The sequence below is a fragment of the Homo sapiens genome, chromosome 2 (genome assembly GCF_000001405.40).
Source record: "Homo sapiens chromosome 2, GRCh38.p14 Primary Assembly".
Classification (NCBI taxonomy): domain Eukaryota; kingdom Metazoa; phylum Chordata; class Mammalia; order Primates; family Hominidae; genus Homo; species Homo sapiens.
In genome coordinates, this window is record NC_000002.12 from 223,006,159 (window position 1) to 223,150,337 (window position 144,179).

Sequence of the window (144,179 nt, forward strand, 5' to 3'; positions counted from 1 at the left end):
TGTTTTTGAGATTCATCTACTTTGTTCCTTTTTATTGCTGAGTAGTACTCCATCTTTAAGCTCCTTACAGACAAGGCCTGCCTAATTTTGTGTCCACCACTGTACTTGGAACCAGGATGATATTAAATATATTTATCAACAGAGATGACATGGGCACACATCAGAACAGATATTGGCCTGGGTGCTGCAGCAGGATCTTGTGCCAGAAATTAACCTTTAGTCATTGGATTATGAGGAGATGAGGGACCTGAGGGAGGGGTCATAGGAACAGAGATGGCCAGGGCTATTGAGGGTGGTGATGGGATGCTTGGAGGCTTGGGGCAGTGACTACCAACCAGCATGAGAACTTTCACTATTTTAACAGTTGTTGGTACAGTCGTGCTAGTGTATGCTGCTGAATATCAGCTCTGCTTAGCAAAGTATGTCTGTATTTACACAAAAAAGACATTCAATATATGTTTTTATTGAATGGGTGAATAACTACAGATTAAATGTAAATTGAGGATACCTGCTTGATATCATTTAAAATTAGAATTGATCTGCCTTGCAAGTATTTCTGAGTACTTTGTCTTTATCAGTAGTTGCATGATATAGGTTGTTAAATCAATTTCAGAGCCTTTAGCTAGGTAGTAGCATTTGGTTCAAAGTTGACACCTACTCATGGGATCAAAGACTGACGAGTGACCAATAAATGCTGCAAAGTTTTAATTGAGTTCCCAAATATGAGAATCTTATGCCTGGGAAATCATAGAGAAAAGAATCAGGACATTCAGAAGAAGAATGGGTACCTAGGAGAGTACTTGGCACATAGTGAAGGCTTGAAACTATTAGTTGAACAAATGATGATGTGACTGACTACTTGTGTTGTATGCATTCTGAAGAGAAAGAGGTCAGTAGGACTTGGAGTATCCAGAGGACCCTTCTTGGAGAAAGTGGGTTGAAGGTAGGGACATAAGAATGGATGGGCTTTAGATCAGAGGATCAGAGAGCAAGAAGAGTGGATGGCATGAACAAAGGAAGGGCATGAGGCCTGCAGAGGATGCCTGATTCTTTTGCCTGCCCAGCACCCTTCTGCCTCCTTTTGGTGGACTCATATACACTTTACTACTTTCAGGCTTGGTGGGACTCTCAATCAAGGAATCCTGTCTTATCTGGAAAAGAAGTGGATGGGTGATTCCAGCTACACTGGTAAGAAGCTCCATCCCTAACATGTGGATCTCACATGGAGTTATCCAGAGGATTATGGTCAAACCAATGAATCCTGATGGCTATGCCCTGAATTGACAGTCCTTTGGTTCCTGCCACCTGGATCTCCAGAGCTGATTTCTGGGTTTTCTGAGTTTTGACCTCTCTGCTTTTCCTTCATTTCTGTGAGTTATAACCTTTCAATATTTTTTATTTTCTCTTTTTTTCACGTAATATAGCCAGAGTCCATTTCTGCTGCTTGCAATAAACAAACTCCAACTGATTTAGGCAGTTTCCAGCTTCCCAGCCCCTACCAGCTTTTCAGGATGTGCTGACTGGTCACTAGCTGATACAGAATACTTTTGAATGTGTACTTTAGAGAACAGAATTCCCTGCTCTTTCCTTACGAGCAGAACATGTTGTCTTACTACTTGAGTCATAGCCTGAGATGTCTGGAAACTGAATGTTTCTCTTTATGACTCAGTTTCACCTTTTGCTAGGCATAACTCCCCAAAAGGTTGTACTTTGAAGGCTTCCATGAAGATTGAAAGATAATACTGTAGACTCTTAACAACAAAGACACAATCATATTTTTTTAATGTGAATATTCTTAATTTTATAGCTGTGGCCAGTGGCTGTCTTGTGATTTTCATCTGGTTTCATCTACGTGTTTCTGTCCCAACCCAACAAAAGTAAATATTTTCCTTTCTTTCTCAAGCCCCCTTTATTGGGTGAAACTATTATTGGGGTGTTGCTCTCCATTCTTCTTTTTTTATCCTCTGCTAACTTTTCCACTAGCTTCATCTCTTGCTTCTTACTCGAAACACTTCAAAGTTTTCTTCTGATGAGTGCTAATTGGACTATACTCCTCATTTTTTCTCATGCATCCTGGGGAGAGTAACATTTTTCTCCCCAAGGGAAAATGAAAACACGACAGAAGACTGAAGTAGCTATTATGTAAACAAGAGAGGAATCACAGAACAGACTTCAGTGGCCTTTGTGCAAAAGGAAAGCGGAAGGGAGATGAGCAATTCAAGTCCAGGGCCTGGCCACGTGGACTACCCTTTTTCAAGGATAGCACGGCATGAGAAAAAAGGAGGGCCTGTCTCAGAGGAAGTGCATGTGGGATGGCTGTGCATGTCCTTGTTGTTACAGTCTTCAGGAGACTCGAGGATGAATGAGAAAAGCCCTAAAGAATCTGTACCTAAGAATTTGTGTAAATTCAAGAGAATTTACACAAATTGAAATGAAATTTATTTTTTGAAATAAATAAATGGGATTCTCAACAATTTTATTATGGTTCATTGGTTGATAATAAGCACATTTAGCAGGTAGAATATAAGCATTTGCTTGGGGAAGGGAAACCTGCCCTTCTGACTTCAGTGTAAACACCATATTCGTTAGCGCCTTGACAAGTATCTGCCATGTCCTTCACTCTTGTTTCCTCTCCTTGTAATTGATCTAATTCAAGCTCTCGTCATTTCCTGGCACAGTTTTCTAGTGGTCTCCTTTTTCCTTTTCCCTGTTTCCTCATCCCTCCAGCCTCTTCTCTCTTCTTCCAGAATAAGCAAGACCTGATCATGTCAATCCCCTGAGTAAAAACCTTTGATGATGCCCCTTTGTCCACAGGACCTAGTCAGACTCTTTACTGTGACAATCAAGACTCCTCCATGTGGGTCCACATGCCTCTCCGACCCCATTTCTTGTTACTTGCCTCCCTTCTTCCTGCACACCAGTCTATGTGCTGTTCTGCAAACATGCCAAACACTGTAAGGCCTCTGTGACTTTGCTCATCTGTTTTTCATTGTGGTCTCATCAAATTTTCTCCAGAGAAGTCTCTAAATGACAGACATTCAATGGGATTCTTCTCTACCCAGAAGAATCATGTCTTCCTCTGTGCATAACTAGCTTTCTGTTCATACTAGGCAAATGGCACATATACTATATCAGTGTAGTCCAGTAGACATATAACATGAACTGCAATATTTAAAATTTTTTGGTAGCCACATTAAAAAGAAAAAAGAAACATGTGAAGTCAATTTTAAGAATGTACTCAGCACAATGTATAGAACACATCATTTCAATGTTTGTATTAGTCAGGGTTCGCCAGAGAAAGAGGACCAAGGGTGTGTCCATGTGTGTGTATAATATAGTTTTATTTATTGTAAGGGATTGGCTCACATGATTGTGCATATTAAGTCCCAAGAGATGCAGGGTAAATTGACTTAGGACAGCCAATGGTGTAGTTCCAGTCTGAATACTGGCAGGGTCGAGACTCAAGAATAGCTAATGTTTCAGTTCTAGTCTAAAGGCAGGAAAAAGCTCATGTTCCAGTTCAAAGGCTGCTGTAGACTGAATGGTTGTGTCCCTACCAAAATTTGTAATGTTGAAATCCTTACTGCCAATGTGATGGTATTAAGAGGTAGGGTCTTTGGTAGGTAATTAGTGCCCTTAGAAAAGAGATGCTGGAGAGCTCTCTAGCCCCTTCCACTATGTTAGGGCACAGCAAGAAGACAGTAATCCATGAACCAGGAATCAGGTCCTCACCAGAAACCAAATCTGCCAGTCTGTCCAAATCTGTCCAAATCTTGGACTTGTCAGTCTCCAGAACCTTGAGAATTAAATTTCTGTTGTTTATAAGCTATCCAGTTCATGACATTCTGCAGCAGCTCAAATGGACTAAGACAAAGGCCATCAGGCAGGAAGAATTCTCTCTTACTTGGTGGAGGGTCAGCCTTTTTGTTCCATTCGGGCCTTCAACTGATTGGATGAGGCCCACTCCCATTATGAAGGACAAGCTGCTATCCTCAGTCTACCCCTTAAATGTTAATCTCACCTGACATTCTCACAGAAACACCAAGAATAATGTTTGACCAAATGTCTAGTTACCACATGGCCCAGTCAGTTGACATGTAAATTTAACCATCACAAACATGTAGTTAATGTAAAACTTATTAATGAGATATATTATGTTCTTTTTTGAATGAATTCTTTGAAATCTGGTGTGTGTTACATACAGCACATCTCAGTTCACTCTGGCTACGTTGAAAGTGCTCAGTAGTAACGTATGGCTAGTGGTTACTATTACATATTGGGCAAATAGCACTATATATAAGTCACTGTATACTGTCTCTCCTGTTCAGCTGTGAATTTCTTGAGAGATATCCCTTATTCATCTTTTGATGTCTGATATATAGTCCCATGTGGGGAATATAGCGGCTCAGTAAATGTGTGCTGAGTGGAAGAATTATTTCTAAAAGTCTTGGAAATCTATGAGTGTTGGGCCTACAAATGAACCATTATATTTCCTTTTTTGTCAAATTCCCTTGGTGATCTCAGGGAAGGCTATAAAATGATGTTCAACAATTCCCTTAAATCAGTTGCCAAATGGTCAATGGGGTGGTGCCTAATAGAAATGGCCTGAAAGGAAGACTAGTTGCACTGTTCAAATTCCATTAGGCTGTCGTAAAATTACTATAATTGTTTGAATACATTATGACTACTATGATTGGATTGTAATTGCATATCTTTTGGGTATTTTTGGTCATGACTTGGACCAGATGAATCAACCATGCGTATGTGATCTAAGCTATTATGGAAGGCTTTCCTAAATGTGTTCAGGAAAAGTGGAAGTGGGAGGGAAAAAGCGATTGGTTAAATTCAATTATATTTGATTGTTGTCTTTGAATTTGTAACCCGTATTGCATAATAGGTATACAAAATGATCCTGTGGTACAGGGTCATGAGGGAATCCAGTCTCTAAGAGCCATGGAAGCACACTATTGGTAAAAAGCTTGTTCTTTAATCTTTCACTGATACAACCTTCAATACCACATGGACAACATCTATGGGGAAACTTGGGATTTGGGGATGAAATCACAGAATACAAAGTACTGTAACATACATCTAATGTACTGTAAATATTGTCTCTTCTTGTCAATATAAAGTCCTTGAAAATCATTTAATGAGTCAAAATACAAATAATTATTACATTTAAAAGAATTATCCCAAACACATGGTTTTGAATACCTTAACCAAAAGAAAGTCCCTAGTTTTTATCCCCTAGAAGATGATATTAAGATGAGATTCTAGTCATGTCTGTTGCCATATTTAGCTTTCCAGGTCATTTTGCCTTTCCAGTATTTACACATGGTTTAATCTATCATTCCCATCCATTCATGGAAAAATATGTGTCAAACCATTACCATAATCACTTGCAGTATGATTTATATTGGCCATGGAAACTATTTTACCTGTTATTTTGCAACATGGAGATAGGATCATAACTAATTTCTCTCATGCTGTAGTAAAAGGAAAATCATTTAAAAAGAGGCAACAACACTAAGACTTGAGCCCTCTTCTTGCCTCTGTCTGTGGAAGAAACTCCTGGTTGCTGAGAGCAGGAACAGATGGGGCCTTGTTGGAAAATGCCTAGCAATGTGGAGCATTATTGCCTCAGTTTGTGCAAAAATAGAATTACCTTGGTATTTCTCAAAAGGCTCAGCACAGCCAACTCTTGTGTGCTGAAGAGGGGAAGAGACAATCAGGAAATAATGTCAATTTCCAGCCCATTTAAAATCTAACCATTAAAGTCATAATGTATTTGACATTTTAAATATTCAAAGTTAGGCCAGATGTGGTGTCTCACACCTGTAATCCCAGTGCTTTGGGAGGCCAAGGTGGGAGCCTCACTTGAGGTCAGGAGTTCAAGACCGGCCTGGACAACAAAGCAAGACCCCATCTCTACAAAAAAATAAAAAAAATTATCTGGGCATGGTGGTACACATCTGTATTCCCAGTTACTCAGGAGGCTAAGGCAAAAGGATCCCTTGAGCCCGGGAGTTTGAGGCTACAGTGTGCTATGATCACACTATTGCACTCCATCCTGGGTGACAGAGCAACACTCTTTCTTTAAAAAACAAGATATAACACATGTTCAAAGTTTAATCAAATATGTTTTAGACGTTTTCCCCCTGGACTTAGACATTGATAATATGAGTGAAATTTTAGCCTTGTTCAAAGATTAATCAAATTCTAAAGTTGATGGAGTATGAAGTGCTCTAAGGAACCATCCCACCTGCTCCTCTTGCTAAGAAGGATCTCGTGGTTTGTTGGAGAAATGCTTCATGTCCCACAGCATTTGCCTGCTTTGTTTTTGGCCTTCTCCTGGACATCTCGTCCTTGTGGACTGAGTGGTGGTGGAGGGCAGGGCTCTGGTGTCAGATGGTGAGTATGTCAGATGGTGCCTAACTGGGAGGCACTCCTCAGTAGGGGCAGACTGACACCTCACACGGCCGGGTACCCCTCTGAGACGAAACTTCCAGAGGAATGATCAGGCAGCAACATTTGTTGTTCAGCAATATTCGCTTTTCTGCAGACTCTGCTGCTGATACCCAGGCAAACAGGGTCTGGAGTGGACCTCCAGCAAATTCCAACAGACCTGCAGCTGAGGGTCCTGACTGTTAGAAGGAAAATAACAAACAGAAAGGACATCCACACAAAAACCCCATCTGTACGTCACCATCACCAAAGACCAAAGGCAGATAAACCACAAAGATGGGGAAAAAACAGAGCAGAAAAGCTGAAGATTCTAAAAATCAGAGCTCCTCTCCCACTCGAAAGGAACACAGCTCCTCACCAGCAATGGAACAAAGCTGGACGGAGAATGACTTTGACGAGTTAAGAGAAGAAGGTTTCAGATGATCAAACTTCTCCGAGCTAAAGGAGGAAGTTCGAACCCATTGCAAAGAAGCTAAAAGCCTTGAAAAAAGATTGGACGAATGGCTAATTAGAATAACCAGTGTAGAGAAGTCCTTAAATGACCTGATGGAGCCGAAAACCATGGCACAAGAACTACATGATGCATGCACAAGCTTCAGAGCTGATTCGATCAACTGGAAGAAAGGGTATCAGTGATTGAAGATCAAATGAATGAAATGAAGCCAGAAGAGAAGTTTAGAGAAAAAAGAGTAAAAAGAAATGAACAAACCCTCCAAGAAATATGGGACTATGTGAAAAGACCAAATCTATGTCTGATTGGTGTACCTGAAAGTGACCGGGAGAATGGAACTAAGTCGGAAAACACTCTGCAGGATATTATCCAGGAGAACTTCCCCAATCTAGCAAGGCAGGCCAACATTCAAATTCAGGAAATACAGAGAACACCGCAAAGGTACTCCTTGAGAAGAGCAACTCCAAGACACATAATTGTCAGATTCACCAAAGTCGAAATGAAGGAAAAAATGTTAAGGGCAGCCAGAGAGAAAGGTCGGGTTACCCACAAAGGGAAGCCCATCAGACTAACAGCAGATCTCTTGGCAGAAAGTCTACAAGCCAGAAGAGAGTGGGGGCCCATATTCAACATTCTTAAAGAAAAGAATTTTCAACCTAGAATTTCATATCCAGCCAAACTACACTTCATAAGTGAAGGAAAAATAAAATCCTTTACAGACAAGCAAATGCTGAGAGATTTTGTCACCACCAGGCCTGCCCTAAAAGAGCTCCTGAAGGAAGCACTAAACTTGGAAAGGAACAACCAGTACCAGCCACTGCAAAAACATGCCAAACTGTAAAGACCATCAAGGCTAAGAAGAAACGGCATCAACTAACGAGCAAAATAACCAGCTAACATCATAATGACAGGACAAAATTCACACATAACAATATTAACCTTAAATGTAAATGGGCTAAATGCTCCAATTAAAAGACACAGACTGGCAAATTGGATAAAAAGTCAAGACCCATCAGTGTGCTGTATTCAGGAGAACCATCTCATGTGCAGAGACACACATAGGCTCAAAATAAAGGGATGGAGGAAGATCTACCAAGCAAATGGAAAACAAAAAAAGGCAGGGGTTGCAATCCTAGTCTCTGATAAAACAGACTTTCAACCAACAAAGATCAAAAGAGACAAAGAAGGCCAATACATAATGGTAAAGGGATCAGTTCAACAAGAAGAGCTAACTATCCTAAATATATATGTACCCAATACAGGAGCACCCAGATTCATAAAGCAAGTCCTTAGAGACCTACAAAGAAGCTTAGACTCCCATACAATAATAATGGGAGACTTTAATACCCCACTGTCAACATTAGACAGATCAATGAGACAGAAAGTTAACAAGGATATCCAGGAATTGAACTCAGCTCTGCACCAAGCAGACCTAATAGACATCTACAGAACTCTCCACCCCAAATCAACAGAATATACATTCTTCTCAGCACCACATCGCACTTATTCCAAAATTAACCACATAGTTGGAAGTAAAGCACTCCTCAGCAAATGTAAAAGAAAAGAAATTATAACAAACTATCTCTCAGACCACAGTGCAATCAAACTAGAACTCAGGATTAAGAAACTCACTCAAAACTGCTCAACTATATGGAAACTGAACAACCTGCTCCTGAATGACTACTGGGTACATAACGAAATGAAGGCAGAAATAAAGATGTTCTTTGAAACCAATGAGAACAAAGACACAACATACCAGAATCTCTGGGACACATTTAAAGCAGTGTGTAGAGGGAAATTTATAGCACTAAATGCCCACAAGAGAAAGCAGGAAAGATCTAAAATTGACACCCTAACGTCACAATTAAAAGAACTAGAGAAGCAAGAGCAAACACATTCAAAAGCTAACAGAAGGCAAGAAATAACTAAGATCAGAGCAGAACTGAAGGAGATAGAGACACAAAAAACCCTTCAAAAAAATCAATGAATCCAGGAGATAGCTTTTTGAAAAGATCAACAAAATTGATAGACCACTAGCAAGACTAATAAAGAAAAAAAGAGAGAAGAATCAAATAGAAGCAATAAAAAATGATAAAGGGGATATTGCCACTGATCCCACAGAAATACAAACTACCATCAGAGAATATTATAAACACTTCTACACAAATAAACTAGAAAATCTAGAAGAAATGGATAAATTCCTGGACATATACATCACCCCAAGACTAAACCAGGAAGAAGTTGAATCTCTGAATAGACCAATAACAGGCTCTGAAATTGAGGGAATAATTAATAGTTTACCAACCAAAAAAAGTCCAGGACCAGACGGATTCATAGCCGAATTCTAGCAGAGGTACAAGGAGGAGCTGGTACTATTCTGTCTGAAACTATTCCAATCAATAGAAAAAGAGGGAATCCTCCCTAACTCATTTTATGAGGCCAGCATCATCCTGATTCCAAAGCCTGGCAGAGACACAACAAAAAAAGAGAATTTTAGACGAATATCCCTGATGAACATTGATGCAAAAATCCTCAATAAAATACTGGCAAACCAAATCCAGCAGCACATCAAAAAGCTTATCCACCATGATCAAGTGGGCTTCATCCCTAGGATGCAAGGCTGGTTCAACATACGCAAATCAATAAACGTAATCCAGCATGTAAACAGAACCAAAGACAAAAACCACATGATTATCTCAATAGATGCAGAAAAGGCCTTTGACAAATTTCAACAGCCCTTCATGCTAAAAACTCTCAATAAATTAGGTATTGATGGGACGTATCTCAAAATAATAAAAGCTATCTATGACAAACCCACAGCCAATATCATACTGAATGGGCAAAAACTGGAAGCATTCCCTTTGAAAACTGGCACAAGAAAGGGATGCCCTCTCTCACCACTCCTATTCAACATACTGTTGGAAGTTCTGGCCAGGGCAATCAGGCAGGAGAAGGAAATAAAGGGTATTCAATTAGGAAAAGAGGAAGTCAAATTGTCCCTGTTTGCAGATGACATGATTGTATATCTAGAAAACCCCATTGTCTCAGCCCAAAATCTCCTTAAGCTGATAAGCAACTGCAGCAAAGTCTCAGGATACAAAATTAATATGCAAAAATCACAAGCATTCTTATACATCAATGACAGACAGAGAGCCAAATCATGAGTGAACTCCCATTCACAATTGCTTCAAAGAGAATAAAATACCTAAGAATTCAACTTACAAGGGATGTGAAGGACCTCTTCAAGGAGAACTACAAACCACTGCTCAACGAAATAAAAGAGGACAGAAACAAATGGAAGAACATTCCATGCTCATGGATAGGAAGAATCAATATCTTGAAAATGGCCATACTGCCCAAGGTAATTTATAGATTCAATGCCATCCCCATCAAGCTACCAATGACTTTCTTCACAGAATTGGAAAAAACTACTTTAAAGTTCATATGGAATGAAAAAAGAGCCCACATTGCCAAGTCAATCCTAAGCCAAAAGAACAAAGCTGGAGGCATCACGCTACCTGACTTCAAACTATACTACAAGGCTACAGTAACCAAAACAGCATGGTAGTGGTACCAAAACAGAGATATAGACCAATGGAACAGAACAGAGCCCTCAGAAATAATACCACACATCTACAACTATCTGATCTTTGACAAACCTGAGAAAAACAAGCCATGGGGAAAGGATTCCCTATTTAATAAATGGTGCTGGGAAAACTGGCTAGCCATATGTAGAAAGCTGAAACTGGATCCCTTCCTTACACCTTATACAAAAATCAATTCAAGATGGATTAAAGACTTAAATTTTAGACATAAAACCATAAAAACCCTAGAAGAACACCTAGGCAATACCATTCAGGATATAGGCATGGGCAAGGACTTCATGTCTAAAACACCAAAAGCAATGGCAACAAAAGCTAAAATTGACCAATGGGATCTAATTAAACTAAAGAGCTTCTGCACAGCAAAAGAAACTACTATCAGAGTGAACAGGCAATGTACAGAATGGGAAAAAATTTTTGCAATCTACTCATCTGACAAAGGGCTAACATCCAGAATCTACAAAGAACCCGAAAAAATTTACAAGAAAAAAACAACCCCATCAAAAAGTGGGCGAAGGATATGAAGAGACACTTCTCAAAAGAAGACATTTATGCAGCCAACAGATACATGAAAAAATGCTCATCATCACTGGCCATCAGAGAAGTGCAAATCAAAACCACAATGAGATACCATCTCACACCTGTTAGAATGGCGATCATTAAAAAGTCAGGAAACAATGGGTGCTGCAGAGGATGTGGAGAAATAGGAACACTTTTACACTGTCAGTGGGACTCTAAACTAGTTCAACCATTGTGGAAGACAGTGTGGTGATTCCTCAAGGATCTAGAACTAGAAATACCATGTGACCCAGACATCCCATTACTGGGTATATACCCAGAGGATTATAAATCATGCTACTATAAAGACACATGTACATGTATGTTTATTGTGGCACTATTCACAATAGCAAAGACTTGGAACCAACCCAAATGTCCATCAATGATAGATTGGATTAAGAAAATGTGGCATATGTACGCCATGGAATACTATGCAGCCATAAGAAAGGATGAGTTCATGTCCTTTGTAGGGACATGGATGAAGCTGGAAACCATCATTCTCAGCAAACTATCTCAAGGACAGAAAACCAAACACCGCATGTTCTCACTCATAGGTGGGAATTGAACAATGAGAACACTTGGACACAGGAAGGGGAACACCACACACTGGGGCCTGTTGTGGGGTGGGGGGAAGGGAGAGAGATAGCATTAGGAGATATACCTAATGTAAATGACAAGTTAATGGGTGCAGCACACCAACATGGCACATGTATACATATGTAACAAACCTGCACAGTGTGCACATGTACCCTAGAACTTAAATTATAATAATAAAAAAAATTACTTGTAAAAAGAAAAGAAATCCCTCTAATATCTAAACAGTGGTTTTAAAACATGTTGTTAAGAAATTGATGTCTGGGTTCCACTTTGAGAAATTCTACTTTAGTTGGGGCATGACTTGGGCATCAGGATGTGTAAGAGTTCCTCAGGTGACTGATGCATAGGCTGGGTTGAAAACCGCTCTGGTGAGTTGAAAACACGACTGCAAATTATTTGATACTTCTTCCATCAAAAGGTGGATCTAATTCCCCTTGAATTAGGATATTAAGTTTGGCTTAATGACTCCTTTCTAATCAATAGAATGCAGTTGAATTGTCCCTTTGAGACTTTCAAGGCTGGATTGTAAAAGGCAGGCAATAGAGCATTCACTCTTCCTGTCTTGCTTTGTGTTTCTGTATCTCTGACTCTTTCCCCATGCCTTTGAAGCTCTGAGCAACCACATAAGAACAACCTATGCAAAAGCCGCCATGTGAAGGGATTGCATAGAGAGACAGCCTAGAGGTAGAGAGAGATGTCCAAAGACTGCCAGGTATTCCACCCACCAATGTTTCATTCTTCCCAGGCACCAGAGGTGTGAATGGACAAAGCTGCAAGATAATCTCTGAACTGCAACTATAGAAAGACCCCAAATGAGAGCTGCCTAGTGGAGCCCAGTCAACTCTGCAAGCATGAGGGAGAATATGTGATAGTTATTGTAGTAAGCCACTGCCAGGGGAGATTTAGCAATAGAAAACTCAAGCCCTGTTGTAAAGTAAGACACGTTGATATTTGCAAAGCCATTTATTTGATGAAATTAAAGAGTTGCTCTGTACCTTCACCCTCTTCTCTGGAGCCCATTAGAATGGGAGTCATCCTCTCTTCATTCTGGCAGGACACATGAATTCGCTGGACTCTTGTCTTCCTTTGAATCTCTTCATCAGGCCTCACTTATTTCTAACCTGCTAATGGGAGAAGAGGCAATTGTCAGTCCAGTAGAGAAAAGCTCTGTGTTAGTCCATTTTCATGCTGCTATGAAGAAATACTCGAGTTTGAGTAATTTATAAAGAAAAACAGGTTTAATGGACTCACAGTTCCACATGGTTGGGGAGGCCTCACAATCATGGCAGAAGGTGAAGGAGGAGCAAAGGCACATCTTACATGGCAGCAGGCAAGACAGTGTGTTTGGGGAACTGCCCTTTATAAAACCATCAAATCTTGTGAGACTTACTCACTATCATGAGAACAGTACGGGAAAACCCACCCCCCTGATTCAATTACTTCCCACTGGGTCCCTCCCATGACATGTGGGGATTATGGGAGGTACACTTCAAGATGAGATTGGTTGGGGACACAGCCAAACCATATCACTGACCAAACCTAAGGTAATGGACAGCACTGTAAGAGTACATTGATTAAAAAGACACAGAGGTAGAGAAACTTGTAATTGTTTTGCCTCCTGATTCATTCATATCTTACACTCTGTGCTTCCAAAAGTTCCTTTATGATCTTTCCCTTTTCCCACAGATTTCTGGCACATCTGAATGAGTTCCCGTTAGTCCAAGTGTAAGCAGATAAGGACTGGGATTTTATTTCCTCCAGTGATCTCACTGCAAGCTGCTCAGCTTTGACACAGCAAAGGGTAACAGACAGGCTATCTCTCTCCAGTAAAGCCAGAGTGACAGGGAAGTGCAGTCCTGGTTCACAAGGTGGCCCTGAGAGCTCTGCCTGAGTCCTGTGAGAAGAAGCTGGGCAATGTTGCAAATGTCACAGAAGCTTTGTGTAGCTTTCTCTTGAAGGGCCAACGTAGAAGACAGAACGCACAAATAATGAAACAGTGGATGAATCTTGTCTTTTTTGAGACCACTTTCCTGTGCCAACTTCCATTTATTTCCTTTCCAAATGGTGGCCCTGTGCAATGATCTGTTCCTCACCAAGAGTGTGGTTCAAACCAAGGTGAGATTAGGTGGTCATGGAAATTTGGGAGTTGTGGTCTTCTAAAAAAATTGATCAATCCTTCTGATAAAATCTTTGGGAGTCTAGGATTTAGATATCCTTACACTGTTCCTGGTGTGTTTGGGGAGGGCCTAACACTAAGCTGACTAGTGTTCTCCCCCGAAGCACGTCTTCTGAGGAACCTATCTATAGAAAAGAACCTGGGTTATTCAGTCTATGAGACTGCTGGTACCCATCTTCTGAGGAGGCGTTTTTAGAGGGTAGTGGAGACAGGGGGCACTATTTGCAAGGAACTGAAATGGTTTTCTCCAGGCTGAGGGTGAAGCAGGATATCTGGAGAATAAAAACTATGCATAGGTGAAGGAAAGTAATGCTGCATGAATTTTGCAAGCTGCAGAGAGGTAGGAATATTTTCATGGGGCTTTCCAAAAGGAAAGGAACAGGGCCGCCGATAACCTTTGGTTGAGACTCTCAGTTACTGAAGTCTCTCAGCTTAGACAGCAGATGTGGCTGCGATCAGTGGCCTCATCTTGAGAGTAGAAAGTAGAAAGAGTAGAAAGTTCTACTCATCTTGAGAGTAGAAAGAGACATGACCAAGTCAGATGGTGGAAGCACTGGGTACAAAGAGAGCAAGCAGGCCCTGGGATGACTGCATGTGGTGAATTAGAGCACTTACCCCAGGAGCCGAGAGGGAGAACTGGGTGTTGAATTTCCTGCTAATGTGTATATGTGCCAGCTAGGCTATAATTTGTTCTTTTTTGGGGGGACAGTGTCTTACTCTGTCACCCAGACTAAAGTGCAGTGGCACAAAGATGGCTCACTGCAGCCTCAATCTCTTGGGCTCAAGCGATCCTCCCATTTCAGCCTCCCGAGTAGCTAGGACTACAGGCACAAACCATCACGCTTGGCTAATTTTTTTAAAACTTTTTGTAGAGATGGGGCCTTGATATTTTCCCAGGCTGATCTCAAACTCCTGGGCTCAAGCTGTCCTCCCACCTCAGCCTCCTAAAGTGCTGGGATTACAGGCACGAGCCACCTCACCCTGCCTAGGCATCCCCCACAGAGAATCAGGCCACTAATATTAATGTCTTTAGGTTTGAATACATGTACGAATTGATTTTGAATTAATTTTTTCACTTACGTCTCATAACAATTTATTGATGTTGGTGGAGAAGGTATTATGTGTGTGTTGTTCCCATTTTACTGATCAGAAAACTAGTCAAGGTCACCCAGGGAGAAAGCAGTTGTCTACCAGTAATAGTGGCTGACACTTACTGAGCCCTTTCCATGTGGCAAGCACAGCAGCAAGCATCTTAATTATATATTAATTCATGTAACCCTCCCTATACTGCTACTGGCATTATTATTTCCCTTGTTTTACAGAGGAGGAAATGTCAGCAGCATGAGGCAAGTGACACACTGGACGGTCCCATTTGAAGCCCTCGTACATGAAATAAGAGGACTCTGTTCTGAGGAGCGGACTCTGCTCATTGCCTTTGAAAATCCTGCATTCACAGCTGTTATTTACATTTAAATGTGGCCTCTGTGTGATGTCAGGGACACGGTGCCCTAGGCTACTGAGGGGAAATTAGGGTGACCTGGTGACAATTTACAGCAGATTGCACCATTTCTCATACACTTTATAACAAGAGTTTGAATGAGGAAGGAATGCATCAGGCTAAAAGCCTGGGAATCATTCCTCCAGTTTCCAGTTTTCATGACATGCTATGTGAAGAGCCTGGTAATTTCACAGGAGAGGATCCTGATTCCATTTAGTCCCAATCCCTTTTGCCAGACAGAACATGCTGGAAACAGCGTGACAAAGAAGGTTATAATACACATTTTCAGAGTTTCTAGACTGAACAGTGGGAGCTTCAGGAGGTGGTCCCTGGGATAAAATGAGTTATGGAGAGAGGGGACATTTGTTCTGGGGTTCAATCCACTGACCTGCTGGGATATCCGTGTGGGATAGGCTTCAAACAAAGTCTCTGAGTCAAAACACCAGGGTTCATGACAGCAAGTTAATTAACCTCTCATCATGCCAGCATCAGTTTTGTAATCAGCAAACTAGGGATAATAATATCATCTATAGAATTTAGGGAGGATTAAATGAGTTAATGCTTGCAAAGCCCGAATGCCTGGCACGTGGAACATGACTTTATGGTACTCATCTATATTAGGGTTTCCCAACTCAGCATCATTGACACCTGGGCCTGGATAATTCCCTGTTGTGGGAGCCATCCTGTGCATTGCAGGATGTCAGGCAGCATCCTTAGGCGCCACTGATTAATCCCTACCTCCCGGGTGTGACAACCAAACATGTCTCCAGGCCGGGCATGGTGGCTCACACCTTGTCACCTCATCCCTTTGGGAGGCTGAGGTGGGCAGATCACCTGAGGTCAGGAGTTCAAGACCAGCCTGGCTAACATGATGAAACCTTGTCTCTACTAAAAATACACAAATTAGCCAGGCGAGGTGGCAGGCACCTGTAATCCCAGCTGCTTGGGAGGCTGAGGCAGGAGAATCACTTGAACCCAGGAGGCAGAGGTTGCAGTGAGCTGAGATGGCTCCACTGCACTCCAGCCTGGGTGACAAGAGTGAAACTCTGTCTCAACAAACAAACAAACAAACAAACAAAAATATATCTCCAGACATGGCCAAATGTCCCATTTGGGCAAGGTTGCTCCTGACTGAGAATCACAGATTTATATAAAATTATATAAATGTATATGTAAAATTATATAAAGGCATTATAAAATTATATACATGTATATAATTTATAGTTACATAAATTGTATAAATGTGTTAGGGCTGCCATAATAGTTTCACAGACTAGGTGCCTTAAACAACAGAATGTATTTTCTCACAGTTTTGAAGGCTAGAGTTTGAGCTTAAGGTGTTGACAGGATTGGTTCCTTCTGAGGCTGAGGGAGACTCTCATGCCTCTCCCTGGCTTCTGGTGGTTTGCTGGCAATCCTTGGTGAATTCTTGGCTTGTAGATGCAGCATCCCGTCTTTGCCTTCAAGTTCATGGCATTTTTCTATGTGTGTATCTCTGTGTCCAGATTTCCCCTTTTTATAAGGATCCATCATATTGGATCGGGGCACATCTTAATTAACTCATCTTAACTAATGGCATCTGCAAGGACCCTAATTCCAAATCAGGCCACATCTTGAGGTATTGGGGTCAGGACTTCAGCATGCAAATTTTAGAGTGACACAATTCAACTCGTAGCATGAATACATTTATATAAATGTGGGGACTACAAACTCACATGCCCACAGCAGCAGGTAATATAGTAACAAGACGTGATAAATTACAGCAGGTAGATAATATAAAAACAATACCTGATCTGGGAGAAGGCTGGGTTGGCCTGGAAGCTTGGGCCTAGGCAATTGCTGTCAGGAGGAATTGTAGCTTCATTGACGGCAGACCTGATCTTTCAAGAGAACCCTCCTAATCCAGGCTTTCAGGGGAAACTTCTCAAATTAAAAATGCCAAAGAACTCAACCATTTTTAACTCAAGTTAATTTAAAAACAGTTCAAAGACCCCTCCCACCCCAACCTACACATCTACAAGTAGTATCTGGCCTGTGGACAGCCAGCATGAAAGCATAAGAATCATTAAATTAATGAAGAACAGAGTTCAGGAACATATTAATTTTTACCACTGAGGAAGAATGGGGATTAGTTAAATCCCCAAGCTTTGAGTGACCATGTAATGTAGTGTTCAAGGTGGAACATTACTGATAATGAAAGGAAATGCTATGAATAATTACATGTAGACTAGACTCATACCATGCAACTGGGATATATAATCATGCTATCTACATTGCATCTTAATAGAGATAAACTTATTTCAACCTGGATGATCTCAGTGGTTGAGGAGGGGCAATGGGGTGGTATGGAGGGGCCTCAAGGGCTGTGGGGCAGCCACTCCATACCACCACGCTCTACCAATTACTCTCTAGTAAATGGGGTACCAACTACTCTCTAGTAAATGCAGTATCACTGTGTTGCCCAGGCTGGTCTTGAACTCCTGGTCTCAAGTGATCTACCCACCTCGGCCTCCCAAAGAGCTGGGATTACATGTGTTAGCTACTACACCTGGCCTTGTTCCTTTCAAGTAGGGCCTCTTCACTGGTGTTGGTCCCAAAGTCAAGTCTTTGTTGATACTGGCCTCATTGCCCTTTTCTACTCCTCTGCAGACCACATCTCACTGATCACAGGAGTCCTTCCCTAACCTATAGCATCTTTGGATAATTATCTATCTTGCCTGTGGCACTGATGATCAATCTCAACACTTTCAACAGGGACCCCTGCACCACCTTCCATCTTACATTCTGTCTTGAGTGTGGTTCCTTTTTCTCTAGCTGAGCTGTAACCACTCCGATAACTCCTTCATGGATGATAGTAATAAAACTAGCAATTTACACTTCTCTAGCACTTTACTATTTACAGGCATACTTTACTGTTTAAAAAACATTAGGAGTCAGAAGAAAGAAGACGGTAAAATGGACGGTAGAGAAGAGATTTCATTTTGTCATTCCAGCCTCAAGGGAGATGAAGCCAAGGCAGGGCCATTAGAAGCTTGGAGCTGTCCCCTGGACTTCTGGAAGGAAGCTGACATGTGATTGATAGGGGAGGCAGGTCAGTGTGCTATGAAGGGATTTGCTTTGCTATAGTAGGGAGTTCTCCCAGAAGCCAGAACCAACTGACCCAGTGCATCTGGAAAGGAGCCAGAGAACCCCTTGGCAGGCATGGGAGCTTCTTTCTCTGGTTCAGGATTTTACCAGAAGTTTGTCTACCACCTCTCCCTGAACATCACAGCTATGCATGCGAGACATGGAGAGGTTAAGCGGTTTGGTCCAACATTCCACACTTTGAAGGTGGAAGAGCTGGGTTTTGAACACATCTTCTTGCCATTAATGGCTATGTACTTTCCACTATGCCAGTGGCATATGTAGAAGATAGTTGGTTAAGGATGGTTGGTTAAAATGCAGATTCATGCTCAATCCAGGAATCCACATTTTTACTAAATACCCCTAGTAATTCCAAAATAGGTGGTCCATGTGTCACACTCACATTGAGAAGCCCCTTTCTAGTCCAAGCTGCCTCTCAGACATGGCTGTTTACAGCTCTAAAGTACTCATCAGTTTATAAAGTGCCAGGACAAATACATTCTCATTTGGAAAATGAGTTGTTTTACAAATGCCTCAGAAAGTAGATGATCTTTGGGAGCCTTCCCATCTCCAAGAACCGATGCATCTTTGCTCACAGGACTAGCGTGAGAACTTGGGTCGATGGTGGAACATGCAGACCCTGCTCTCTGTTACCTCGTTTGGCAGGCTTCCACTCCAAGGACGTGCTGGTCATCCTTTCATGAGATTTCTGTACATCAGGGTTCTGCATGTTTACAGCAGAAGCAGCTGTATATTTGACCTCAGAACCAGAAGATAAGTGTCAATGGAAATGCTCCCAATACAGGCAGGAAACTCACAGGCCCAGAGATTATGTGAACACATCTAGAGAAGTAGCCTGTTGTCTTTCAAGTAGCGAATTGGGAGTCTGGAGACTTGGTTTCTATTCTGGCCCAGTCACTAGCTTGCTAAGTGAATATGAGCACGTCACTGTGCTCATATGTTTCTGGGCAACATAAAGCAAGAAGACTGAACTAGATTGGTGGTTTTCATAATATGGTCTTTGGAGCCCAAGGGTTTGGAAGAGGAGCCCTAGGGGACACCAAAGAGAAAGGGGTCAGTGGGTATAGGGACTTTGGAACCTCCAACCCTGTTTTATTAAATAATTACAGCAACTCAGAATTTACTTACTGTGTTTATTTGGCTTCTGTGTGAGTTATCTTTAATAATATGGGCTCCAGGCCGGGCGTGGTGGCTCATGTCTGTAATCTCAGCACTTTGGGAGGCCAAGGTGGGTGGATCACGAGGTCAGGAAATGGAGACCATCCTGGCTAACATGGTGAAACCCCGTCTCTACTAAAAAATACAAAAAATTAGCCGGGTGTGGTGGCAGGCGCCTGTAGTCCCAGCTACTTCGGAGGCTGAGGCAAGAGAATGGCGTGAACCCAGGAGGCAGAGCTTGCAGTGAGCCGAGATTGCACCATTGCACTCCAGCCTGGGCACAGAATGAGACTCCACCTAAATAAATAAATAAATAATAATAATATGAGCTCCAGTGCTAAAAAGTCGTTAGAAAGATCATCCAACTAGATAATCTTTAAATACTCTCTCCCTTAACAGTCCCTGTGATTGATCTTTGCAGTTCCATTTCAGCATTACCAGACTTAAAATTAAAAACAATTTTTTTTGTTAGATCTGTGATATATTTCATGTCCTTGCTTCAAGGAAAGCTGAGTCTTCAAGTCACTGAAGTTAGTGTCTCTGGAACCCCAAACTTTGAGTGACTCCCCTGAATTCAGATGCAAATCAGCACATCAGAAACATTTAATTCATTGACCCTACTTCCATGCAACTAAGAACCCCAAGTTCAGGTGAGCAGGAGGGGGTTGAATAGTAAATATTGGACCTAGTTAAGGCCAATATGTAATTTAAATAAACACAGCTGAGCAAACAGAAGACTTAAGCAAAGGCTGGATTTACGTAGCCATTTCCTTAGTGTGTTATGTGCCAAATGAATTCAATGGCTTTTTGACGTTTTTCCTTCTGATCTTAATTGCAACCTGTTTGACTGAGTTGATGAAACTGATTGAAAAGTCAAGACATTAAAAAAACTGGAAAACCTTTTTTGTTAAGAGCATGTTTAGCTACATGTTTCGTAATTTAGTGGGGGCAAAACAGGGCTTAAAGAACTTCTTGAAATTTAAAACAGAATTATTTGTGTGTCTTAATATTTTCTACATTCTTTATTGCACTTAAGAAATGGTAGAAAGCATTTTTGGGACCGTTACATTCATGCAATCTGGATGCTATGTCCTGGGTGACTCAGCAAAATCTTCCAAAGTAGCTATTGGGGGTTTTCCTGGGGCTGGTCTGAGATGGAGCGTTGCTATTTCTTAGGTGAGGGTGCTGATGTTATAGCTTGAGATTCTCTAGCAGTTTACACTTCTCTAGCACTTCACTATTTGCAGGCATACCTCACTAGTTTTTTTTTTTTTTTTTTTCTTTTGAGACAGGGTCTCACTCTGTCGCCCAGGCTGGAGTGCAGTGGCGCAATCTCGGCTCACTGCAACCTTCGCTTCCTGGGTTCAAGCAATTCTCCTGCCTCAACCTCCCTAGTAGCTGAGACTACAGGTGCCCACCACCGCGCCCAGCTAATTTTTATATTTTTAGTAGAGACAGGGTTTCACCACGTTGGCCAGTTTGGTCTCGAACTCCTGACCTCAAGTGATCTGCCCACCTTGGCCTCAGAAAGTGCTAGGATTACAGGCATGAGCCACCATGCCTGGCCACCTTACTGTTTAAAAAACACTAGGAGTGAGAAGAAAGAAGGGGATAAAATGGATGGTAGAGAAGAGATGTCATTTTGTCAGTCCAGCCTCAAAGGAGATGAAGCCAAAGCAAGGCCATTAGAAGCTTGGAGCTGTCCCCTGGACTTCTGGGAGTAAGCTGACATGTGATTGATAGGGGAGGCAGGTAGGTCAGTGTGGTATGAAGGGATTTGCTTTGCTACAGCAGGGAGTTCTCCCAGAAGCCAGAACCAACTGACTCAGTGCATCTGGAAAGGAGCCAGAGAACTCCTTGGCAGGCATAGGAGCTTCTTTCTCTGGTTCAGGATTTTACCAGAAGTTTGCCCACCACCACTCCCTGAACATCACAGCCATGCATGGGAGATACGGAGAGGTTAAGCGGTTTTGTCCAACATTCCACACTTTGTAGATGGAAGAGCTGGGTTTTGAACACATCTTCTTGCCATTAATGACTATGCATTTTCCACTATGCCAGTGACATATGTAGAGATTCTCAAGCTATAGCATCAGCACCCTCACCTAAGAAATAGGTCTCATCACTTAATTAACACACAGAGCATGCAGACAGGGTCTCCATGTAATTTATGGCTTGGGATACATTTTTATGTTTTGAGGTGCTTTTCATTTGATGCATGCATTAGTAATAATGCAAGCTTCTATAACAGCTGAACTCCCAAACCTCAGTGGTGATACAGTAGAAGCTGTTGCTCACTCATATTGAGTCCAAAGTAGGTTTAGGCCTTTTGCCTTCCATGCAGTGATTCAGGGACCCAGCCTTCTTCCACCTTGTAGACAAGGCACACTGGCTTCTTACCTGTTTTAGCCCAGATGTGACATTCATCACTTTTGCTCATGTTCCATTGATGAAAACTAGTCACATGACCTTACCAGTAGAAAAGAGATAGAATACAGTCCTGGCCTGGCAGCCATTTTTCAACAAAAACTCTGTATAATAGAAAGGAAAGCACAAGTCTTTGATGGGCAATTAGTTACCTTTGCCACAACTAACAACAATATACTTTTGGTTGTTAGATAATCATTAACTAAGCATGCAATTTTGGCTGCTTCAGTCCCAGAGTTTGATGGCATTGTCAACGTTAATCAAAGCAACTCATGAGAAATGCTTAAGAAAGTGACACATTTTCAGGCTTGGAGAAATGTTCATTCATCTAACTTGGTATTATTTAGGGCAAAACCTTGTCTTTATGAGCACTGTACTAGCAAAGGGTAGCTTCCTTCATGCAGGTCTAAGAGAATTATTTCCTTTCTTTGTGTCTCAGCTTTCTTTTCTGCAAAATGAAATTGTTGGAGTAGATAGTCTCTAATACCTATGTTCTAGCAATATGCATTTCATTTCTCATGTTATTGAAATCACTGAAACAAACATATCTGTCTTTGGTGTGATTAAAGGTTGTTCTTCAGGAAAGGCATACACAAACGTGTTCTAAAAACTAGCCAGAGGAAATGGGGAGCTAAATGTTTCCTTTTCTCAATGGGTCTTGGCCATCTTTCCACTTATTTAAATGTAAAACATGTATTATTTAACCACAACTTCAATGCTAGGAGCAAACACATAAAAGCAGATGGTTAAACAGCATGTATTTTGGAGTTTTAATCCCAAACCACCTATACATGCAATTTTCAAATAAGAATAAGCCTATGTTTCAACAAATGTGAACTTTAAGAGTTATTATTTGAACTTTAGTCTTAGATCAAATTTTCACATAATAAATTTTGTGTCCAACTACTTCATGCCATTGTTGGTTTTTGAAAAAGACAAAGAGTTGCAAAGTGGTGAGGTTTCCCACTGAATCACTGCCCATAATAGGACTCGATCTTGAACCTTTGGGGCAATGCAGTCAATCACTCATTCTGCCACTGAGAAGGTGGCTTTTCCTCAAAAAAGTCCCCCCAGTTTGCTCCATCACTGTTCACAGGGCTTTGGGTTGGTAAATGCAGGGAGGCGTTAATGTTTTAGTGCAGAAGCACCACTGATGCAAGTTAAAACAGGAAAAAGACTTGTAATGCACAACTGCTGACAAATACATTACTCTCTGGAGTTGCTATGTGGGAAGAGGCTTTGTCTCTTCCATGGGACAGATCCCTCACTCAGCTGCAGGCAGAAGGCAGAATGACAGTGGATGCTTCCTGGGGGACAGTTTTCGTGTCTGCTCAACAAACAGCTTCTTTTGTCCACATTATTTATTTTTATTTACTTATTCTTTTTCTTCTATAGCTCCTTTGTCCCTCGGATTCCTAAAGGAAGAATTTTAACCTTTAAATGCTCTCTAGCTCCTTTATGTCAAGCAGCATCAGGGTGCAAGAAATTAGCATAGTGCTAGAGTCAAAGTCACCTGGGCTTCATTTTGGGGTCTGCCACCTGACAGCTTTGTGATCTTAGGCTGTGTCTCAGTTATCCCATTTCTAAGGTGGGTCATTGTAAAGTTTGAATAAGATAGTTCATGCAAAACACTTGGCACATAATAATGACTTCACCCATCTGTAATAGGTCATTCTTGCATTGCTATAAAGAAATACCTGGGACTGGGTAATTTATAAAGAAAAGAGGTTTACTTGGCTCATGGTTCTGCAAGCTGTACAAGCATGGTGCCAGCATCTGTTTGGTTTCTGGGGAGGCTTCAGGGAGCTTTTATTCATGGCAGAAAATGAAGCAGGAGCAGGCACGTCATACAGAGAAAGCAGGAGGTAGGGGGAGGTGCCACACATTTACACAATCAATACTCAAGAGAATTCACTCCCTATCAAGAGGATTGTGCCAAGACATGAGGAATCTACCCCCACAATCCAATCACCTCCCATTAGGCCTACCTCCAACATTGGGAATTACATTTCAACATAGGATTTGGAGGCGACATATATCTAAACTATATCACTATCCATCCATCCATCCATTCATCCATCCATCCACCCATCCACCCATCCACCCATCCATACAACTTATCTACCTATTTATCCTGTCTTCTCTCTCTATATATTTGTAAAACGTGTATTGGTTAAAATGTGTATAGGTTAATAGGTAGAAAGAGAGAGGAGAGATGGAGAGGGCTGAAAATGGTAGTGGGAGAGGTGCTTCAGTTCTTTTGGGGTAACTTCCACTTAGACATTTGGTGATGAAATATTTCAGACATACAAAAAAGTGAATCTTCATACATATTTAAATGAATCTGTGAAGTAACCACCAGCTTGATTAGATGATTGCTGCTCCTCTGCAAGATTATATACTTTTATGTCTGTATCCACCAACAACTGGCAATATAAACTTTATTTTATCATTACCTTTTTGGAGGCAGAGTCTCACTCTCACCCAGGCTGGAGTTCAGTGGCTCCATCCCAGCTCACTGCAACCTCCGCCTCCTGGGTTCAAGTGATTCTCCTGCCTCAGCCTCCTGAGTAGCTGGGATTACAGGTGCATGCTACCATGCCTGGCTAATTTTTAGTATTCTTAGTAGAGATGGGGTCTCACCATGTTGCCCAGCCTGGCCTTGAACTCCTGAGCTCAGGCAATCGACCCACCTAGGCCTCCCAAAGTGTTGGGATTGCAGGTGTGAGCCACCATGCCTGGCCTGACAATATAAACTTTAGGTAAATGATAAAATACCATATACCTTTTTCTGCTATTTACTTTCAGTGTCTAATATTATATTTTGAGATGTCTGTGTTGACATAGTATGTCTAGTGTAACCACCTTAACTTCTGTGTAATATTCCATGTTTTCTTTCTTTTTTCTTTTTCCTTGGGGCGTTTCTTTCTTCAACCTTCCTGCCTCGTGCCCTGCTTTACTTGTTCTCCTATCAGATTTCCCTCCCCACATCCCTCCCAATAAGAAGGTGCATCAGTGAAAGAGGACAAGAAAAGCCACCCCTTGGTTTATGGTTGACCCATGAGAGTGAGCTGTGTTCTGCTTACTATGATGGAGACACAGCGTTTTTGGTGTGACTTAAAAATCACATCACCCACATGTCAGGCATAAAAACATTTTACTAAATAACAGATGTCCCTGCTCCTGGATTAGGGGTCTGGAATGTGTGTTCTGCATATTTTATGGCAGGAAAAGGCCCTGTTTAAGGCGCCTTTCCAGAATTCCCCTCTATGCTAGAACAAACCATTATCAACATTATCAGGGTACTTTTGTTCTCCTGTCTGCCTCTCTCCTCTTTAAGGAAATGATGTAGATAAAAGTCCCTCACCTGTCCTGTCCTTTACCCTCTTTGAAAAATATTACATTTGATACATATTAAAATATATAATGTATGTATATGTATGTTACAAATCAAAATAGCATAATTGACATTCATGAAGCCATCTGTTCACCTGAGAACTAGAACATCCCAACCCCAGGGCTTCACTGTTTGACTTCCTGGAGGTGAAGACATCATTTAAGGCATTTCTTGGCTCTAGTTTTGTGCATCTGTTCTGTGGTGGAAGGTGCGATGTATCAGGGAGCAGGTGAAGGATGAGCCATTCTGTTTTTGCCTGACATATAGCTGCAGGAGGCTAGGTGTGAGCCTGGTTAGTGACACTGGAAATTTAGATCTGTGAAGATACCTGTAGGTAACTGCTTAATTCATTTCCTCTCTTTGGGCCTCCGTTTTCTTACCTGTACATGGAAAGGGCTAGATTAAATAATCTCTGAGTTTGCTTTTGTCTGTTGAGTAAAACATGCTTCTTTATGTTGCATCTCTGTATCTTCATTGTAAGCACCACTAAGGTAGCACCAGTCTGTGGAAAATGACACTCAACTGCATCATCTGACTGCTCTGTCCAGTTACAGAATGTCCTTCCTTGGGTGCTGATACGGTTTGGCTCTGTGTCGCCACTCAAATCTCGAATTGTAGTTAACATCATTTCCACATGTCGTAGGAGGGACCCTGTGAGAAGTAATTGCATCATGAGGGTGGGTCTTTCGCGTGCTGTTCTCATGATAGTGAATAAATCTCATGAGATCTGATGGTTTTATAAAGGGGAGTTTCCCTGCACATGCTCTCTCTCTTGCCTGCTGCCATGTAGGATGTGACTTTGCTTCTCCTTTGCCTTCCACCATGATTATGAGGCCTCCCCAGTCATATGGAGCTGTGAGTCAATTAAAGCTCTTTCCTTTATGAATTACCCAGTCTCAGGTATGTCTTTATTGGCAGCGTAAGAACAGACTAATACAGGTTCCATTCACAGGGGTGAAAGAATTCCACTGCTTTCCCTGAGTATTCCAGGGGTTTGTATCTTTCTTCCCTGAAAGTGACTCATGGGATCAGGGAGCTGAATCCTATCCAAACCTCAAACCAATCCTAGTCATTTGTTGTCTTTGAACTCAGTTTTTCCTTTTTTTTTTTTTTAAATTTCCTTTTCCCTAGTGTCTAGTTACTGAGTCAAGATAATGGTCTCTTTTAGGGTATGAATATTTTTAAGAAGAGGAAAAAAGTGATTTGGAGGTGGGTGAAGCAGAGGATGGATCCTCACTTCAACTATTTGTGGGCTGATCAGGTTGAGGACAAAGGAAAATATTCTAAGATAGCCACATAGGGGAGAGCAATGACTCATCAAAAGAGGTTCCAGGGATGCAGCTTTGGCTGATACAATAACTTTCTTACAATTCTAGCCATCTTGTGAGGAAGCTCTTTGTCCAAGAAGGCGTTTGAATGTTGAGTAATTGATTAGATCAATAAATATATAGTTTAAATATAATCAGGCCCTGGCTAGGTTCCATGAGGGAGGCAAACATGAATAAGACATTGTCCCCACAGAGAGGGGCTTATAACCTGATAGACACATACCATATTCTACTTTTCAAAATAATTATATGCTCATCTTCAGAGCCAAAAATCAACCACTGGCAAAGCACTTCAAAGAGCAGAGGAGGACGACAGGCCAAGGAAAGAGGAGCCATGATTGTGAGGGGTGACACAAGGTCCTCCTGGCCCTTGAATTAGGTCTTGCAGGTAGAAAAAAGGTGGAGGTGTGGCAGGGGCTGGGGGCAGAGACAGTGTTCCTGGGTGAACAGTTTGGGGACCAGGAAAATTGCAGCTCAGAGGAACATCATCATTTAAGAGCTTTCTGGGCCATGTGGGGTGAGTTACCACAGCATGCTGCTGGGCCCTTGTACCCAAGGAAACACACCACTGGGATATCTCAGCATCCTTCCAGCTTCTCTGTTCAATCAGGCTGTGAACCTCAGTGTTTCCTTTGACATTCTTCCTTTCTTTTTCTGCTACTTTCAGGGTGCCCCAGTGCGGCCTCAAGGTGAGTTCATGGACATTTTCTTTGAACCCTAAGCCAAACCACCCAGCTCCAGGATACACTGAGGAATGGGGTAGTTTGTAGAGTCATCTGGAGAACACATTCTTTTTTGAAAAATATAATTTCAACTTTTACTTTGGATTCAGAAGGTACATGTGTAGGTTTGTTACCTGAGTATATTGCATGATGCTGAGGTTTGGAATACAAATGATCCTGTCACCCAGGTAGAGAGCGTAGTACCCAATAGTTTGTTTTAAACCCTTGCCTCCCTCCCTCTCTCTTCTTGTAGTCCCCAGTGTCTTTCATTGCCATCTTTACGTTCACTAGGACTCAGTGTTTAGCTCCCACTTATAAGTGAGAATATGTGGCATTTGATTTTCTGTTCCTGCATTAATTCACTTAGGAAAACGGCCTCCAGTTGTAACCATGTTGCTGCAAAGGACATGATTTTATTCTTTTTTGTGTCTACATAGTATTTAATGGTGTAGATGTGCCACATTTTCTTTATCCAATCCACCATCGATAGGCATCTGGGTTGACTCCATGTCTTTGCCATTGTGAACAGTGCTGCGATGAACATATGAGTGCATGTGTGTTCTTGGTAGAATGATTTATTTTCCTTTGGATATATATCCAGTAATGGTATTGCTGGGTTGAATGGTAGTTCTAAGTTCTTTGAGAAATCACCAAACTGCTTTCTGCAGTGGCTGAACTATTTTACATTCCTACCAGCTGTGCATAAGTGTTTCCTTTTCTCCATAGCCATGTCTGCATCTGTTGTTTTTTGACTTTTTAATGCTAGCCATTCTGACTGGTGTGAGATGGTATCTCATTATGGTTTTGGTTTGCATTTTTCTGATGATTAGTGATGTTGAGCAGTTTTTCATGTTTGTTGACTGCATATATTCTTTTGAGAAGTACCTGTTATATCTTTTGCCCACTTTTTAATGTTTGTCTTTTTTCTTTGCTTGTTGAATTGTTTGTTCCTTACAGATTCTGGATATTAGACCTTTGTCAGATGCATAGTTTGTGAATATTTTCTCATATTCTGTGGTTGTCTGTTTACTCTGTTGATAGTTTCTTTTGGTATGCAGAAGCTCTTTAGTTTAGTTAGGTCCCACTTGTCAATTTTTGTTTTTGCTGCAATTGCATTTGAGGACTTAGTCATAAATTCTTTCCCAAGGCTAATGTCCAGAATGGTGTTTCCTAGATTTTCTTCTAGGACCCTTACAGTTTGTGGTTTTACATATAAGTTTTTAATCTAATTTGAGTTAATTTTTGTATAGAGTGAAAGGCAGGGGTCCAGTTTCATTCTTCTACATATAGCTAGCAAGCTATCCCAGCACAGTTTGTTGAATAGAAGGTCCTTTCCATATTGCTCATTTTTGTCAACTTTATCAAAGATCAGATGGCTGTAGGTGTGTGGCCTTATTTCTGGGTTCTCAATTCTGTTCCATTGGTCTATGTGTCTGTGAACAAGTTCTTGAGGTGCAAGTGGCAATTACCCTTCCCACTAGATGATCTGTGAGGTGCCAGCAAGTCTGGAAGCATAGGCTGAGCCATGGTCCACTTCAAGCAAAGGGCAGCCTGCCCCTGAGCCATGATGGTGGTGCCCTCCAGCAACTTGAGTTGGCACTCACATTGCATGCCACTCTTCCCTGCTTGTCACAGAAGGCTTTTTCTCTACCCAGAAACTTTTCTGAGACTTTGGCAATGGTCCCAGTGTGGGACAGGAGACCTGGAACCCAGGCATCCAGACCCTAGTTCCCTAGGGCACCCTCCTGAGTTTACCTTTTCTCCCTAAGCCGGAACACTGCAGGATGCATTAGTGCTCTCATCTTTGGAGATGGCTACTTTCCATGCCCTAGAGAGGACGCTGTCATACTACACACACAGACACTTAAGGGGGCAGAGTGGAGTGGGTGGCGGTTAGGAAGTGACCCTTAGTGCCCTAAAGATGATTTCAGAGAAAGAGAGAAAGAAAGAGCAGTCTGATCTGTCTGTGGATTCCCACAGCATTATTAGCCCCCATCTCCTCCTCTCTGTTCCCACTGATTCCACTCCAGTTTTCTTCCCAGGAGCAGAGCATTAGCCTTCTAGCCTTTTCTCTCTTCCATTCCTTGCTGGTCTGGGCCACACTTCCCTAAGACTGAATATCAGCAATATCCCTGGCTTTGTCAGCTCCAGAATGACCCCTGGCTATTCCCAAGAGTTTTCCTACCTGTCCATGGCCCAAGGGCATTTTGACCAAAATGAATGAGGAGCTCGGAATGTTGGAGTGTGGTGACCCCACCAATCTTGCCTCTGTTGGGAAGGGTGTCTGGCCTCCACCACCAACGTGACTCTGGGGTAGAAACCACCCTCCAGCTTCTCCTCCAAATATTGTCCCATTAGTTGACCTAGGTCTCACATGTGAACATGGGGTGCTCTGTTTCCAAGTTCTGCAGAGTATCCCCTTGCCCACATTTGTATTGTGTCCACATTATTTGGTCCAGGATAAAGGCCTTACATGCTGTGGGTCGCACTCTCCTAGTACTCACTGACATGTACCTAGCTCATCTCTGAACATACCCTGTATCCTCTTCTTCCCTGAGGCTGTTCCAGCCTCCTGGATTGCACACGTATCACCTCCCCACATGCTCATTTCAACTCCTAGCAATACCTAGCACCGTATCAGTCAGTGCTGTCTGATCCATCTAGGCTGAAGGACTGTTTCCTTCAGAACCTCCTGGACTTGTGGTTTCTACCTCATTGATGGTCCTTGGAGTTAATGGCCCTCTACTGGCTTGAGCCCTTTTCTCATTTCCATACTTGGTTTTTACATTCTTGAGGCTGGAGACTGCTTCTTATCTTTGGACTCCCTTCTATCAATGAAGAATCCTTTTAGGGGTGCAGTGTCCTTTGCCCAGAGAGAATGTTCAATATTTGTTTGTTAAATGGAACTGTGTAGGGCAAAGGGAGGGAGGGGCAGAGGTTGGGAGTTGCCTGCAAGGGTTTTGCACTCCCTGCTGGGGCTCTTCATTGAGGCAAGGCAAGTTTGGAGTGGTGGGCCATGTCACTTGGATGCCCCAGACTCTAGAAAGCAGGCAACATAAATACGAATTACAAGTATAATATAAATTGGAACTGATGAGGGAGTCTTTTTCCTCCCAGGGGAAAGTGAGGTGAAAATCAATACGGAGAAAAACATATTTTCCCCTCACTGATTGGTACTCTTTGGAGCCCTTTCTTCATTTGCACTTTTCCCTTTATTGGCTCTCCCTAGGATTTCCTTTGTACCATATGCACATATTGTAGCCACCCAGTGGGTTCACCTTGCCCACTGCCTAAACAGAGCCAATTTATCAAGACAGGGGAATTGCAATGAAGAAAGAGTAATTCATGCAGAGTTGGCTGTGCGGGAGACCAGAGTTTTATTATTACTCAAATCAGTCTTCCTGATTATTCAGGGATTAGGGTTTTTAAAGATAATTTGGAGGGTAGGGGCTTGGGAAGTGGGGAGTGCTGATTGGTCAGCTTGGAGATGGAATCACAGGGGGTCGAAGTGAGTTTTTCTTGCTGCCTTCTGTTCCTGGGTGGGATGGCAGAACTGGTTGAGCCAGATTTCAGGTCTGGGTGGTGTCAGCTGATCCATCCAGTGCAGGGTCTGCACAATATCCCAAGCACTGATCTTAGGTTTTACAATAGTGATGTAGAATCCCTAGGAGCAATCTGGGGAGGTTCAGACTCTTGAGACCAGAGACTGCCCAACCCCTAAACTGTAATTTCTAATCTTGTAGCTAATTTGTTAGTCCTGCAAAGGCAGACTGGTCCCCAGGAAGAAGGGGATCTTTTAAGAATAAGGCTGTTATCAGTTTTGTTTCAGAGCAAAATCACGAACTGAATTCCTTCCCAAAGTTAGTTTGGCCTATGCCCAGGAATGAACAGGACAGCCTAAAGGTTAGAAGCAAGATGGAGTCAGTTAGGTCTGATTTCTTTCACTGTCATAATTTCCTCAATTATAGTTTTGCAAAGGTTGTTTCAACACAGCCTTTTGCTCTTCCTTCTCTGCTGAGTATAGAGAAAAAAGGGAGGTGTGATGGGAGTCTCTGGCTCTTGGAATCACAATTTGTTATTTTTGCGTTTAGGCCCTGACTTCCTTTATGGCTGGCCAGTGGCATATGTGGGCATAAACTTGGAGTCACCTTGCATCTTGCTTTATAGCAGCACAGTCAGGACTTCCAGCTATGTGATCCCTGGCAAGTTTCTTAGCCTCTTTCTGCCCCCCTTTATTGTTTTGTCAAATGGCTAGGATAATAACCCCTCCCCCAGCCATGTTTACGGAAATGAAATGATAACAATAATAGCAGCAGTAATCAGAATTTATTGAGTAGTTACTATAAGCCAGGCCTTGTACTACGGTTTTACATGTATTAAGTATTTTAATCCTCGTGGCAATCTTACGCAGTATATATAGGAGTATTACCATCTCTACTTCATAGAGAAGGAGACTGGGGCACAGAGATGATGAGAAACTTGATTATGGTGACACAGCCAGTAACCGGTAGAACTAGGATTTGAACCCAGGCAGTCTAGCTGCCAGAGTTCAAGCTCTGACCACCATGCAATGGTCTATAGCAAATGCCAGGTGGAAATGATGTCAAAGAACATGGCAGAGCAAGGACTTCTGAAAATTATCTCCTTCATAAAAGCAACAAGAAAACAGACATAAAATATCAGAACCAACAATTTTTGGAACTTTAAATTAAAGGTTTGTAGAAACTTGGGGGTGTTTATTTTTAAAAAAAGGCTAAATCTCAGAACAATAAGCTTTATGGTGTTTTACGCTGCTCTGTTCCCATCTCTGCCTCCAGCTCTGCAGTAGCTTTGAAAATTCACAGCCTGAACCTAAATGCAACTTGCTCATGAAGTCCTTGCTAATCCATCCCCTGGACATGCAGTTCTTTAGAGGGTGGCTTATGACCTGACTTTAATATTTATTTTAATTTCCTTTGTATTACAGCTAGCCAATTATTTAGCTATATCCTCATCTCAGTTGAAGGACTTTGAGGCTAGGGACTATTTCTTATTCTTCCTTCATAGTATATACCAAAGTGCTTTGTATCTAGAAAATGCTCAATAAATATCTTTTCATCAATTAAAAAAAAGAAAATTCACAGCCTGAAAATGAGATTACACTGAAATCTAGCAGTCTGGCAGCCACCCGTGGGAGAGGAGAGTGGGCCTGGAATTCCTTCAAAGCCTCATTCCCACAGAATTGTCACTATTTTACCTTTATGGTAGTTTCCTGGAGGATGCTGCTTACAAGGCTGTCTTTGTTTGCTTGACTTGAGCTTGTCCAGTGAGAAAAGCATTTTACCCAGGGACCCCTGTTGAAAACAATTAGGGGTAATTGATAAACTCTGTGAGGCAATGGATAGCTGCTGGGACAAACAATAAACTTACAAGGAAAACAAAAACCAAAGCTTAAAAAAGAATAAAACTGAGGAATGAGATGTTCACTGGGACTTTGAAGAGCTTTGACATATTCCAGGGAATCCAGAAAGGCACACACATTTAGAAAGGTGTGTGCATACTCAGGAAAGACCTCAATAGGACCTATTCTCTCACCCCTGGCTGACCTTAAGGCTCTGTGCAAGGGGGAAGTGAAGGCTAACATAGAGTTGTAAACTAGCTATCGGAGTGTTGAAAGTATGGCTGAATAAAAAATGATGAGTTCATGTCCTTTGTAGGGACATGGATGAAATTGGAAACCATCATTCTCAGTAAACTATCGCAAGAACAAAAAACCAAACACCGCATATTCTCACTCATAGGTGGGAATTGAACAATGAGATCACATGGACACAGGAAGGGGAATATCACACTCTGGGGACTGTGGTGGGGTCGGGGGAGGGGGGAGGGATAGCATTGGGAGATATACCTAATGCTAGATGACACGTTAGTGGGTGCAGCGCACCAGCATGGCACATGTATACATATGTAACTAACCTGCACAATGTGCACATGTACCCTAAAACTTAGAGTATAATAAAAAAAAATAAAAATAAAAAATAAAAAAAAAAAAAAAAAGAAAGTATGGCTGAACATGTAAATTGAGCTCCATGGTAAAGACTAGGAGATTTATTGGTTCCAGAAGTTTAAGAGAAATAAATTTCTGTCTAGTCATCATCTGGTCGTTAAACTGAGTAGAGACTTCAGTGGCCACACATGAGAAAGAATGTAGACAATACAGAATTAGTTCAGAAAAGTAATTAAACAAATAAACAACATTTAGCAAGAAAAGGAAAGAAAATCATCTAGATTGAAAAGTAAAAGTAAAACTGTTTCTACTAGATCTTATATAGATGACATGATCTTATATAGAGGGCATGATCTTATATAGAGAAAAATTTAAAGAATCCACTAAAATATTATTAACACTAATAAACAAGTTCAACATGGTTGCAGGATATAAGAATAATGTACAAAATCAATTGTATTTCCATATACTAGCAATGAACAATCTGGAAGTAAAATTAAGAAAGCAATTGCATTTATCATAGCATCAAAAAAATTAAAATGCTTAGGGATTGTGAAAGGAAAATAAAAAGTTGGGACCCCAATTCACTATGCCAAAAGAAAAAAAATTAAGCTGAAATCTGAGTCATGCAAGAAGCTGCCTTTCCTTTTGTTCCTAAGCAGATAGCTGCAGATAAAAGTTAAATATCTCCACAGGTAGCAACGCTATGTTCACCTTATCATGAGTGCAAGACAAATACATAATTGACTATTCTCCTACCTGCTCCTTGTCTCTTGCAACATGTGGTTTCAGTAATATGACCGTACTCTCCTTCTTTCATCTTTAGCCTGCTTTTCCCCTCTAAATATTGAAGCCCTAAAAATAATTTTTAAAGAACGACACAGACCTGTCTCCCAGGCATGTGTACGTTACCTTGGCAAAATAAACCTCTAAATTGATTGAGATCTGTCTCAGATACTTTTTGGTTTACAGGATGTATTTACCAAATGAGGTACAAGGCTTGTACACTAAAAACTACAAAAATGCTCCTGAAAGAAACTAAGGAAGATAAGGCAAATGCAAAGTCATTCTGTGTTCATGGATTGGGAGACTCGATATTGTTAAGATGGCAACACTCCTAGATTTGATCTACAGACTCAATGCAATTGGTATCAAACTTCCAACTGCCCTTTTTAAAAAAATAGCCAAGACAATCTTGAAAAGGAGAAATAAAGTTGGATGACTTATGCTTTCTGATTTCAAAGCTTAGTGCAAGGTGCAGTATTCAAAACAGTGTGGTACTGAAATAAGGCTAGACATATAGATCAATGGAATAGAATTGAGAGTCCAGAAATAAACCCATATATCTATGGTCAATTGATTTTCCACAAGAATACCAAGGCCATTCAATAGGGAAAGAATAATCTTTTCAACAAATGGTGTGGGGACAATTGGATACCCACATGTAGAAAATAAATTTGGACCTCTACCTCACATCACACATGAAACTTTAGCTCAAAATGGATCAAGAAACTAAATGGAAGAGCTACAACTTTAGAAGGAAACATAGGTATAAATTATGGGCAACAATTTCTTAGTTATGACACCAAAAGCACAGCAACAAAAGAAAAAAGAGATAAACTGGCCTTCATCAAAATTAGAAACTTTTATGCATCAAAGGACACTATCAAGAACATGAAAAGACAACTCAGAACGGGAAAAAATGTTGCCAATCATCCAGAATGATTTAGTATCCAGCATATATAGAGAATTTAGTATCCAGAATAAATAGGGAATTCTTATAACACAACAATAAAATGACAAACAAACCAACTGAAAAATAGGCAAAGGACTTGAATAGATGTTTCTTCAAAGAAGAAATACAAATGGCCAGAGATAAGAGCAAAGGTATAGAGTATGCACAGTTTCAAATGAGCCCCAGAGTTTTTTTTTTTTCTTATTTAAAAATCCTCAGAAGTTCCTTTCCCAGGAGACTTGCATGAAGGGGCCAGGATTTCTGTGGGTTGGGCCTGTGTTATGAGTCATGCAGTCAGAGCAGGCTGAACATGACGGCTCTCACGCCACGGTGATCCAGTGCTGGGAGGAGGTGGCAGTCCTGGGTCTCACTGCCAGGGGCTTGGTGTGTGATTTGTTGTAGACAAATATTTGGTCCTTTTCAAAGAGGAGCCCAGTATCATTCAGCCAAGAAGCTAGGATCTGACAAAGCCCCAACATCAGCCTCTGCTGTGCAATGCTAATTTTTATTTTATTTGACTTATTTTCTTTCTTTCTCCCTTCCTTCCTTCCTTCCTTCCTTCCTTCCTTCCTTCTTCCCTCCCTCCCTCCCTCCCGTCTGTCTTTCTTTTTCTTTCTTTCTTTGTTTTTCTCTTTCTTTCTTTCTTTCTTTTTCTTTCTTTCCTTCCTTCCTTCCTTCCTCCCTCCCTCCCTCCCTCCCTCCCTCTCTCTCTCTCTTTCTTTCTTTCTTTCTTTCTTTCTTTCTTTCTTTCTTTCTTTCTTTCTTTCTTTCTTTCTTTCTTCCTCTCTCTCTTTCTTTCTTTCTTTTCTTCTTTCTTTCTTCTTTTTCTTTCTCTCTCTCTGTCTCTCTCTCTCTTTCTCTCTTCCTGTCTTCCTTTCTTCCTTATGGAGTCTCTCTGTCACCCAGGCTGGAGTGCAGTGATGTGATCTCTGCTAATTGCAACTTCCACCTCCCAGATCCAAGTGATTCTCCTGCCTCAGCCACCCTAGTAGCTGGGATTACAGGCACACACCACTGCACCCAGCTAAGTTTTGTATTTTTAGTAGCGAGAGGGTTTTGCCATGTTGGCCAAGCTGGTCTCGAATGCCTGGCCTCAAGTAATCCACCCCACTCAGCCTCCCAAAGTGCTGGGATTACAGGTGGGAGCCACCACACCTGGCTTGACATACTTTCTTTGCAATCATCTTTTTGTTGTTTTGATCCTTTAGCTTTATAAAATATCTATTGGTTTAGGTTGCAGGACAGGTGTGTTTATTTGAATAAATGAATCAACAAATGAATAAATAAACCAGTATAGGCCAAATGAATATGTCATTAATTAGGTTAAACATGGCAGAGCATGAGGTCAGTACCCTGATGGGTTTGGCTGAAATTCTTTGAAATATTAATCTGAGACACATAGGTATGAGTCTACCTGACTAATGACCAATGATCAGCTTACCATGTGGCTTCCTCACTCCACAGGAACCCCCCAGGCAGAAGCAGGGACCATTCACTTCTCCTTATGCTCACTACTCAGCATGAATCAGCATTTCTGACATTAGTATTTCTGTGCAAGTCTCAATTATTTATTGAGCACAGAAGGAACACTTGCTTTCTCAGCATAGCCTTGGGTATCAGCCTCAGCCTCCCTGTGTCCAGGCCTCCTTTGTTTCTCGTTCACTGTGGGCAGCTGTGTGCCACTTTTCACAATTGCCTCCCTGGTATGTGAAGAACCAGCTTTGATTTATTCATTCAGTACCTGTCAGGCAAATTTTGCCTGCATGCTGTTGATAGAGTGAGCTTTCTTGATGAGTTGCCCATTCTTTTTGCCTAGCTAGGATGATCCTGAGAACTCTAGTTGTGGCAAAATAGAGATTCCTCATAGTCTTGGGCTACACTGTGCTATAGACCTCAGCTCTGTCTCTAGAGGGAGACCAAATGGAGAAACACGATGGGAAATTGCTGCAACAGGAAGCCAGTCACTAGAGAAAAGGAGACCCCCACTTCCTGCCCCACTTCCTGCCATCCATAATTTAGTCTGTATTTGTGCAAGGGCAACTCAAGCTATGAAATGCTCTTGAAATCCCTAAGTCCTTCTTTAGAACCAACTGCCTTTGGAAAGTGCAGAAGTCAGAGCTAAGTGGACATTCCTTTTGATTGGGTCCTGCCTTATCATCTGGTACTTAAAAGGTTTTGGAAGACCTTTTCAAGGCTTCGAAACACTGTTTTTAAATAAGAGTGTCGGTTCTGCCCTCCTGAGCTGGAACCCCTGAAGCACTTCCTCAACATCTTCTTTCTGTCCTGACCTCTCGATTAGTTGGGGCCAGAGGAAGTGGCTAGCAGCTGAGCATCGTGCATCTAGAAATGGAGTATGTGTCTGGCATGATTTCAACAGGAGGTGGGACGGTCTATTCCAGTTTTGCTTCGTCCTGCTGTGTGACCAGGACAAGATGGACAAGTTACTTTTCTGGCCTCATTCTCCACACTCACAAAATTCTGTTCATAATCACCCACATTGGGCTTTTGTGAAATTAAAAGTTAAATTAAAAAGTCTATAATGAATGTTTAGCACATTCTCTCTGTTATTCAGTCAACGGATCTTTTTTGGAAGGTCTGCTATAGGCCAAGTACCATTCCAGTTGCTGGGAATAAAATAGCAAATAGTCACTTTTGGTCCTAAACCTAAATTTAAGCTAGATCATCCCTCTTTAAGGCGGGGACTTATCTTCTGCCTCCTTGGTCTCCTGTCCTCCTGAATATTGTGTTTTTGCATTTTTTAAACATTGTTTAATACTGGTGAAAACTGAACACTGGCTGTGTGCTTGGCACAGTTCCAAGCTTTTACATACGCATTTGTTACAATAAACAAGCAGGGCTTATAGGGTGTCATCCTAAAGCCACCTTATCTCTGAGTCCCAGTACTTCCTCAGACTCATTCTCTAGGGCCAGCTAGTCCCCTGCCCTGTGATGAAAATCTGGGGCAGACTCACAACTTTTCTAGTTACTCTTAAGTAAGAAACCCCCCCTGGTTTCTCTAGTCTCCCTGAATAGTCTCAGTACAGTAATTTGTATGTCCAGGCCTATGGGAGGGTCGTAACTTCTCAAGTTTATTTAGAGTGAAGCCTGCTTCTCTTCTTTCTCCCACTGCTTGGGCCTTGGGTAGGCTGGAAGTCATTGGTGGGCAGGGCCATGACTTCCCACCCCGCTCCTGGCTGCCTTGGGCAGGAACCAACCAACATGTAGCCCAGGTCTGTGTCTCCCTCCTGCATTCCTGCATCGCCTGCCACTGGCCTATAGGAAACACTCTCCTGTCTTTTCCTTTAAAAGCCCTGGGAACGGCTGGGCGCAGTGGCTCACGCGTGTAATCCCAGCACTTTGGGAGGCCAAGGCGGGCAGGAGTTCGAGACCAGCCTGACCAACATGGTGAAACTCCGTCTCTACTAAAAATACAAAAATTAGCCGGGTGTGGTGGCAGGTGCCTGTAATCCCAGTCACTCTGAAGGCTGAGGCAGGAGAATCGCTTGAACCCAGGAGGTGGAGGTTGCAGTGAGCCGAGATTGTGCCATTGCACTCCAGCCTGGACAACGAGAGCAAAACTCCATCTCAAAAAAAACAAAAAACAAAAAACAAAAAACACCCACCCTCCCTACCCCGCCCCAAAGGAAAAAAAAATCCTGGGAGCATGGGCATTCCTAACTCAGCAAGCTCTCCCCAGAGTTCTGGCCAGACATGGTTTCTTGCCCTTCAAATTTTTCTAGGTGTGGTTCTGATCCCAGTCCTCTGTGTCCAGCAGGTTACAGGCCACAGAGACCACTGAGACTCTCAAGTGATCTCTGTGAAGCACCCCCTCACTTCCCTTAACTTGAGAAGAAAGCAGCCCATTCCCCACATCTTCCCCAGGAAGGGGAAGAGAAAACATCAATGACTCTTTCTTAAAAATCCTCTACTTTTAATTTTTAAAAAACACTCTTCATGTGGGAAAGGGGCTCAAACCTTTTGTATTTTTGTCTTGGCGCTCAGTCTAAACAGAAGGTGCAATAGTGGATAATTCTATTTCTTCCTCACAACAACCTTATGAGATAGATACTCTTATGCCTCTTTAAGAGAGGCACAGAGAGGTTAAGAAATGTGCCCATGGTCACACAGCTAGTAGGAAGAACCAAGACAGGCCTAGGCAGCCTGACCACAGAGCCTGTGCCCTTAAACTATATGCTGTACCATCATCTGATCTGAGTTCCTGACACTTGGATTTGCCATCTGCGTACTTTTAAGCCCATCTTTTAAAACTACACTCACTGACATGTTGATTTGTCTTATTGCTTCTGGGAGTTCTGTGTCACCTTGTCAAAGTTTCAGGAATTACTCTAAGCACACCACTGATAGCTCTTGAGAAATGTGGTTGAGATACATTCAAGAGCTTTAGTTTAATTGTCTGGAACTCTTTTTTTTTATTTTTTATTTTTTATTTTTTTTTGAGACCGAATCTCACTCTGTGGCCCAGGCTGGAGTGCAGTGGTGCGATCTCCGCTCACTGCAAGCTCCGCCTCCCAGGTTCACGCCATTCTCCTGCCTCAGCCTCCCGAGTAGCTGGGACTACAGGCACCTGCCACTACACCTGGCTAATTTTTTTGCATTTTTTAAGTAGAGACGGGGTTTCACCGTATTAGTCGGGATGGTCTCGATCTCCTGACCTCGTGATCCGCCCACCTCGGACTCCCAAAGTGCTGGGATTATAGGCGTGGGCCACCGCGCCTGGCCTGTCTGGAACTCTTGATAAGAATCTTGGAAGCAAAGTCTGTGTTCCCACGGTTATTCACAAACACACTCATTAAGTCAGTCAACTCCTCACTCTGGTTTCCTTGGTGCTAACTGTGCACAGGCATGTATGCTCTTAGTTTGTTCTTTGCATGTGCTCAGCGATCATGCATTCAGTCAGTCCTGAATGATCACACACTCGCCCCAGGCCTTGGGGTTGTCTCCCCAGTTGGTACTTGAGCTCTTCAAAGCAGGAATCTATCTTTTACTTCCTTGGTCTCCTGTCCTCATGCTCCCAGGTGGCACATTTCTGGCCCATGCTGGCCTCTCCTGCTGCATCTTCTACCAGGTTCCTTTTTGTTCCTTGACAGAGTCCCCATAGACTTTTTAGTTCCTCATTCTTGCCATCTCTCTTCCCTCCCCACTTTCTTCCTCCGAAGGATCTTTCCACAGATTACCGTTGGCCAGAATTCTCTTACCTTCTCACTTCATCTGGGCTAATTCCTGCTCAATCTTCAGATCCCAACTCAAGGATCACTTCCTCTAGGGGGTCCTCCCTGATTTCTCTAAGGAATTCAATCCCCTTAATATTAACTTTCCTAGCATCCTTTCTCTTTTGCAATATTTGTCATTCTTGCAACTTTAAACACACAATTTTGGGATTCTTGTCTGCCTCCCTCACCAATGGTAAGGTCTATAGAGGCAGAGGCAATGTTTTTCTTCTCTCTTTTTTTTCTTTCCCTTCTCTTTTTTCAGCTCTGGGTTCCAATGCCAGCTCTGCCATGTACTAGCTGTGTGATCTGGGGCAGGCTGCTCCAGCATTCTCTGCTTCAGTTTCCTTATTGTATAATGGGGATAATAACAGAGCCTATCTCAAGGGCTTTTTATGAGAATTAAATAAGATAAACTTTGCAAAGTACTTACAGCAATTCCTGAGGCACTTTTAGGTACTATGCAAGTATTTGTTAAATAAATATCAGGTTAAAAATGCTTGAATAATACATAACAAAGGTGAATTAATACCAACTTCACTGTTAATTTTAGGAGTTCTGGTTCTTCCCTCTTAACCCCCTTTGGGTGATATCTAAGCAGGACCTGCTGATAGCCACATCCTCCACAGCATAGCTGGTGTTACAGGGAGGGCCTGGGGACCTTACTAAGGACCTGTCAGATATCCAGCCCTGTTTTATTTCTAGTGATAGGAATGCTAAAAAGTATGTGTCCAGGGAGGGTGACTCAGGGCATTAGAAGGGATGATCCACTGCTCGAGTTCCCAGACAGAACTTTTCAGACAGAATTTCTGGGAAAAGCAAAACCAGTGGTGGGCACTGAGGATTTCATTTTGCAATATTCTGCCAGACCCAAAGCCTGGTCTGCTCAGGAGGGGGACAGCCCAGTGGATTATGGGAGATTTCTCAGGATCCTGAGACAATTAATGATGCTACTTTTGACATGCCTGAGGGTGGCTAAAACTGAAACACAGAGCAATTATGCAACCCAGCCAGTCACGTAGCATCAGCAAGGCTGAGCTGGGTCAGATTTCTGGACTCCAGACTTACGTTTAATCCGATGAGATTCACAGCCATGCTGTTATCCCAGCATAGACTTTGTTTAGTCACAGAAGCTGTTAACATAATTTCAGAGATGTGTGGCCAGGGACTCCTGGGTCATCTGGTAAAAATGACGTTACCAGGAAATGAAAGTACTCAAAGCTCTAGAGAAAGTGTGTGTCAGGATCAAATAGGAAAAAACAAACAAACAAACAAACAAAAAAACCCACATTAAAACAAGAAGACCAGAACAGGCTTATGTTAGTCTGTTCTCACATCGCTAATAAAGACATACCTGAGACTGGGTAATTCATAAAGGAAAGAGGTTTCACTGACTCACAGTTCTGTATTGCTGGGAAGGCCTCAGGAAACTTACAGTCATGGCGGAAGGCAAAGGAGAAGCAGGTACCTTCTTTACAGGGTGGCAGGATGGAGTGCGTGCAAGCAAAGGAAATGCCAGACGCTTATAAAACCATCAGGTCTCGTGAGACTCAGTCACTATCATGAGAGCAGCATGGGGGAAACAGCCCCCATGATTCAATTACCTCCACCTGGTCCCACCTTTGACACGTGAGGATTACAATTCGAGGTGAGATTTGGGTGGGGACACAGAGCCAAACCATATCAGGCTGTATATGTAGGCAGAGAAACTACTGTACTATGGACAACATAGGTATACGGTAAGAGTATTACTGCTTCACTGATAACTTCTAGAACATGCTGAGGTTGGTGCAGCCTCCAGTACTTAAAATAATATGAATTCAGAAAAAGACAACTTGTAGTTCCACGTGTGTATTTATGTGTGAGTATCTAGTTATGTCAGAATTCACATTTTTTTTAAAAAAAAAGTTTTATGAAGACTCAAAAGAAGTTGGAAAAATGTCCATCTTTCACTTCCTACTCTTTCTCAGTTTCTTTTTGTTTTCCATTCAGTGAGACAAAAGGTAGTGGAAAAAGAATGGGTTTTGGAGTTGCATAGATCTGGGGTCAAGTACTGACTGTACTGCTAGTGATTTGACCTGGAGCAACTTTGCCTCTTTGACTCTTTGACTTTCAGTTTCCTTATCTATGAAATGGTTGTAATAATACCTGACCTCACAGGACTTATGTGTACTTGGTATATGATAGACACTAAGCTAGATTTGAACTGCAGTGTATCTTAGACTCATTTAAAATACAAGTTTAAAATGGATTTATCAAAACAGAATAATATCGATGCAAAGATAGACAGATAGATCAAAGGAACAGAATGAAGAGTTAAGAAATAGACCTGCTTATATAAGGTTAATTGATTTTCAACAAAGTTTCCAAGATAATTTTAAATAGGAAAAGGAGTCTTTTCAACAAATGATGCTGGAGCAATTGGACATCCATAAGCAAAACAAAAACAAACAACCCCTCCCCAAAATCCTTGACCTATATCTTACATTTTAGACTAAAATTAACTTGAAATGTATCATAGACCTAAATGTAAGGCTGAAACCATAAAACTTCTAGAAGCAAAACAGGAGAAAATCCTCATGACTGGGTTAAGCAAATATTTCTTTGATAGGATTCAAACAGCACAACCAAAAACATTTAAAATAAATTGGACTTCATCAGAATTAGATATGTTTGCTCCTGAAAAGACACTGTTCAGGAAATGGAAATGCTAGCCGAAATTGATTTATTTCTTTAACATTGCTGTCTCCTAAAACTGAGGCCCGGGGTAGATATAATTAATAATTCTTGTGCAGTCCCATCCTCTCCCGACAGAGTGCACTTTCTAGATGTACCCTCTCTCCCTCATTCTTTATGCCATTATTCAGTGCCATCATTCTCGCAATCCCTGTCATGAGTGAGGGCTGGGAAGAAGATTGAGCTATGCATTTTGAAGTTGGAATTCCCTTCTCTTAAATTCCATTCCTGGGAGTGACAGACAGGGGAAGGAGCAGTGATAAAAAGTCTGGAGTTAAAAGTCTGGAGATGGGCACACACATGACAGGAGGCAACCTGAAGCCCTTGGGAGCAACAGCGTACTCCTAACAATGACAACTAAACACAGGCACTGAGCATGTGCATTTGGCCAGACATGGTGCTTTCTTTGCATCATTTCATTGAACTATTTTATTCTGTTCTGTTCTATTCTATTCTATTCTATTCTATTCTATTCTATTTATTTAGAGATCTCGCTCTGTCACCCAGGCTGGAGTGTAGTGGCATGTTCAGACCTCATTGCAGCCTTGAACTCCTGGTCTCGAGTGATCCTCCCACCCCAGCCTCCCAAGTAGCTGGGACTACAGGCACTCGCCACCAGGCCTAGTTAATTTTTGTATTTTTTTGTAGAGATGGGGTCTCACTGTGTTGCCCACGCTGGTCTCAAACACCTGGGTTCAAGTGATTCATCCACCTCAGCCTCTTCAAGCATTGGGATTACTGAACTAAGACACTGCAGTTGGCCTCGTTTAACTCTAGTAGAAATATCCATGCAGGAAGTATGTGGGAATCGGGGCAGCAGGGACTCCAAGCAGGCACCCCAGAATTTCTTCTGGGCTGTTCCTTCCCTGACTCCTGCAATTAGTCCTGCTTTTCCTTTGGCTCTGACTTGCTTCGTCCTTTGGAATTCATTCTCGATGTTTCCCCACACTCATCTCTTTTCTTGGTTGTATTCCCTTGGGACTGTTGGCTCAGGTTTGGGGATTTATTATGTTTAAAACTTCAGCCTCTGTTTGGCTTCCTGGCACCAGGCTTTGTACTTCCTGCTCCTTGAATCTGGTAACTCCTATCCCCACCTCCTTTCTGCCTACTCAAAGCTTCCAGTCTTTGGTGTTGGACAATCCCTGGATGATGACCAATCTCGTATGTCCTAAGGTATACAATAAAAAATACCAGGGTCAACAATCAACAGGCATCTCTTTCTTGGGCCCATCTTGTTCTAGTGTCCCAGACATTCCAGTGTAGGCTTAGATATAGATGGAAGTGTTCTAGTGTTTATGATGGACACCTGTTGAAAAGACCAAGTCTACCATGGCTGAGGTAGCTATGGAGGGTTTTACGTATTAACACAATGGTGAGGGTATCTTTACTGGTGTGAGCACAGTTCCACTGTATGGATGATCGTGATGCTGGAGTGGTCGATGGTTGGTACCTCCAGTGCCAGCTGGGGATTTATGGATGAACACAGGTGAGTAGTCAAGTGGGAAAAATGGCAGCATTCAGTTCATCTTCCTATTCTTCCTCCAGGTGTCTTCTTAGAATCAGGATCAGGTGCAAACCCAGGGGGGTTCCTGTAGCAGCAGTGAAAATTCCAGTGCCTAAGCTATATATGTTCAAGCAGGTCAGGTGGATGTCGCATGCGTCAGTTTGACTACAGCAGAACCATGAGAGATGTTTCCTTTAGAGTTGGCCCACAAGACAGTCTGGCTGCAATCCACAGGCCACAGACAACTGGAGGGAGTGGATCTCTCCCAGTTTCCTTCCACTTAGCATGAAAGCCTCAGAATAAGCAGCCCAGGGAGCAGAGAGACTGACATTAAAGCCTGCAATTCCTCTTCCAATTTTGATCACAGCAGCCATTTAAACACAGGGTCTACCGAGGTTTAAAAAACTTGAACTGTGCTTAGTTGCACTCTGAAATAGTCCTGCTCCTCCCCTGACCTACGAGAGACAGCAAAGAGACGTGTCAATAGCCTCCGCATGAGGCTTCAGAGGAGCAGCTGTGTATGGCAGGACGGAACAAAACCTGCCCATAGTATCTTTTACGACAACATGTTTCCACTTAATGCAGACCACTGAAAAGAATGTGGGAGCTTTTAAAAAAAAATTATTATAAACATAGGTTTGTGACCTTGATGTGGAAGGCAGCTAGAATCTCTGCTTTTAGAGGGCTAAGCAACACCAGGCAGCCTTCAATCTTAGAAGGGTTAAGCTGAAAGGGTCTCAAAAGGTCACGTGGTTTATATAATCCTACCTGCAGAAGACCCCCCCCCCCGCCAGGCACAACGATTTTACAGACGAGGAATGTGAGGTGCGGAGAGGTTAAGGAAGGATTTATCTTATTTGCATAAGGAGTGGAAGAACTGAAACCGAAGCCCCAGTTCCTTGACTGTAAATCCCGCACTTGCTTCCAACTGTCTTTCATCCAGATTATGGGATTCAGCTGCCTCTGAAAACCTGTAGCCCAATAATGGTTATTCCCCAGGAGCCGCGCGAAGCATGAGCTAATTTTCAGTGAGCGCGGACTTTGGGGTAACGGTTCCAGCACAGCACATCCCTTTCTCCTCTTTTCACTCATCGTCACCGCTACCTGAAAACCCTGGCCGGGTGCTGGGGCTTGAGGAGCAGTTCCCACTTCCCAGTCTTTTTCACTTTTCACAGCTGCAAAGTTCAGGGAGTTGAACTGCAGTGCTTTCAGTTCACTGCTCACTCTGCCACGATCAATCTCTGTTGTAAATTTTCCTCCCAGAGCACGTGACGATGCACTTCTTGACTATATATCCCAACTGCAGCAGCGGAGTTGTCAGAGCGCAGAGCCGGACAGAGCAGAAGAACCCTCTTGGACTGGACGATTTGGGAATTCAAAACTTGGGACAAACTGTCAGCCTTGGTAAGTCAGCAAGGCTACACTTTGCTTTCAGAAACATTTGAAAGAGGGACATTTTTGCCAATTAATAGATGAATTTTTTTCCTTTATTTTCTTCCTGCTTTTCTTTGTTCTAAGGAAACATTGTTTTGAATTTAAAATAGTTTGGTTTTGGAAACACAATGTAAACTTTGTTTCTGCTCAGTTAAAATACGTTTCCCAGTTTTAAAGATACTATTTACTGTATGCTCCTGTCTTACATTGATTTTTTTTTTAATCAAAGTAATACTGCTCACTACAAACAGGACAAATGTGTACACTAAAAAAAAAAAAAAAAGTCCTTCTTACTTTTCCCAGTGAACCTTCCCGGGCTTCTCTCCCGTGCACTCCAAGCCCTCATAGCTCACTCTTGTCAGCTGTTTGGCGAACCCTCTTATGCTATTTCTTTCATGCACTTTTAAGCTTTTTTGGTATTGCAGTTCCACAAACCTCGTGCTCCCCCACCTCCCTGTGCCCAGGACCTGGGGGAGAGTTCTAACCTGCGGCTTTTTCCCCAGCCCCTGCTGTGGAGGCAGCCTCAATGCTGAAAATGGAGCCTCTGAACAGCACGCACCCCGGCACCGCCGCCTCCAGCAGCCCCCTGGAGTCCCGTGCGGCCGGCGGCGGCAGCGGCAATGGCAACGAGTACTTCTACATTCTGGTTGTCATGTCCTTCTACGGCATTTTCTTGATCGGAATCATGCTGGGCTACATGAAATCCAAGAGGCGGGAGAAGAAGTCCAGCCTCCTGCTGCTGTACAAAGACGAGGAGCGGCTCTGGGGGGAGGCCATGAAGCCGCTGCCTGTGGTGTCGGGCCTGAGGTCGGTGCAGGTGCCCCTGATGCTGAACATGCTGCAGGAGAGCGTGGCGCCCGCGCTGTCCTGCACCCTCTGTTCCATGGAAGGGGACAGCGTGAGCTCCGAGTCCTCCTCCCCGGACGTGCACCTCACCATTCAGGAGGAGGGGGCAGACGATGAGCTGGAGGAGACCTCGGAGACGCCCCTCAACGAGAGCAGCGAAGGGTCCTCGGAGAACATCCATCAGAATTCCTAGCACCCCCGGGACCCCTGCCGGTGGCTCCATCAGCCAGCAACCTTAGAGAGAGGAAAGACAGTTTTCAAGTGTCTGGTTTCACTTTCACAGTGCGGCTGCCACTTTGAAGAGACCCTTGGTAAACCCCTGATTCGGGGTGGGGTGGGGGACTAGGCTCAGCCGGAACCAGCACCTCCAAGGAGTCCGGGAGGTGCCTGTGGTTTGCACCCACCACTGAAAAAGCCGCGGAGATGCGCAGCGCGTACACTGACTTTGGGGCCTGGGTGTTGGGGTTCTGATCAGAATTTGGCGGGATGATATGTTTGCCATTTTCTCACTGGATGCCCTGGGTAGCTCCTGCAGGGTCTGCCTGTTCCCAGGGCTGCCGAATGCTTAGGACACGCTGAGAGACTAGTTGTGATTTGCTATTTTGCCTAGAGCTTTGTCCTTCTAGATCTGATTGGCTGTAAGTATCTCTACTGTGTACCTGTGGCATTCCTTCACAGTGGGTTACAAGCTTCTTTTGGATTAGAGGGGGATTTTTGATGGGAGAAAGCTGGAGATCTGAACCCAGCCCATTTGCACACTATAAGAAAAAAAAGTAACTTTTAAACCTGTTAACATTGGCCGGGGTTATAAGAGATGATCTTCTATTTTGACCTTTTGTCTAACTTATGACCTTGAACTCTGACCTGTGACCATGCAGCATCACATGATGGCATGACGTTCTTTGGATCAGAAGAGCTTCCCCAGAATCTAACCTGCACTCCCGATGGTGGTTCAGGAGACTCTTCCTGATCTTTCTAGAAGGGGTAAAGTGGGGTTGAACAAGGCCAAGCCGTTAGCTCTGCTGCTGCTCAGTTTCCCAGCCTAGTTTTCTGAGCTGGGAGAGGACATAATGTGGTATTTCGTCACGTAGCTGAGACCTAGAAGGGCATACTCAGGCGGAGATTGCACAAAGCTGGGCTCCAAGTTCTGTGCTTCCTGATCCCGAGCCCTGACACTCATTTGCTGTGTGGTCCCGGGCATGTCATCAAGAAGCTCGCTGTCTGCATGAGGCTCCCGACGATCTCCATCCCCAGGGGGTTGGGAGGATGTCTTTAGATTTTAGGACTCTGTGATAAATATTCCACAGCCTGGTGTGAGGAAGCTTGGACCAAATGCTTCCCCTTTGGCCGGTTAGTCTGAACAAGGATCTGCTGATTTAAAGGAGCAGTTGGAGATTCAGAACACATATAACTGGGGAATTCAGGGCAAGCTACCAACCCAGCCCTGCTGTAGTTTTCCCAGGACTGAAGGAAAGAGGCAGACACCACATTCTCCTCTGCAAAGTTCTCTGGAGAATGTGTGATGTTAACACTCCCAGCTAAGGGAAAGCAAAGTCTAAAGGAAAACACACAGGAATGCTTCCAATGTCTCCAAGTATTCCTGTGGTCAACAGTTTCGCAGATCCGTTAGGCCCTTAAAGACAAGGAGGAAGTAAAAGGTCAAATTTAAATCTATTTAAAAAAACTTTTAAAAAAATTATTTATTTATTATTATTTTTTATTTTTAAGACAGAATCTCGCTCTGTTGCCCAGGCTGGAGTGCAGTGGTGCAATCTTGGCTCACTGCAACCTCCACCTCCTGGGTTTCAGCGATTCTCCTGCCTCAGCCTCCTGAGTAGCTGGGATTACAGGCGCCTGCCACCACGCCCAGCTAATTTTTTGATTTTTAGTAGAGATGGGGTTTCGCCATTTTGGCCAGGCTGGTCTCAAACTCCTGGCCTTAAATGATCCTCCCACCTCGGCCTCCCAAAGTGCTGGGATTACAGGCATGAGCCACTGCACCCGGCCACTTTTTTTTTTTTTAAAGAAAAATGCTCTGCATGGATTGGAGACACAGCAATAACTACTGTTGCCATGGAAGGGTTAACAGTGTAGGAGCTGGTTTATCAGTCCGCTTTGACATACAGCTAAAGGAAATTTATGTTTGGGGGAAAAAGGCCCTCTGTTCACTTTAAAATTCAGTGTGGACTTATGCCAAAGGGGGCTGTTTAAGTTGAAAGAAGCCAAGTTAAGTTTGGCCTCTTGCCTGGAATCACTTGAATTCTGAAATTTCACTGCGACGGACATGTGCCTTGTCACATTTTCCATTGCTTAATCCTGAAGTTTGGTGCAAGTCTCTCTGCACCTATTAAAAAGTGATGTATATACTTCCTTCTTATTCTGTTGAGTTGTATAGAATTGTCTTTTGTATTTAACACTTTGTAATTTTCACAATATTTTTTAATTTAAATAAATAAACACATTTTTTCCCTCCTGGGAAGTCATGAATTCTTTGTTTGATTTTTCAATATAATTGTTAGTTTCGAAGACATCACAGATACGTTTCCCAAGACATCTCTGGATTTTGCTCCTCTCCCAAGTCAGTATCTCCTGAGGGCGTATCTTATTTCTGTCTGAACCATGGGGTGAATGAGGCTTGGCTTTTCATCCTTTGAAATGCTTTGTAATGAATGGAAAACAAGCTGCAGATGGTCTTACATGGACTTCTCTGTTTAAATATGGCAGCCCTGGAGTCTTTGGACTTTGAACATGCAGTGACAGGTCAACTGCTGCTAAGATGTTGCTCCAAGCTTGGTTGCAAGAAAACGTTTGACCTGTATGTTGGCTTGGCAAATATTATCCACACATGTGGCCCAGCAGCACCTGCTAATGGGCAAAGAGCTGCTGTATGAACAGCAACACAAACTTACCAACACAGTGAAGCACGACGTGTGGGGCTGGGGTTGACTCTCCTCCCTCTCCTGGTCTCCTTCAGACTGGGACTGATTCCAGCCCCTCCCACTTGGTCTGTCTGTATCTCTTGCCCACAGGCTGAGGCCGTGGCCAGCCTGCGGCAGCCTCTTCTTCATAATTTTATTTGCATGACCTGTTTTTGAATCAAGCAAATGGTAGGAAGCATCCTTACTTTTATGTTTCTCTGTTTCCTGTGAGATTGGCTTTTCTGTTTCAAGTAAGTGTTTCCCTTCAGTTCACTAGTAACTGTCTACCTAAAAAATTTACCTGGCAACAGTACAGTGGAGCCTGGATCCTTCCCAAACAATATCGAGGGCCCTGATCCATCAGTTGGTACTTTGATGATGTAAGATGAGAAGATTGCTGTAAAAGGCAAGAGAGCCTTTCCATTTGTCCCAGTTTAATGTCGTTCTTCGTAAGGAAATGGTTAAGAATTTTTCTATTTTTTTAAGCCATGGGTGGAAGGAGAGGGAATTCTAAACTCTAATTGTCCTAAAAATATGCAGAGTACACTTTGTCGTTTTAATGGGATATTTGTTTTCTTTAAAAAAAAAAAAGAATTTCTAAGCAGAACCTAAGGCCCAAGGGGTTTAGTCTGTGTGGATTTACTCATGCATGTGAAAAACTGAGAGGATAATTTGGCCCTGTGCACCTAAGATATTAAAAACATATTTTGAAAGCACTTAAATGTTAGGGATGAGGTAAATGGATCATCCTGCCTGCTCCACACTGTTCTAATTACACCTTTGTACGTCAGAGTCAGGCAGGGATGTTACACAGTAGAAGATTTCTTTCACTGGTAGAATCATGGGATCAAATCTACTGGGAAAGGCTGAAGTCAGGCCAAGGAATGAATGCTCTTGGCTCATGATTCTGGTTGGAAAGTGGACCCCCTGGTGCCTTTCAGAGCTGCAACTGGAGGGTTTCATGGTCAGACATGCACTTCTAGGATTCAGCTAAACGAGGGTAATTTATCATCCTGTAAAATGCTGCTCTGACCGTAGACATTGTGGAACAAACAGAACATTGAGCTTAAAATGTAACTTAAACTCCAGCTTCAGGCAGAGCATACTTTTGCCTCATGCCCTTTCCTTAAAGTCTGTGTACTGTGCTGAAGAAAATCACAGGACATATCATCGGTCATGGGACTAGAGGCAGAGTCTAGCGCTGGAGGGAGACCTGTCAGCCAGTTGGTCAGGATGGTGGCTCAGGCTACGCCTGAAACGCGGGGAGGTAGGGTGTAAATAGTGGCCAGTGGAGCCTCAGCCTTGTTATGTCTGGCTTTCTAGCCTAACTCTGCTACCATGTTGCTTGTAGCTCTGGGGAAGCTACCTAACCTTTCTGAGCTCTCTCTTTCAACAAGAAGACAGCATGCTGGCTTTTCTCTTTGGGGAGTTGTTCAAAGAACGGTGGAACGCCCTGAGAAATACTCAAAGAAAAGCAGATTCAGGCTTCTACTTTAAAAATGTGTCCTGGGCATGCATCTGCAAATAAAGTCACAAAACATCCTCTTCTATGGACGCTTTCCTCAGGAGACTGCTGTGTGCTCAGAAAAAGTGCACGCTTTGCCAAAGGAGAAGGGTCACAAGAGGGAAAAACCACTGTTAAATTCAGCCTTCCCCCATTTCTGAAATGTTTCCTCCCACACAGGAAGGAACAGTTTGGGATGTGTGCTGTTACCATGGAGATAACCAGCTAAGGTCACTTGATGGAAGGAGTCTGTGGCCCACTAGCATGGATCATTAGGGCCAATCTCGGGAGCTAAGGTTTTGTCCTTGGCTCAGAAAATGAGCTTTGAGCCCATGGCAGCCTCTATTCACAGGTATGGGAGGGGGTGCAGGGACAACACCGTTCTCCTTTTGTCTTGCACAAGCCTGTCCTCTCTTCGTACATCCCCCTTGCATCCTTTGCAATCCCTTCCTTGCACTTGCCCTGTCACATTCGACGTAGGGCTAAGCTCTTGTTCTGCTGTTCCTATGAATTTATTTTCCTGCCTTGAATTCTCTTGCTAAGAAACATGATTGAAAAATCCTTCACATCAATAACTGTACCTCTTTCCTGTCTTTAATAGTTTTCCTTTGCTTGTCCTCTCTTTATCTAGCCTCCCTCCCTTTCTTCCTCTCTCTCATCCTTCCATTACCCAAAAGGAACAAAAAGACTAGTAGCCACAGTGCATGATACTTATTCAGCAATTTTTACAAGCCACACACCTTTGCAACCCTGCATTTTGAGCTTTTCCTCTGTTCTAGGCACTTCTCTAGGTGCTAGGAAAAAATGTAACACCTCTCTGGGGATGTTATATTTTTCCCAGCTCTTTATGGAGTAGCATTTTACATATATATATATAAAATGTATATATATAGGTGTACTGGCATATATATATATACACATATATATGTATATATGTGTATATATGTATATGTATGTATATGTATATATGTATATATATGTGTATATATGTATATATGTGTATATATGTATATGTATATATGTATATATGTGTGTATATATATATGTATGTGTGTGTATATATATATATTTTTCTCCATGACAGACACTTTCCCTTTGATTACCTCATTTAGTCTTTCCAAGGAAACTGTGAGATAGGTCTATAATACTTTTAATCCAGGTAAGAAAGTTGAGGCTCCTTTAGGACTTGAGGGGAAGATGGGAGGAGGGCGAGGGATAAAAGACTACAAATAAGGTGCAGTGTCTACTGTTCAGGTGATGGGTGCACCAAAATCTCACAAATCACCACTAAAGAACTTACTCATGTAACCAAACACCACCTGTTCCCCAATAACCTATGGAAAAAATAAGAAAATAATAAATAATAAAATAAAATAAAATAAAATAGTAATAAAAAAAGAAAATTGAGGCTCAAGGAAGTAAATTGCTGGCCAATGAAATAAAAGATCAGGATTCAAATGCAGGTCTTCTGAGATAAAATCTGGTATTCTTTTAATCACTAGGAAGCTGACAGCACGAGACACAGAATATAGTCCCATCTCAGACTTTAGGGAGCTCTGTGACATTGCATATGTTGCTCAACCTTTCTGAGTACATTTCCTCAAATGGAGGTAGTAATATCTTCTCTACTGTCTTCAAAACATTGTCAGAACTGCTTATAAAGCAGCTGGAAAAATTATAAGGGTCTGTGTTTGATAGAGGCTGTGTCTAGACATTACCAGTATTCACCAATATTCAGTTCTCTTCCTCTTCTGAGAACATGAAAGGTTCCACTTCTCAACCCCTCTCCCACTCCTCCTCTCCTATCAGCAGGGGCTAGGCAGGGCCATGTGATTCATTCTCTGTAAACAGACTACAAGTGATATATGTCACCTCTGAGCTGAGTCAGTGAAAAGTCCACATAGGATTCCCGAGTCACTCACTTCACCTGCATGTCACCAAAAAGAACATATGTTCCAGAAGATATAGGTAATGGGTGGAGCCTGTGTCAGCCTGGAATGGTGAGTTACTACATGAAAAGCAATGGCTCTGGATGGGTGCCCAAATCTGCAGCTGGCTTTGCATGAAACAATAATAAATCTAGGTTACAGTGAAAGATGGAAAAGTTGGTTTTTTTGTTACTTCACCATAATCTCACCCACCAGATTGATACAGGATATGACCGCATTTAAGAGATGCTAAATGTTGGAAGACACCTTCTGGATCATCTAAGCTGACCTCTCCATTTAGTGACAGGGAAATTAAAACTCATGGCAGTTAAGTGATTTGTTCAAAGTCATAGAGGGAGGCCAGGCGTGATGGCTTACTCCTGTAATCCCAGCACTTTGGGAGGCCAAGGTGGGTGGATCACCTGAGGTCAGAAGTTCGAGACCAGCCTGGCCAATGTGGTGAAACCCCGTCTCTACTAAAACTACAAAAATTAGCCAAGCGTGGTGGTGGGCGCCTGTAATACCAGCTACTCAGGAGGCTGAGGCAGGAGAATCACTTGAACCTGGGAGGCAGAGGTTGCAGTGAGCCAAGATCGTGCCATTGTACTCCAGCCTGGACAACAAGAGCAAAACTCAGGTCTCCTCCGTGGTCATGCCCACCATGGGGATTTACACCCTGTGGTGGACGTGGCCATGGAGGCCTCTTCCAAGGCTCGGTGAAGACAAAAGACCCAGATGGTCTTTTCCCTTGAGCCTCTCTCCTTGAGCTGTCCAGAGTAGCATTAAGTCATTGGTGCTGCCTCTATTTACCAGTCCTGTGAGCCTTGCTGGCAATTGGCTTCTTTTTTTCCTGGTCAAACCCTGGCACTTATTGCACTTTGTGGTAGGTTGGATCTGAGCGGGCAAGAGTAAACACATTTGCCCAAAGCTGTGCAAGGTGACATCACTGGAAACTTTAACAAAGGGGAAGAAGTCATAAATAGGAGGAGGGAAATTGTCAAACAGGTTTGAATGCAATTGCTCTGTATGAGGTGTACTGGCTTTTGGATTTTGGGTTTGTTTTTGATTTTTGCATATTTTTCTGCTCAGCTCCAGCGCCAGAGTGGTTCACATTCAACCCTCCTCCCCCAGTGCAGAGAGCTCCCACGACTGATGACTCCTGAAGGAAAACCCTGGAGGTTCAGCTTTAGCTTGAGGTTTCAGGTAATGCAGAAACCAACAGGCACATCACCAATCATCATTTTTATAAGCTTAGCCCTGATATGGAAGGAATAATTTCTCCCTCATTTCTATCTTCCTTTTCCATTCAGTACTTCTGCCAGGATGTGTTGCCTGAATAGAGATTCTGTTTCTTTCTCAAAATCTTCTCCTTTTTAATTCTCCTCTCCCATTGTCCTCAAGCATCGATTACAGAAGAAGTTATGCTGTCTTTGCCATAGGATTATAAACTTCTTGAGACTGAGAACCCTATAGTATTATTTTTATGTCTAAATGTCTAGTTTGAGCTGGCATTCTGCAGAAGTCTCTCTCATTATGTTCTTTTCTTCTTATTTTACATTTTCTCTTTGGGTGATCTCATCTGCCCTCAAACCTTCAACTATTAAGTAAATAATTATAGCAAATGACTATCTAGTGTTTACTATGTGCCAGGCACTGTTCTCATGACATTTAATTCTCACGACAAGCTAAGAGATAGGATTTTTTATTTATTTTTTTTCTTTTCTGAGATGGAGTCTTACTCTGTCGCCTAGGCTGGAGTGCAGTGGCATGATCTCGGCTCACTGCAACCTCTGCCTCCTGGGTTCAAACAATTCTCCTGCCCAAGCCTCCCGAGTTACAGGCACATGCCACCATGCCTGGCTAATTTTTGTATTTTTAGTAGAGATGGGGTTTCATCATGTTGGCCAGGCTGGTCTCGAACTCCTGACCTCAACTGATCCTCCCGCCTCAGCCTCCCAAAGTGCTGGGATTACAGGCATGTGCTACTGTGCCTGGCCGTGATAGGGATTTTAAAGCCAGTTTTAGAGGTAAAAAAATGGAAGTACAGAGAGGTTAAGAACATTGACCTGGTTATACAGCTATTTAGCAGAAGAATTGGGATTTGAACCTGGCAATTTGGCTCCAGAGTTAATACACCTACCTGCCTGCTGTGCTGCCTCTCCGTCTCCAGATCTTAGTCACTCAGCTGTAGCCTGGACTTCTCTCACAAGCATCAATGCCTCTGGCTGTATCCACCTATGTCCAATAAACACCTCACATTCCTGATGTCAAAACTCAAACTCACCATCTTCCCACCAAAAACCTGTCCCTCAACTTACATTTCCCATAATCCATTAGTCACAGAACATGGGTGCAAACATGGGTCAAACTCAAGCTTCTGTCCCCTACCTTAGGTCACCAGGACCTCCCTGAAATCTCTTTCCATTCTCATGGTCATTGTTTACCCAAAAAAGTACTTCTTTAAAAAAAACAAGGCCAGAAAGTTTTTATTCTTGAAGTGAGAAAAAAAGCCATCCCTCAAAGTATGTTTATTTAAATTGATTTTGATATTTCTCAAATTTAGCAGGGTGGTCCACACTGACATCAGGATACCACCTGAAAAATAACTTATAAAACAAATCAATGAAGGATTCTCTACCCATTTGGATTTTACCTTGACAATGAGATAGAGCTATGGAGAGCATAAAACAGGGATCTGTGTGGAGAAGAGGAAGGAGTAAAAATTCATCACAGTTTTCACAGATGCCCAGCACAGAGGATAGTCTTTTAACAGGCAGAAATATTCCTGGTGTGAAGGAAAGCAATCCATCTTGTTGGTCCAGATTGACGTAAATATTCCTCTGATCATTTGATCCCCTTGGTTTAGAATCATTCATTGGTTCATCCAACAGTTCTCTATTAAGTGCTGATTTTGTGACGGGCACTTCAGTACATAAGGGAGATACCAGGAATAAAAGGCTCAAAGAGAGTTCAGTCTAGTAAAAGAAGTAGCCTAGCACACAGACAACTACTAATGAGGTTGATAACTATTCACTGAGTCACTTAATATATATATCCTGTCTCCTGGGGGCCCACCAATGTGATCTTGGTTCTTAAATCAGCCATAATTTCTATAAGAAATTCACAAAGCCATAGTCTGGCTTACCAGTTAGTCTCTTGTGAATTTATTAGCATGAGTCAGGCTCCCTGTAGGCACCAAAAAATTATTTCTTTAATCAGAAAAATACCGAGGACCAGAGGAATGTTGAAACAGGAAAAGACATGATCAGAGCTGTGTTTATATAAATTAAAAAATAATTTAATCTTTGGAATGGAGCATGCAAGGCACTAGATGGACAGTGACAAAAACCCAGTCTCTATCATCACGTTGCTTGTAATTTTTTTCCATTCTGTAAGATGGATTGAGGAAGAGAGTTAAATAAAAGCAGGGTTCTACGTGAGACAAGTGCCTGAAGTGGGGCAATGGCAGGTGAAATGAAGACATAGAAGCTAGAAATACTGAGGAGTTGAAATTGACAGGATTTTGCAACCAGTCAAATATTAGAGCTTGAAGGGGAGAGTTGAGTCTGTAATTGAGAGAGTGGAAGTGCAAATAATAAAAATCCTTTCCAGGACTTACTGTGTTGGGCATTTTGAGTTGGAGGTGCTGACATGATATCCAGAAAGCATTTGGAAAATCAGTATGGAAATTTTTTGATAAGCTGGCACCACAGACAGTGATTTGGGAGCCTCTCACATAGACACAGGTCCTAAAAATCTTGAGCACAACTGAAATAGCCAAAGGTGAGAAGGACTGGAGAGGAAGGCAAAGAACAGCCCCTCAGGGAGCAGTGAATTATTGGGGGCTGGGAGAGGAAAGGGAGAAAGAGGAGGAGCAGTTCAAGAAGTAAAATCAGCATGGCAGAATGCTCAGGAACTGAGCAAGCAGAGATTTTCTAGAAAGTGGAGGTGGTCAGCCATAGAGAAATGAGGTTGCGGGAGGGGAAGAATCTTCCTTTTGATGACTTGCAGGTGATTAGTACCTAAGATGCAGGTTTTGTGTGTGTGTGTGTGTGTGTGTGTGATAGCTTTATTTTTTTTTCCAACTTTTATATTTTAGAACAGCGGGTACATGTGCAGGTTTGTTACATGGGTATATTGCATGATGCTGAGGTTTGGAACACATTACCCAGCTAGTGAGCATAGCACCCTCTAGGTAGTTATTTTCCATCTTTACCCCTCATCCTCCCTCCTCACTCTTGACTTCCCAGTGACTACTGTTTTCATTTTTATGACCCGTGTACCCAACTTATAAATGAGAACATGTGGTATTTGGTTTTCTGTTTCAAGAGGCAGAATTTGTAGAGTAGCTGGATAGAGATATCATAGGTATAAAAGACTGATGCCTGTTGAGGGATAGGTCATTGTCATTATAAACTAACTCACGAAGTTTGGTTGTGAAAAGCAAAGTACTGTATCCTCTGTCTAATTCAAGGAGTCAGAATTACAGCCCTCTTTCTTTTTTACTTGCCATTGACTGCCACTTGGTTTAGGTTGCAGATAAACTTTCCCTCCTTTTGGTGGTATGGGATGACTGTTCCTTTCTGTATTTCTGTAGGGACTGACGTTTTCCCAGGTTCATAGTGGATTTCTTTGAAAGTTATCCAGGGAGAATGTTAAGCCAGCCTGGAGAAGTTGCCTGGCGTTGTGTTATAGGGCTGCTTTGGAAAGCAGGGAATAAAAGTGACATAACATTCTCTCTCTCTCTCTGCAAACATCAGAGTGCATATACTTTGCTGCCAAATCTCTGCCTTTCCATGATTTTCTCTTCAGGTTATATAAAAAAGCACCAAAGACAACAGAGTGACCTTGTATTTAGGATTGCCCTGAATTTTTATATTTCTCTAAGGTGATTTTTATTCAGGAACACAATTTTTCTAGGTGCTTGAAAATTGATTGGGTGTATGATTGTATGTAATGGTGCTTTTTAATCTGGAACATGTCATAATGAAGTCAAGATGTTATTTTAGCTGATTATGTTTAATTTCTGGGTGTTGAGAAACTGATTACAGTACCTTTTGTGTATATTGGTTGTAATTCAAATTGCCTTAATAAAAGCAGGTTTCTGAAGAAGTGAGTGGATGAAAATATTCTTGTAGAGAGTAGATAATATTAAAATCATAGTCACTTTGTGGGCTTCCACCATTATAAAAATGTAGCATTAAAAACTGCTGTCTGGTTTAAAACCCTCCTTGCATTTCCTAATAGGGGTCCATAAAGAGATAGAGATCGGTCCTACAAAATCACACACAAACAAGATGGCCATCTCCAACTTGTAAAGGAAAGTGGCTTTAGGTGGCCCAGGGACTGATATTATAGACCAGAGAAGCAATGGTGCACCAAGAACCAGAGCAGATGAATTGAAGCTATTTGTAATAATTTCATAGTTTAATAAATAGGTAATAAAAAATTTATTTTGTGGCACTAATAATTAACTATTAGGACTTTGACAGCTTAAAATCATCTGAAAAGGAGAAGGCTAAAGGAATATTATTATATTTCAATTTAAAAAATGTAATTTTGGTCTTCAAATAAAGTAAACTATACTTTTAAAACAAAGACCAAATTAGGAAAAAAACTAGAACTGCCATGTGAATTTAAAATGTTGGTACTTTACTACTGGAAATCATATTTTTAGTAGAAAATGGGGCCTGATTTTACTTCAGGGATTAGGTTCTAAAATCAGAGTGTAAGGCAAAATTTATCCTTGAAAGCCCTTTCTTTAAGTGCTCTTAAAATTCCGGGACTTGGTTACTTTCAAGGTTGAAAGTTAAGAATAAACTTATGTGGTTTCTTACACGGCTTCAGTCATAGCCTCCCTTTTTCTGGGCCAGTAGAGTTTGAGGGAGATGTCGAATAGGCGAAAAGTCTCTGTTTCTCTTACACACACACATACACACACACACAGCCGTAAATGTAGTGTCCCTATTCTAGACTTTGCTGTAAAAGAGATGAATTATTTCTCAGTATTATAGTTGTTTTCTGTCCTAAAATCAATCCATGTTGCACTTCTATGCTGTCCTTCCATGTCACCCAACTAAGAGGCACTGCAAAGTAGCCATGGTCTTGACTACAGATGTGACAGGAGCATAGTCCCAAGGAAAACAATATGGTTTTCTCAGACATCTTTCCAAAACGCCGCAAGAGGTGTCCAAAGTGTTTAAGATCTACAGTTTCAGTGGTCACTGCCTTTGCATCCTGAGTTATACGTGTGGTGCGTTAACATTTAGTGAATGTCCATTAAGTGTCCCTTTTAATATTTAATCTCATTTGATCCTCACAATGGCCCTATACTGTTCATCTTACACGCAAGAAATTGGGGCTTTGGGAAGCATCCAAGGTCACATTATTACTAAGGGGCATAGTTAGGATTTGTTCTAACTATGCATCTAACTGATACAAACACATGTATTTTTTTTCTACTCTGCATTATAGTCTTTCCTCTTTTTCCACAAAATGATAGTAAAATTATGTAATTATTGTTCCCCCTGATGTGAGGTTTCACTTAAATTCATTTATATGAGGTTTCACTTAAATTCTGCATTTCTTCATGAGTTTGAAAACTTATAACCAATTGGGAAAGTCATGAACTTTTAAAAATTCTAAACTCCCAGCAAAATTAACTCAGTTGTCTTCTCAGCGTCATTCAGAGAAAGGGCAAGTCTGTTGTACTACAAAATGGAAATGAAATTATCCTCTGAACTGAGATGGCGGTTCTCCAGGATAGTTGTGCTAGAAATAAAGACCACATTCAAGAGAAGTAACCGGGGCTCTGAGGGGTGAAGGACTGGGTGGGTCCTGGAGGGAGAAGAAAAGGAGACTCTGAGGCACTTACCCGTGACTAGGAGTGGTCTGAACAGAGCCTTAGTGACTTAGGGTGAGAAATTTGGTAGCTGTTGATTTGCATAGAATAGGCATTTCAGTACTTACTGTAGATGCAGAAAAGTGACTTCAAAAAAGAGCAAGGCCATTTAGATTCATTTATTCATCAATTCAGCATTCATTTTTGAATCTTTATTGTGTGCAAGATCATTTTGTTCTAGTGCCCTGAAAGATTCACAGAAAAACAAGACAATTTTTCTTTTAGGGCTGAAAATACTTAGCTAGCGAAGATAGCTAGATGGTACTTTCAAGTGCTTGAAACCCTTTCTTTTTAAATAAAAAAAAGAAATAAACTATTTATTTTGTTTGTCAAAGGAGTTATGAGTGAACACATGCAATTGAATTTAAGGCTTTCACGGAAAAAAAAAAATCAACCGATTTCTTTTTCTTCTTTTTCGTTTTATGAAAATTTCCAGTCCAGTCTTCCTCATTGGTGTTTATCGTGTCAGGTTCATACCCTGACTTATCTACTGAATCTTCTTTAGCTCCATGGTGACAGACAACACAAAAATGGAAAATATTCTTCTAGATTTTAAAGTGCATGTTTTCACTGAAAGAAATGTAATCTTCATGCTTTTAGCTCCTTAAACTTTTGATCAACATGTCACTACAGAAGAACAATTTGACGTCTAAAGAGTATTTTCAGTTTTTAAAGCAGATCTGATTTTTAAAAATGGAAAGTCATGATAGGCTATGGGCAAGAAATTTGAAAATAAAGATTGTTAGGGAAAGTTTGACAACTGCCGTTTAAAAATTTTGTTTGGTTTTCTATTTAGTCACAGCTGGAGAGGACACGGAGATCAGCCACAAAATGTTAAATCAAGTTGTATTTAGTTTTAAGGATAAGCATAAAGATGCTTTTCAATTATGTTAAAAGAGTTAAATACATATAATTCTTAGAAGAGGGTCTCACATATAGTAAGCACTCAAATATTACTATTATGTTTATATTGATACTAATATAGCAAAAATTTGTCATTGTATTTTTATTTCCTTATATTACAATGTTCCTTTTACATGCCAGAAACTGTGCTGTCTTATTACTAATCACATTATTACTGTTCTCTTTGTCCAAAGAACATGAAACCTTAAGATTCTTAGTTTTTAGTGTGGAGTACTAATTGTGAATAAGTCAAGAATCTCTTTTGAATTTCATTATCACCATTTCAACATGGATATGGAGATAGAATGTATTTGGAGTGTAAATGTATTCAGATACTCAGCTCAAGTCTATCCAAAAATCACTCTTTGAGTATCCTCTATGTGCTAGAAGTTGGGTGTGTAGAGCTCATGGTCCTGTACTTAGGTAGTTTACAGCATTAGAGGAGGAGACAGATGTACAAACAAATACATTTCATATGAAGGGGTAAGTATTAGAATAGGTTGTTGGTTGTCTGCTATGAGAGCCAGAGTAGAGAATAAGCTGGAGAGGTGGAGAAAGCCTCCTCATAGGTAATGGCATTCGATCTAGGTTCTAAAGAATGAATAGGAGTTACCTCAATTTCTTTATCTGTAAACAAAGAGAGTTGGGCAGGATTCCTTTGTGCTTTAAACTTCTGTGATTTTAATGCTCTGAATTTTACTTGGTCACTAATGAGGGACACTGGGCCTTTGCATTTTGATTTTTGCAGAAGATCCTATCTACACAATCCTAAAGCTCCTCCATCCACAGTAAAAATATGTTGACTGTTCAGTTGTTCTGCTATCCTGCCAAATAGCTGAGCTTTTAGATTTCGGGACAAAGAATTCACACAACTGGCTGAATGTTTCACTTTTCATCAGGACATTTTGGCATCAGGTAGACAATAACTGTGGATGAATTTCAGGAATCTCAGGATTTGGACTAAGTATAGAGAAAATAATAGCTTAGATTCTGATTTGAAGTGAAGTTCAATTATCCAGAGCCAAAAAAATATCCTTTCTTCTTCCAAGTGGTCTAAGATGCTTATTAGCTCTGGCTTTGGTCCTAGGGTATTTTCATAATGAAGTCGGCTGAAAGTTTGCAGGACAGATAGGGTTGCCATTCTTCATGGGGCTGTAGAGGAGAGCAGAGCTAACTTAGAGACTGGAGGAAATAAAAATAGTTGAATGAGGAGAAAGGTCCAAAATGTTACCTGAATGATTATATGATGGGACACAGGTCTGCCTCAACAATTCCTTGGTAATTGGAATAATACATATTTTTAAACCAACCTTATTAGAGTTAAAATGCACACTTTTATGTATACAGTTCTTTGAGTTTTGACAAACTCCGACACCCAAATAGCCATCACTACAATCAAGATACATAATACCATCATCACCTGAAAACACTGTACCGCTTCACGGTCCTTCCTCTTCCCACACCCCCAGCCTTAGAAAACCACTGATCTGCTTTCAACACTGTAGACTAGATTTGCCTTTTCTAGAGTTTCATATATGTGGACTCATGCCGTATGTACTCTTTTGTGTCTGACTTTTATCAATCAGAGTAACATTCTTGAGATTCATCAATGTAGTTGGGCATATCAGTCATTCTTTCCTTTTAACTGCTGATTAGTATTTCATTGGATGGAATACCACAATTTGTTTATCCTTTCATGTTCATGGACATTTGGGCTGTTTCTAATTTTAAAGCTGCGGAAAACATACACGTACAAGACTTGATGTATACATATTTTTATTTCTTTTGGGCAAAAATACTTAGGAGTGAAATTGCCGGGTCATATTGCAATGATATGTTTTAATTTTATAAGAAAATGTCAAACTGTTTTCCAAGGTGATCATACCATTTTGCACTCCCATTAGCCATATGTAAGAGTTTCAGTTGTTCAACATCCTTGTTTACCTCGTATCTTTAATTTTAGCTACTCAAGTCAGAATGTAGTGGTATTACATTGGTGTTTTAGTATGCATTTCCCTAATGAATAATGATTTTAAGCAACCTTTCTTATGCTTGCTGGCCATTTGTATATTCTTATTTGTGGAATGCTTGTTCACATCTTTTCTGCAGTCATTTTGAGACTTTTACACGGCTCCCATATGGTTCGTGAATGTGCTTTGGGCCTTCCATGGTGGGTGGATTGAGTTTGTGCTTAAGGTTATTTTGAAGACAAGTTTCCATGGTTAAAAGCAAAATTTGAATACCATCGGTTTAAAGCAAAATTGTGAAAGAGGCAAATTTGGCTCTTGGTGTTTCCATTCCTCTTTTCCTCAAGGGTTTTCACTTGTAAGTGGTAAAATGCTGTGCTGGACTCTCTGGGAGCGCAGAGCTTATAAGGCCTCTGGATTCAAGAAAGCATTGGAGTAGAGAGGAACATGGCCAGGCTCTGGAGTCATGGAGATATGGGTTGGTACCCAGATTCTACCATTTATTAGCTCTGCAATCTTTAACAAATTTGTTATCCCCTTCAAGTCTATGGTTTCACCAGCGAGAAATGGGATTAATAATATCTAACCAGTAGGCTCTTCTGGGGATAAAGTGAGTAAATAAATGTAAAGTTTCTAGAAGCATGCCCAGCACATAGTGGATACCTGTCAAATAGTTGTTTCCTTCTCTTTCTCTCTACTCCTAAACTTGTCTTTTTTCTTCCCTTTATTTTAGAATCTTAGGGTCCCCACTGTGGCACTGCATTCTTCCCACCCTTTAAAGGTTCTAGACTTAGACAAATTCTGCCCCATTTCATCATTTATCTGTTTCTATTCTCTCACAGAGTCTTGCTGAATGTGGGAGTAGCTAATCTGACAAACCTAATTTATGAATTTATGTTAAGGTGGCAATGGTTGATAATATTTCAAAGTTTCACTAAGTACCTAATCCAAAAAAGATGCAGAGAAGAATAAGACCTGGGGGAATTTGAGGCCTGTGGAAGGCTGATTAGAGTAGGTAGTGGTTTTGGTATCGTTGACCTTTCCCAGAACCTTATAAAAATTCCATAAGTGGCTCTCTCCAGGGAGTTTGTCTGAACTTAGACATTTTTAATTAGTTGATTCTTCTCAAATCCCCCTCCCCAACTTTTTTATGAGGTCTTTCCCACCATCTTCTAGCAAACCAGTACCATATAAATGGCTTTACAAGGCAAGTAATGGTTTTTCAATAAATGTCTTGTTTTTTGCCAAATTTATAGTTTAACTATGATCCCATACTTGTTGATTGCTTGTGATTTAGTGGCACATTTAATACAAAATTTAAGACTTTTGATAAAACTAATTATCTGTAGTTGTTGTAGCGAAACCCTGCCTGAGTAGGGAGACCCAGTATCAGTCCTCCGGATTGTAGTTTTGGGAACCCATCTAGCATCTTACTAAGCCAACAAATCTTCAAGGGAAGTTTGCAGCTGTACCTCAAAGATGTCACGAAATCACAGAATAATAGACTCTTATAGCTGGGAGGGCCTTAGAGAATAGCAAGTTTAATCCCATGTCCAGTTTTTAGATGAGAATATTATAAATATTAAAAAGTAATTTCTTGATGAATATTGGTGTGTTACACTGGTCACAATATTGACTTGGACATCTCCACTTCTGAGAATATTCTGAGACAGCTGATTCATTCATTTCTTGAATTTTACTTTTCATAATTAAATTCACAATTCTTGATTCTGGTTACTGTTAGTTTGTTTATTTTGTTAACATATCTTATTTTCTATTGCTTTGAGAGCCAGGTAGTTTTGTAGAATATTAACATTATGCAAAAAAAACCACACTAAACCTGAGGTCTTAAAGTGAGCTAGGTTCTTCTTTGCCAAATTTTCTTTAGGGTCATGTTAACAAACAACTGAAAAAAATGTTTATAGCTTTCATGAGATAGCTGTCCACAAATGGGTTCTTATTCTGAAATTTTATCCATGCTACGATCAAAAAATGTTTCCCCTGATGACAGAAAAAAGATCGGCTCCAAACAGAGTGACTAGGCTGATATATGTCCAAGCGATCCCAATTGAATATTCCTGGAAAACCCAATTCTATTCTGAGAATGAAAAGTTTTAAGAGAAAGTGCATCGAGAACTTGGCACTATCTGCTTTTATCTGTTTTGTTGAGTAACTCCTTGTGGACTTCTCTAAATAATCTTTGAAATAGTAAAATATCCTTCTGTATTAGTCTGTTCTCATGCTGCTAATAAAGATACACCCAAGACTGGGTGGTTTATAAAGGAAAGAGGTTTAAGGGACTCACAGTTCCACATGGCTAGGGATGCCTCACAAGCATGGTGGAAGGAAAAGGAGAAGCAAACATATGTCTTACATGGTGGCAGGTAAGACAGCTTGTGCAGGGGAACTCCCATTTATAAAACCATCAGATCTCATATGGGGGAAACCGCCCCCATGATTCAATTATCTCCACCTGGCCCTACCCTTGACATGTGGGGATTATTACAATTCAAGGTGAAATTTGTCTGGGGACACAGCCAAACCATATCACCTTCCTACAACAGTGCACACTTCCACCCATTGAATGGAATTTGTCAATATCAAATATTCACTGGAAAAGCAGAAGGCAACTTTGCTGAGAACAGCAATAGGCCAGACATGGAGTTGTGATGACTTGGAACAAGATAGTAGGAAGAGTGTTGAGAAGAAGGAATATTCAATATCCATGTACCGAGTGTACTGAGAGTACGCAAAAGTGTCTGGAGTGTGGAAAGGAAATAGAATGTCAGTTTTCAATACTCAGAAACAGTAAAGGAAGATTTGCAACTTCACATGCATGTCCTGTTTGAATTCCCCTAAACATTCTGGCTTAAGGGTCTCCCAGGAGTCCCTCTCATTCCTGTTGCTCCTCATTTGGTCGTGTGTGGTGGTGGTTTCATTGTCCTGTTGAGTTATGCTTGTGTCATGTTTTAAAGGCCACTGCATTTCCCCATGGTGTGTGTGTGTGTGTGTGTGTGTGTGTGTGTGAGAGAGAGAGAGAGAGTGCATTTGTTTCGCTTTGTGTGAAAAGCTAGAACACACTGGTAGAAAGGAGACTGTGTGAAGGCAGACATTGTTAACATGGAGCCAACCACAAAAAGAAGATAAATACTTAGGATATGAGGAAATTTATAGGAAGAGGCTGGGAATGACCATCACTAATTAGCTTATGAAGAGTCATCAGGCATACTTAACATTCAGGCCAAAGACAGCATCAGAAGAGAAGAGCGCAAAAATTTTTTAAAAACCCAAAGCTTGAAAAGACCACAAATTGTAATACATATTTTTGGAATTATACAGTGATTATGTTGAGTATTGAACAAAAGTTCAGGAGGAGGTCTGGCTGAAAGGATAAGAAAATTTAAATTTCTTTTAGGATTTGTGCTGACATTGTTTTTTAAAAAAAGAGAATTCCAAGCTTATCTTTATTTCAAATATGTTCAAACTGGGTGTCCTCCCAGGCTCAACCTATTCTTTTACCCTTCAAAGGATCCATGGTTTAAAGAGATTTGTTTGAGGGGTCTTTAATATTTTCTGGCAAGACATAGATAACAGTTGAGTCTGGACTGAAGTATTCAGGATCATGATATCCCAGATGGACTGGTGAAGGTAACTCTAATATTTTCTGGAAAAGACGAAGACAGAAATAGATACCTGTGTCCAAGATAAATAGATGTTGCATAGTTTGCTTTGACCTTTATGGTTTTACAGTCAGGGAACTACCGCTGTGGGCACACAGAAGTTAGCATGCTGGTTCATCTTGACTCATTGAGTTGAATTTTGAGGATAGGATAGAAAAGGATGTCCTCTCTCTCCCTCAGCATGTTGGGAATTCAGAGTCACCTGAAGGGCTTGTTAAAACTCACATCTGGGTTCTACTGTCGGAGTTTGTGCTTCACATGGTTCTGAGGTGGGGTCTGAGAACCTGTACTTCTAGCAAATTCCTAGGTAATGCTCATGCTCCTTGCTGAGTGAGGGGAGAGAGGGATCACACTTTGAGAACCAGTGGTCAGCCAACTCTATTATTTTATACAAGTGAAACTCAGAGGGCAAAATTTTATTATTTTAATGATATGGTTGGGTTTGGTCAGGCAGGACTAGAATTTAAATCTCTTGACTCTAAACTCCATAGCATTTAGCATATAAGGTAGCTCTACAGAAAAAAAAATTAGAATATTTAAAAGAAATCTCTGACTTATTTCATCTTTAAGCCTCAAAACGTATGGCGACCAATGACAACAATACATTTTAGGACAGTTACTGTGTTCAGTAGAAGAGAAGAGTGAATCTAGTCTGAGGCAGAAGTCAACTCAGAATAATGAGAGGGCACTAGGGCCTGTCGTTCTCTCTGAGCTACATTGTGAAAGGTGCTTTGGCTTATTTAATTTATTGTATGTCTTCCCTAACTAGAGTGTAAATTCCTAGATGGCAAAAATTTGTATTTCTTCTAATTGCTCCATGTGCAAGTCTTATACTGTGCTTAGTACACAGTGAGAACTCAATCAGTATTTATTGAATGCATCAATGAATGGTACACTTACTGAGGAATCAACATTGGAATAGAAACACTTTCCCCTGTGGCCAGGAAATAAGAAAACATTTTCCTTCTTTTCATGGCCAAGAGGGAGCCCTACAGCTGTTCCAGGCTGGATGTGCCTTTGCCAAAAGGCTATTAAGTTTCCCAGGGCTATCAAACCAACACATAGTTTGGTTGCACCAATTGTGACCAACCTGTCAGCTCTCTCTTGAGGATGCCAAAGCCACCTTTAATAATGATGAACACTCATTGAGCCCTTACAACTTGTAAAGTCCTCTTCTAGGGGCTCTGTATGTATTACCTCACTTAATCTTTAGAATATCCCTAGAGGAGAGATGCTACTATTGCCCCATTTGCTAGATGAGGAAACTAAAGCCTAAAGAGGTTGAGTAATCCCTCAAGGCACACAGCTGATAAATGTAGGAACTGGGATTTCACCCCTGGCAGTCTGATCCATACACTAGGCTCTTCACCTCCAGACCATTTGATCTTTTTATGGCCTCAAGAGCTGAATAGAACTACATCCATCCTTCAGTAGAATGGGGAGTCTCAAAATACACCAAAACTGGGCCTGGGTTTTACCCTCCTTAAGTCAGACTCAAATTGCCTAAAATCAGCCTTGACTTAGAGGAAAGGTTCTTGAGAATTGAAGTAATTGGAGAGCTATGGCAGGAATAATTGTGAAATGCCAGAAAACAAATCCAAGGTGGAGAGAAGTACATACATAGATATTTTATATACGTATATTAGATAACATATATTTACGTATATAAAATCACAGGCTTGAGAAACATGTAATGGATTTGAGATGTTTTCTTTGAAGTCCAGTGGTTAAGAGTTCAGAGCAGAATTTTCTGTAGTATGTTACTCATCTAGAGAAGAAAAATTTTAAAAAGACTCTTTTCCTATATTTGAAAGGGAAAAACCAGTCCAAAAGATAATATAGTGTTGAGTAAGAAATTTTTCTTTTCTTTTTTTTTTTTTCTGAGATGGAATTTCACTCTTGTTGCCCAAGCTGGAGTGCAATGGCACGATCTTGGCTCACTGCAACCTCCGCCTCCCAGGTTCAAATGATTCTCCTGCCTCAGCTTCCCGAGTAGCTGGGATTACAAGCATGTGCCACCATGCCCAGCTAATTTTTGTATTTTTAGTAGAGATGGGGTTTTGCCATGTTGGCCAGGCTGGTCTCGAACTCCTGACATCAGGTGATCCATCTGCCTCGGCCTCCCAAACTGCTGAGATTACAGGTGTGAGCCACCGTTCCTGGCCAGAAAGTTTTTCTTAAACTTTTCCCATTTATAGGCATGTAGACATTGAAGTTAACACTTGAATTATTATACATACATATATATGTGTATATATATTTACATTGTCTCAGTTGTTACATTAAATAAAACCAAGAGCAGGATATTCTTTGCTCTGGACACCATTTATTATGTGCTCTTTCCTGCTTATAAGAACATCTTAGAACACCATAATTATGTGAATGGATTGCTCCGTAGAAACCCCATTGGTTTTGAACCTAAGAGATGGAAAGGGCAAGCTGATTACCTAAGTAATGCGGTTGAATCTGTGTCCCCACTGAAATCTCATGTTGAATTGTAATCCTCATTGTTGGAGGAGGGGCTAAGTGGGAGGTAATTGGATCATGGGTGCCGTTGGAGGGGGGGCTTCCTCCTTGCTGTTCTCAAGACAAGTGAGTGAGTTCTCATGAGATCTAGTTGTTTACAAGTACTTCTGCCTTCTCTCTCCTCCTTCTGCTTGTAGTACTTGTCATGGCAGCTTAAGCAAAGTCATATACCCTTCCTATTGAAGAGACAGAGGATCAAGATGCCTATCAAACCACAAATCACATTGAAAGCATCTTTTTAAACATGGTGTCTGGCATGTCTGCTCACATTCTGGTCAATGTGACGTGCCTGCTTCCCCTTTGCCTTCCACTATGATTGTAAGTTTCCTGAGGCCTCCCCAGCCATGCTTTCTGTAGAGCCTGCAGAACTGTGAGCCAATTAAACCTATTTTCTTTATAAATTACCCAGTCCCAGGTAGTTCTTCACAGAAGTGCAAGAATGAACTAATACACCAAGCTCACTTCTCATCCCACCATGAGTTCTTTTCTGGAGTGTTCGCCTCATCTCCATGCTTTATGCCCCCTGAGCCACTCAGATTTGCTGATATCATGAAACTGCTCACTGAAAATGAAAGAGTTTCTTTTCTTACAGAGTGAGGCATTGTGGTTTTCAAATAATTTGCTCATTGTTAGTGAATTTGCTACTAACTTGGTATATCTGTCAGATTTCGGTGAATCATGCTGTCTAATAAACAACTTCTGAAGCTCAATGGCTTACCATATACATTTATAATTGCTCATGTAGCATAAGGGCTGAAGGTCCCCACCATATCCCTTCCAGTTGGCCTTCTACTTCCAGACTCAGACGGAAACAGCGGCCCCTTTCTGGGATATGGTCTTGATGAGTTGAATTATGTGCCCCCTGCCAAATGCATCTGTTGAAATCTTAACCTCCAGTATCTCAGAATGTGACTTTTTCTGGAGATAGGGTCTTTTCAAAGGTAATCAAGTTAAAATGAGGTTATTAGGGTGGACCCTAATCTGATATGCCTGCTGTTCTTATAACAAGGGGAAATTTGGAGGCACGCACCTGGAAGAATGGCATGTGAATAGACACAGGGAGAAGGTGACCGTCTGCAAGCCAAGGAGAGAGGCCTCAGGAGAAACCAACTCTGCCAACACCTTGATCTTGGACTTCCAGCCTCGAGACTGTGAGATAATAAATGTCTGTTGTTTACGACACTCAGCTTGTGGTACTTGTCATGGCAGCTTTAGCAAAGTCACATACCCTTCCTATGGTGGAGGCTCAAGATGCCTGCCAAACCACAAGTCACACCGAAAGAGTCATTTTTAACACAGTGTCTGGCATGTCTGCTCACATTCCGGTCAATGCAAGTCACACGACCAAAGCTGGGAATTAGATTCCTTCCTGTGGGGGTAGGACGCACAAGAGAGTGAATATTTGCAAAATTTGATTCAATCTACTCCAATCACACATTCCCATCTTGTTCATGTCAGAGGATTGGAAGAAACCTTGGATTTTCTCTTGCCTCTTGTATTAGTCCTTTCTCATGCTGCTAATAAAGACATACTGGAGACTGAGTAATTTGTGTGGGAAAGAGGTTTAATGGACTCACAGTTCCACATGGCTGGGGATGCCTCCCAATTATGGCAGAAGATGAAGGAAGAGCAAAGGGACATCTTACATGGCAGCAGGCAAAAAGGCTTGTGAACGGGGACTCCCATTTGTAAAACCATCAGACCTTGTGAAACTTATTCACTACCATGAGAACAGAATGGGGAAAACTTCCCCCATGATTCAGTTGTCTCCACTTGGCCCTGCCCTTGACACATGGGGATTATAACAATTCAAGGTGAGATTTAGGTGAGAACACAGCCAAACTGTATCACCTCCTCAGTTCAAATCTACATGTCAGTTGAAAGAGATGTCCTTCCTCCCTACTTTCCTTGCTAACTTCAATGTGGCCATTTCAGTTTATATTTCTTTGATTTATAGGGTTGTGAGTTGAGAGAAAAAGCCCTATTTAAAACAATCTAGGTCACCCCTTTCACGTATATATTTTCACTACCCCACCACTGCAGAGAAGTCTCCAGCCTTGCTCGGGTTTTTCGAGAAGGAGAGGGCTTACTCCTTCCTAAGGCTGCCATTCCGCCACTGGCTAGACCAACAGAAACTTCCTTCAAATGCAGAGCTGAACATACTCATGTTTGGGGACTGCCAGGGTTTTACACATTCCCCGAATCAGGTGAGTCAACAAAAGTCATCTTGGGCATTGTATCAGGCACATAAATACATCAAATCCACATCTACAAAAGCACTCTGCTGGCCAGGCGCAGTGGCTCACACCTGTAATCCCAGCACTTTGGGAGGCTGAGGCTGGTGGATCACGAGGTCAGGAGTTCGAGACCAGCCTGGCCAACATAGTGAAAACCCTGTCTCTACTAAAAATACAAAAAATTAGCCGGGTGTGGTGGCGGGCGCCTGTAATCCCAGCTACTTGGGAGGCTGAGGCAGGAGAATGGCTTGAACCCGGGAGGTGGAGCTTGCAGTGAGTCAAGATTGCACCACTGCACTCCAGCTTGGGCGACAGAGTGAGACTCTGTCTCAAAGAAAAAAAAAAGCACTCTGCTTCCTGTTGTCATTTTTCCTCCTCTTATCTCCAGGCAGAGAAGATAGTGTCCTAAGGGGTCCCTCAGGACCACCCTGCCTAGCCTCAGTGAAAATGAAAACAGCAGGTTGAATTGCATAGGAAGTTTTTGTTTGGGTTTCACTAAGAAAAATTCTCAGTTTGAAGACATGATATCTGAAGCTATTGTGTTATGTGCATAAAGGTTCTTGAACTTGGTGTTATACTTTCTCAGTGTATGATGTTTTAAAAACTAAATATGAGATTAAGCTCACCTTTTCCTCTTTTAAAGTTTTTTTACTTGCGTTTCATCTTGTTTCATATTAAGGTTGCCATATTTGCTTCTTTTTTGATATAATTTTTTCATTTTTCAACTTTTGCTCAGGATCATGTGTGTGTGCATATTTATTGTTTATTTTTTGTAAATGGCAAATAAATATTTCTAACCTCAACAGGATGGTCTTTGTCTTTTTATAGGAAAATTTTACCTGCTCACTCTATTGTGATTGCTGACAAATATTTGCTATGCTTTGAATTTTTTATTACCCGTATACACAAGTTACTGCCTGTTTCATTGCATGTACAAGGAACTGGGGCAAAGTACAGATGATATAAGTACATATCTTCTAAATTCAGTTCTTCATTTAATTACCCTGGTGATGTCTGGGCTTCCTCCTACTCTTTACAGCTGTTGATTGAATAAAGGGTGCTCACAGAACCAATCTGTGGATGTCCAGAGAAGTCTTCTCTTATACATGTTTTGGCTTTGATTTTCTTTCATTTTATTTATCCTTAGTCTAATACCACCTAGGTTCCTTCTTTAACAAATTTCTCATTATAAAAATTTTATAATGATATTTATTGTTTACTACTGCTATTATAATTTTCCTTTTTTAAAAATATATTTTCTTGCCTCTTATGAGACTCTGAGCAGGAGGAAAGGAAGATGCAGGTATTCAGTCTACTATGATGATCCAATTCCCCAAGATCTTATTTTTAAACACTTTTGTTTTTGAGAGGTGGGGTCAGTTGAGTGTGTGTGAGTATGTGTGTGTGTGTGTGTGTGTGTGTGTGTTTGATGTTTCATCTGCTGCAAAAGTCCTGGGTTCTATCTATTCTTTCTCTTTTTAAATTTTTGCCCTGAAGGGAATGTCTTGTCCTCTTTTCTTTTTACTTTCACTGAATTCTACCTGAAAGGTCAAGTAAAGTCAGACAAGAAGAGATTATAATGAATATCATGCTCTCTTGCCTAGTCTGTTCAGTGAGTGGGAGTTGGGGATGTGCCTACAGCATGATTAATTTTCATCATTATGCCTTAAAAAATAAAATGTCCCTAACTATCATTAATCATGTTCTTATTGTAATTAGGTATAATCAAAATGGACAGTCAGTCATCTACTGTGTCATTAACAGATGCAGTTTTGGGGAATGCTGAAAAATCTTCAAGGCTTATGTCCATTATCACACGTAAAGTCTGCATACTGGGCATTCTGAGATTGCACATACTAAGGAGGGTATTGTTAGTCTGCTGAGATATTCAAAAGATCATTTTCATTTGCCTTATTTATTCCTGGAGTTAAAAGGCGTAGCTGTTTAAAACTGGTTCTTAAACTTACATACATTATTAGAATCATCTAAAGAGATTAAAAAAATGCTGATTGCTGGGTCTGTTCCCAGGGATTTTTGATTTAACTGGTCTGGAGTGAAGCCTGGACATCAAGAGCCTTAAAAGCTCCCTAGGTACTGCTAATGTGCAGGACATTTTTGAGAATCCCTTCTCTAAAACATCAAATAGGTAAAAGGCAGAATGTCAGGGTCATGCCTCCAAATAGGTGACTAATCACAGCAGGGGAAAGTCTCATCAAAAAATCCTTAGCTTGACTTTCAGACTGTTACTAGTTCGTTGTTCATATCTCCTTATATAAAATTTCTGGTCTTCTTATACCAGTCCTCTCACTTCGTCTCTGTCTCATACATTGACTTTTTCACCTGGGACAGAATCCTCACAAAAAAGGAGAAAAGGGGAGGAAATTTTCTTAGGGGATTAAGATTTTCTATGATGTGCCTCTCTGACTTCTAAGGAATGGCATATGTCTTCTTATTTACCTTCCTTCCTTCCTTCCTTCCTCCCTCCCTCCCTCCCTCCCTCCCTCCCTCCCTCCCTCCCTCCCTCCCTCCCTCCCTTCCTTCCTTCCTCCCTTCCTTCCTCCCTTCCTTCCTTCTCTCTTTTCTTTTTACTTCCTTGCTAGGTAACCTTAAATGATCTCCATTTTCAGAAGAGAAATGAGAGAATGTGCTACAGTAACCAAAACAGTATGATGCTGGTACAAAAACAGACACATAGACCAATGGAACAGAATAGAGAGCCCAGAAATAATGTCCCGTATCTATGACCATCTGATCTTTGACAAACCTGACAAAAACAAGCAATGGGGAAAGGACTCCATATTCAGTAATGGTTCTGGGATAACTGGGTAGCCACTTGAAGAAGATTGAAACTGGAACCCTTCCTTACACCATTATATATAAAATTTAACTCAGGATAGACTAAAGACTTATATCTATAACAAAAAACCATAAAAACCCTGGAAGATAACCTAGGGAATACCATTCTGGACACAGGAACCAGCAAAGACTTTATGACAAAGACACAAAAAGCAATTGCAACAAAAGCAAAAAATTGACAAATGGGACCTAATTAAACTAAAGAGCTTTTGCACAGCAAAAGAAACTATCAACAGAGTAAACACATAACCTACAGAATGGGAGAAAATATTTGCAAACTATGCATCTGGCAAAGGTCTAATATTGAGAATCTATAAGAAACTTAAATTTACAAGAAAAACACACAACCCCATTAAAAAGTGAGACAAGAACATGAACAGACACTTTTCAAAAGAAGGCATACGCGTGGCCAACCAGCATATAAAAAAATGCCCAACATCACTAGTCATTAGAGAAATGCAAATCAAAACCACAATGAGATACCATCTCACACCAGTCAGAATGTCTATTATTAAAAAGTCAAAAAATTACAGATGCTGGCAAGGTTTTGGAGGAAAGGGAACACTTATACACTGTTAATGGGAATGTAAATTAGTTTAGCCACTGTGGAAAGCAGTTTGGAGATTCCTCAAGGAATTTAAAACAGAATTGCCATTTGACACAGCAGTCCCATTATTGGGTATATACCCAAAGGAATGTAACTTGTACTGCCCTAAAGACACATGCACGCATATGTTCATCATAGCATGATTCACCATAGCAAAGACACAGAAACAACCTAAATGCCCATCAATAATAGACTGGATAAAGAAAACCTGATACATATACACCATGAAATACTATGTAGCCATAAAAAAGAATGAGATTATGTCCTTTGCAGGTACATGGATAGAGCTGGAGGTAATTATCCTGAGCAAATTAACGCAGGAAGAAAAAACCAAACACTGCATGTTCTTGCTTATGAGTGGGAGCTAAGCATTGAGTACACATGGTTACAAAGAAAAGAACAACAGGCCCTGGAGCCTACTTGAGGGTGGAGTATGAGAGGAGAGTGAGGATTGAAAAACTACCTATCAGGTACTACGGTTATTACCTGGGTAAGGAACACTAAATCCCTGTGACACGCAATTTACCTATATAACAAACCTGCACATGTACCCCGGAACCTAAAATAAAATTTTTTAAAAATACAAAAATAAAAATAAATAAAAATATACTTATCTCAAAAAAAAAAAAAGAAAAGAAAAAAGAAAGAAACGAGAGGATGTGCTCATGGAGCTATGCCATCTCTGTGAGTGAGTTGCCGTGGGGATAGGAGGAGTTTGGTACTCCAGCCCCAGTCTGCGGTTAATTGTTCTCAAAACTCAAGGCCTCCTTTATATTTTATCAATTGGGAATGCCAGCACTTGATTGCCACACAGCCTCTTCCTTAAATTGTATTTTGAAGATTAATGGTTTGTGGAAGAACATTTAAGGCTTAGATTTCTATCAAGAGACTCATAAAATAAGTATGTAAAATAGAGCTGTGGAAATAGACCATGGCTCTTGAGAATTTTAAAATATGAATCTGAAGCTGCTTACATTTGGATTCTTATCTGTTTTCCATTGGGAACTGAAATGGTCCAACTGTTGGATCAGCGTCTGCGTGGAGCCTTTGGTCTCAGTGCTATCAGTGCCCTCTAGTCATTTTTTTTTTCTAGACATCATTTTACCTTGTTCTTGGTGGACACCCATGGGTCAAGAATCTTCAACAATAAAGAGGTGCAATAAGAAGTAATACTCACAGCCCTGGCTTATGGTGGATAGCTATCAGAATGTTGAGTTCCAACAGATTTGACTTATGGTACAATTTTGATTGCCTTAATTTTTTTGAGAGATGTTTCGCTTTATCTATAGCTCAGAATTGTTTTCAAACTTTTAAGAAGTCCAGAAGAAAGAAAAGCCACTATGTTATTAGGAGGGAATGTCATTTGAGGTAAATCATTGGTTAGTCCAGAGTGATGGGTCTCCATGGGGACAGTGCTGGCCCCAGGGACGATTGGAAATTTGTGGGCATGATCTTGGGCTGTAATATTTAGTGAGTGGGGACCCAGGATGCCAGAGCCCTGAAACGGAGGGGACATTCCTGCACATCAAAGAACTAGGTTCTCCAGGATATTTAAATTTCCCACTGGACAAATAATGATCAGTGTCTTTTGTTCAAAATGTTAGCAAGGGTTGTTAACTGATATAGTAAATTTCATCACCAATGGCAAAGCTCTATGTGATTTGGAGCCACTATCCCGCACACATGTAGCAGTTTACATTGCAGCTGACTCATTTACAAAGATGCTCATGGTATCACGAGAGAGGCAGGCATCTCCCAGCTTCACTAGTCCTCTAGTACAGTCACATAGGGGATGTTTACATCTTGACTTAATTGCTATTTTATTACATATTACTTTCCTTTAATGTCTGCTTTATATTTCTTTTAGGGTGTTATGTTGAATTTTAAAAAATTGTGTTTATAATTAGATTACATTTTGTATAAATGGAGGGTTTGATTTGATTGAGGACTATCGTGGTTTTTTTTTTTTTTGGAGACACAGTCTTGCTCTGTCACCCAGGCTGGAGTGCAGTGGCATGATCTTGGCTTACTGCAACCTCCACCTGCCGGGTTCAACCAATTCTCGTGCCTCAGCCTCTAAAGTAACTGGGAATACAGGCATGTGACACCAAGCCCGTCTATTTTTTTATATTTTAGTAGAGACAAGTTTTCACCATGTTGCCCAGGTTGGTCTTGAACTCCTGAGCTCAGGCAATCCATCTGCCTCGGCCTCCCCAAGTGCTAGGATTACAGGCCTGAGCCACCGCGCCCGGCCAGGACTATCGTTTTAATGCCTGCTGTGATCCAACGTCTATTTACAAAAGGTTGCAAAGCCAAAATAAATAAGTGAATATACTATCATTTCAACCCCCATATAATTTATTAATTAATTAAAATAACATTTATAGGCATTGGCATTGTGCCAGGCCAACAGAGATGAATAAAATTTATTGTTTCTGAGATTCTCAGTGTAAAGAGAGAGATGAAGCAGAAAGTCAATAATTGAAACTTGGGGAGACAAATACAATGAAGACAGATGAGGAGAGCTGAGGGAGGCAGTCATTGTTCCTGGGGAAAAGGAGGGTTTGCAGAAGGAAATATCAAAATAAGCTTCTTCCTGGGGAGGTGAATCTGAAAGGCTGTGTAACGGTCCTTCAGTCTTGGCAATATCCTAAGGTATTTGGATTTTGGCTTAGTCTAGAAGCCTATGGTTTAAAAGAATTTGCCTCTGTTGGCTTCCATCAAGTCAAAGCTGTGGCTGAGCATTGCCCAAGCATCAGAAATGAGCCTATGTGGTATAACTGACAGGTGTCAATGCACCACCTTATTCAACACCTAATTAAGAGCCTCATCTCTGATTTACATCGGAAGCAGACAGGCTGTAGTTTTAAGCACTTCTCATTACTTTTTACTCATGTAATCTTGGACAAGTCACTTAGCTTCTCAAAGCCCTGGATTCATTGCAATAGAAATGAGAAAACCGGTGACCATTCAGTACCCTGGAGTGTGGGCACAACTTTGGCTTCCAATTCACTGGACCTCAGCTTCTCCTCACCCCACAGGGCCTTAGGGAGGTATTGAGGGAGAGGCATTTGTTTGGCTAAAACATTGGGCTAAGAATTGGGAGGCCTGAATGTCCATCCTGGTCCTGCCACTGTCTTGCTCTGGGCCTTTAATCAAGTCTTTGAACCGCTTATGGCCTCAGTTTTCTCATCTTAAAAACAAGGCAGTCAAACAAGGTTATCTCCAAGGCCCTTCGAAGCTCCGACATACTGAATGTGTCCTCATGGTTTCTGCTCATCAGCAGCCTATTTCTACCACCACCTCCACCATCACTTTCTTTTTAAACATTCTTTTGATAATTCTCTTTGAAATAAGCCCTCATTTTGGGTTTCAGTTAAGCTAAGAAAAAAAAATCTGTGGATTTGTTTTCTTTTCCATCAAAATAATTAAAAACTCTTGGACATAATCCATAAGTAAACAAGGTTTCTAGGTAGGAGAATATGAACTATGATTGTGTTAAAGATAAACTAATCTGTAGCTCATGCCTGTAATCCCAGCACTTTGGGAGGCTGAGGTGGGAGAATTGCTTGAGCCCAGGAGTTCAAGACCAGCCTGGGCAACATGGTGAAACTTTGTCTCTACAAAAAAATACAAAAATTAGCCGGGTGTAGTGCGGTGATGCGACAAGATCTTGCTTCCCCCACATATTGTCCTACCTGGCTCTCTCTCATTATTCAGCTTTCAGCTGGAGCATCATTTTCTCAGAGAGGCCTTCCCTGTCTCCCTGTTGGCAGTTACTGTCTAGCCCATCTGTCCCCTGCTGGCTCCATGGGAGCAGGGATCTGGTCTGCCTTGCTTGCCTATGAGTCACCAGCACCTGAAACAGTGCTTGGCTCTTGGTCAGAGCTCAATTTAGGCCTTGACCCCGCATCCCTGGTCGCTACCCAAGGCTGCTATTTAGAATGAGAAAGGCAGGCAGCTGCTGTAAGAGAGATGAATTAGATAATGATTACAGTGATACATCCTATTCTTTTAAATCCTGACTCTGAAGTTCCTGGCTCCCAAATCAGGCTTACCAAATAGCTACTGGTTTTGAGCTGTGATTTAACTTCCCTGGACCTCATGCGTTTTAAAACGGATGAGTTGGATAATTAAAATTAACACCTCACTTGTGTGCAGCCCCCTTTCTTCTGTGCCAGGCCCAGGCCCCGCCATTGATGGGCTTTATGTCATTCTGTCCTCTCTCCAGCCCTATAGGGCTTCTGATTTTCTCTATTTGCAGAGGAGACCTGAGACTTAGATTGAAAAACCTGCCTGTAACAGTTTGCTAGGACTGCCATAACAAAATACCACAAACAGGGGAACTTAAACAAAGAAATTTATTTTCTCACAATTCTGGAGGCTGGTAGTTTGACGTATCATGAGTTTGGTTTCTTCTGAGGCCTCTCTCTTTGACTTCTAGATGGTGGCCTTTGTCCTGTGCCCCGACGTGGCCTTTTTTTCTGTGCATGGATATCCCTAGTGTCTCTTCTTTTTCTTAGGCCACCAGACCTATTGGATTAAACCCACATCCATCCTTTTTTTTTTTTGAGATAGAGTCTCCCTCTGACACTCAGACTGGAGTGCAGTGGGTTGATCTCAGCTCACTGCAAACTCTGCCTCCTGGGTTCAAGGGAGAATTGCTTGAATAGCTGGGATTATAGGCATCCACCACCATGCCCGGGTAATTTTTTTTTTTTCTCGAGACAGAGTCTTGCTCTGTCGCCCAGGCTGGAGTGTAGTGGTATAATCTCAGCTCACTGAAACCTCTGCCTCCCGGATTCAAGCAATTCTCCTGCCTCAGCCTCCTAAGTAGCAGGGATTACAGGCACCAACCACCCCGGCTGGCTAATTTTTTTTGTATTTTTAGTAGAGGTGGGGTTTCACCATGTTGGCCAGGCTGGTCTCAAACTCCTGACCTCGTGATCTGCCCATCTCGGCCTCCCAGAGTGCTGGGATTACAGGTGTGAGCCACTGTGCCTGGCTAAACCCACATCCTTTTGATCTCATCTTACCTTCCCTTCCTCCCTAACATCCCTATCTCGATATTCACCCACATTGAGGGGTTAGAGCTTCAAGATACAAATTTGGAGGTGACACAACTCAGTCTCCAACACTGACCAAAGCCACTGTGCTAACAAACAATAGAGACATTATTTTAATCTAGGTCACATTCCCAGCTCCCCTAACCACTACTTTATACTGCCACCAGGATTTCCTCCCTACTGACATCCATGAAAGATCAAGCTTGGAAAAGCAGGAGGCCCCAGCTCCATCTCTGCAAAGTGGATATTGGGAAGGGAAAGGCAGATGGCTGATGACTGAGCGACTGCCTGGCGTTCCTCCGTGGATGTGCTCAGAATGCATAATTCGATGAATGCTGCTGTATCTCATTACTCTTGGCATGTCTGACGGGAAGGTCATGGTAACAGGAGTTACTGAGCATTACAATTAGCCAGCAACCTTTCCCAACCTCTTCTAAAATTATTGGAAGACAAATTTCACTTCAGTTCTCTCTTGGATAAGGTGGCAGTTATCCAGGGACTTAAAAAGGCCAGCAAAGTTTATAAAGGCAGAGCTGATATTTGCTGGAGTATCTCATTGGAACCGTTGGTTGACAAGAGCATGTATGGCCGCCAAGGCCCAGGAATGAGATTTTCCAGTAACGCTGGTTAGATGGCTGTGGGTCGCCCGCCAGGCATGACCGAGTGTATCTGAGCTGTCTTTTGCCACCTGTACAAATGTCTTCTGAGCGGCTGCTATGTTCCAGGCACACCACGATATGGTTCTGATTCCTCATGACTCCTGCCCACATTAGTAGACAAGCTCAGAATCTAAGTTGTGACCCACACTCCAGGACAGTGCCTTGTATCAGAAACCCAGATAATAATTTTAGTTCTATCAAATTCTGCTGCTGCTCCCATTCCTCCTGCTCTTCCTTCCACTGCCTCCTTTCTTTCTACTTACTGCGTGGCAGGCACTTGATTGACAGTGTGTCCTTTAATCCTCATAAGATCCATAGAAGCATTTACCACCATCACCACTGTTTTTATAGATAGAACCAGCCTACCCAACAGCCTCAAGTGGTGGGGTTTAAGGTGACATCGTTCCATGTTTCTTCAATCGGCGCCCCACCTGTGCTATGTTGACTGTACCTTCTCTGCTGGGTAGAAGGCTCCTTAATAACATAGAGAGCAGATTTGGTAGCTTCCTATTCACCATCAATTCTTTAAAACCTCAGTGCAATCTCAAGCTCTTCCTCATCCTGCATCCCAGGCACTAATATGTGTAAATCCGTCATTCTGTAATAAAATTTTTCACATTTAATGTTATTTTAGTTTACGGGTATCTCTATGTCATGTGACATGATGTCAATGAGTTTTCTTTTATAAGTATTTCCAAAACACAGTGTTGAAGATTTTCACGCAGGCTGATCGAGTGAGTGATGTGCAACACCATGAGGGATTTTGGCATTTGCTGTTAATTGTGAAACACTGTAATTGGTAGCATCTTGAACTCTCTTTAGCAGTATTAGAACAGATTTCATAAAAAACTTTGCTTCTTGGTTTGCATTTGAAGATATTTAGAAATGTTCAAAACTTCTCTGAGAGTTGGATGTATAATGTAGGTGCTGGGCTTGGTTGGCTTGGCGCTGTTGCTTTCCTTGATAACTTGAACATGCAAATACACTATTTAGATAGCAGAGAAGAGCAATCAGATCCTACACATTCCAATGTGTGATCATCTTTATCATATTGCCTAAAAACAGCCTTAAACATTTTTTGGACTTCTTTGTTTGTTTTGCAAGTCTCATGGCCTTCTGGCTTTAATCAAAGTCTTGTCCATTATGATGAGAAAATAAATGTCAGAAACATTTAAATTTACCTAAATGCAAGACACATAAAAGGATTATAGTCCTTCTTTGGCTTCAGAGAAATTGGCTTTTCAAAAAAAGTTTTTAAGTTGACTGCATTTTTGTGAACATTAAAAACTACATTGCATCAAAAAATTGCAAAATTAAGTATATGTAAGCAAAATAGTACTTAAATATAAAGTTTCATTGAATTTTATGACCAACATTCTAAAATTTCACAAGATATCAATTTTGCTCATGTTCTGTATGTTCAAATATATTTCGAAAATTGATATGCTGAAGCTATAACAGTCTATAATGCCCTTTAAAATCTATTTGTTCAAATCATGTTTAAACACTATTTACTTTTAGAAATGAAGTTTTTGTTTTTAGAAAATACTTATGAAATTCTAGCAATAATTAGACTTAAGCTAATTGTTAACATAAAAAGGCAATGCAAATTATTAATAAAAAATCAAGAAGAAACAATTAAGAAAATAAAGTTAATTATAAGCCATGTAAGAACATTTAATACTAGATAATAACAAAAGCAAAAATCATATATATCTCCACTTTTTTTTGTAGAAGAGATTGTGAAAAATAAGAGAAATAAAAAAGTTTACATGTACTCCCCAAACCAAACTTATCACTGGTGATAAGTGACTAAAATACTAACCAGTTTAACTGGGATGATTCACCAAGGTGGTTGAGGGGAGATGCTACTCTGTGCAACCCCTATATGCCCCCACATAATAGTTACTGGCTTCAAAAATTAAAAAAAAATCATAAAGTTGTTGTTTGAATACAACTTTAATTGCTGGAAATATCTGAATGGTTGTAAATGTGGTTTTTAATTTGTTAACACTCTACAACATTGAACCACAAGGTCTCCTAGCTCATGAGTGAGTGGTGGCTTATCAGTCCACAGGTTTGTGCTGTCGAAGTCCACTGCTAGTTTCCATGGAGGGGAACATCAACCCTTTTCTGGCTTGTTAGGACTTTCAAGACCCTTATGTCTCGGTTGCTAAGCATCTGGCCAGGGTCATTTTATGAACCAGACTGTGAGAGTTTCCTGGAATGTGTGTGAGAGATACAGAGATATGGTAGGTCTTAACATAGCAGCATGATTGCCATTACGGATGTGTGTGTTGGAGACTGGGTTGAAAAATATATTCTCTTTGTATCTGGCACTGAATTCTTCTTAGGGAGAGAACTCTCTTGGTTTATAACAACCCTCTACTAAGACCTTTGGGATAGCAAGGAAGAAAGAGCTTGAGGTCAGTAAAAGAGAGTCGAGATAATATAAGACAGTGAAAATGCTCAGAACAAGAAAATAAGAATTATTCTATTCTCAGAGTGAGGGTGGGCACTACAGGGGTGAATTGGCCAGGGGAGCACTGGAAGGCAGGTAGCCTAGTGTTTAAATAGGTTGAGAATGGAGGTGCCAACTTTTCAAATGAATTGTTTATATTTCTGCACCCCTTTCAAATCTATAATAAAGTCAGCCCCCTTGCCCTTTATTTCCTATAGAAATTAGGGAAATGGAGGAAAGGATTACATTTCACTTCCAGGTCCATAGGGGGCAGATATAAATGTCAAGATGGTCCATCCAGGCAAGGTTGGTGCCAGAAAGTTCTGACGTCAAAAACTCCCCCAGGAATGTGCAGATATCACGAAAGATGGCTTCGGACTTGCACAGGCAGTGGAATTGGGATTTTATCCAATTATATATAGATCTCAGGATCCATGAAAGGATCACCTGACATTTTGGTTATGTACAAAAAGGAATGCAGACCTTAAGTGGATAATGAAACTGCTATGAAAGAGACACCCTTTGGACATTAACTTTCAATACAAGGACACTGGCACGAGAGGAGACTGCTCAGATCACCTGCCCTAATGTCTTCATACTTTGTTAATGGAGAAAGAGGCCCAGAGAAATGAAATCCCTAGCCAGGTACCCTAAGTTAGAAATAAGAAAGAACTGTACTCGCAATAATTTTGTGTCATAAAATGGAAAATATTGCCTTGAGGGGAAAACTGCCAGTATTTTAAAGTGTGTCTGGCTTAGAAAGGAGAGACGTCATTAATTGACAAAATGATTTGTTCTGCTAAGTCAGAGTGATGAAACTTACTTCCTGGCCTCACACATCCTTCTGGCAGATCCAATTCATTTTGCTGAACTGCATGTTCTTGGGACTCTTGCCATCTCATTACAGGTAAGAAAGCTGATAAGAGCAGCACCCATTAGACCAGGTGTTCGTGCTGCCTGGGGATCGGTAGGAACAGCCAGAGCCAGAGGCGAAGTTTGAAGCAACATGAAGCACAAAATGAACCATAGGTTCATGATTAATTTTTTCTAGCTCCCATTTTTATGACTAAATTTTTTTGGAAGAAAAAAATACACAGCTAACTTAAAGGCATCATTACCGTCTGAAGATCAAATTATTCTTTAGAAATACTAAACTAGTGGTTTATTATAGATGTATGAGTCAGGGTTCTCCAGAAAAATGGAACCAAAAGGAAGTGTAGATACACAGAAAAATATTTATAGTAAGGCATTGATCTGAGTGGCTATGGAGGCTGACAAATCCCAAGACCTACAATCGGCCAGTGGTGTAGCTAGTTCCAGTCCAAGTTCAAAGGCCTAGCCAGGAGAGCCAATGGTGCAGTTCCAGTTTGAAGGCTGAGAGGACCAAGACCCAGGAAGAGCAGATGTTTCAGTTTGAGTTTGAAGGCAGGAGAAACCTGATGTCCCAGCTGGGAGGCAGCTGGGCAAAAGGAGTTCTGTCTTTTTGTTTGTTCAGGCCTTCAACTGATTGAATGAGACCCATTCACATTAGAGAGGGTAAATGCTTTACTCAGTCTGCCAAGTCAAAGGTCAAGGGTTAATCTCATCCAGAAACACCCTTGCAGATATCTGGTTACCCTGTAGGACAGTCAGGTTGATACATGAAATTAATAAAATAAAATGCTTTAAAAATAAAAATGCATAAAATAAAATGCATCAAAATACATAAACTACATAAAATTAAAATATATAATATAATATTAGCCATCACAATATTTATGGAAGGTTATATATGAGATCAGTTTTCTCATATGGTTTATGAAAGTTGATCTTATTTAAGCAGAACTTTTCAATACCTAATGATTTTCTTGTCCATGTTTAATTTGAGGCCCTTGTTTTTTCTCCCAGGTGAAATGTCTAGGTCACCATATATTTGTGATTTTTGAAAGGCTAAAATCTGGCAGAGACCCATTCCTTAGAATAATGTTAACATTTTAGATTGCCTATAGTTATCTGAGATTTACTTTTCTGTTCTTTACTCAAGATATTGAAAAGTAAGCCCAGGGTTATACAATTTATTTTTCCACTCCATTTTTTCATTGATCTTTGCCTTTTTTTTTCCCCCTGGGGACTCTTTGCAAGTGGATGGGCCTCATCTTCTCAGCACCCTAGTTTCTTTGCTCCCCCTTTCTACCTTGAACCACCACTTAATTTCTTTGTTCTTTTTGAGCCTCTCATTTACCTTTAGCTGCGCTATCATCCTCAGGAACAACATCATTTCTTAATTTCTGAGAAGGTCAAGGCTACATTACATGAACTTGAACTTCACTTCAAAGGTATCTGTCTTGGTCAGTATTTTCTGCTTCCCTTTCCTTCTCAGAGAAAGAATTTCTCCTTGTTTTCTCAGGTTAGTTCCCGAGTACCGAGTACAGCTCTCCAATTGCACTCTGATCTCTTCTCCTCCTTATTCCTCAGAGTCACTCTTCAGTTAGTGTTCTCACTACATTGGATGGTTTTTATGCAAAAGGTGTTCTCATAGACTCCTCGTCTTCAGCTATCTGGTGACTCCCTGTCTTCCAAGGTGTTCTTGTAGACTTCTTGTCTCCAACTACCTGGTGACTCCCTGTCCTCCTCATAAGCTCTAGATCCCCATCTGGGTTCCCTCCCACCTGGGTAGCCAGCTCTGTATAGGGAGACAGCCAGCGAGTTTAGCCTGCCATAAACCCTAATCACCACTCTTTCCCCTTAACTGTCGATGCCGTCTCCTCTTATAACTTCTATCTTGGTTGGTAACATTGCCATCATCCCTGCACCCAAGTGAGAAAGCCCCTCTCTCCCTACTCTTACTTCCTCCCACCACTTGCAACCCCGACTCCACCACAAACTTCTCTTGATTTTTCGTTCACAATATTTCTCTGTCCAATGCCTTCTTTTCATTCCCACTGCTCTAGTTTTAGCCTACATTTTCTCTTGCCTGGAATATTGCCACAGCCTGCTAACTGCCTTCTCTGACTCCATGGTGTTGCTGAAATCAGGATATGTGGTGACCCAGAACAAGCCTGAGGGAGCCAGGAAGCACTTTGGTTACTAAACACACCGTGAGTGGGAGGGCTCCTGCTCACTGAGTGCCCCTTCAGCTCCAGTTTCTTCAGGCAAAAATAGGTCCGGGGTCCCAAGGCTGCAGACCTTTGAGTTCACAAACACTGGGCCATTCCCTTAAGGAAGGGATGGATAATTCCAAATCCAGACTCAAATGGGGCACTAAAATTATGGTAAGAAGCCGGTCTGAAAGATGTAATATTGCAAAAGGAGCATCCAAATAGGCATCATGGGAAAAGCTAATTCTTACTCTTGGACTTTCTTACCCTTATTTTATGGTTTAGTATAAATATTATTTTGAATGACATTTTGGGCAGGGATGGCGACTGGATGGGAAACGTACTCTTCTCAGGATTAAGGGCCTCTGAACATTTTAAGCTGACCCTGCCTTGAGGACATGATCAGGTTGCCATGGTGACGAGTTTAGGAAGGGTCCCATAACATCATCAGTCATGAGACATTCCCAGTACTGGGCTCTTGTGTGGAGCGCAGGCCACCCATCCAGACTCCACCTTCCTACTTTGGGGCAGTTTTTTTTTTTTAATTTGGTTGTTTTCTTTTCTTGCTATTGACCACAATCTAAATAGACTGAATCTAAAACTTTAAACCTAAAAGGGAGGTATCTGGGGACTGCTTGCTTACCTCATAGCATGTTCCTGACACCCCAAATAAACTTATAGGTTCAAACTAGTTAATTGGGAGAAACACAGCCATTTTTATTGCCAGTAAGATTTGAGTCCAAGGTCACTGCAAAGCCCAACAACACTCTTGAACTTTTCCACCAGAACAGCCGAAAGGCACTTGATTCAAAATTTATTTATAAAGGACCATTTCGGGTGAACTTCCTGGAACAAAGAGGGACTGATCCAAGGTGACCCCGTGTTCCCACCTCTTAGAACAGACCCTGTTGCCCATGTCAGGAGAGGTGAGAAAGGTAGTACATTAGTGCCCCAGCACCTTTTGGATTCCTGAGAAAATGGACATATGTGTCGTGGAGTCTGTGATTTTCCATCTGGCTTTGACTTGCTTCTGCTGACTTCTTTGGCTCCACCCTTGACTGGAAGGATGGCCTCGTGGGACACACAGATCAGAGTTATGCTAACGAGGCTGCCGAGTGCCAGTTTGCCTGCTGGGGACACCACACTCTAAAAATCCTGCCGGGCAAATTGTCAAAATTCGGTTCCCATCCAGTCCCTTGAGAGTTTCCCTTGAAGAAAAACCAAAACCACCTTGGTCAATAGCATTAAACACATTTTCACATGACTCAGAAGCAAGGCTTGGCCAGGAAAACCATTTGGTGTATTTAAAAATTCCATTGTCTTATCATTGTGTGAGGATTTGATACTGGCAGCTGCAGGGATGCCTCAGATGTTTTCAGTATGCCATCGGTACAGGCTCAAAGTGTTCAGGATATGCAAAGTCCTTGAAATTGCCTAACAAAATGTTTTTAAATGTAAATTTTTATGATGATTAATTTTTATATTTGATTACCTTCCCTCAAACCTACTGGATTTGTATAATGGAATGGAAAAAAATAAATATTGCAAAGCAAATCAGTCTGAAATTTTCAGACTTTTTGTAGGCAAGACCGTCAGAGATATTGGCAGAAATTTTGCTTCCATAAAAAATATAGGTTGGGCTACAATGTTTACAGTTATCAGGGGAGCTATTTTTTAGACCAAATTGGAAACATTTCTTTTTTTCAAGAGAGAAATTAAAGTAGCTAACTGTGGCCCAAAATAGCTCAATAGAATAATTTTTCAAATAAATTTATGCTTTCCCAAGGTTTTAACAGAAAAAACATTGTCTAGGTCATCAAGATCTGACCTATGTAACTATATAAAATAAGAATTTTTATTAGTATAAAAAATCTGGTTGAATAAAATATGAATGAGAAATGTGTTTAAAACAATTATGATGTAAACAAGGAGATGCTGGGGTACTTGACATACCTTAATTTCTTATAACAACTCTGATATGAAGTGTTATCTCAGTTTTACAAATGAGGCCGGGTGCAATGGCTCACGCCAGTAATCCCAGCATTTTGGGAGGCCAAAGCTGGACGACTGCTTAAGGCCAGAAGTTTGAGACTAGCCTGGGAGCAGGTTACACATGTGTCTACACACGCGGACAGGGGCTTGCCCAAGGTCATATGACAAGTGCCTGGCAGAACTGGGATTCCATTTTGACTTTGCATCTAAAGAGCTTCAAAGAAGGTGGAGAGTATGACCTCAGAGTAATTCAAAGAGGATCATGGTTAGGTAATGGGCACACTGAAGCAACAAGTTAAAGAAATTCAAAATAAACAAACAAATTTACAAATGAGAAACAGAGGGTCCAAGAACATGAAAGGCTAGTGGGATGTGAATCTAGCTTTGTATCTGTGTCTTACATTACAAAGCTCTGTTCCCCTTTACCACAACCACTTCCCCAATGCCAGCTTTCCCACTCAGGTTCTGATACTAAACTAGCTAAAAATTTACAAACACAACATTTTCTGGGCTTGCTTTCATAAAAAGATAAATAACAGCATGATTAGCACTTAGATTATGCTATTGCTTTAAAAATCTTAGAAGTATTTTGAAGTGAAAACTTTTCCTTTCAAATCTTGTTTATATTGCTAATTTGCTTACAAAGACTTTTTTTTTTTCTTAAATACTGTAAAGGGCACCATAACCTTATTAAGCTCATGTTTTAACAAAGTGTTTATGTATTTGCGAATATATCATTGCATTTTTGAGAGCTCTATAAACTAATTTATTTCCTTTTAAATCTACTTAATTGTTCTCTGAAATTGTTCTACATGGGTAGAATGCAGTGAGACTTTCTTTTCTCTAGCACAGAGAAAATTTTGACAATAAATAGCAAATGGGAAATGAAAATTTGAGCATTCATACTAGTTCCAATAATAGTCTTGTCCTACAATAGTAAATATCTAGTAGAAAGAACTGTTACTTTACAGACCATAAGTGTCAGGATCTCAGTGTGAGTATCATTTCCTTTTTATTGGTGGTTAAAAATGTACAAGATGCGGTTTATAATAGTAGTAGTTACTTTTATTAAGAATTTGCTAGGCTTGAGGGTTTCTGCTTAGGCATTATGAACATATTCTCCTTCAAGCCATAATAGACTCACATTTCAAGGGAGAGATCACTAACCACCAAGCCTGGCTATACATGGGGAGAGGGCTTGTCCAATGCCACATGACAAGTGCTTGGCAGAACTGGGATTCCATCTTGACTTTGCATCCGAAGAACTTCAAAGAAGATGGAGGGTATGGCTGCAGTGTAATTCAAACAGCATCATGGTTAGGTGATGGGGACACTGAGGCAAGAAGTTAAACTGTGTTACCCAGTTTTCTCAGTGTCATTCATTGGTAATGTTTGCCTTTTAGCTAAATGTAATTTTCTTTCGATTGGTGGTTGTCAAACTGCTCTATGAAAGTCTTGAATTCTGTGGGCTGTTTATTTATTTTATTTTCATTTATTTATTTTTTTGAGGCAGTCTCACTCTGTCACCCAGGCTGGAGTGCAATGGCACAATCTCGGCTCACTGCAACCTCTGCCTCCCGGGTTCAAGTGATTCTCCTGCCTCAGTCTCCCAGATAGCTAGGGTTACAGGCACATACCATCACGCCTGGCTAATTTTTTATTTTTAGTAGAGACAGGGCTTCACCACGCTGGCCAGGTTGGTCTCGAACTCCTGACCTCAGGTGATCCGCCCATCTCAGCCTCCCAAAGTGCTGGGATTATAGGTGTGAGCCACCGTGTCTGGCTTGTGGGTCATTTTTAGCTCTCATTTCTAGAAAGAAGTGAAAGCTATGGCTGTCCTGAGGAACTTGTATACACAGTGGCTTAAGTGAACTAAATGGAGAAAGCCCCCACCCCAAAGCCTGACGGCAATTGTTTATTGTAGTTGAATTGATTTGTTTCACCTTTGGTCCTTTCTGCAGCCTATCCAGGGGCTTAGAGTGGTGGGACACAGACAGCCCTCAGAGAGAGCCCGGAGGGTCAGGAATTCATCTCTAGTTTGTAGCATGCCTGACACAGGAGTCTTGGGAAAAATGAAATAGTAGCTGGAACCTTTTGGTTTAATGTCTGTTAGTGATTTATGATGTTCCTATTGTTATCTATTCTAGGCCACTGACGTTCAAGTATAGTATTTGTCTTTTTCCTGTAAGGTTCTGATGAACACTTCAGGGGCAAGTTTATTATTTTTCTCAAGAATTGCCTGTCATGGAAAGCTTTTGGTTTCTTGCCTGGATTCTGCTACCCCAACAAGGCATTTACATAAACACAAGGGGCAGGGCTTATATTTAGCAAGACCTCATCAGCAGGGGCATACCAGTTACATCCTTGAAATACTTCCACACTTGGTGGTAAATAGCTACAGCGGCTCTTCTGAGCCTGCTGGATGTCCCTGGACCACCTCGCCCCCTCTCTCCATGGTCTGGTCACTGGGGCCCCTCCTTTGGGACACACACAACAGGAAACCTCATGATCTGGGCAACTAAAAAAGTAACACCTGGCCAGGGTGGTGCCTGAAGTTTATTTAATTTGGGGACCCAACTTTATTAAGAAGAAAATAATAGTTGGTACAAACTTGAACATAGAAGTAGAATAAGAAATCATAACAAATTATAAATTTTAAACACCTGACAATAACCCAAACATCACCAAGACTAAGACACATAACAATCTCTTTTACTACTTAATCGCTCTTTATAAGGCCATAAAACTTTTCTTTGTATATACTTTTTTGGGTTATATTTTCTTTGATCTCTTTACATAGTAATACTTTTATAATATGATCCATAAAAATAATAGAAAGAGAATTCAGTCTGTCTTCTTTTATGGTTCACCAATTTTTATTTTTATTTTAAATCATATTTACTAATTTTACTATACCTTATGAAAACTACATCTTGTATTCACAATTTTGCACGGCTGATTGTTATAAGAATTTTCTAAAGACTAGCTTCTGAGACCATACATTTCAAAACTCCTTATTCTGGATACGCACTTACCTCCAGTGCGGGTGGCTTGAGACATGTTCATGTTGCCCTATGACCTCTTGCCTTGTACATTCATATCATGCTGGTTGGTGGGGATTCAGATTACCCCTGTAAATGTCGAAGGGTACAGCCACCCTGGTTTTGGCACTAAAAGCATGTTCTACAGAAAGAAAAGCTGATAAATTCTCAACTTCTCAAAATTAAAACCTTTGCCCTGTAAATTCCATGTGAAGAGGATGAAAAGACATAGACAGAGAATATACTTGCAAAGCATGCATCTGATAAGGGATTGGCATCAAGAACATAGAAGTAACTCTCAAAACTCAACAGTAAAAAACTTTAATTTAAAAATCAACAAGAAACATAATAGACATCTCACTGAAGAAAATAGACAGATGGCAAATAAGCACTTAGAAAGATATTCAACATAATTGGCTATTAGGGAAATACAAATTAACACTGCAATGACATATCGCTATATGTCTATAAGAATGGCTGAAATAAAGAATAGTGACAACACCAAAAATGATGGTGAGGATGCAGAGGAACTGGCACACTCACACATTGCTGGTGGGAATGCCAAAGGGTACAGACACTCTGGAAAACAGCTTGGCAGGTTGTTTTTTCTTTTCTGAAAAAAACCAGAACATGTGGCTACCGTACAACCCAACAATTGCAGCCTTTTATATTTATCCCAGAGAAATGAAAACATGTGTTCACACAAAAGCCAGCACGTGAATGTTTGTAGCAGCTGGAACGAGCTCAGATGCCCCTCAATAGGTCTATGACTAAATAAACGGTGCTACATCCACACCATGGAACTCTACTCAGCTATGAAAAAGAATAAACTATTGATACGCACAACTTGAGTGAATGTCATGGGAATTATGCTGAAAAAAAGCCAATACCCAAAGATTACATACTGTATGGTTTCATTTATATAACATTTTTGAAGTGACAAAATTTTAGAGATGAAGAGCATATTAATGGTTGCCTGGGGTTAAGGAGAGGGGAAGCTAGGGGGAGGGAATCCGGTGTTGTTCTAGAGGGTGGCGTGGTGTTAGATTGTGCAGCAAGTTGGCTGTGGTAATAGGTACACCTCTCTACACGGGTGACAAAAATTGATGGCACTCAACACACACGCACACACACACACACACACAAAGTAAAACTGGAAAATCTCAATGTAAATGAATTTGGTCAAAATTAATATCTGGTTGTGATATTGAGCGATTGTTTTGCAACATGTTATCACTAGGGAAGCTGGAAAAGTGCACAAGGAATCTCTGTATATTTCTTACAACTACTATTATCTCAATAAAAATTCCAATTAAAAAGAACTTAAAAATACTTCTGAAAGTTATTTCTACTCTACAGCAGTTAACAATAACAACTACATACAAAAGTGACTATAAAGTACATGCATATATTATTGCTAAACCGAAACCAGTGTATTACTAAATCTATTTTTCCTTAGCCAAATCCCAAAATTTCTTTGGCTACTCCAGTGCTATCCAATGTGAAGGGAAGTGTGACAGAGGAAACATTGGAGTGGAGAGGAAATAATCAATGGTATTAACACATTGGGGTTAAATTAGCTTACCTCTGCAAATGTTACAACAATCTACCACCATGTGAATACATTGCTAGATCCTCCCTGCATGAGTGGGTGAGGGGCTCCGAAGCTTAATTAAGCCCCATAGTTTCCCTGAGTCTGTGCCTGAACTAGGCCCAACAGGGGTCTCAATGACTGAGTTCATCGGCCTCTCCTGTGATTCTTGGTGTCTGGGTTGGGCTGGCCATTGGGTAGTTTGAAACAAGGCTGCTAATCTTTAAGTTTTTCAAATTAAGTTTTTTGTTTGTTTATTTTGAACTCACAAAAATTAAAGAATGTGGCAGAGGCATATGAAATGGTATGAGAGGTTTGCTGTAAAACCCTTTGCTTTCATTTGGACTTTGGAATAAGGGGGTTTCATTAGAGAGCCCTTTTTAGGGAGCTTATCTTCAGAAGAAACTAGGACACTGATGAGGAGGCAGTTTTACCTGTAAGGTGGTTCAGCTTTTTGAACTCCAAGGACAATGCCATTCAAGAGCTTGACAAAGCAGTGGGCAAACTCCTTGTGCACTTCTCCCGTGACTCTCTTCTTCCTTCCCTGGGATAAGGCATGGTTTATCTGGCTGCTGGGATGGGAAAAGGCGATCATGCCATCCATCATGCTCAGACCTTTGGATTCTTTCCTTCAGAGCCACCTGCCCACTTGCCTCCTCTTATCCCTTCTCCTTACAGAAAGTTCACCAAGGCAGATCTGTGCCTTACAGGGTGAGAGCAAGGGCAGCCAAGTCCCCAGCTGTCCCGCCCCTCCCTGGGTCAGGAGGCTTAGCTAGGTGGAGGATGAGGAGAAGGGACTTTCTTTTGCCTTTGGGCTTAAGCTATGACATCAAATCCTGCTTTATCAATGATAAAGCCAAAACTTGGACTATGATCTTATTCTTCTTTCTACCTCTCAATTGGTTCAGATCTTGTAGGGTTGAGAAATGTGGTGAAATGAAAGCTTAAACACACGAAACTTACATTTATCTACATGTGTAATGTTCCAGACACATCGTCTTGTGAAATGCCCTCGAGAGCCTTCTAGGCACATTTAGGTGCATCACCGGCATAAGCACCCGCTCTGGCTCTGGACACACAGTGACCACAGCACTAGTCTACAGAGAGGAACATTTTTTTTCATTTCAGTACTGTACATTCCTCCAAGAGTTTTTGAAGCAGCTGGCCTCACGCCCAGTAGTTCTGGGGGAATCATTTGGCCACTCAGTCCCAGTCTCCCTCCCAAACATGTGGCAGTCAAGGAGAATATTCCTTTTATGATCTCAAGTCAGCTTAGAGTAAAACCAGTCCAGTTTGTAACAGAGGAGGCTGTGGACATAGCAAATAAATCACCAGTAGAGCAGAGAGGTGGCTCCACCTCCCCATGCCCTGGTAAGCTCCTGGCTATGCTTCCTAACTGGGAAGGAGATAGCAGACCAGCTAAGCACTGGAGCATCTGCCTCAGGTGACTTCCCCACCCCCACTCCCAATCCAGCTTGGTGTAGGATTTTCACATTCTCTCCTCTTTATTTCTTTTTCCTCCCCCTAGTCTCATTTGCTTTGGGAAAGACATTTATAAATACAGCTGGGAGCCTCATTTTGCCAATGAATTTTACTTGCCTGAGAAGAAAGCAAAGTCTAAAGTTAGCTTCTGAATCTTGCAATGACAAATTGGTTATTGATACCAACACCATGTTGGTATTGGTGGAATACCATGAGGACACTGGACCGATGCCAGTGACACAGATCGGGCAGGCGAGCTCTTGTTGCTCTGGTCAAGCTGCTGGCTCTGCCCCAGATGTGCCACTATCATCACATTTGAGTGGCATCTCCTTGGCTTGTGAAAGATTCATCCTCTGTGCATCAACAGACTGGTATTCCCAGAAGAGGAAACCAGATTTCGGTTCATGATGTGGTAGAAAGAGCACTAGTCCAAACTCAGCGGGCCTGTTTCTAGTTCTGACCTTGTCACTTGCTGAAAAGCTTCAGTTAAGTCACTTTTCAACAGTGCCTCAGTTTCCCTTATCTATATAATGAGCAATCAGAGCAAGTGCATCTCTATTTCCTTTCCAGCCCTCACTGTCTAGAGTTTATCAGTGCTCTAGCTTATAAAGTGGAAGGAAACAGAACTTACTGGGCAGTTTCTTCATGCTGGGCCTTGAAGCAGAGACTTGATACTGTTCTCATTTAATCTTCAGAAAGTATTATTCCAGTTTTACAGAGGCAGTAACTGAGGCTCAGCGAGATTAAGAGACTTGTGCAATATCACACAACTGATCTACTGGTGAGCACACATTTTGTTACAAGTGTCAGGAAATCCAGCTTAACCTGGGTTAAGCAAAAAAGAGAACAAGGAGTTTGAAGATGTGACCAGGAACTGGCTTCTTCTCTCCACCTATCAGCTCTGTTTCCTTTGTGCTGGTTTCATTGTCAGATTTCCAGTGCTAACCATGTGGCTGCAGCAACTCCAGCCCTCACATCACCTGGGGCTGACCAACTGCTCTAGTTTGCCCAGGAGTTAGGGGGTTCCCCAGACATGGGACTTTCAGTTTTAAAGCCAACAAAGTCCCAGTCAAACTGTGACAAGTTGGTCTCCAGCATCAGCTACAGATTCAAATCCAGCAGGAAATAGCATGCTTTTTCGAGTAGCTCTTGCAAAATATTCTGACTTGCTCAGACCTGACTGCTTTATACCAGGATCTCTCCCAGAAACAGTCCCTGTGGCCGGTTCGATGCAGGTGTGCTGATTGGCTTAGGCTTGGGGAGAGCCCTGCCCAGACCATATGCTTGGTGGGGGAGGGGAAGAGCCCTAAAAGAAAGCAGAGGCTGTGGTCAATAAGGAGTGTAGGATCCTGTGGAGGTGAGTGGGAATGACACCCTCTGCTGGTAAGTGGCAGGATCAAGTTTCAAACCCCAGTCTCCTTACTGTGAACCACAGGGAGATGAATTTCCAAAAGATGCTGCGATTCCTTGCCAGGTATGGTCAAGACAGAATGCCCAGCTGAGTTAGAGACTGGTGATTCTGATGCAAGAACTTTAGGAGTTCTTGGCTTTGTGGCCTTTGAATAGAGAACAGATACATTCCCTGGCCCCTACTGCACTGCAGGATTTAGGAAGGTGGTGGACACCATGTGCATGGCGGTGCCTGGCTGATTCTCACCATGTGAGCCTGTCAGCTACATCCTGCAGCACCCTGTTTGATGCCAGTGGCAGAGCCACGCCTACTCCCTGTGGAAATACAGTTTCCGCACAGGCTGAAGGACATCTGTCTGAGAGATTGACATTAAAAAAACATTAAAAGGTGCCTTCTGTGTGGTACCAGTTTAGAGTGACCTGGCTGCTAATACTGTCTTTTATTAAAGCTTCCAACAACAGTTACTGGAGAGCTACTAGGCTAAAAGGAAAGATTATTTTTGGCTCTCATACTTCCTGTTTGAGGAGAAAATGGTGTTCCAGAAAGACTTACAAAGACTGAGAAACTGCTAACATAATGACATTGAAGACGGGAGAGAAATTTCACACTGAAATTTTTATTTCAAGTGAGAGAAAAAGTGTGAAAATTATTTTGAGGGTGATGATAGAAACATGTTGCAATCAGGAAACAGAAATATGTTCTACTTAAAAAGGCCTAATGTTAGAGGTGTATCGGATGGTTTTCGTGCCAAGTTTATCTTCCTGCATATGAAAAATTTTAGAAGTGTTACTAACAGGAATGACTCTACAGCAGAATGATTATTCAAAAATTGCCTTGTATTTAAACCTCCACAAAGATAGATTAAGATGAACTTCAGTTGACATCTGTTGTTTTTTCCTGCACAGCATCAGTCTCTCTTTCTCTGCTAATGGCACTTTGATTTCATCTTAAGGAATTAACCTTAGCTTTACCTTTTCTCAATCTGTGTAGTTTTGGTTGGCTTGAACTCCAAGGTTGAGTGCATGGTCAAAGCTTGGCCATTGTCAAAAGGCAAAATTACAACATGTTTACTTTAAAAATCTTAATTGGTTTTTATTTGTGATTCTAGCACTGGGGGCAACACATCATCTTATAAAATAGAATTAGTGTTCTGATGAGCTGAGCAGAGGAGGTTGGCTTTACAGACAGAAAAGGGGTGAAGAAAAGCAGAAACAGGTATCAAAAAGAGGACTGGTTGTTTCAAAGTTACTTCCCTTGTAGGGTTAAAGCAGAGCGAACTTCCTTATTACACTGACTCAGGTTGACTAGAATCTCCAATTGTTTTTTTTTTTAGTTGAAAACCAGCCCATTTCAAAGTTCGTTTTTCTTACGTGGCAGTTAGCACAAGTGACTCCATTCTGGTTTCGTCTGGTCTGCTGGGGCCTAGTGAAGAAGACTAATCCAAAACAATCACCTTCCATAAACTTTAACCCCATTTCGTCACTGTAATTGGTTCATGTTATGTGATCCAACTTAGGCTAATAAAGATCAGTGCCGAGATTTTTGCTTGACTACAGAAGAAAAGATACTCAGTTTTTGTTGTAATTGCTAAGCTGGTAGAATAAAAGGCCGTCGATGCTAGTGACCACCTTTGCCTAGACCAAAGGCAACATGGTAGAGCCCACGATGTTGAGAAATGACACTTTGACAATATTGCTTGAATACCTGGACCTGGCTGTGCCCGAAGTGATGGATTTCTCAACTCTATGAGCTTAAGCCAGTTTGATTTGGTCTTGGGTCACCTGCAAATGCAAATCCTAACTAATAGATGATGAGAGTATTGTAACTAACCACATAATTCATTTGGAACTCAGTTGTCCAACAGCTTCACCTACGTGGAGCAAAGAAAACTGGGAACTGAGTACAAGGGAACTCTGAAGAAACAAAGTGTCACATAATATATGCTGAAGATTCTGAGATGGACTCAGAAGCACGTCTTTTATTTAGAGTTGTGTGTAAAGTAAGAGTCAAATGCCCTCAGTAGTTTTGCTATTTGGTTTTCAAACCCGCAGCAGATAGGGAGTGTTATAAGGCAAGAAGTAGCCACACCAAGCAGGACCCAGAAGTGAGGAGCAATGAGGCAGTCTAACATGGGCAGAATCAGAGAAGCCACAAGGATTCCAAATCTATAACAGTCCAAGTCATTCAGCTTGAGGCCAAAAAGAACCTGTATCATGTGACTGTTGTTGGTAAGCCCTGTATCATCAGGAAAAGACTGCATGCTGGTCCACTGTTTGCTGTTTTAAAAGGTATGGAAGTACATAACACATTCTAGAAAGTGTTCCAAGTGTCTTAATTTACAAAAAACAAGTTTTGGTTGTAAAAGGGGTAAATTTCATTAAATGGAAGAGCTCTCCACCAAGTTCAATTTCCTGAGGGTAATGGAAGTGTAGAAATGCTTTTATATTGATTTAGAAGCAATGGTTTCTGAGGCCTTTTACGGTTTACCACTAAGTGAGGCAGCCTGTGGTTCTTGATTTTTCTCTGCTTCAGTGGAACCACAAATTGGTTTTGCTGCGGGTGGTGAGGGAGAGAGGGACAGACCAACATGATGATGAAACCCGCGGAGGTCAATCTAACTGCATCTCAGAAGGGACGTGACACGGTGCCACCTCTTTGAGCATTTGTTCTAGGTGGAATATTTCTGTGTGATAGATAATCTCTTTCAAATCTAAGAATCTATAATTACATGCTTGGTTTAAGTGGTTATTTTTTTCATTTAGTTTTAAGTAGTCTCCCATGGAATACAACTATTTTCTCAGATTCGCTTTTTCAGAATGCAAGAGTCATCTCAGGTGTAGATAATGACTTATCTTTCCAGAATCCCTGGGTTAGCCTGGGTTGTGGCCAAGAGAGCTGCCTAGTACAATTCCTGCTTCTCCTTCCATGGATTAGGGCTTTCTTAGGAAATGGCAGTCCAGCCAGGGACCACATTCCTTGGCTCCCCTTTTATCCAGCAGTGACCACATGATTAATTCTCACCAAGGGAACATGAGCAGATGTGATGTGTGTGGATTCTAAGTCATATTTTTGAGAAGCGTGTGTGCCTTCTTCATGATTTCTCCTCCAGTTAGATACAGAGGAGTCTGGTGGAGTCACAAGTTGGAAGACATCTTGTTCTGGAGTTGCCACTTAGAGAAAAGACACCCTCTAACCAGTAATGCCTTCTTCAGACTGTTAGGTAGACGGTCAACAGGTGGTTTCGGGTGGTCCACAGATACAGTGTTAACATTTACTTGCACAGATTATTTCCTTTTTAGTTGTTTCACATTCTTTGATAGTGTCATTCCTTCTGCTGCACTAGATTTTAATACCTCTGTAATATAGTCTTTCCTTTAAATAAAAAAAGATAGCAGGTCTCAGAGTCTTCTGGTAGCAACGCTGTCTTGCTAGGATTAAAAAATATTGATTTGTTTTCATTATACTTATTTTAGCATTCATCTTTTATTTATGGCAAGTAAAACTGGTTTTCTAACTATAATAGGAAAATACATTTTTCTTTTAAATATTTGTATTTTTAAGAGGAATGTGAGGTGATTAAAATATTAAGTAATAGGAATGGTGGTAGCTAAGATGAATGCACTACTATAAAATCCATTGATGAACTGGTTAGTATAAGATACTGCCATATTATTCTTCTGCAGGTTTTGGTATTGAGAATGAAGGTGACTAACTTTTCATTGAAAAACTGTTAAAAAATAGCAACAGAGTGAGACCCTGTCTCAAAAAAAAAAAAAAAAAGAACCAAAAAAGTTAAACGAAGTGTGATTCATTCTACTCTCTGAAAAATTCCATTTAGATCATTAGGATGAAATCTCGTGGTATTTTAAAATTTGGGCTATCTTCATTTCTGATAAATGACATTTATAAAAAACAACTTTATTGAGATATAATTGATATATCATATAATCACCTGTTTAAAGTGTACCATTCGGTGCTTTTTAGTATATTTATAGAGTTGTGCACCATCACCATAACTAATCTTAGAATAATTTCATTGCCCTGAAATAGACAACCTGTACCTATTCAGTCCCCTTTCCCTCCAAATCTGCTGCCCCAAGCTCTAGATAACCACTAACTTACTTTATGTCTCTATAGATTGACTTATTCTGGATATTTCACATATATGGAATCCTACAATATGTGTGCTTTTTATGACCAGCTGCTTTGACTTAGCATAATGTTTTCGAGGTTCATCCGTGTTGTAGCATGTATTAATACTTCATTTCCTTTTATTGTCAAATAATATTCCATTACATGTATATGCTACAGTTGTTTATCCATTTACCAATTGATGAACATTTGGGTTGCTTCAATGTTTGGCTATTACAAATATTATTGCTGTGAACATTCATGTGTAAGTTTCTGTGTGGATGTATGTGATCACTTCTCTTGGGTAAGTATTAACGAGTAAAATTGCTGGGTCATGTGGTAACTGTGTTTAACCTTTTAAGGAAGAGCTAAACTGTTTTCCAAAGTGGCTGCACTGTTTTACATTACCATTAGCAATATATGATGGTTTGAATTTTTTTTTACATCCTCACCAACCTTACCCTCTGTCTAATTGATTACAGCCATCCTTGTGGATGTGAAGTGGTACTGATTTTGGTTTCCTTGCTGGCCAAGGATGTTGAGTATCTTTTTATGTGCTGCTAGTCATCTGTATGTCTTCTTTGGAGAAAGGTCTAGTCAGATCATTTGCCTATTTTTAATTGGGTTGTTTATTATTTTATTATTGAGTTTTAGGATGTCTGTGTTTACTTTGAATACAAGTCCTTTATTAGATACGTGATTTGCAAACAATTTCTTTCATTTTGTAAGTTGCCTTTTTACTTTCTTGATGGTGTTATTTGCACTACCCCATGACTTTTTATAGCCTCCATGACCTCAGAATTTTATCCATCAATTGATCCATCCATCCATCCATCCACCCATTTATTCAATGATTCACTGATGAGGAGCCTGTTGATTGACTTTTTCTCCTCCTTCAAGTATGAAAGGTTTTAATGTAAAGAAAAGAGAGGCTTATTCATTGGTTGGGAGGGCAAGGGGAGCAAAGGTCAGGGAAGCTCTTGTCAGCTGTTAGCCTGTGGCACCAAAGTGGGTGATTCTTGAGTTCACCGGGAAACCACTGTGACTCTCGATAACCTCTGGGTAGCTCCCATCAACAGAACTTTTTCTGGATCTGATCGATTTCCTTTCCTGACTTGTGAGTGAGAGGATTTTTCTGTGGTATGAAGTAACCAAGTGAAAAAAACCTTAATGGAAAACACAGTAAGGAACAGGTGTGTATTTCACTGGTTAACTAATGTAATCCCTATTTTGCAGGACCTTTGTGTTGAGCCATGGGGTCATGCTTGACAATTCATTGTAAGAAAAATGGGCTTGGAAAAACATGTCAAGAGGCCGGGCATGGTGGCTCATGCCTGTAATCCCAGCACTTTGGGAGGCCGAGGCGGGTGGATCACCTGAGGTCAGGAGTTCAAGACCAGTCTCAACATGGAGAAACCCTGTCTCTACTAAAAATACAAAATTAGCCGGGTGTGGTGGCCGGCACCTGTAATCTCAGCTACTCAGGAGGCTGAGGCGGGAGAATTGCTTGAACCTGGGAGGCGGAGGTTGCAGTGAGCTGAGATCGTGCCATTGCACTCCAGCCTGGGCAACAAGAGCAAAACTCTGTCTCAAAAGAAAAAAAAAAAAGAAAAAAGAAAAACATGTCAAGAAATCCATATCCAGATTAATATACTTTCAGAAAAGTGTTTTATGTAAAATGTTTATATTCATTTTCCACTCGGCACATACTTCACACCTCCCTCTTAAGAAAATAACAAAACAAAACTCAATACCTTATTTCCTTTGGAAAAGTCTGGATATTTTAGAACACTTCAAGTTAAACTGCATTATATGCTGTTCAACTGGTAACTGCAAACAGTTATCTCAGGTGAGTTTGTGTAGTCATAAAGGGGAGCAAGGTTTGTGGCCAAACTTAATTAGCTTTGCCTTTTTCTTTGAACTGCAATCTGTGTTCCAAATGACAGTTGGCTTCAATTTCCTCATTTGTGTCATATATATAACAACATATACTTCATTATACGATTAACAATGTGTACATGCCTCATTCAGTGCCTGGCTTAGAGTAGGTGATCCATTCATTTATTAACTTTCATCTTTTCTTGATTTTGAATGCAGAAGGTCAAGCCTGGAGAATGTGGTTACATTTACACAATGGAGAAAACAATTTATACAAAATACCTTAGGATCAGGCATCCGCATACGAAGAGAACATTTGCAAGTATACTTCCCTTTAAGGATTGGATGGGGGGTGTGGTATGGTAAGATATCAGGTGTATGGAATGCTTGGAAATGCCAGATTTTCAGTCACAGAGGCCACAGTTTGCCTGACACCCCTTGGGTGGTCAGTGGAGACACATGCAGATCAGAGGGCTGGCTCCGGATCAGGGCTCCCTGTGCAATCTCACTGGGAAACATCTGCTTTACGGAAAGAAGCAGACCAAATGGCCCCAGGAAAGATTCAAGTCAGATGGAAAAAATGAAGTCTCTTAAGCCCTAGGCTTAAGTTCATTTCCTAAAAAAGGCACATGGTGTACTTAGTAGCATTTTTAGAGGAATGTCATTCCTTGACATTGGTTGATGGTCTGGGATGCACTCCACAGTGAAGATAGGGTGTGTGGCTCGAAAGAAGGGCAGAGTCTTCAGATTGGGCCAAGTGAATGAGGAGGTTGTCCCTTTTATTTTATGATTCATGATCTTGCTTCAGCTCTGGGTGATCCTCTTTGATTTGAACTTCCCTTCTCATTCAAAGACATGCAGACATAGCATGTGTCATAACACTGAGGTTAAGTAATGCAATAGCATGGATCTTGGACATCTACTAGCCACAAGGCACTGCGTGAAGCTCTGTAGGGGTTGTAGATAGACAGGTATAGGATACCATCATTTTCCCCAGAAACTGGCAGTGGAGTTGAAAAGATAAGCAAGACATCGATGATGCTTAGTTTGATGTGTCAACTTGGCTAGACTATAGTATCCAGTTATTTAATCAGACACTACTCTAGGGGTTGCTATGAAGGTATCTTGTAGATGTGGATGGCATCTACACTCAGTCGGCTCTAAGTAAAGGAAATCACCCTTGATAATGTAGTGTCATCTAATCAGTTGAAGGCCTTAAAAGCAAAAAGTGAGGTTTCTTGGATAAGAAGACATTCTGCCTTAATACTGCACCATCAACTACTGCTGAGTTTCCAGCCTGCTGGACTGCCCTACAGATTTCAGACTTGCCAGACCTCACAACTATGTGAGCCAATTCCTTAAAATTAACAGGTACCCTCCCCAGCCCTCTATGGGTCTCCTTCTCTGGAAAAACACTGACACAGGATCCAATAGCTTGATGCAAAGCACAACGTATGCTCCATAAGAGCAGGGACTTTGTTTTGTTGACTCGTGTATCTCAGCAGTTAAAACAATGCCTGGCATCTGCTTGACACTCAATAAATACTTCTTGGATGAATGGAGAGATGGTTTGGTGGCTGGATGAATGGATGAAATAATTGTGGTATGAACAACAGGAATAGTACAGAATGTTACTACTCCCCAGACAAAATCATAGCATTCTTAGAATCAACCTTCAATTTCAATTTTTATGCTTTTTTTTCTCCTAAAACTAGAATGTATCACATGTAAAATGATGAGGAGTCTAAACCAAAAGCCGCCTGTTCCACTTGCCGGTGATTAGTTTAAAAATGGGGTGGGGAGGGCCTAGATTCTGGACTGTGGGATGTTAAGAAGTATATTACATGTGGCTGGGAAAGTTTTCTTCTCCTGAAACAAAAATCCTCTTTCTTCTCTGGATATAAAGTTAACTGTATATGATGCTTTAAGTTTCTGTAGCCATTTTTTATAGTGGAACAAGGGCTGAGCCACAAGAATTGCAGAGAAATAGAGCAAGAGTCCTGATACAGCACATCTGAAGCCCATCTTAGCTGAATTCGGGACTGTATGTGTGTTTGTGTGTGTGTGTGTGTGTGTGTGTGAGAGAGAGAGAGAGATAAGAAGAGAGAGAGAATAAATTTGTCTTTTGTTTAAGACGGTTTGAACCATGGTTTTTGTTACCTGAGCTAAAGGCATCTTGATTCATTAAATGAAAATACAGTCATGCTAGAATGGCTAGAAGTGGCTAGTAGTTAAGAAAACTTTAAAAAGCTGAGTGTGTTTGATATCAGCAATGATGAGTTGCTTACCAGGATAATTTAGTTGTTGGTATACATTGGTTTAGGTACTCCTTAATTGGGAAGTTTCTTAAAAACCAAGGAAAAGCTCCTGAAGAATCTGAAAGAACACAGAAGTACCCATGTATTAATAGTGGAAGACATTACACAAAATTGCAACCCTATGTCCTTCACTCAAAAACCAGTGGAGGTAGTTTCAAGGGGCCTACAAGCAAAAAGCTGCCTAATTCTCAACAGCTCTTTGCTTGTTCTTTTTTTTTTTTTTCTTTTTTTTCTTTTTTTTTTTTTTTTTTTGAGATAGAGTCTCACTCTGTCACCTAGGCTGGAGTACAGTGGCGCAATCTCAGCTCACTGCAATGTCTGCCTCCCGAGTTCAGTGATTCTCCCACCTCAGCCTGCCGAATACAGGCATGCGCCACCACACCCAGCTAGTTTTTTTTTTGTTTTTTTTTTTTTTTAGTCAAGACGGGGTTTCGCCATACTGGCCAGGCTTCTTTGTTTTTTCTGAGTGAGTTATCACATTTTACACCCTGGACTATTGCATCCCAATGTTGTTCCTAATAGCCTTCAGGGGATATAGGGTGCCAGGGTGGAGCTGGAAGGATTATATATGTGTCTGTTTTGCTGGTTTGTTCTTGACAGGGTGTTAAGGAATGTGAAGGATCTGAGATTTTACTCCATTTACAAGTTAACAAGTTTGTCTGCCAGCCCTGGGGATGATGGCAGAAGACATGAGACTCCTATGTCAGAGACAAAAGATGTTATTATTCACTCATGGCAGAGCAAGCAGCATAAACATTATGTTTATATTGGTCACCTGCCCCTCCATGTCTTATGGGGTTGATGTGGAGGGACCCAGGTGAATGCTGTGCATTCAGTGGGCTGACCTCACACCTGAGGAACCCTTGGCTTAGGGAACCTGAATCTTAGGGCTGCTAGCAAACCTTCCCTTTTCTCTGGAGAGAGACATCATCTTTTCTATGCTGGGCAGTAGGCAAATCTTCCCTTTACTCTGGAGGCTGTCACTATCTCTATCTTGCAATGCTGCTTACTATACAGACATCCTTCAAAAGATAGTCCAGGGTGAAAACACAGTTAATGCTATGCTCCCAGGACACTCAGAAATGCAAGAGTTACAGGGAAACTGCCTCCCTGGAAGGGGCTAGGGAGGGGCTTAGGGAATTGGGGAGAGTCTAGCTGGGTTTATAGGATACCAAAGTTGTGACCCGCTAGATTACCAGTGTGAATGCATAGTAGTGTTTTGGTGGATGGTTTTGTGACAAGAAGATGTGAAACCCCACAGACAGTTTAGGATGATTACCAAATAGGAAGGGATATTGCTGTAGCTCTTTGTTTGGGGCAATGAAGTATTTCACTGGAGCTGCTTAGAAATAAAGTGTTCTGTTCCATTGAAAATGAGAAAAGCAGCTAACACCTACAAAGTGCATTCTGTGTACCAGTGAGAGAGCTAAATTCTTTGTTTAGACTAACTTATTATCACTACAACATTATGAGATAGGGGCCATAATTTTCCTCAATATGCAGATGAGGAAAATGAGGCACAGAGAAAAATTAGGATTATAAAAGAACAATTTCAGAATATCACACAGCAACTAAAAGAGTGGGAAGATTGAGGGCCTGCCTGAGAAATCCAGGGAAGGCATTTCCTATCAGAGCATTACTTGGTCGACCTGTCAGGATCAGAGTTGGGCTGGAGCTACCTGGAATTAAATTGGAACACTCTTTCCTATCCCTACCTTAAAGACAATGCTTGATAATCAAGATATTGTATGAGCATGAAGAGGAGAAGGAAGTAGAGAAAAAAGAGTCAATGCTATAGACCCTCATAGTTAATATCTACTGACACAAAGATGGATAATCAGGAAGCGGGAAGGGTGGTGACATGATTTGCCTCCATGTCTGTCTTAATGGGCAACTGTAGTCAAAATGCTTATCCCCAGTGTATTAGTCTGTTCAGGCTGCCATAACAAAATGCTGCAGACTGGGTGGTTTACACAACTGAAATTTATTTTCTCACCATTTTGGAGGCTGAAAGTCCAAGACCAAGGTGCCAGCAGGGTCCGTTTCTGGCAAGGCCTCTCTCCTCGGCTTCAGATGATGCCTTCTCTCTGTGTTCTCCCATGGTCTTTTCCCTGTGCACACAAAGAGAGAGCTCTCTGGTGTCTCTTCTTCTTGTAAGGCTATCAGTCCTGTTGGATTAGGGCACAACCTTTATGACCCCTTCAACCTTTATTATCTCCTTATAGGCCCTTTCCACAAATACAGTCACATTGGGGGTTAGGGCTTCAACCTATAAATTTTTTAGGAGGGGGATACAATTCAGTCCATGACACCCAGTTTTCAGATAAGAAAATGAAACATTAGCGAAGTCAGCAATACCTACCTCATAGAATTAAAAGAGATTTTGTATTTTGTCTGGCAGATCATGGGTGCTCAGTCAATATCACCTCCCTTCCTTATGTTTTAATGATCAGCTAAGGCGGGCGTTGATTTATTGCATGTTCAGCATAAGGAGGGGTCATGGAAGGTTAGGGAATGGATGGGGAGGAGATGAATGCTTCACTAGTTTTATCTTGCTGCATAACAAATTACCACAAATTCAGTGGCCTAAGACACCATTCATTTATAATTTGCATTTACCATGAGTTAGGAGTCCAGACATGGCTTACTTGGATTCTGTGCTCAGGAACTCATGAGGCTGAAATGAAGTTGCTGCCTGGGTTGCATTCCTTCCTGGAGCCAGAGTTTTCCTCTGAGCTTTTGAGATTGTTGACCGAGTTCAGTTCCTTGGGGTTGTAGGACTCAGGTCCCCATTTTCCTGCTGGTTGACAGTGGCTGGGGACACTGTCAGCTCCTAGGGGCCACTCCCATTCCTTGCTATGTGGACCTCTGATAGATTCCCTTGCAACATGACAGCTTAGTTCATTAAAGCCAGCAAGAGAATCTTACTCCAGTGTGCTGAAACAGTGTTTCAAGTAATGTCACATAATCATGGGGGTAACATCTCATCACCATTGCCATATTTTATTGGCTAGAAGTAAGTCACAAGTTCTGCCCACATTCACAGGGAGGGATTATACAAGGCTGTGACTCATTGAAGATTACCATAAGGTTTGTCAGCCTTTGGCAGAAAGGATAAAAGGGGTTGGTGCTGATGGCAACTGCCATCTGCTTTGTATGACATCTGTCATACATGCTGTGGGTGACCAAACTTGAAGATGGATTAGCAGCTGAAGAATGGCATCAAGAATGTAGTTGTTGAGTTTTCAGATGGCCTGAAATAATAGGGTGCTGAGAGTCTGAAAGATAGTAATCGAATTCCAGACAGTAGTCTGAAAGATAGGAAAGGAAGAAATTAGAACCTCTAAAAGAGTGTAAAACTCAGTTAGGGCAAATCACTACCACTTACTTGAAGACACAAACTAAACTGTCCTCAAAATCAAAATGAATAGATAAACTATTTTTAAAAAGACTCTATTGTCTTAATTCTACTAAGCTCAATGAGAGTGTAGCATGTGGGTCAGTTATGTAGTAGAAGTAGTGATATTAGATAGAGGTACAAACGGTCTATTTCTCATTCCAGGAAAAGTATTGACTTCTACAGGTGAAGAATACTGAGCTTCTCTCTTTCTGCCCATAGAGTTTGTTCTATACTTTTGAGAGAGTGCAACATTTAGCGAGGTGTAATGGAACTTCAGGAGTTTCAGAAAGGAATACATGATTTGATCATGAGGAAGAAGGACTGGTTGTGATGATGGCCCTTCTCTGAAGGTAGAGCCTGTGGTGGACCTGGGACTTGAACCTGGGGAGTCTGGCTTCAGGCTCTGTTTGAACTCTCTACTTGTTACTGATAGGAGAGTCACCTTGGTTCCAGAGCTGCTTCATTTCATAGTTTTAGTCCTTTTCTGAGGTTCAGGTGTATCCTTGTCCTTATATAGAATGTAATATCCCCTTATAATAAATTCCTTGTGAAGTTTTATTAAACATTTATTAAAGCTGGTTTCTGTTTCTTGCGTACAGAAATAATTTAACTAAGACAGTTGTTGACTCATAAAAGAAAAAGCAGTGAAGGCTTCATGATTGTTATTTCAGACACGAAAAGTCAACACGACTCTCCAGCTGTATAGAATTCAACAGGAAATGGGTTTAAGTTTCAGGAAAGAGCATTTTATTAGACCATTGGAGTCCATAATAAGTCTCTAGCCTAATAAGCAAGAGAAAATTATAGATTAAGTTCTTAGGATCTTCAAAAACCAGAAAAATTACAAACAAGTGTAAAGTAGGAGACTGGAGCTGAAGATTCTTTGAGGTCTTTTACACATACATTTCTAAAAATGAAAGACTGCATAATTCCAACATACTGGAGAGTAGGGAGTGGAGGGGTGAGCTTGTAGAAGTTCTTTGGGGACTGGCCGGGCGCAGTGGCTCACGCCTGTAATCCCAGCACTTTGGGAGGCCGAGGCAGGCGGATCAAGAGGTCAGGAGATCAAGACCATCCTGGCCAACATGGTGAAACCCCGTCTCTACTAAAAATACAAAAATTAGCTGGGTGTGGTGGCATGCCCCTGTAATCCCAGCTACTTGGGAGGCTGAGGCAGGAGAATCGCTTGAACCTGGGAGGCGGAGATGATTGCAGTGAGCCGAGATTGCGCCACTGCACTCCAATCTGGCGACAGAGGGAGACTCCACCTTAAAAAAAAAAAAAAAAAAAAGAAGAAGAAGTTCTCTGGGGACTTGGTTGGAGCCGGACCTGTCCGATATGGTTTCCAATCCAAACTTCACCTTTAAGGAAGTCTTCTCATGTAGGGAAACTGAGGTAGAAGGAATCATGCCTGCTGTGGTTTAAGTTTCTTGAGGTCAGGCACTTCCTCTTTTCCCAGCACTGTAGGAAGCAGTCATTTAATTTTGAGAATGATGACAACTGCATAATTAGTAGGAGGATATTAAGATAATAAATTGTGTTTAACTTGAATATTTTAAAGAGTTTATTAGTGTTTTACATTTTGGATTGGGGGTCAGATGCTTCATAATAATCTTAAATCACTAAATGAAGGATTCATGACTCAGATATTCTTTGGAAATCTTTGATATCACATGGCAGCCTTCAGCAGCCTTACCAGAACATTGTATTCTTGACTGGCTAATGCATTTTAGAAGGAACTTCATTTCTTTTGAGGTACTACAAAGAGTCACTGGAATGTTATCAGGTCCTCATGATATGAATTATGTAAAAAGTAGCCGCATTGATCTTGTTCTATAATGAAAAACTTAATGTCTAAAACCTCTGAGGGAGATTACCAAAAATTCTTCACATTTAAGATAGCCATTGGGATGCAAAATGTAGTCACCAATGTTTGCTGTGCTCCAAGACACTGCTAGATTCTTCACACTTATTACCAGTGTTTAGAAAACCTGTAGGAACAAGAATAGGGCAGCTCAGATGCCAAAGATCATCAAGCATTGCAAGAGAGGTAGCCAGAGAGATTTCATTCGCATAAATTAAAAAAAAAGTCTCAGTAAGCCGCAACTGTGGTTCTCTTTGTTTTGGTTCATGCGAGCATCTTGAAGACCAAAACTTTCTGGAAGCATAGACCTTCCCCACATTTTGTGACAGAGTGATGACACATACTTGTCATTTGAGAGGCACCATGCTATAGTGAAAGAAGCCAGATTTGGAGTCACCGGCTATACACTCTGTAATTTACATCTTCTGTTACCTGACCTCCCTGAGCCTTCGTTTTCTCATCAATAAACTGAGGATCAAAAGGATCCTCCCAAAGTTGTTATGAGGCTCAGTGGACCTCCAGAAGGGATGGCACTGATTAGCACTGACTAAGATTCAGTGATTGAGAATCACCAAATGACAGTGATATCACTGATTGAGAATCAGCACAAGCCATAGTCACCACTATCCATGGTGGTCTGAGGGTGGGCTCTCCTATCTGGCCACCTGTGGTCAGATCCTGAGCTAGCCTCTCAGTGGTTGCACAACCTTTGGCAAGTTAGGCATTCTGAGCCTCAGTTGTCTAAATCAGTAAAATGCCAATCATACAGTAATGACAGCTGTTTAACGGGGTTGTTAAAGGAGTGCGTGAATAGTGGAAAGTGCTTGCAATAGTGGAAATATTATAGTAGAACAGTGGAAAGTTCATATTAGGCCTAATAAACATTAACTTCTGCTACCACTGGGTAGTATTCCAGATTATACAGCTAAAATGCTTCAAATCAGAGATTCCAATTTTGGGGCTTTTCTTATCTCTAATATCCTAAGCCCAACCACCTCTTTTCATTTCTTAAACCGAAAGCTGTGGAAATAGTCATTTTTCCTCATAGGCATTATATAAAATATCACAGATCCTGTAGGTAAACAGTTATGTATAGTTTTTCTTGGCTCACTGCTTAAAATGGAAAAACAGAGGAATCTGTTGCCTTTCCTCTTGTTAATTTCGTGTGCGTATGGAGCCCATAGCTTGAGAATAATTGTCTTGAGGACAAGGGCAAAATCTTTTATCTTTATTTTATGCACAACTTCTGCATGATCTCAGTGGTTAGTTGAATAATTGTTGGTAGACTTATTTTGGATTGAGTCAATTTTCTATTCCCAGTGCTATAATGAGGTATAATGAGGTGTATGAGGGAAATAGGTAGTATTTTCATCCATTTGGACTCACTTCTGTTAACCCCACTTATTTAATTACTCAGAAATATTCATTAATTTAACAAATATTGAGGCTGCTATGCACCAGGTGCTTTGATGAGTACTAGGGAGAGTAGCAAGTCAGACATAGACCCTGCCGTCATGGGGCTTGAATTCTAACTTCCTATTATATACACAATGAGGTTCATATGATATTAAGAATCATTTAAATCTACAATTGTAAGGCACACTTAAATTTTGAGTATGTTTTGAGTTTATCATACATCTTCCCCTTTGTACCTTGTTCACCTTTTTAGGTCTCCAAATCACTTCCCTAAAATATTCCAGCCAATTTTCTTTAGTGCATTTCTGACATTCAAATAAAATTGTGGCTTTTAATTAAAAGGCAAGGTATTCCATTGAAACTTTTTCTATTAAATTTTAGTGGAACACTACAATAGTAGGTAAACACCAGACAAATGAATCCTATTTAAACATGGATAATATTCATCTACTTCTTTCTTAGAGCTTCCTGTAAAAATCAGGAAGACTCTTCAAACTTTACTTTCACAGGCCTGTACACTGCTGGAGGAAGGAGGTCCAAAGGGAAAAATAATTTGCAGAAGGAAAAACACCATGGAGATGGAAAAAAAAAAAAAAAAAACAAGTATTAAAACACTTGAAACAAAGGAATGGGTCACAGCTTGAAGAAGAGCTCTGGTTGAAGACCGGAAAACACCAGGGGTTAGCATAGCGGAAAACACATATAAACATATTTTAGTTTTGAGAAATGGCTCATAGGAAATTTAATGTCTGTAAAAAGTCCCCTTTTATTTCACATAGGAAGGAGGGTTAAATAGCACATTTAAAAGCACATTTAAAAGCACTGGGAAATCCCGTCCCCAAGGGTCTCAGTTCACTTGAACTCAGCTACCAGTTGCAGAGAACCTGCTTTGTACCAGGCACTGTGCTCCAGATGGAGACACAGGAAGAAGGAGGAGATCCAGTTCCCAGTCTGGAGAGGCTTCCGGTCCATTATGGAAGAAGATGTCTAAGCAGGAAATTCCTCCACACTGTGATCTGATTTGTGATGCAGGGAGGACTTCGTTACCATGGGTGTGCTTTGAAGGAGGTGTGGAGCCTGGGGTGCAGGGAGGGGGTACATAGTGGAATTTCTGGAGCAGGTGATGTATCTCCAAAGGGTGGGTAGTGGTCTTACATCAATTAACATAGTACTTTCATTTTGAAAGACTTTTAAGAAACTGAATGCGGACATCCATGAGATGATGCATACGACTGAAACTTTCCAAGTTGAATATTAAAGGTAGTAATCACATCCTGCGTCTAATTCCCTTCTTGCCAAAGAGCAGAGGCAAAACCATTGAACAACTGCATACAGTAATTCACCTGCAAATATGTTGATACAGGTTCTGCCAACTGTATTCTCTGAATAGTGCATTCTCCCCAGATGACTTTCTGTTAATTGGCAACTATGGGAGTGTCCTCCTTAGAGGGTTTTGTTGCCAGAACTCTTTCCTGTTGCCAAATAGCCAAAACTATCCTTGTGAGGGGAACTACGCATCAAATTTCTTTATTTGGTGGCTTTTCTCAGGTTCAAAGAATTCCCACAAGGTTATTTCAGGATGGCTTGAAAATAGATGGTAATTTAATTAACCCTTTCTCGGATGGTATTAATCACTCCAGTCTTGTCAAGAAGCAGATGCTTGTATCATTCACAAAATGTGTTGCTGATAAGATGGATTGGTGGCTTTTCATTCTCAGGAAATCAAACAAGTCACATTTATGTCAAAGATGGCGTGCACCGGTGACCTTCCCTTGGTTGGGGCAGTTTCCCTTCAGGAAAATGCTTAAGTGGTATACAACAGTTCTGAGAAAAGAAAGTAAGCATCTCTTGATTCTCTGAAAGTGTATCTGTTCTGAGAAATACTTAAAGATGATTAAATTTCTTGATAAATCTCTTTCACAACATTTAACCAACTTAAGAATTTGGGGATTTTCTTGATAGTATTCTTATTATAGAAAATTTTCTATTCATGCTTCTCTATCCTTTTACTTTTGCCAAAAAAAAAAAAAGATCAAAATAAAGGAAAATACAAGAAAAAGAAGCTTCCCACATTGCAATAGATAGAGCATATTGGGCCACTTTTCACTCTGCCATTGAGGTTCGTGTTCACTTTGGATATACCTACGTTGGAGCAAAAATATGGCTTGGAAGGGCTTCAGCCCTGTTGGAATTTCTACCCATCCTACTCCAAATAAATATGCAATCTAAATAAAAACTGGGCACTTGCTATGCACACACAGCTTCAAAAGGGGCATCCCTCACTAACAGAATGCCCTCCTGCTGTGTGCCAGCCAACCCTTTAGATATTCTAGGGCACATTTGGGAGAAGCAGCTGTGGCCCATGTCTTTGGAGTATAGGGCAGGTGCAGTGACATGAACAACAGATAACTGTTCTCAGCCTGGAGTGGTGCTTAAATTTCATACTTTGCCAGGGTTCCCTTGAAAAGTTAATGAGATAGAGTTGTTTAAATCCTATTAAGCTGTCATGGATGTGTTTCTGGGTTCTTTTTCTCAGTTTTACTCATCACGAGGGACTTGGTGCAGGACCCAATTTTAGACATGTGAATCCAATTCATAATCCTGTTGTTCTCACTCAGCTCATGGTGGGTATGTGGAAACAAGCTCTTACTTCCCACACCTTTAAAATGGCAATGTTGAGCAGTTTGTTGGTATGGCCTGCACCTCCTTAGAGGAAATCTATCCACATCTTTTAGATGCCTTCCAATGGCTATTAGTAGGTAGAGTTACAGGTTAAAATCATTGCCATTTCTGTACATATGGCTGAACTTTCTTCCTATATACTCAAACATAACTTGGAATTACATCTTGATTGTGTGTAACAGGAAAGCTTTGGTTCCTACTGGGGTTATTGGAGATAAATTAATCTCTGCAGGAATAGTAGGAAGGGTACTGGAGCTTTGGGTAATGAGAAGAAGGGTTGAATCAGCTGAGAAAAAAAGCCACTGGGCTGGATTCTGGCTGGAAAGTGAATTGGACCCTTGGGGGTTTAGCAGAATCTATCCAGTTCTAGCCATGGGGGCCTCTGAAGCTGCACTGTGTGCCTGGCACTAGCAGACAGAGAGACGCCTTCAACTCCTGGCCTCAGACACTAGGACGAGGGTGGAAGCTTGGTGCTCTTCTCTTTTTCCCTTTGACTCTTACCCTTTGCCTTCACTTGGTGTCAAATTCAGGTCACTGTATGACCCTCCAGTGCCCTCTGATCCTGCTTCTCTCTCTTTGTTTCCCCAAATCTCCCCACCCCTCAGCCTCTGGTAACCACCATTTTACTCTTTGCTTCTGTGAGTTTGACATTTTCAGGTTCCATATATCAGTGAGATTATGCAGTAGTTGTCTTTCTGTGCCTGGCTTATTTAATTTCACACAATGTCCTTCAGGTTCATCCATGTTTTTGCAAATGCAGGATTCTTGTTTTTCTTTTTAAGGCTGAATAGTATTCCACTCTGAATATATATGACAATTTTCTTAATCTATTTATTTGTTGATGGGCCCTTAGTTTGATTTCATGTCTTGGCTATTGTGAAGAATGCTTCAGTGAACATGGGAGTGCAGATATCTCTTCAACATACTGATTTCCTTTCCTTTGGCTGTATAGCCAGAATTGGCTATTATATGTAATATAATGTAATAGCTGGATTACATGTTGGTTCCATTTTTTTTCGAGGAGCTTCTATACTATTTTTCATAATGGCTGTGCTAATTTACATTCCCATCAACACTGTGTAGGCTCCTGTTTCTCTACATCCTCTCCAAAGCTTGTTGTCTCTGTTTGCAGATGACATAATCTTATATGTAGAAAACCCTAAAGACTTTACAAAAATAATCTTAGAACTAATACATTCAGTAAAGTTGCAAGATTAAAAAATCAATGCAACAAGAACCAAGCTGCACCCCTAGAGTGTTGCATAGATGCCTGTGGCAATGAGATGCAGGGCCATCAGAGGGCTGTTAGGATCCAGGGCTTGCTCTACCTGGCACTTGGAAGTAAGACTGGTCCTCAGTTACTCCCAAAGTTGGACCAAATGAGTCCCTAGTCACTTGAATACTTAGATGGAGAGCATGTCTTAAGAAGGAACTATTAGATTTTCTGCTTATAGACCATGTCTTAAGTGATTAACCAAAGCTGCATGACTGTATTTGTCCCTTGTTTTTAGACTAGGTCAAACTTTTTAATTACCTTGACTGTACATTAAAATCACTTGGGGAAGATTTATAAAGTCTGGGTCCACTCCCAGAGATTCTGATTTTGTTGGTCAAGGCAGTGTGCCCTGGGCATATGGGTTTCTTGTTTTAAAAACTCCCTGCGTAATTTTAATGTGCTGGCAAGGCTGAGAACCATGGGACATAACATAGAGGCTGCATTAAATGTTTTAATACATGTAAAGTACTCAGAAGATTACTTGGCACATAGAAGATACACAACAAATGCTACTGTTTTTGTTGTTATTATTGGCACATGGCTGAACACCAGATCAAACATGGAATACATAAACAGAATATCTCAACACTCACACACTAATCATATCCTGACCAAAGACCAGGATTAGATCTCTAACTGCTGGGAACAGTTATCCACTTAAGAATTGTGTTTCTCTTTCTATTTGGGTAATTAGCACTGGAAAGGTGGGCCTTTGATGTTTGCCTTCCAAAAAGAGGTTTATTGGCACTGGCTTCTGAAATGAGAAAGTCAGACTTATGAAATTGAAATGCTTCTGTATTTGTTAACACCCCCAGGTCTTGGAAGAAGACTTCAGATGAATAATGGAGCCCTCAAGAATAGACAAAAATGGAAGGACGTTTGCCAATTATACTTCCTTGATGAGGATATTAGTGCAGGTTAATTTGCAATAAGTACATACCTATTATGTGTAGGTCTTCATGGGAGACCCAATGGATGACATACAAACTAAAAAACCTAAGCTTCTCTATTGAGTTTATAATATTGATCCATAACATATATAAAATGTGAGAGTCAAGTTTATTTCATATGCTTAAATAAAAATCATTGGACAGTTTAAGAGTTGTGTAAAGTTGATTCACTTCCTGTAACAGATTTTTATCCACTCTTTTCTTGTTGGTCATGCACTACTGCATCAAATATGTCATACAAAACATTTTAATGGACTTCTCATCCTCCTTCCTCTTCTTTTTTTTAGAGAAAAAAGAAACTTTCACATGGGAGTAGAAGAATACTTTTTCATCTGATTTTTACTATTTTAAGCTTTAAATGTTTAATACTGTCTTCAAAAGTTGTGGGTCGGGTGCAGTGGTTTGCGCCTGTAATTCCAGCACTTTGGGAGGCCAAGGCGAGTGGATAACTTGAGGTCAGGAGTTCGAGACCAGTCTGGCTGACACGATGAAATCCCGTCTCTACTAAAACTACAAAAATTAGCCAAGTGTGGTGGTGGGCACCGGTAATCCAAGCTACTCTGGAGGCTGAGGCAGGAGAATTGTTTGAACCTGGAAGGCGGAGGTTGCAATGAGCCGAGATTGTGCCATTGCACTCCTGCCTCGGTGACAGAACAAGACTGTGTCTCAAAAAAAAAAAAAAAAAGTTGAAATTGCTCAAGTAAACAAATCATTTCAGAATAAGCTGAAAGATGAACTATCTTTGTATTACCTTAGCAGATTCCTATTTTCATCTTACTCAGTACTGTAGTAAGATTTTTCTATTGTCTTCTATTGGGGTTAAGGTGAGGCAGTTTAGCCTGTGGCTAAAGAGTATTGTATACTTAAGAGGTATCATTTAAGATTTTTCTTACAAATTACTAAACTTTGGTTGAACTGTCACAGGAAGGACAGGCTGGAAATATTACACAGTAGCTCAATCGCTCACAATGGAAAAGAACACAAAGTCTCAATGCAGGAGACTGCAATAGCTTTTTGGCTCCAGCTCAGAGCGTAGCCTGGCCAGCCTCTCTGGTGCCTTTTTTTAAATATAAAAATGGAGACCGTCAGTGTTGACAAGGTTCCTTTGGCTTATTTGTGTTGACATGGCTGCCAGTGATGATTTGTTCTCATGAGAGCTGTGAAAGGTGACACTTCCAGGGTTACTTTGCAAACAGCACTTTCCAACTTAATTATGCCAACAGGTCTTTCCTGTAAATTAGCATTGCCAAGACAAAACCTTGGCAGAGTTGAGTTTCAATAGTCATTCAGTAAGTCATTCACTCGTTTGTTTACTTAATTCATTCAGAGGAGTATTTATTGAATGCATACCTCTCTCAGTGCAGAGAGGTAATTGGCCAGGCACTTTGTTAGGCACGGAGATCTGACAGAGAATCTGGGCAGTCCTCACTCTGCTGCTTCTTATTTGGGTGGCCCTGGGACAGTCACTTGGCCATTCTTAGCCTTGGTTTTCTAATCCCCTCTAGCTGGCCATGTGACTTTTAGTCCCCCTGCTTACTATCCATTCCCATCGTGTTGAACTTGGAAGCCATCATGTAATTTGTATTGACCACTGAAATATGGGCACAGGGGACACACAGCACTTCCACATGGAAGCTTTAAGAGCCACTCTTGGGCCACACCTCTCTCTCTCTCTTCCCTCTTTGGTGAGCCCAACAATGTTCCTAGTATGGGTTGCTCCTTCCATTTAGGTCCAGGAATGGTAGGGCAGACCAGGGCTGACACTTGATGGCCAAGGAGCATTGAAAAGAAGAAATACTCTTGAGATTTTTGAGTCTTTTGTTACTGTTGCAGAATCTCACCTCTGCTGACCGATACAGTTCATTCTTGCTGCAGGGGAGTACTGTAGCTACAGCACTGCTAGGAAAGATCATTTCCTGGCAAACTCCCACCCTGTTCAGGACCCACCTGAGCTGCACTATCACTTCAAACAGGTTATTTTCCTTTTGGAACTTTCCCAAGTGAAATTAGTCTCCTGCACACATCCAGTACTCACACATTGTTGCTGCCACTCAGAGGGAGAAGCCCGGAATCCAGAGGGGAAGAAAATGCAGAGTGTGCGGGGAATTTTATAGTAGAAGGGGGAAGAGCTAAGGGAGTTGCTTCAAGGGCTGCATCTGCAGGAACTTCTGCTCCAATCTTGCCCTAGATGTCACAGTCCACAGCTGCTTCCAATCATTAGATGCACGCATTTCCTGTCGAAACCAAATAATAAAAAAGAAAAGGCACACACCACCCAAACCCTCTTCTCCCTTTCCTCTCTGTTTTCTCCTCCCTCTCCTACCTTCCTCTCCTCTAAATCTCAAGATTTATATTTCTGAATTTAAACAAACACACCCACAAAGGTTTAGTACTTTTATTTGGAAAAACAAAGAGCTTTCTTCAAATTATTTTATTTCCTGAAAAAGAGCTCTTTCTGGAGTCCGAAGTGGCTCCTGAGTTGGTGGTGCAATTGTTCTATCAGCAGTGGGTGTGGCCCTCAGGACTTGATTCTGATGCCTGGACTTGTGCTCTGACCTGCTACCCTGGGGGAGGGAGGGGGGGATTGAAGAGCACTTGGAGGAAAGTAAAAAGCCATTGGCTAGGGCTCTCTGGCTTAACCTTAGTTTATCCTTTAACCCACTGATATGGTGAACAGATGTTTAATTCAGTCACTCCGCAAATATCTACTGAACACCTACAATGTGCCAGGAACTTTCTAGATTCTGCATGGACTACATTTTCTGATTTCTCTCTGGCTTTTAAATGAACATAGAAAGCACACTTCCATCTTTTTATAATGCTGTCACTTGAGTTCCATTGAGGCTCCCAGAGAATTCAGTTCATCTTTAGATGACCACCAATCTGTCTTAGATGGTGCTTCAGGTTGAGTTTGCAGGGAGACAAATCCTGAAACCAAAATTTGCATGCAAAAAATTTATTGGTGTGTGTGCTCAGCAGCAACAACTGTGTAAGAATGAGGGAAGCAGGATTGGGCTGGGGGAGAAATTGAGCTGTGATGAAGCAGCAACAGAGGCCTCAGCCAACCCCACCAGAGCGAAGGAGCTGAGATGGCCCTTCATTATTCCACTTAGTGGTAAGAGGGCTTATCCTCTTCTCTCTTCCAATACCATTAGATGTGGGCTGCTCCTGGGGCAAGGGCAGGACCTTGGGAGAGACAGCCAAAGGAGTGAGTCCTTTTGTTGAAAAGAAATTCCAAAGTTTTACTTGGACCAGGAGCTGAGAGGGTGAGTGTTCCCATCTGTAAGGAGGATCTGGACAGCCACAGCAGCAAACACTTTGGACAGGATCAAGTCAGGACCATCATCTACTACCACTTTCTAGAAAGGGTCTGCCTGAGTCATACTTGTTCATGAATAGAACTTGTTAGTTTTTAGCCCTCACTTCCTCACTCTGCATCCATCCCTGGTATTCTCATTTTCCTTACCAAGAGACCAGTGATGGGATAAGAATTTTCTTTAAAAAAATATTGGTGTTTGTGTTTGCTTGGAGGATGATAATACAATCTTGGAGGAATGTGCCTGCAATAAATACTTCAAAGAAAGAATTAAAAAGAATCCCCTAAGGGTTTTTTAGAGGTTAGAAAACACTTTCAGGTGTGCGCTCTCATGACACTTCCCAGAAATGCGCTGGTTAACCAGGTAAGGCCTTTCACAGATGCAGCAATGTGACTTGACAGGCCATGGCCAAGGTGCATTGCAGCAAGTGCTGAGCTCAGAGTTCCAGCACAGGCCTGAGCACTTTCCACTGCAGCAAGCTGCCTCTAAATTCCAGGAGTTAACACAGGAGGGCATCTGAGAGATTTTGGAGCAGAGACCATTTCTGCCTAAAGCTCAACATTGATCTTCTTGCATTTAGGTTGACATGTTAATGACAAGGTGATGTAAAACGATGATTTTCTAAGTTAAGTGGGTTTGCTTTCTTTGTCCTTATTCTTTGGGAATAAATATCCTTGTTCGATTTTTACTAACAATATGAATTTTGCATCAGTAAGAAAAAGTGTTTATTGATGGGCTGATTGGATTGACCCATTGAGCAAATATTTATTGATTAAAGACTGTGTGCCAGACAGCATAGCAGAAATTGAATGAAAGGAGGACTATTTTGCCTCTACCACTTGAGGTTTTTCATCCACACACAAGAAAAATGGCAGCATCACACAGTCATATAATTAGAAATTACTTGAGAAGATACCTTGCTGGTTTCAGTTTCCTCATCTGAGGAGTTTGAACCAGGGTTAAAATTGGATAAACAGAGGAGAACACACCTAAATATCTTAAATTCAATGCCATAAACTCCAATCTCCTAAAGCATAAAGATAGCGGAAATTTTTATAAATCAGCATGTGTCCTCTGGAATTTCAGATTAATTTCAGTAGAATTTGATATCTGCATAGAGATCACACAGAGAACGAATTGGGCAGAGTGACACCCACAATACACAGAGTCACTGGGTATTAGTTTAGGTATTTTTTCTTATGTCTGATGTCATTTTTAGAGTGGCACTGTATCCAGTCAAAATAAAAGCATAATCAAAATTAAAATATTCACAATAACTCTTCTGTGTCCCAACAGATAAAAGTGTTCGGGACTCAGAACATTGCTTTAAGTTGTTAGCAACTCATCACATTGAACTAATCCTGAGAACAGAGACTTCAAGTAAGTGCTTCTCTTGGTAGCTTTACAGGTAAAAAGGGTTCTAAATAGCACCCATGTAGCCAGAAAGGGATTCCGAAGCCGACCCCAAGAGAGGGTTCTTGGATCTCGCGTGAGGAAGAATTCGGGGTGAGTCCCTAGAGTAATGTGAAAGCAAGTTTATTAAGAAAGTAAAGGAATAAAAGAATGGCTACTCCATAGGCAGAGCAGCAGCATGGGCTGCTCATTGGCTATTTTATGGTTACTTTCTGATTATATGCTAAACAAAGGGTGGATTATTCATGAGTTTTCTGGGAAAGGGGTGGGCAGAGTTCCTCCAGTTTTTAGACCATGTAGGGTAACTTCCTGACATTGCCATGGCATTTGTAAACTGTCATGGTGCTGGTGGGAATGCCTTTTAGCATGCTAATGCATGACAGTCAGTGTATAATGAGCAGAGAGGGCGACCAGAGGTCACTTTTGAGGCCATCTTGGTTTTGGTGGGTTTTAGTTGGCTTCTTTTTGTTTTTTTGAGACGGAGTCTCGCTCTGTCACCCAGGCTGGAGAACAGTGGCACAATCTCGGCTCACTGCAGCCTCCACCTCCTCCTCCTCCTTGGTTCAAGCAATTCCTCTGCCTCAGCCTCCCGAGTAGCTGGGATTACAGATGCACACCACCATGCCCACCTAATTTTTTTGTATTTTTAGTAGAGACGGGGTTTCACCATGTTGGCCAGACTGGTCTTGAACTCCTGACCTCAGGCAATCCACCTGCCTCAGCCTCCCAAATTGCTGGGATTACAGGCGTGAGCCACCACGTCCACCTTGGTCGGCTTCTTTACTGCAACCTGTTTTATTAGCGAGGTCTTTGTGACCTGTATCTTGTGCCGACTTCCTATCTTATCCTGTGACTAAGAATGCCTAACCTCGTGGGAATGCAACACAGCAGGTCTCAGCCTTATTTTACCCAGTCCCTATGCAAGGTGGAGTCACTCTGGTTGGAACACCTCTGACAATAAGATATGGTGATATACATATATATAAAAATATGAGATATATTTGTACATTAAAAGCAGTTTCTCATCAAAGAAGAAAGGAATTGAAGCAAACTTGCTGGAGGACTTCATGCTGTGAGGAGGGGCCTGGCCAGGAGCTTGAGCTCTTGGAAGGTGGCAGGAGCTGCACAGCAGGACGTGGAAGAAACGAGTGAGAGTGCCTCCCACTGGTGAGTGAGTACATGGAGAAAGGAAAGAGAATGAAGCCGTTGTTATGTGGTGAAAAATTTGGGGGGAAATGAGAAATGTTTAGAAAGAATTTTTATGAAGCTTTCATGTGTCTCCTCCATAAAATCTACAGCCAAGCATGGAATTATTTTCAAGGTCTTTTGGTGACAGAAAGGAAGTGGATTAATGGCTGTCCCTCCAGCCAGAGATAGGGTCTGAGATGGCTCACACTATGCTATCATAGAGAAGAACATCTACACATCTACACACCAGTGGGATTACATAGTCGCCTCAGTGCTGGGGAGCTAAGTTTCATAACCCAAGAAAATGGCAAGGATCGAGAAGAACTAGGGGCACTGCTGGACTCTCTTTTGTTTATTGGTGAGAAAACACAGGCAGAGAGGTTGACTGCCCTATGAGCTGGCCCACAGCAGGCCAGTGTAGAGCTAGAATATAGAACTATGAATCCTGAAATCCTCACTGCTACTTCTCCAGAGTTCTTTCTAATATCCACTCTGCAAGCAATGGTCTTGAGAAGTAGAAGGGAAATTGAGAATTTAGCCTGGAGAAAGCTAATAATGGAACTTTTTCTCTACAAAAGCCACAAGAAAGGTAATTCGTTTATACATACATGCATATGTCATTGAGTTATTTGTCTGATAAGAAAATCCTGAAAATTCAAATTACAGAGAATGTCATGCACAGAAAATAAGCAGATTATTAAGGCCTGAAATTCTTCCTTAATTCTTCTTTTACGTCATCTCAGAAAGCTCAGCTTTGATGTTCTGAGATGTCATTGCATACTTATATGGCTGCATAATGGTATTTGGATCCTTTGATACTCAAACTTGACCAAACACGGTTAGGTCTTATTTCTGAGGATTTAGATCCTGACCTAGACAAGCATCCTGACCATATAAATGAGATTTTGGCCCACAATTCAACCAGAGTCAGGTTAGTTATTTCTATCAGAATGTGTTTATTTCATGGAACAGCTAGCTTGAAATTGATGACAGTATTGTTATGTCACATTCATCTAATCTTCCAAGAATCTATCATATGATCTTACTGACTGCAGAAGATGTACAAGAGTAAACTAAACTAGTTTTTAAAGAATTTATCAGCAAACTCTTTTGGGAGAAAATACGTCTTCTGACAGGTAGGAGAAATCTTTATGTCTTCAATTAATTATGTAGATTGGACTACAAAGATAAGTGATTTTTCTAAGCGAGGTCTATGGTACCATCATCTCTTTATCGCTTAGAATTAGTTTCTCATTGTGTTGATCCAGGAATGTGGATGAACTCCTTTGAACAGTGGGAGGCTCAGATATTCTTTTCATCAAAATAAGAATAGTAAGAAAACCCACTCTTCAGGTCCTCTGTCTACCAGCTCTTCAATGAGTACAGAATGATAAAACCTGACTAAGTCACCCCAGCTAGATTTCAGAATCTTAGGAAAGAGGAATCTACAAATTTCCTTGGCACATTTCTCCAGATGAAGCAGATCATAGAAGCCTTAACCATAGGCATGTCTTTTTAAGATCAAGTCTGAATCACTCCTATGGACAAGACCTCCCTTCCATGAAGCTCCTAGAATAGTCAGAGGTCCTGAAACTTACCAGTATCTAAAACTGCTCTTAGTACTGAACCACATGACGGGTATGTGTTCGAGTCTTGCAGATATCTATTTGTTCACAACGTTAGTGAAATATAGCCTATTAATGAAAGGTAAAATTTTAGTAATAGACTTACAAAGTTTATCAACTTTATTTGTACAAATGTGCATGATTGTAGCCCTAGTGATTACTGGCGAGTGAGTTACTGATACCAGTATTAAACAATTTTTGAGATGTGGACTGTAGGACTCTGTATTCACATAGAATGTCTCTCAATTCTAATTCCAAACTCAAATTTCTAACGATTCTTAGTTCTTAACTCAGGAGTTTCATGCAAACAAAAATACTTTAAGAAAGCTCAGGCATCCTAGGCGCTGTTTAGAATATAGCCTTCTGGAATAAGAAATTACAAGAGATAAACATTGCCTTAATCAGTGGAACACTTCTTTGTTGCCTACTCATTTCCATCGTCATATCTTTTTTATCAGTACCAAAATTTCTTTGTTGCCTATTCATTTCCATCTTCATCTCTTTTTTTATCAGCACCAAAATTTCCAGTTGAGCACTGCCCTTTCCCTATTTTGAGCCCTCAGTTGGGTGAGATTGCCGCCACCTTAGCTTCGGGTGGGCCCTGATTGGCTAAAGTGTGTGGCACAATCACCTTGCTGCCATTGGCATAGGAATGGTCATGTGACAGTCCAATTGCCGTCAAGCCGAGGACTTTGCTTTGAAGAGAGAATGAATCCTCCTCTCCCGTGTTTTTTGCTCATCCTATTTTACTTGCAACATAATGAGTCTTAATGGACACATGGGCGAATTTTTTTCCAGTAAAATTAATTTATCTTGAAACTGAGCCATAATGCTAGGGCAGATGCTTGAAAATACAGAAACATCCTGAGATGTCTTCTTAGAATTTTCCATAGAAAATTAAAACCTGATCCTCTGATACATTCAGTGAGTATTTACTTAATGCTATTTTATCAGGTACTGTGGAACCTCTTAAAATTGTGAGATAGATCAGCAATGCTTCAGATCCAGGATTCTCTCTTGGGCTTAAGTTAGTATAACATTGCAAATATCTGCTATATGGATACGTGGAGATCAACCACGTAAACTACTACAAGATCTGGTATGGCGTGTCTCCAGAGGCCCCTTATTTCCAAAGTCATTGAGGCCAAAAAGCTCCTGATTTGATGTTTCACTTTGATAATTTTTATTATCTTTATTGCCTCTAAATGTCAGCCTGTCTTTTTTATTGTAGGGCTCTCTGGCAGACCTACGCACATATAAATCTTGATACAGGCTTTGCTATGGCAGGATGTAGGAATAGTTGATTACTAACTTTTCTTAATAAGTATTACGATGGTTCTGTACAGGATTTTTATTTCATTTCTAATTATGGACTATTTAAGATAAATACTCAACAGCTAGCCATAAATATTTGATTATGTCATATTTAATTAACATTTTGGTTTCTGATTTACTCAGTATAGAGTCTATATTAAGATCCTAATTACCCAAATGGAATGCTTTAGATTAATGTGTGAAATATCAAAGTTTAGATGTTTTATTGAAGGAAAAAAATAAGCTTCAGGAGATCTCGCCAAGTTTCTAACAAAGTGAACAAAGAGATCAGTCAGTCTCAGAAGTACTGGCAGCAGATTCTCTCAAGCTTCTCATTTCCAAAAATTGATATATAAAAATCTTGAATGAAGAACTAAGGCATTAAAACACAGGCCAAAAAATTAAAACCATGAAATAGCGAGAAAGTTCTTCAAGCAGTTAAAGCTAAAGTTGTAATTTCTGAGGAAATGAAATCTAATCAAAACCCTGGTCTCATATTGCTTACATTTACAACGGGAAATTAACACAAGAAAAAGGAGAGCTGCAAGGCAAATTTTCCAAGTCAATTGTAAAAAGCATTGAACGAAGTTCCAAAGTTTACCCTTAGCTTCTTCAAAGATGGTTTCTGAAGTTCTCTCACTTTGAGAAAGATGCTTTTCCACTTTTGAATTTTTTGAAGTAATAATAAAATTAGAATTACAAGGTAATATTAGAACCTTGTATACTCTTATTCTGTAGCAAATTAAATTCAACCTTATTCTACTCATTGCTGTGTCATTTCATTTACTTGATTTTGCACACTTTCAAAAACGTTTTTTGTAGAATATATTGTTCTATCATTTATAATTGATTAAATGAGCTTCCTGTGGTTACTACTCTAAAACCTAAGCATCTGACCCTTGAGCAAAGCCATAAACTTGAGAAAACATGCCAAATTTATTAAAGATCACTTCACATGCTACTTTGCTTTTCTGTGATTGCTGTCTGCTGTGACCAGTACAAAAACTCAATTTTACGTTCAATTTTTTTGATAAAGAACTTTTTATTTCTTGTAACTTAAATACCAAGACAAAAAGAAATATTTGGATTTTAGCATCTTTGCCTTAAGAATCTTAATTCATTTTATCAACACCAGCCGTAATATACTGTATTAAAGATTTACTGTAGGAGAAAACCTAAAAGGATTATCTTTAGTGTTAGAGCCAATCTGATAGTGGAAAGAAAATCATTGACTACCACTGGTCTTGGGTACAGTTCTTAGGCTCTTTGAATGCCCATTTCCTCTTCTGCTAAAATGGGAATTTTTACTACAAGGCTATAGTAACCAAAACAGCATGGTGCTGGCATTAAAAATAGAAACATAGATCAATGGAACAGAAGATCCAGAAATAAGGCCACATACCTACAATCAACTGATCTTTGGCAAAGTTAACAAAAAAATACACTGGATATACTGTATCAAAACTTCAGGAAACAAGATCTTAAAGGCAGGCAGAGGCAAGGCAGGGCATAGACAAAAAAAGAACAAAAATATTTACAGCAGATTTCTCACTGCTGTAAGTAGCAGTGGAAGTCAGAAACAGTGGGATAATGTTTTAAAACTCTATAAAAGAACAACTATCAATTTAGGATTATGTTTTTCAAGAAGGAGGGCCAAATAAAGACTTCTTCCCCCAACAAATGAATACTGAATGGTATTTTTAAAGTTTTTTGAATATTTTTGGAGAAAGATTAAAATATGGTTTAAATTTAAACCTAGTAATGTATGAAAGATAATTGCAAGGATAAATATTAAATTAATGGATAATTGCAAGGATAAATATTAAATTAAATTAACTTCCCTACTAGTATAGGGCAAAGATGGAATAAGAAAAACAAAAGAATGGAGAGCAAAGGAAGCATAATAAGGTGTGGCTCATAGAAAGCCCCAAATCTGATGGTAGAAATAAACAAAATATGTCCTTTGTTACAGTGTAGGTAAATAAACTACTAGTTTAAATGAAAATTTGTCATATGGGATCAAAATGTTATATAATCCAGCTATAAACTATTTCCGAGGTACAGCTAAAGCATAAGGACCCAGAACGATAGAGAGTAAATAGGGTTTTTGCTCCCAAAGTTTTCACATACTATTCATGATAAAACCTTTAAACAACAAAAAAGTTACCTTAAAACTCCTTTGAACTTCTAAAAGTCATATCCAAAAGATCCTCATTACACTGTATAGTAAATTGTGACACAATATAAGTATTCTCAAAAAACTCAAAATCAGAAAACAGATAAAATATCTACTCTTGCTGCCTAAATCCAACATTATACTAGATGTCCCAGTAAATGGATAAAGATAGGAATAAGTATATAAACAAAGAAGAAACAAAACTGACATTATAGTCTATGTAGAAAACTTAAATAAATTTACAAAGTTATGAATTAGTAATATTTAGAAAGATGGCTAGGTCAATTTTCAAAATCAATCACATTTGCAAAACAAGTAAAAATTAGAAAATTAAATTTTAAAAAGATATCTACAAAAGCATCAACAAATGTACCTATAAATAAATGTAATAGAAGATGTGCAAGGTCTTTGTAGATACACACACAAGCATATGCACACATAGAGAAAGAGAGAGACAAAGCAATTACATATAGATACATCAATTCTTTCTAAATTTATTTATAAATTTAATGCATTTCAAAATTTCAATCAATAGTTGTTGTTTTTTTTTTTCCTGGTACCTTTTAAGCTAATTCTAAAATGTATTTGGAAGACCAGATGGATTAAGAGTAGCTAAAGCACTTCAAGTAAGAAGATAAAAGTAGAGATATTTCTTTACCAGATGTTAAGTATCTTAAGAATGATTATATTCTTAATGATTATTGGCTCAAAGATAAACATATTAACTAACAGAATGTTGATATAAGGCAGAAGCAGCATGCAGATCAACAGGTAAAACTGAGTTTTTAATAGATAATGCTAAGACCATGGATTACCTATGCTGAAAAGAAATACAATTGGCCCTCTAACACAAAAATACACAAAAAATATTTTGCAGACAGATTAGACACATAGTGAGGCAAAAGTTGAAAATTTTAAGACTTTTTAGGGAACAATCATAGAAAGAATATCTTGGAGTAGGGAAACACTTTTTTTAAAAATAAGACACAAAAGAATAAACATCATAGGAAAATAATTAGTGAATAATATTACATGAAAAGGAAGCCCATCTATTTATTTATTTATGAACCCTATAAGAGGAAAAGGAGAAAAATTTTGCAATGTTTATAAGTGAAAAACTTCTACAAATTAATAAAAGATCTAAAGCAACTCAATAAAAAAATAGATAAAAGCCTTCAAAAAGCACTTCAGACAAAAACATGTAAATGGCTAAAAACATGAACAGATGCTTAAACTTAGTAATCAAGAAAATGCAGACTAAAACTACAATGAAATATTCCTTATTGGAATTGGCAAAAATAAAATAATACTATATACTTGAAATTTGCTAAGAGAGTAGATCTCAATGTTCTCACCACACACACACACAAGGTAATGATGTGAGGTGATGGAGATGTGAACTGGCTGGTTGTAATCATTTTACAATGCATACATATATTAAAACATCATATTGTACACCCTACATGTATATATTTTTTATTTGTCCATCATAACTAAATAAAGCTGGAAATTAAAAAAAAGAGAGAAAAAAGAAAAATAAAATTTCATTATTAAGACTTGGGAGAATGTGGAGCAACAGGAACTTCACCACCAATGATGGAAATGAAAATTGATACGATGACTTTTAGAAGTTTGGTATTATCTATTTTTTTTTAGGTCTTGCTTTCACTAATGTCAAGATTTTATTCAGGACATAGGCCTGGGCAAGGACTTCTTGTCTAAAACACCAAAAGCAATGGCAACAAAAGCCAAAATTGACAAATGGGATCTAATTAAACTAAAGAGCTTCTGCACAGCAAAAGAAACTACCATCAGAGTGAACAGGCAACCTACAGAATGGGAGAAAATTTTTGCAACCTACTCATCTGACAAAGGGCTAATATCCAGAATTTATAATGAACTCAAACAAATTTACAAGAAAAAAACAAACAACCCCATCAAAAAGTGGGCAAAGGATATGAACAGACACTTCTCAAAAGAAGACATTTATGCAGCCAAAAAACACATGAAAAAATGCTCATCATCACTGGCCATCAGAGAAGTGCAAATCAAAACCACAATGAGATACCATCTCACACCTGTTAGAATGGCGATCATTAAAAAGTCAGGAAACAACGGGTGCTGGAGAGGATGTGGAGAAATAGGAACACTTTTACACTGTTGGTGGGACTGTAAACTAGTTCAACCATTGTGGAAGTCAGTGTGGCGATTCCTCAGGGATCGAGAACTAGAAATACCATTTGACCCAGCCATCCCATTACTGGGTATATACCCAAAGGATTATAAATCATGCCGCTATAAAGACCCATGCACACATATGTTTCTAGCGGCACTATTCACAATAGCAAAGACTTGGAATCAACCTAAATGTCCAACAATGATAGACTGGATTAAGAAAATGTGGCACATATACACCATGGAATACTATGCAGCCATAAAAAATGATGAATTCATGTCCTTTGTAGGGACATGGATGAAACTGGAAACCATCATTCTCAGCAAACTATCGCAAGGAGAAAAAAACCAAACACCGCATGTTCTCACTCATAGGTGGGAATTGAACAATGAGAACACATGGACACAGGAAGGGGAACATCACACACCTGGGCCTGTTGTGGGGTGGGGGGAGGGGGGAGGGATAGCATTAGGAGATATACCTAATGCTAAATGACGAGTTAATGGGTGCAGCACACCAACATGGCACATGTATACATATGTAACAAACCTGCACGTTGTGCACATGTACCCTAAAACTTAAAGTATAATAATAATAAAATTATTATATAATAAATAATAATAAAATAATAATAATAAATAATAATAAATAAGAAAATAATAATAATAAAATAATAAAATAATAATAAAGTATAATAATAATAAAATTTAAAAAAGAAATAAACAGAATGAAATAACAATTTAAAATAAAAAAATAGTTCTTATAGCAAAATAAAAGTATGATCATGTAAACATTTCTGAGAATAAATTGCTACTGAATAGAGTTTTGAAAAGGCAGAAAATGTAGATTTTCCTTGTACAGAAATTGTTAAATCTGTAAAGGTGTCATTTTTGTAAACACAACAGAGTTTTACATTGTGAAATAGAGGTCTTACTGTTGGACTACTTTCTCTGATGTACAGACACCAAAGCTCAAGTTTCATTTGGCTAGCCCCGAGCTCAGGCTTCTTTATGCAGTCTTGATTTAGGACTGTGGCAGAGAGTACTGTCAATCTTTCATAGGCTTACGTGGCATCAAGATCTGCTTGATCATCTGTTGTTCAGGGTCGGGGAAATTCTCAGAAGCACTTCCCTCAGCTTATTGGTTTCTTCATCTGCTCTTGGTGTTGACACAGTAGGCTCTACTTTATGTTAAGAAGGTTCTGTAGGAATGTGAAGTGGAGTTTCTGGGGAAGCCATGACCTGGAGGAGCTCCCTGAGTCTTTGTGAGAAGATGGAGGCTGGTGCAAAAGCCTGAGCTGAACAATTCCTCACTTGGCTGGGCACTGAGAAATGGCTGCACGTTTCTAGGGAAGACCTCCTTCCAAAGAAATTCTTCTCAACTAGACCTTGGCATTATCTTTTAATATCAAGAAAAGATACAGAAAATATGCCAAGTTTGATGGTTAATTTTATGTGTCAGCTTGGCTTGACCTCAGAGTGCCCAGACACTTGGTCAAACATTATTCTGAGTGTTTTCATTTGGTTATTTGTGGATTAGATTAACATTTAAATTGGTGGACTTTGAGCAAAGCAGATTGCCCTCCATGATGTCGTGGGGCCTCATCCAATCAGTCAAAGACTTGAATAGAACAAAAAGGCCAGTCTCTGCCAAGCAAGAAATCATTCTTGAGTGGACTGCCTTTAAAGTTTATCTACAATGTCGGCTCTTTCTCGTTCTATTGCTGACTGCCTTTGGACTTGAACAAGAACATTGGCTTTCCTGGGTCTCTAGCCATCCAGCCTTCAGTCTAGAACTGCTGTGTTAGCCTTTCTGGGTCTCCAGTCTGTTGGCTTACCCTTCAAACTTCGGATTTGCCAGCCTCCATAATCACATGAGCCAATTCCTTATAGTACATTTCTTTCCACATATGCATATATTCTATTGGCTTGTTTCTCTGGAGAATGCTGATTAATAAACCAACCTTACTATGAATCAGGGAAATGCAAGCAACATTACAATTCTATAACTATCAATTTCACAAAAATTAAAACATCTGATAATGAAGAGCAATGGGAACTCATAGAATGCTGGTGAGAATATAAATTGGTAAAACTGCTTTTGAAAATCATTTAGCATTGTTTTGTGAAAATTAAAGTTTACATGATTATTGACATAGAACTTCATCCTTCCAGTCTACACCCAAGAAAAATTTGTGCCCAAGCACTTCCAGATACATATGTAATAATGTTCATAACAAGATTATTCACAACACCTAAAAACTGAAAACATGACAAATGTTCATCATTAGAATTAAAAATAACTTGTAGTATATTTAAACTGTAGAATACTATACAGCAATAAAATGAATGAATCATGGCTACTTGTACCAGTCTAGCTATGTTTCAAAAAACAATCATTGAAAAAATCAAGGTAGAGATTCACTTTATATGGAGTTCAAAAATGTGAAGAACTTACCAACACATTGTTTAGGGAGAATGGTAAACCACAGTGGAAAGCATGACACCTGAGATCAAAACTCAATAAATGAGGAGGAGAGATACGGGAAAAACAGGCCAGCTACAAGATATTTACATTGAGATTTTCCTAAATTTGGTAGTGTGTACACTGTGTGTGTGTATATGTATATTTTTTGAGATGTATTTTATGATTAAAAATTTAAGGTGATGAGATTATTTTCACAGTGATTCTTGGGATTTGGTAAATGTGATTTGGCAATGTGAAGAGTAATTCACAAAGGATAAAGAATCCTCACTATTTCCATCAGAATATTGCGTTATATAACCTGCATAAATCTTCCTGGCCCTCCAACTTGTCGATCACTCTGTATAGTCACTTTTATTTTTATTTATTTATTTATTTATTCAAGACAGGGTCTTGCTCTATCGCCCAGATTGGAGTGCAGTGGCATGATCTAGGTTCACTGCAACCTCTGCCTCCCAGGTTCAAGTGATTCTCGTGCCTCAGCCTCCTGAGTAGCTGGGATTACAGGCATGCACCACTGCTCCCGCCTAATTTTTGTATTTTTAGTAGAGACTGGGTTTTGCCACGTTGGCCAGGTTGGTCTGGAACTCCTGACCTCAAGTTATCTGCCCACCTCAGCCTCCCGAAGTGCTGGAATTATAGGCATGAGCCACCGTACCTGGCCTATATAGTCACTTTTAAGGAATAAATTCCAGTAGCCAAAAGCTATTGAAAATGAATTCAGTGTTTTACTTGGAGCTCTCAATACATATATACATAAATGAAATCCAGATTGTAACTAAGAGGAAAAGTTCCCTTTTCTTGCCTCGTCTTTCATCACATAACCCTTGACAGTTAACTGGCTTACTGAGCCTCCTTCCCACAAAGTCCCCCTAACAGAGCCTGCATTAATGTTCTTTCTGTCCTTTCTCTGTCTCTGTGTTTCTTTCTCTCTTTCTCGTCCCTTTATTGAGGAACATACTAGCCACATAAAATGTATTTTGAATTTCTTCTCTTTATTTCACCTATTTGCTGGTTTAATTTGTATAACATTGAAATTTTCTCTTCCTTGTTGGAAAAGTCTTCTCCAAAACCTAGGCCTACTGCCTTCTGGAGGTTGGTTTCTGACTATTAATCCAATGTCCTTGTTTCTGGTTTCTTGGGGTTTTGATTTCTTGTTGAGTCAATTTCATTATTTAGTTTTTAAATTCTTTTTATTTAATTTAAGATTTATAAAGCCCCAGACTGTAGTTTTTCATTGTGATCTCATTATTTCAAAATTGACTTGTGTCTGAGTTTTGATCTATTTTTTTATTCTAAACCTTGTTGTGTTTTCTTCCCTTGTGCAGTGTTACTGGAGGTTTGCCTATGTTATACTTTTTTTAAAAAGTGGTTTTAGAAAATAAATGATATTTTGGTTTGTTGTCTATTTTATTGATTTTTGCTACAGTGTTTATCTCCTTCCTTCTACTTTTAAAAAAATTACTACTTCTTTTCCAGGTTTCTTAATTCAAATGTTTAGGTAAATAATTTTTCAAAACTTGGAAAAAATCTGCCGTGAAAGAAAAAAGCTCTAAGTTCTGTTTTAAGTTTAAAAATTGTCAAAGGCACTTTTATTTAATCCAAGCCACAAATTACCCTGAATTGTGGCAGGTGCTAAGAAAAATATTAGCCAATATTTCAAAATGTTAGAACTTGTACTGAGTTTTTAGTGAGTTAAAAACAAAAAATTCAGTCTAAGATGGGAAAAGAGGAAAGAAATTCTGTGCTTTTCCTCTCTCAGTTCAGTTATAACTGAAGTGATAACAATAGGTATTATTTATGAATAATCACGTTTTATGACTTGCCACAATTATTCAAATATGCTTCATAAACTTGACATTTACTCAAACTTAGTAGTTTTTATTTACTTTGGATAAAGACAGGTTCTACAGTAAAGCAATTTGATGACAAAGGAATTTTTATTTTTTTCATGTCAAATGGTTACGAAGGGGAACTATGAGATTTAGCAAGAAAGGTAGGAAAATCTAATAGAGGAATCTATTTCATTTTATAAACACTGGGGTATAATCAGATTAAATACTATGTGGGAATTTGGCCTTAGTTGGTTAGCTAGCCACAAAGCTGTTTATTTAAATCACCAGGATGCAAATTCAGCTTCCCTTACCTATCAGTGTAAGGCACTTTGTAGCATATCATCTGAATGAACAAAGTACTTTGTTTTTATGTCATTGTCTTCATTCCTTCTACACCAGATATCCTTTACTAACCTCTACAAACAGGTTTCTAGTTTTGCTCATGATATGAAAAAGAAATTTAGGAAACCTGAATTTCAGGCATATTGCTTGCTAGTGGATTTAAAATGTGAGCTTTGCCACAATCTCTTTGACAAATGACCCCTTGGTTGCAGGATGTACCTGTTTTCATTCGGAGGCAATGAATGCCAGTGATAGAGTGGCTGCGTGAAAACGTAAGGCTGGTGAGCAATGGAGAGTTAATGGTATTGTAAGAGGTTAAGCCCACCGGCCACACTGATGTTTCTGCCAGTAGCGCCCTTGGCATGGATACCCTGGGTGACAAGCCTGCAGAAGAGAGGAACAGAGAATTCAAAAGCACCTGAACAGGGCAGAAGGGAAATGGTAGATGCCATATCACAACTAAGATTACTTATTCATGAGCAATGCCTGAGGATTCTGTCAAATCATTGACAGGAATAGACAGTCCTTTTATTTTTTAGATGATTGTGGCATAGGAAAACACAAGAAACATATTTTGAGGGTTGGAATGCCTAGATTAGGAGGAGGAAAAGATGGCTTAAGCAAAAGTAGTAGTAATAATAATATTTTTTTTGTTATTATAGTGTTATAATACTATTATATAGTAGATATTATACTGTATATATGATAATATAATATTATAGTACTATACTATAATAATACTTCTGTATTATTATTCATACTATATAATACTATACTATATAATTTTAGAAGGCGCAGGCAGCGGGGTGAACATGACTCAGGGTGAAGAGGGCTCCTGATCTCCAGAGAGGCTGCTGGCATCAGGAGAAAGGATAAGTGGGGATAAAAAGAAAGAAACTATCTGAGCACCTGGCATGAATGCAGCACTGCGATAGGTGCTTTACATACATTGACTTATGGGTATTTTTAACAGTCTTACGAGATGGGCTTTGTTATCCACATTTCGTGGAACAAAACGTTGCGTCTCAGAGAGGTCAATTGACCTGCCTGGAGTAATACAGCCAGTAAGAAATAAAGGCAGAATTTAAGCCTGTGTAACTCCAAACCCCAGTGCTTTCTCTGTACCCGAGTGTCCCCCGAAGCCCCACTTGGACCAGACTCCGGTGGCTCCTGCCAGACCAGCTCCTGACCCCTTCTTAGTAAGGGGGTAAATATCTTGGGAAAGAGGGGAAGAAGGGAGAGGGCTAGATTTCATCAGGTGACTGAGGAGGAGAAGTAAATCATCAATGAGGCATAAGTAGCACCTGGGGTCCCCAAGTCAGCTCTCATTTACTGCTCCCCTTTTAAGGCTCAGTCTTGTCATCAACTGAGAGGGCTAAAAGGTGGACACAGTGGACACTAATCAGAAAGCAGAGAATCTCTGAATGTTGCCTGGAGAATACTTCTAAAGCCAGTTTGATTAAAAAGACTTAAAAGTCACAATTTGAAGACATTGAGATTAAGATCAAAAGAATTTTTGTCATTGCCAGAAGCACTTACCAGTGTCCTGTTGCTGTCTCTACTGTTATAAAACTAAGGTGATCACTGCGTATGGCTGGAGTTTATACAACAACTGCAAAGAAAGACATGGAAGAAATATAAATATTTGTAAATTTTTCCACGGTAGGTCGTTTGGCCTATTGTCCAGTATAGATTCAGTGTTTATCATATTGCCTAGAGACAAACACCATGCCTAGTGCCTCAGACAGTACCTGGAACTTGGTAGGAACTTAAATATTTGCAGATTGAATGTGTTGGGAAAAATTTGCATTTACCTGATCTTATATTCTCTCGTTTGCTGCCTGTGAAATTCCACTTAGCCTTCTATGTTCCAAATGATTTTGTAAGACCTCAAATTGAAATCATTCATCTTTTATTTTGCTGATTAAAATTCATCGTTTCTTTAAAAAGTCTCAATAACAAGAACAGAAAGATGAAGAGTTGTGAAATAAGAATACAAGAGCTGTCATTGGATGGCTGCCTTTGGAAACCGAAGTCCGTAGACAGATTGTTTTGACTTCCTAACGTTCAAATGTTTTCAAGGGCTGCTTTTATTATGTTTAAGAATTTCCATCAGCAATGTCAGTGATTTACAAAAAGTACACCCCCTCTAACACTTGTCACCAACCAGTTCTGCTGGCAAATTGAACTTGCTGAGCCTTTTGTCCTTTCAGTCACTGAGGATGGAAAGTTGCCTCCTTCAAAGGTTGTCATTAATGAGCAGATCTTCCCGAGCACTCCTCCTTGTTGGCACTGTGCAAGGCACAGAGGGGTACAAAGATTTTTTTAAAACCCTCAGTATGGCATGACCTAGGATGGAGAGTTTCTCATTTCCATGTTTCTTTCCTAAACCATTCAATCAACTTTAGATTCATTTAACATTTCAATGGAGAATGATAGCAAAGGTCAGTGATGAAGCTATTTTCCTATCCAATTCAATAAGTGTCATGAAGATTTGTAACACGCTGAACTCAACTTCCTCCCCTCTGGGAGGGTGAAGAATTTTCAATCAAAGGACAGGCCGAGGGGTTTTCCCAATGGGACACCGTGTCTCCGGGCCCAGTTCTGTCATGTAGATTGATCTACACAGGGCTCCTTGACTGAGTGTAACCCGTCCTTCTTCTGGGAAGGGGCCCTTTATCAGTGCACGCTAGGGGCACATTTTGGACCATTCCTGTGCCTTCAATGGCCAAGCAACAAAAGTCTCGCCCTTCTCACAGTTGAAATCTTTGTTTACTTGGCGGCAGGATTCTGATCGAGTGAGTGTACAGGAGAACCTGGGGGAGAGTAGCCACTGTGTATGAGCTAGATTTTGCTTCGTTCTCAATTCTTGAAAAGGTCAGATTCCTTTTTCGAACACATGTTTCCAAGCTCTGATTGTATTAATCAATGCGTTTTTCAACATCTCTGAATAGGATGGGCTTAGAGCAACAGTCTGAAAGGAAGAGCGAGAGGACTTGTCTTGAAGGTGTAGACAATGTAATTTTAAAGGGTTTTATTTGTAGATGGTTATTTGAGTGTTTATTTAGGATGACGTTGGAAAGAGATTACAGTGAAGGGGCTAAAGCTCCACTCCCCATCTCACCCTGCTCTGAATGGTGGCCACGACTTATGTAACACAGAACAAAAAGCAGTCAATGCAAGGCCAGTTTCAGAAAAGAAAGGAGAATTCTGATTTTAAGGTTGTCTTTTGTACTATTTCAAGACCTCAGTCCTCTCATCCCCCACTTTCCTCCCTGACATTACCTGCAGATGGGGATTCCCTGGACTTCTGTCATCGAAGCTGCATCCATAACCACCCTGATTCCTTTTCATTTGTGACCATTGATGTTGTGCTATTGACCTTCACACACACGACGTCCCCTCCGAGTCCTGGATGCCATCTCCTGCAGCCTCTCTGACACCTCTGTTTATTTCTCCTTTACCTGTAGCCCATGGTTGGCAATGTGGTCTATGAATATGTTTCCGGTGATTTGTCAACACCTTTAAATTATGTGGCAAAACTTCTTGCACGCGTCTGTAATTCCAGCTATTCAGGAGCCTGAGGCAGGAGAATTGCTTGAACCCAGGAGGCAGAGGTTGCAGTAAGTCGAGATCGCGCCACTGCACTCCAGCCTGGGCAACAAGAGTGAAACTCCATCTCAAAAAAAAAAAAATAATAATAATAATCATTATATGGCAAAACTTTTTTCTATACATTTTTATTTTAATTAGTTTTAACTTAACTAAAAATAATTTTGTATACAGGGATAGCTGCACCTAGTTAAACAAAATAATCAAATAGTGCTAATAGGCTTATAATGAAAAAATTAGCAGCTCCTTGCTTCACTTCTTCTCAACCCGTGAGTTCCAATCTCAAGAAGAAACATTTGTAACCTTTCAGCAAATTGTTTTTATTTTCTTCCAAATTTATAATAAAGTGCTTAAATTTTCTATTTCATGATTTTTCAATTTTAGACATTATTTATTGGATTCCTGTTATGTTCGCTGAAGATTTAGCTCCATTTAAGTCACCCATACCCAGTTTACTTTCCTTCATTTTGTTACTATAGTTCTACTATGTTTTAGGGTTCATACTTAAAAGTAATATTGCAAGTCATACGATGTGCTCATCTCTAACTTGGTATTGATTTCAAAAGATAATTGAAACATTTGCCCTCCCACTACCAGAACTTCTGTCATGCTGCATCAACTTTTTCTCCAACTTAATGATTGTGAAGTTGTATTGCAGAGTGGTTTTAATTCTCTTTTCTCTCACTAATGGCGACGTTTGCCATTTATATTTTTCTCTTTTTTTGTTTGCTGATTTATAGTCTTTGCCTTCTCTTCTATTGTGATGTCCATATTTTTTTATATTGTTTGGTGTGATAGTTCCTTTTTCATAGCACTTTGTTTTGACTTTATGAATGAAATGTCTTCTGTTATCACTCTAAGAAGATGAATTATATTTCTGAAGTTTTCTTCAACTTAAGATGTTAGCTTTGCTTTTTCTGGGCTTTATCTTTCACATTTGTGTATTTCCTTAAAAAATCAGTGATCTTTGGTTATTTGTGTATATTTAAGTGTCAGAGTTACAAACCTGACTTGCAGTTCTGTGCACTTGGGCAGAGCTAACTGGTTATAGGATTATTCCTCAATTTGCCATTTATAAGGGACTTTTATCTGGGAGAGTTCAGGTTTTCCTGAGAAGAGTCCTCAGTTTTCTGCTTTGGCTATTCTGGCCTGTACTGGGAAGAGGGTTGATATTCTGAATATTCTGGGATGAGAGAAGAATGGTCCACTCTATGTGTAGAATTACCCTTAGTTTTTAAGTGTACAGGGTCTGGAGTTTGACAGCCTAGATTTGCTAACCTATCACCATCATTTGTGAGGCCATGGGAAAGTTATTAATAATTAATCATTACTAATAATTAACACCATGTGCTTCAGTTGCCTCATCTGTAAAATGGGAATAAAAACAGCATGACCCAGAAGGTTGTTATGAGGATCAAGAGACATTCAAGGGAAGTTGTAACCCATACTCATTAAGGACCATGAAAACTCAAGTATTCAGAAAAAAAAAAAACCAAAAAAAAAAAAACATCATTACCCTTTAGAGGAGGTATGTGCCCCAGCTCCTCCATAGGACCACAGTCATGGACATGTAACTATGGTAAAAATAAACACACAAAATAATCCCTGGCAAATGGGAAAGTGAACGCTCAAACAAACCTCAGAAAATTCCATATTTTACTTCCATACTTAAAATTATCCCTGTCCCAAGGTCGCATGAGCACTGGATTTCTCTCCTCTGAGGTGGCAGAGAGTCTTCGATCAGATTGCCTCAGTGACAGAGTAAGCTCTCAGAGCTTTACCACTGCAGTCTCTGAGCCCTGAGCAGGGCTACTTTAGAAATAATGGCCAGTAGCGGTTGCCTACCTATGGTAAATGGACCAAAGATTTCTTCCCAGAGAAAGTCCATTTGCTGAAATTCACTCCTTCACTTTCCAATCCTTAACTTTTGAGCAATTGAATCACAGACCAAAATGGAGTAATTCTCTTTTTTCACAGTAAACTTAGATTACAGAAAGCCCAAAGATAGAATAATTATTTCTCTTTCAAACAAAGAATCTTAATTTAGCAAGAGACATTGAGTAGATGCTGAAATGTAAGCAGCTGTTTTAACTAGTACTGGTTTGCAGATTTTTAAAAAAGCTTTATTATTTGAAAAGAAAAAGCTAGCTTAGAGTGTCTCAAATGTATAGTCTTAAAACCAGTCTTTTTAAAAAGGTGTCTTCCAAACAAGTAATGAAGATACATGTGGCAAAAAGACAAAAAAAGAAAGAAATGTGGCCAATTTGTATTTGAAGATTTTGATAGAATGTGTTTATAAATTTTTTTAGCTTGAAGACAATGACACCAAATGTTTAAACTGAATAAAATGCATCAAACTGTTTTAAAGCAATTCTTCTTCTTTTACCACCTGACAGAATATTCAGCTCAAAAAGAAATTTATCTTGAGATAAGAAGCCACACCCTAGCTGGGCGCAGTGGCTCATGCCTGGAATCCCAGCAGTTTGGGAGGCCGAGTTGGGCAGATTGCTTGAGGTCAGGAGTTCAAGACCAGCCTGGCCAACATGGCGAAGCCCCATCTCTACTGATAATACAAAAATTAGCTGGGGGTGGTGGCGCATGCCTATAATCCCAGCTACGTCGGGAGGCTGAGGCATGAGAATGTCTTAAACCCAGGAGGCAGAGGTTGCAATGAGTCGAGATTGTGCCACTGCACTCCAGCCTGGGCAACACAGTGAGATCCCTTTTCAAAAAAAAAAAAAAAGAACCCACACCCCAAGCAACTGATGAGAGGCTTGAGCCAGAGCTTAGACAATTAAAAAAAAAATTAAAATCTTATATAATAGCAAAAGTCCAGGAGAGAAGATATAACTTTTTTTCTGCTAAAATATTTATCACCAATTTGTGGGATTCTTTTGGGGTAGTTGAGAGTGTGCAGTGGACATGCATGTAAATTTCAAAAGCTAATAGTAACAAAAAAACCCTGCATAATAAATCTGGAATATTCATTATTTATCTAAAATTTAAATAATGTGTGTGTATTTTATTCTGAGTGAGAAATACAGTTACTACAGAATGAAAATTTGAGAATGAGGGGTGTAGCAAATTTAATTACATGCCAGAGTTTGGATTTCTGTGCTAAAAGTAAATAGCTGACTTTAGGTAAATCTTTTGCAAAACATGGGATTTCAATGAAAATGTATTACAATTAAAATGTTATAATTAAAAATCTGATATATTTTATGATATGGTTTTTTAAAAGGACTCAATCTGAAAATTATATGAATCTGTAGAAAAGTTTCCACTTATACTCTAGGATATGGTTTAAGTATCACATCTACTACATTTTCCAGTTTTTTAAAAAAATTAAGTATTCTATTTTGATATATTAAATTATATTTGATAAATATTCTAATTTGATATATTAAATTATATTTGATAAACATTCTATTTTGATAAATTTTGATACATTTTTCAACATTTAAATTTCTTTAGAAAGTTACATTTTGTAGAGCACTAAAATAATAGTACTTGTGCTTAACCAAAGGTCCTGGAACCTACACTACTTGGAAATCCACACTCGATTTAGCTGTAATTAAGATAAGAACATTAATGGCATATATGAAGTGTTGTTTATATATTGACAGAATTCTCAATAACATAAGTTGTTTATCACCTATTCTATGCTAAACAATGTCATAGCACTTATGTCTTGATATCACCGTTGTCTGTTTACCTACCTGCTCCTATGAGACAGTGCACTCTTCCAGGTCAGTGCTAGATGTATTTTCACAGTTTGGATGCGTTGCACAATGTCTGACATGAAATAGCAACTCAATGAACATTTGTTTAATAGACTAAAAGCCAGAATAGATTCTCCCATATTACTATAAAGAACCTGAGTCCAGCTGTTTAGTACAGAGCCAGGTCAGAATCATATTTCCGTATTTCTATTCCATATCTGTTGCCACTGCTTCATGCTGCTTTATGTTTCAATGGTATTGGTGTAAGAGTGAAAACCTATTTTGCACAACAACAAAAAGTTTCTCCCCCAAAATGTTTATAACTCTTCAATAGACAAAGCAAACACCCTCGTTAGAGCCATTGCAGGCATATACACCTGTAGGTGGATCAATTCCAATATGCCGCTGCTAACATTTGGTCAATGCGTGTTTTATTTCACCCCACAGCAGTAAAATGATTCATAGCTTGTCTCAAAAAGATCTGAGGGAGGGTTAGAGGTTGCAGAGATCGAGAAAAATGCCCATTACTGACAATTGCTTGATGGAGAGTTAATAGCTGTGTTCAAAGACAAATTGGTGTTATTGAAGATAGAACCAAGCAAACCACAGCCTTGTTTCAAAGCTCTGTGAGCAGTGGTAAGAAAACTTCCATTCATTAGAGATGAACAGATTGAGTTATACACCACTTGCAATCTAAAAGCAGCTGTGGCACAATGGGACTCACATAATGTCTCCAGGTTGGTCACTTCCCACAAAAGTGATACAAAAGGTTTACCTTCCCTAGGAGGGAGAGTCACAAGAGGCTCACCCTCCCTTCATTCTGAGTTTCATTTGGAGTTAGCTTTTGGACAATCTAAGCATGCATGAAAGGGATGAATCACTTTTTCATAATTCTTAATCTTTTAACGTCAACAAGAGCTCCAGGCTATCATCAGTAACATCCTTTGGTCAGTACAGAAATTTAAAAACCTTCCTGGTAAGTGATCCGGAAAAGAGATTGGATGAGGGGTTCCATTTGATGTGAAAATTGTTGCTCTGAAAAGGTTCTATGAGCTTTGTAGCTCAAAAGGAATATATTCATTTACCTATCTCAAATATACTGATCAAAGTCCTTTCTTCTCCCTTGTATTGATGGAAAGAAAGAAGGATGGGGGAACACAGAGGGAATGCTGTATTGATCCTAGAATTACTTAAGAACATTACTTTCCCAGAGGGTAATTTTTAAAATGTTCTGTACCGTGTTGCACAGTATGGAACTTTTATAAAATGCAGGTGGCTTGGCGGCGGCGGGGGAGGGGGGGAGTTTAATTGTGATGTATGGGGAGTTGTTTTTTTTTTTCTCCTAATATTTTATTCGGCTTTAAAAAACGTTTGGGTGCAGTTAGGGAACACAGTCCTTCTTTCTTCATTCACAAGTCTGTTTCCTTCTAAGGCCAGTTCCTTATGCAGAAATCTTCCTTACACTGGGGGAAAGAGGAAGAGGATGCTTCTCCAGAAGACAGAGGCAGTGTGAGGCATGGAAACACTAGACAGTGGAGTCAGGAAACTTGGGTTGAAAAACCAACCTGCTACTGACTCCTATGGTCCTGGGAAAATTACTCAGCCTTGCCAAGCCTCGGTGCTCAGCATCTGCGTCTCCTCCTTCTGGGAACCATACTCAGTACGAATTTCACTTGAGAAATCACTCATGGGAAATAACTCTTTCATTATGGTTTGAGTAATGTTGACTTTACCTCTCTCTAGGGATGGGCCTTGATTAGCAAAAGAAAATGAATGGATTCCATTTTTTTGTTAATGAATCAGAACCAATGTAATATGATGGAGACATTTGCTGTTATTCTTGAGAATAGACAATTCCTCTCTTTTGCAGAAGCTACCAGAGTCTCTCTCTTGCCTTGTGTATTAGTTTTCTAGGGCAGCCATAACAAAATACCATAAACGGAGTGACTTAAACAACAGAAATTTGCTTCACAGTTCTGGAGGCTGGAAGTCCAAGATCTTGGTGTCAGCAGGTTTGGTTTCTCCTAAGCCCCTTTACCTTGCCTTGCAGGTAGCTGCCTTCTCACTGTGTACTCACATGGTTTTCCCATTCCTGGTGTTTCACTGTGTGTTCAAATTTCCCCTTCTGATAAAGACACCAGTTTGATTGGATGAAGGCCCACCCTAATGGCTCATTTTCACTTAATCACCCCTTTAAAAGTCCTATCGTCCAATACAGTCACATTCTGAGGTACTGGGGGTTAGGGCTTCAGCACATAAATTTCCAAGGGCCACAGTTTATCCCATAAGACCTCAGTTAGTGTGGGTGAAGATGTAAAGACAATTACTACAGCCATTTCACTGCTGTAAGGAGAACCAACCTGAGGATAAAGCTCACCCTACAGATGATACAACAGAATGATAGAAGGAAACCACATCTTTAAATTACATTGTTTTATCTTCTAGATTAAACTTTGCTGGAAGCCCAGAACTACTTCTGGATTGTTGAGTAATATGAACTTTCAAATTCCCTTTATTATTTAAGCCAATAAGTTGGAGTTCTATCATGAACTCAGGTCCATTAGTTTAGTCTGGCAACCAAAGGATTTCTAACAGACTCAGTTACCTTGTGTGGCATTGAGTCATTTCAAGAATAAAATTGCATGAGATGATTTATTTAAAGTGTTCAGTACAGCATTTAATTAAATCTAAAATTTACAATAGCAAAGATATGAAATCAACTTAAATGTCCATCAATGAATAATTGGATAAAGAAAATGTGGTATAAAACATAAGTGTCCATCAACAGTTGACTGGATAAGGAAAATGTGGTAAATATACACCATGGAATACTACTCACTCACAAAAAACAATGAAATCATGTCTTTGCAGCAACATGGATGGAGCTAGAGGTCATTATCCTAAGTGAACTAACACAGAAAACCAAATACCACATGTTCTCACTTGTAAGTGAGAATTAGACAACGGATGCACATGAACATAGAGATGGAAATAATACACACTGAGGGCTTCAAAAGGGAGGTGGGTGGCAAGAGGATGAGGGATGAAAAATAACCTATCAGGTACAATGTTCACCATCTGGATAATGGGTACACTAGAAGCCCAATCCCCACCAGTACACAATATATTCATATAACAAACATGCATATGTACCCTCTGAATCTAAAATAAAGTTAAATTTAAAAAAAAAGAAACTTTGGTATAGAAGCACAATGGAATGCTACTCAGCCATAAAATAGAATAAAATTATGCCTTTTGCAG

The 144,179-nt window shown here is 40.5% G+C and overlaps 1 protein-coding gene and 2 long non-coding RNA genes across 4 annotated transcripts, besides 3 other annotated features; 2 read left to right on the forward strand and 1 right to left on the reverse strand.

The window, feature by feature from the left end:
* Window positions 13,233-13,527: a silencer, noted in NCBI's record as "tiled region #15139; HepG2 Repressive non-DNase unmatched - State 21:Repr". NCBI's record gives its function as "represses a minimal TATA promoter and a strong SV40 promoter by Sharpr-MPRA in HepG2 cells {active_cell/tissue: HepG2}" and the evidence as "EXISTENCE:reporter gene assay evidence [ECO:0000049][PMID:27701403]".
* Window positions 42,628-42,687: an enhancer, noted in NCBI's record as "active region_17171". NCBI's record gives its function as "activates an Ori minimal core promoter by ATAC-STARR-seq in GM12878 lymphoblastoid cells {active_cell/tissue: GM12878}" and the evidence as "EXISTENCE:reporter gene assay evidence [ECO:0000049][PMID:35858748]".
* KCNE4 (potassium voltage-gated channel subfamily E regulatory subunit 4) lies at window positions 46,032-49,479 on the forward strand. The gene is made up of 2 exons (NM_080671.4): window positions 46,032-46,116; window positions 46,650-49,479. Exon 2 carries the CDS (start codon window positions 46,673-46,675, stop codon window positions 47,183-47,185), a length of 513 nt encoding a protein of 170 aa, NP_542402.4. The 5' UTR covers window positions 46,032-46,116; window positions 46,650-46,672; the 3' UTR covers window positions 47,186-49,479.
* Window positions 46,340-46,887: an enhancer, noted in NCBI's record as "H3K27ac-H3K4me1 hESC enhancer chr2:223917216-223917763 (GRCh37/hg19 assembly coordinates)". NCBI's record gives its function as "activates a minimal SCP1, AML or CMV promoter by ChIP-STARR-seq in naive H9 embryonic stem cells {active_cell/tissue: H9 hESC(naive)}" and the evidence as "EXISTENCE:reporter gene assay evidence [ECO:0000049][PMID:30033119]".
* A 4,957-nt stretch (window positions 49,480-54,436) lies between the features above and the next one.
* LOC124907986 (uncharacterized) lies at window positions 54,437-115,863 on the forward strand. 2 transcript variants are annotated; one of them, XR_007088096.1, is made up of 2 exons: window positions 54,437-54,545; window positions 115,580-115,863. It is a non-coding gene; the product is annotated as an uncharacterized LOC124907986 (long non-coding RNA). The 2 variants fall into 2 exon arrangements; XR_007088097.1 differs by lacking the exon at window positions 115,580-115,863 and adding an exon at window positions 70,329-70,501.
* Window positions 99,146-106,212, reverse strand: LOC105373905 (uncharacterized). The gene is made up of 3 exons (XR_923950.4): window positions 106,123-106,212; window positions 104,097-104,184; window positions 99,146-99,227 (listed from the first exon to the last, which is right to left on the reverse strand). It is a non-coding gene; the product is annotated as an uncharacterized LOC105373905 (long non-coding RNA).
* Window positions 115,864-144,179: the final 28,316 nt, after the last annotated feature.

Coding starts and splice junctions, on each gene's coding strand:
- KCNE4 (NM_080671.4), top strand. CDS start 46,673: ATGCTGAAAATGGAGCCTCTGAACAGCACGCACCCCGGCACCGCCGCC.